The sequence below is a fragment of the Heterocephalus glaber genome, unplaced genomic scaffold, assembly GCF_053883595.1.
Source record: "Heterocephalus glaber isolate CG9 unplaced genomic scaffold, H.glaber_assembly_v1.0 deba00001608, whole genome shotgun sequence".
Lineage (NCBI taxonomy): Eukaryota > Metazoa > Chordata > Mammalia > Rodentia > Bathyergidae > Heterocephalus > Heterocephalus glaber.
The window spans coordinates 40,671,973-40,813,936 of NW_028258379.1; positions in this window are offsets into that span (position 1 = coordinate 40,671,973).

Sequence of the window (141,964 nt, forward strand, 5' to 3'; positions counted from 1 at the left end):
GGTCCTTCATGTTGACACCACACCATAATCACCCACTCATGTTCCCCCCAGCCAGCATTTACTCTTCCTTACCAGCTTGGTGAGCAATGGCCTCAGCTTCTGGATGTATCTGCCCAGTGTGATGACACACTTTCCATGCTCTTGGCAAGTGTCCTTTTGTGCCACATTGACATTTTTCTCACTCTCCTGACCAGCTGCCCATCTTCCTGTTGGCCCTGGGTCCCTGGTATGGAGTTTGCTCTGCTCTGTTCCAGCAACGAGGGGGACGTGCAGTAACAGGACTCAGCACAGGAGGCTGGGGACGGGGCAGGCACTCCCGTCCCCTGGTTCAGGCTAGCGTTTGGGGCGGGCACAACTCAGTGACCGCAGCACGCATGGGGATGGGCTCTGAGGGCCAGCGGGGCCACCTGTGGCCAGGCCTGCTGGGCTAGGATCGGGGCTCGGCCACACAGTGCTGCCACCCCACAGCCCTCACAGTCTCTTCTCAGCCCAGTGGTGCCAGGGGCTCGTGACTAATGCGGAGCAATGGCCGAGGCCTCCCTGACCGCCAGGGCACTACTGCCTGGGTCGAGGGGCAGGTGACCAGGGCTCCTGCACCGTGACCTTGTCCCCGCTTGACTGGGAGTGCAGCCCATCCACCCTGCCTCAGATCACTGAGGTCAGGGGCAGCAAGACGCCTGCTGGCCGGTCCCCTGCCGCCCCCAAGGTGACTCGCAGAACCCATATCCATGCGTCTGGCCAGGATGGCCTCGAGGTCAACACAGCCCCCTCCAGCCTGTGCCAACACCTCTGCCGTGTGGCCTCGGACCCTAGCAGCCTCACCCTTATTCACGTGGCCAGGTGAATGCTGCTGACTTGAAGCCCCTGGACCCATGGTGCAGGGTGGCCCTGCTCTGTCTCCTCTGCTCGCCACGCAGGAAGGTGGCTGCCCGGGTCCCAAGCTGCCCTCTCCTCCTGACCCCATCTCGCACCCCTCAAGCCTCTCAACAGTGACCGGTGTGGACGGCACAGGTGCCCTGAGCACTTGCTTTGCTCCTGAGGAGCTGCTGCTGGGCACGAAGCACCTGCCTCCTGACGGGTGAGTCCTGTGGACTTGGAGCCACGTCTGTGCTCATTCCCAGAAGCATGCCTGGCTGCACCCAGGCCACGCGTGTCCCCGCAGGCCTCCGCCTCCCCGACGCCTGTCCTCTAGCATCTGGGGACAACCCTGGGCGAGCCCTGAGCTGCCCCAGCGGCCTCACAGAGCGCATTCTCGGGGCCCGGTTGCTGGGTCCATGACACACACTGGCGTTCTGGGGGCTCCGGTGTGGGGCTTCCCCTCTGCACGCGGCATCGCAGACGCAGCCCTGAGCGGGGTGTCCCACAGCCAGGGTGGCCAGGTTGTCACTGTGCGAGGCAGGGGCCAGGCCGGAGCAGTGGCCCCAGCCCCGCTGAGCGACTCTGCGGCTCCTCTGAGGACGCCACACAGTGCCTGCACACACGGATTACTCTGGTTATCCCTTTAAGTCATTCGCAAATACTGGCTGAATCCCAGAAGTACGTTCTCACCCCATCCTGCCTGGGGCGGAGGGAGGTGAAGATGGGAGCCAGCCTGGCGGCTCCGGCACACTGCCATCCTCCACCGGCTCTCTCGAGGCAGGTTTTGTTCTCCTCAGCATCTGTGGTCTCTGATGGATCCTAAAACATTTAGTAAATATTTGGCTTCCTCTTTTAGAAGCCAGTCCCTTCTGAGTTCCCTATGGGGACTGCGATGGTTCCCAGAGCTCCAGGGAGCCCACAGCAGAGCCTTGCTGCGCCCCCCCCCCCAAGTGGCCCTGCTGTCCAGCCGGGGTGAGGAGCATGGGGCCCGTCCAATGCCAGCGTCCCCTTGAGAGAAAGAAGGCTTTGCTGGGATTCTTTGGACTCTGGTCCTCAAGAGGCTGGGACAAGAGGCTGCACCCAGGCCAGACCACCTCGGGGCAGGCGCAGAGCAGGAGGGAAGGCCGGGCAGGTTCAGGCGTGTCTCCTGGGGCCGACCCTTTGCGGCGGGGTGGAGCAGTGGTCAGATGCGCCTGACCCAGTGCTCAGGGTGCACCAGTGAGTCCTGAGCCCTGGTTCTCTTACTGTGAAGCGGCTCCCAGGTAGCAGCATCGCCATAGCCGGGGCTGGGTGCCAGACCCGAGTACACTCAGCAGAGCTGCCGTCCATGGAAGCTCCCCAGGCAAGCTGGCAGCTGGTGTCCAGGAGCCCGGGCTCCAGAGGCCAAGGAGGGTCCTGGTGGTGCCAGGGTCTCAGCAGTCTCCTCCCGCAGGGCCTCTCCCACCTGGGACAAAGTGTGGAGAGGTGAGGAGGGACCACTGCCTGGAGGAGAACTTGCCCATGGGGACAGCAGGGGAAGCCCGACCCACCTGTGCAGGCCGGACAGGCTCAGAGCGGGGTGACTTGGCCCTGACGGCCACAGTGAGCTGATGGGCCACAGTCCTGCTGCCCGCACCCCGCACTGCCCGCTAAGTCCCGCTGTTCACGACTACTGACAGCAAGCCAGGCCCATAGATCTGGCCCAAGCCTGACCGGGAGTGTGAGCACAACCCACCCCGATGCGATGAATCAGCAGGTGGAGGCCGCAGTCTGCGACACGTGGTTGTTTCAGTGAAGATGAGAAATAACGATCAGGCTAAAGCCGGTTATTAAGAAACACTCCCGGCACCGGTGTGCTGGCCAGGGCTGCTCCACTCCCCGGCTCCTAACGGGAGCTTCGTTCCCAGGGCCTGGCTCTCCCCAGCGAGGCAGCTGCTGCTCTTGTCCACCGTGCTGGAGCCAGGCCAGGAGGCTCTCGATCCTTCCCCAGATTGGCCAGGGCACACGAGGGGTCTGGTGAGGACTCCCAGGCCAGGTGGCATTGCTGTGCCAGTGCCCGTCTGCCCATGGCCTCCCAGTCCACCCTGCTACTCAGGATAGAAAGAGAATTAGTCCCGTGATTGGAGTTCTCGGACCCCAGGCTTCAGGTGCTGGTGAGCAGGGTTGGGGTGCGCTGGGCCCCAGGAGGCCACACAGGCGTGTGATGGGGATGGGCTGGGGACTGACAGCACCAGGGCCAGGGAAAGCTCAGAACTGGGCCTGCCTGCCTCCCTCCCTCCTGGCCCTGAGGCTGGCAGCTTTCCCAGGGTCCTCTGCCGGGTCCTGGCCACAGGTCTCCGTTCGCCTGGGTGGCAGCTGTAGCTGGCGCTCCAGAGCCCACCTGTCAGCCCTGGGTGCTGTCTGCAGGGGTCCCGGGCCCAAGTTCCTTTCCTGGTGGTGCCCCTGCTCTTGGGGCTGGAGCCTGGGCAGGAAGGGGTTAAAGTGGGAAGCATCTTGCAGGGCCGTGTTAAGAAAATGACATTCTGCAGTTTGACGTCATGTTAATTCCATTTCAAGGCTGCTTAATCTCATTTTCCCAATGACTAACCCCTGGCCTTGGCCCCTTCTCTGAGGGAAATGGGACCCTTTCCACAGAGACGTGGCGTCATCGTGCCCTGCTGCACGGGGCCTGGATGGGGGCAGGGCCCTGACCCCGGGCCCTCGCTCAGTCTGCTGCTGTCCCAGCCGCCTGCCTTGTACCCACTTCTCAGGCTCTGTGTCTGGGTGGAGGCTCCGGGCGGCCAAGTGGGAGAGGGGCCAGCTTTCAGTGACACCTGCTGCGTCTGGCTGGGCCTCCCTGGCCACCAGCAGGGACTGAGTGAGGCCCAGCGGCCAGGACGGTGGCATGTGGGGCTCAGGGCTGGGAAGGGCCCCTGTTGTCAGCAGCCCTCAGGGAAGGAGAGGAGCTGCGAGCTGAGCTCACTCTGCCCTACCCTGGGCTCAGGGGCCACAGCAAGCGAGGACCTGACCTCGGGGGACAGCAGCATGGCTGCTCCTGGGAGAGTTGGTGCTCTCTCGGGTGATTGCCAGCTGTGGGAGCCGCAGGAGAACAGGCCAGGTGTGGGTGGGTGTCCACCTGCTGGGTGCCCCTGGGCAGTGGGTCCTTCTTGCCTCACAATGGGCCAGGCTGAGCACCGGGCTGGGACCTCTGGTCAGGGTCAGGCTGGGCAGGGTCTGACTGCTGTTCTTCCTTCCTCTTCTTCCTGTCTGTCCCAGCTGCTCCCAGGCCTGGACTGGAGGTCCACCACGGGGTGACAGGTCTTCTCCTGAATCCAGGTCCCCAGGACTCTAGGGCTCAGGGCCCTGGGGTCAGGGGAGCAGGAGGAGCACACCCCAGGAGGGCCAGGAGGCTCTAGGCTGGGAGTGAGAATGGTAGTGGGATGTGGCCTGTGCCTGGTCCCTGCAGGAACCCCCTGTGCACCCCAACACTTGAGGACCCGGGTCCCCGCACTGTCTGCATGGGACAGAGGCTCCACCCGGGCCGTGGAGCCTGCAGGGTGCACGGGCAGGGTGGTTGGCGTCTGTGGCAGCTCCATCTCCCCCAGGTTTCAAGCAGCTCCCCGAGTGACCCCTAGTGCCTGGGGCCGACGTGGCAGCTGAAGGGGCACAGCCCATGCGCCCCCCAGGACTTGCTGTCCGCTCAGCTCAGCGTCAGCTCTGTGACAGGGGAGCAGGGCCTGCACCCCAGGTCTCGTGTGGGTCTGGAGAAGTCTGTGTGGCTCTGGCAACTTCTCGAAAGAGTTCTTGGAACTCCTGAGGACTGAGGCAGGATGGGCAAGGACGTCACCCAGCAGCAATTGCAGTGAAAGCTTCCTGAGTGTGTGTGGTGCCTGCACTGCAGGGTTTTTATGCCCGGGAGTAGAGTGGGGGCCTGCTTGGCTCCTGGCTGTGGGACCCCACACGAGCGCCTCACCGCCAGCCTGGGCTTCCGCTTGCAGGTAGGGTGCTGGTCCTAGGGGTGCAGAGCCCCTCCTGGCAGATGGTGGGTGCAGCCCTGGGCCGGCTGTTCTGCTCCGCTGCTGGTGGGTCTAGACAGGCAGGGCGGGTGCCTCCCCTGGGCCTGGCACACGCTCCGGTTATTGGATTATCTCATTTGCAAACAATAAATGTCAACAAGCAGGAGCCCCTCGTCAGGCTCCCCTTCCAGGATGCAAATGTAGCCTTTGTCTGCCTCTGCCCTTTATTAAAACAACCGCAGTGCCAGGCAGATAAACAAGACAATTAAATGTAAATGATGTCATCTCCCTCCCTCATCCCCATTAATGAGGCACCCGGGCCCTGGTGGAGGTTGAAGGCGGAAGCTGGGAGATGCAGAATCCGATTAAAAAGCAACCGAGAGGCAGCACTGACCTTTCACTTTTCTACGACTGACCCAGCTCCCGGGAGCTAGCATGGCAGCTGGGACCATCGGGCTCGGAGATTTATAGCCACTGTGTTTAAGGAGCGGATATTTACTGTCTCCCGTAACAAGCTGGCGGGATGGGACCGAGGAGCCCAGTTGTGTTTCAGAGCCTGGGGTGGGGGGCAGGGACCAGGCCAGTGGCAGAGAGAGAGAAGGCCTGCCTGGCACCACTGGGTGCATCTGTTGCTGCTGCCACCTCATCTCTGATGCAGAACAGCGACACCAGCTGCATCCGCTGCTGTGTCCTCCTTGGTCCTAGGCGCTGTGCTTCGTGGGGCCACTCAGAGGGGGCAGGCCAGGCATCTCCTCCAAGGCTGCCCCGACTGCCAGAGTGGGGGACCCTGGATTCGCAGAGTTCTAGAGCCCAGCCCACAGTGGGTGCCTCACATTCCCACCACGTGGGCACCACAGAGCAGGGCTGGGGACAGCCCTGACCGTGCCAGGTGCACAGTGCCCCCGATGCCAGGACCTTCAGGGCTGCTTCTGCCCCTTGCATCTGCTCTGAGGAGGGAGCTGTGGCCACGAGGGTGCCCGTGGGACACCGTGGGCCTGAGAGTGCAGTGCTCACTGGGGTTGTTTCTCGGGGACACAGGTGGTGTCTCTACAGGATGCTGTGCCCGGTGGCCACGCTCTCCTGCTCCCCCAGCACGGCCTGTGTTCCTGTGGCACCAGGGACCGGACTGAGAGCAGTCACTGTCGGTCAGGTGGGCGGCCCTGCAGGTGAGGGCCCGGCTCCCATGTGTCTCTGCTCCCCACAAGCTCAGCAGCCCCGAGAGATACAGTCGGGGCCTCAGGCTGGGTCCCCGGGACCCTTGCCCCACAGGAGTGCTATCTGCTCATCCTTCCTGTCCTGCAGCCTGTGCTTGGGCTGTTGCCATGGTTGCCACCCATCTAGCCACACTGGGGCCTCCAGGCCACCTGTGCTTCAGCCCTGAGCTCGGGCTGGGGGGCTCGGGGAGGCTGGGGCTGCTGCAGAGCATTCGTTAATGGGGCACCAGGCATGACCCTGGGGTGCCATGGCGCGGGGGCCGGGTGGGAGGGGCTGCAGATGTGCCCCACCTGCCTCCTCAGGCTATCTCCCGGGCTCAGGGCAGGGGCCCTCGCATTGGGCCCACAGTCTCACAGCTTCCCCTCACTTCTGATGGAGGCTGCAGGCAACACCTGGGAGAGGACAGGCCAGGCCAGGACAGGTGGGTGGAACCTCTGCTTGTCACAGGTCCCCCGGGGACAGAGGGGCCCAGGCACCTCACCAGCAGCTGTGGGGGCCAATGTGGGGGACCTGGAGGGCAGTTTGCTGAGGCCACCGATGCCGAGTCTGGGGGCAGAGCAAATCCTCCCACAGATCTGCCGCCCGGAGTTCACTGGGGTGGGCAAGGCCAGCCCCATCCGGAGACTGTCCTGAGCCCCAGCTCTGGCAGCTGTGGCGATCCGTTCTGTCCCTTGGCTTGGAGGCAGCCCTCTGCTCTCTGCCCACCCACACCACGTTCTTCCCCCTGTGTCTGAGTCCATGCTGCCCATCTCACAAGGACACCAGTCCTCCTGGGTGAGGTGCATTCTAACTTAGTCACCTCTGTGAAGGCCCTATCCCCAAAATCAGTCCCATTCTGAGGGGCTGTGGCTTTCACAAGTGCATGTGAGGGTCCACGATCCAGCCTGACAGAGCCTGGAGCCCTGGCAGGATGCGGGCCGTCAGCTCTGCCTTCTCTGGGGTGCTCTGCCAGGGTTCTGCTGCACCCTCCCTGGGCCATCTTGGGGCTCAGTGGCAGCTGGCCAGTCGGCCTGTGGCACCTACTCAGTGAAGGCCTGGGTGCCAGAGTCATCTTGGGCGCCGGCCAGCCTAGGCCCGCAGGGACCGGGCTCAGGGTGTGCAGCTGGGTGGGCACCCCGAGCCCCAGGGCCCGCCGGCCTGGAGTGGCCAGGGCTGCGCCTGGTGCCCCCTGGGTGCAGCCCTGGCCCAGCCTTGGGGTCCTCTCCACGGTCTGCTCCACCCCAGGAGAGACGGATATGCGATCCCTCCCCAGGCTGAGGGCTGAGCCCGGGCAGGGGCAGCAGCTGCTGCAGGGTACCCGGCCATGCCGAGGGGCCTGGTGTGACCTCTGGGTCACGGCGCCCAGCTGGGATCTCTGGGCTAGGGGCCCTTGCTTACTCATCTCTGGAGTGCCCAGTGAGTGCCAGGACAGGGTGCACACCCACCATACATTGGGGTGGGCCTGCCTGGAGCCCGGGGTGGCCCACAGGGAACAGCCTGTGAGTTGAGGCGGGAGGGCCAGTCAAGAGGCTGGGATGCAACAGCCCTGCCAGAGGGTGCCCGGGCAGGACAGGGCACAGTGGGCAAGGGAACGTCCTTGCCCTCTGGGGACCTTGTGCCAGCGGTCCCTGGGCCTTGCTCTTCCCTGGGGGCTCCCTGGCATGGGGGCATCCCTGCCTTCTCCCTCCCCAGTGTTGCCCTGGGAGAGGCAGGTGAGGCTGGGGTGCAGGGACCCTACATGGAGCCTTCTGGTAGCTGCCAGGCTGCAGGGTGCTGACCAGGGTAATCATCAGTGGGCTGCACCTCTCCCCAGGCTTGGCCACCTCCCTGGGACCACCGAGCAGCCTGAGTGCTCTGGTCAGCTGGATAGGCAGGTGGGCCCCACAGGCGTAAAGAGAGCAGGACGGAGCCCCAGGGTCTCCAGGGTGGAGCCTGCAGGGCCTGGTGGCTGGCAAGAGGTGCTGCCTGGGAGCAATGCTGTCCCAGACGGAGCCTGGAAACAGTCCCCACCTCGGGCTCGGGTGCGGGGTAGCTGACATGGGCCTGAGGGGCAGGCTGGAGCCCTCCAGGTGGCCAACATCTGGGCACACACAGGTGCTGCAGAGATCCCTGCCAACCTGGACAGACCCGGGCCCTCCTGCTCATCGCACAATGGGCCCCAACTCGAGGAGCAGCCCTGTCCATGTCCTCCGTCCCCAAGGGCACCTTCTAATCCTGGAGACCCGCCGTGGGCTCAGCCAGGAAGCCCCTGAGGCACGCGCTGCAGGTGTTGTCGACTCCTCCTGGGCATGAGCCCTTCCTGCTCAGGGCCCCTTCGGTCAGGAGTCTTGTCTGCCCTCCCAAAGGCCTCCCCAATGCCGGAGCGGGTACAGAATCACAGTGAGTGCACCTGCCTCAGGTGCCTATCACTGAGGAGCGTCCTGCTGGTGCCCAGACCCCAGGGACAGAGTTGCAGCCTCCTGCGACTGTTGGGATTGGCGTGGCCACTCTGCCTGCCGGGAGCTCTGCCAGGCTCCCTGTGGGGACCGTCACTGGGCGCAGGAGGCCGCGTGGGTGGCCTGTGTCATCCGTGTACACAGCCTGTCAGGTGAGGACGTTCTCCTCTCCTCTCAGTTTTCTGAGACTTCCTCACCTTGGCTGAATTTGTTAAATGGCTTTCCTTCCTGGGTGACACTCTCCTGTGAGGCCTCCTCTTCGCCTGTTAGCAGTGCATTGCGCTGATTGATTTCCCACCATTAGACCAGCCTTGCATCCCTGGACTCAAGCCATTTGGTCACGGTGCGGAACTCTTTTGATATATTGTCACATCTATTTGCAAATATTTTGTTAAGGGTTTGTGCCTGCATTGGAGGGATATTGATTTGTGGTCTCCCTGTGGCACAGGGTGCAGCCTTCAGGGCTTTCCCTTCCCTTGAGACTTCTGTTCTAATTTCACAGGTTGCACTGTTTGAAGGTGGACACCCCTGATGGTAGCCATACTGGAGGGGGCTAGCTCCCCATCCTGGGCCCCCAGCCCTCGAGAGGAGCCCTGGCCTCTTGGTGGCTTTGGGCCAGCCTTGGGCAGGCATCGTTGGGGGTGAGGTCAGGACAGCCCGGGTGGGCAATGGCTGGGCTTTCCCTCTGCTCTGTGATGGTCGGTGGGGAGTGGGGCTCCTTGGCTACAGCACCTGAGTGATGTGTGGAAGGGGGTGTGCAGCACAGACACCTGGGGGAGAGATGGGAAGAAGCTGGGGGCCCCTTGTTTGTCCGTATCTCCTACCCTGGGACTTCTTGGGGTAATGAATATCCCGACACCCACTTCTGACCTCGTTGCAGCCCTTGGCAGCCCTGGGACGGAGGCCAGGCGTGGACACGTTGCAGGACCCCAGGGCAATGGGTGGATTGGGGTGGAGGTGAGCGTGGATCTGAGACTGGAGGAAGACTGCAGGACTGAGTCTGAGTGGAAGGCTGCGGGGCAGGCCGTGCCCGAGCACTGAGGGCCGAAGCCAACCAGTGCAGCCAGGGGCAGCGGGGACAGTGGGACCCAGAAGAGGGCTCCAGGGAGGAAGCCGCAGCCCACCTCAAAACTGTGCAAGCACCCCGCAGAAGGAAGCCCCAGGGGAAATGTAAATTACCAGCCAGTTTCAAAGCAAAAGTAAGAAAACTACAGACTGACGTCCCTTGTGAGTCCTTAACAAAAGAGCAGGGAGCAGGAGTTGGCAATATAGAAAAAGAATTGTACACCGCAACCAAAGGGATTTATTCCAGGGACGTAAGGCCTATTTACCATTTGAAAATCAATCATCGTAATTCACTGTGCTAGTGATCGTAGGATAAAACCACAGGACAACATCAATCCATGAAGAAATGTTTAAAAAAAAGTACTTTGATGGAATTCAGTACCCACTGGTGGTAAATGCTTAGCACGCTGAGTGAAGGGAACGCCCTCCTTCACAAAGACCACCCACAAACCCACGGTGAGTCCACTGCATGTTAGAGCTGTGGTGACCGTGAGCTCTGTTCCTATGGTCAGGAGCAAAGCCGAGACACTGCCCTGGCCGCTCTGAGGGCCGCAGTGCTGGAAAACAGCAGCATAGCAAGGCAGGAAAAGACAACGAAAGACATTCAAATGGCAAAGGAGGAAGAGGATCATCCCAGTCTGCAGGTGACACTGCTGTTTACATGGAAAACCCTGCGGGATCCACAAAAGTCCCTAGAAGGAATCCAGCAAGCTTGGGGAGATAAACATGGAAGCAATGAACACGTGGACACCGAAAGATGGGACTGAAATACTGGGCATCCACCTGAGGGAACTGGCTCAGAACTCCCCTGCTGACCACTGCAGGACACCCAGGAAAGACACCAGAGAGCTAACAGAGGAATGGAGGGCCATGCTCGTGGATCGGAAGACTCTGCGTAGTCTCGATGCCGTTCTCCCCAGACTGATGTACAGAATTCATGCTATTCCTATCTAAAAAATCCCAGCAAGATTCTTTTTCAGACAAAGAAAGATAATTATAAAATTTACATGAAAATAAAAAGGAACTAGAGTAGTGGAAATGATTTTGACCCTAGAAAAGGAGGGGTCACTGTACTCCTTTTGAGGGCTCACTGGGTGGGGACGTCAGTTACCACATTATGGCACTGGCCGAGGGACAGACTCATGGACCTGTGGTGCAGACAGAACGCCAAAAGACCTGTGCACATGTGCCCGGCGGATTTGTGACAAAGGGGCAAAAGTAACATGGCCTTTTGGTGAACGTTACTGGAGCAACCTGATACCCACAAGCAAAAGACCAAAAAATAGCTTAACCTCAGTCTCATACTTTGCATAAAAATTAGATCAGAGTGGATCGTTGACTTAAGTATAAAAAAAAGGTGAAAGAAGAAACCTTTAAGGAAAAACTGAGAGGAAAAACCTTTGGGAACTAGGGCTGGGCAAAGGGCACATAGACATGTCACAAATACCAGCATCCTCACAAGGAAGCACCGATTAGTTGGGATTATAGAAATTGAGCACACGTGGAAGAGCCTCTTAGGAGGACGCAAAGATGCAGTTTGGAGGAGGAGAAAAGATTCAAAGCCACAGATCCGACAATGGATCAGTACCTGGTGTGCACAAGGTACCCTGAAAACTCTATAGAGAACCAAGCCAAACCAAACTAACCTAAACCAAGCCAAGCCAAGCCAAACTGAGCTCAGCTGAGCTGAGCCAAACCAAGCCAAGCCAGCCATCCTACTAGACATGAACCAGGAGCAGGATGGGACTGTCAACTGAGAAGGGGGAGCGGCGAGAGAGCTAACAGAAGGATGTATAATGTCGTGGGCCATTAGGGGAAGCAAATGAGCTGCACAGTGAGAACTACCACACACCTATCACCTGGCGAAATTGAAAGACAGATGACACGGAGCACTGGTGAGGCTGGGGATGTGGGCTCGCCCTGTAAAAGGGCACAGCAGGGTCTTAGAAGAACCCATGCAGCTGCCGCGGGACAGCGACCCCAGCCCTGCCCCGAGGAAGGAGGCTCAGGCTCATACAGAAACCTTATGGACGGTTCGAGCAGCTTCGTTCTTAACAACCAACCTGACCTGGAATCAGCCTGGATGCCCCAGTGGTGAATAGACAGATAAACCATGGTCCTGCAGGCTGCCCCTGCCTCACAGTGGTCCAGCTGCTGAGTTTTGATTTTGTGATGGAGGTGCGAACATGAGATACATCCAGGAGAAACTGTGATTTGAATTTTGAATTGTGATCTTTCCCTGAAATCCCGAGGGGAGACAGTTCCTTGTGCCTAAGCTAGGGAGTTCGTAGGGCTGGTCGTGAAAGCGTTTTCAACTTCAGGACAGTTCAGCTTAGACCCCTGAAGCCACTATGAGTCGAGGGGCCGCGAGCATGAAGAAGGGGCCGGCTGTGGACCCAGCAAAAGCTTCAGAACGCGAGAATCATGTGAGGGAGCACCAGTCCCACAGGCCTCACTCGAGGGGCTCCCACGTGGGGGCTTCCTGTCCAGATGGGAAGAGGCTGGTGTTAGTGGCTACACCGGTGTCGCTGTCTGGGCCCTGGTGGCCATGTTGGGGTTTCCCACGATGTCACACGAGGCATCCGAGCAGGACACGTGGGGCCTCTCAGCCCTGTTCCACTGCCTATGGATCTACAGTTCTCAGAACAAAAGGAGTGGTAGAACCAACCAGGAGAGGTGCCTGGGCCACCCACGTAGCCTGCGCCCAACACAAGCCACCTTGTGCCACCCACTTCCCTTCCTCTCAGTGGACGGTGGCTGGCTGAGGGCCAGGGCCACAGAGAGGCTGCTCCGTGCAGGCCCAGGTCACTGAGGACTGGGCTCCGGTGCGGGCTGGACCTCTCCAGCACCGTCCTCTCCCGACTCTCGCAGGGCCGGGGCTCGGCCTCCACCCTGGCCACTGCCCAGCCAGGCCTCAGCAGGCACCGGGACCCGAGTCACCTGGCTGCTGGGCGGCCCCATGCCCGATGGATGCGCGTGTGGGCCCCGGGCACCCCAGGCTTCTGCACAGCTACCCGGAGATGTCAGGGCCCCCCTGGCCGTGGCCTGAGCTCTGCCCTGTGTGTCCCTGCTGAGGCTGCCGGTCCTGCCCTGAGCCTGGTAGTCTCACCCTGGGGCTAGCAGAGCTCCCAGGGCCACCTAGGGGAGGGGCCAAGTGCCTGGCAGGTGCCGCCCTCGCTGCCTGCTGGCTGTCCTGCCCTGGCTGGGCCAAGTGGGGCCAGCCGTGGGCTCCCCAGCCGGGTAAGGACCTGGTCACGCTACAGCGCCCACCTGAGGGCTCTAATTGGAATGCCCCATCAAGGACTTAAATTAAAAATCAAACACTCAAAGCACCAGTGCTTTTTAGATGAGTAAAATTAAAGCCTAATTGAATTTTCCTAGGGAAAAATATCTTGTGGAAATTTAATTACGGAAGCAAAAGACTGGGTTTTTAAAAATAGATATATATGGCTTTTAATTCAGGGTTATTTGCAAAGCAAATTAAAAAGAAAAACTTGTTCTGCCGCTGAGGAGCCTGGATGCAAAGGAACGCACAGTCTCAGGGTCCTTGGAGCCTCATAGGGGTGGGGAGTGTCCCTGTCCACGCCACCTGTGCCTGTGGGATGGGCTTCTCCCCCAGGGGACCTGCCACTGCTCTCTGCCTGCTTTCCCACTTTACAGCTTCCCAAACACGAGGCCTCACTCACCTGGTCTAGACCACGGCGGCCCGGCCATCACGGTGTGGAGCACAGGTTGGACTCCCTGCCTCAGAAGCGATTCTGGCGGCTACGTCCACGGGCTCCCCCCTGCCTGGGGGAAGGACAAGGCTGTGACCCCAGGATAGGCGAGGCGGGCAGGGAGCCCCAGCAGGTGCCAGGTGGCCTGGGAGGTGGGGGAGAGGGCAGCTGGGGCCTTGCGGGGCAGGTCAGGTAACGGAGCCCCCGGTGGCACCCGGCAGACCCCCAGCTCCTTTAGGACCGCCTGTCCCTGGGCCTCCGTGGTGCTGGCCCCTGGAGGCTTGGCCTATTTCTCAGGACTTGGTCATGGGCCTCCCATGGTCCTGCTTTGTCTTCAGGGAGTGGTCAGGACTAGTGGACAGGCTGTCTTGTCACCGAGAGGGTCGCCAGTCCTCCCCCAGGGCCTGCACTCTGTCTCCTCATTCCCGGCCCCTCTTCCATTGCCTTGCTCATCTGGGAGCCTGGGCCTCGCTCGTCCTCATGCAGGCCAAGGGCTGGACCCCCCACCTATGCCTGCAGAGCCCCACTCCACGGAGCTTCTGGTCTGGGCATTGCACCTGCTGGGCACCGTGGCAGGGGCGTCCAGGTCCCTTTAAAGTTTCCTTGCCAGAGGGCAAAGTGTGGTGAGGTGTCAGGCTGAGCCCTGTGCCGCCCCCCTCAGGAACACATTTTAATCCGATGACAGCAAGTGTGGTGCCCTGTGGTTTCCAGCGGCCCGGGCACCACCAGTGCCTCACCAGCACATCAGGGCATGCGCTGTGGGGCCAGGCAGGACATTTGGGAGGGGAGTGGGAGCAGGGTGTGGCCAAGGGCGGCTTCCTCAGGGATCCCGGCTGCAAACAGGCACTCTGGGCTCCCTGTGCTGCAGCCCCACCTCCTGCTTGGACGCCCTGGGCTTGGGCCGGCCGGGCACCTGGGCCGCTGCAGACCAGGGTTCTTGGTCTTGTGCTGACTGACCTGGGTACCGTGCAGACCCCGCCTCCCTGCCCCTCCTTCCCCTTGGGGAGGCCAGGTGTCCTCGGAGGATCTGCTCAGGACCCTAGGGACCGTCCCGTGAGGCTCTGGAGGGACGTCCGGATACAAGCCACAACATTCCCCCTCGGGTGGCCTCTGCATGCCCCATGGAGAATCTGAGAGGCGGGGAAACTGAGGCCAGGGGCCCACAGACCAGCTGGCCATGGCCGAGGCCTGGTCCCAAGGCCCAGCCTGCACCGTCTGATCCATCTTCAAGTCAAGATCCGGGTGCAGGTGGGGCCTGGTCACCCTGACCGTGCCCCCTGGCAGGTGAGCTCCCTGCCGGTGCCCAGGGAGGCTGGTACAGCTCCGGAAGTCGGCTCAGCAACACAGAGCTCCAGGGCAGGGTCTCGGCCTCCTAAGGGCCACGTCCTTCTCTCGGCGACCTGGCTCTGCCCTGGGTAAAGGAGTAGGCAGGGATGGGGCAGCCCAGAGCTCTGCAGCCTGCACCCGAGCTCATAAATGACCGTCTTCACTTCTTCCGGCTGGAAGGGAAGCAGGCTGAGGGCCTGCTTGATGTGCCAGCCTCTGCAGCTTGGCCACAGGCTGATGGGGGCACCCGGGGTGCATGGCAGGCACTCTTGGACTATATGCTGATGAGTTTGTGCCTGAGTGTGCTGTTAGGAAGCCTGGCAGGGTGTGTTCTTGTCCCTCGCCTCCCACTCCCTCTGCATCCCGCTGTCTCCCGGTGAGAGCCTTCCTTCACCCAGCTCTTCTGCCACCATGTTCGTCTTTGTCACTTTCCAGTTGCTGGGCCTGATGCCCACAGCCTGAAAGAGGAAGTTGCCCTTGGCTCATGGTTTCAGCCCCTGTCGACTGGCTAAAGGCAGAAGCAGCATGGTGGAAGGGCCTGCCGGAGGAAAGCTGCTCACCTCATGGTGTCCAGGAAGCAGCTGGAGAAGGGAGGAGCCAGGTGAGCGGGACTTGCTTTTCCCTGTCGTGTCCCCTGACCCGACCACCTCCACCCAGGCCCCGCCTCCTGAGAGCACATTCAGCACGAACTCCTGATGAATCCACTGATGAGTACAGTAGAGAGCCCCATGATGCACTACCCTCCCCAAACCCCGCCTCTGAACCCCTGGGGGTTTGGGGACTTCTAGATACAAACCGTAAGGATGTTCCTGCCTTGGAGCCAGCGACGCTGAAACACCAGCTGGATAGCCCTCTCCTCCTTGGCCTATGCATGCCTGGCCCTCCCTTGGGGACAGAGATGACCTCTCTGGTGTGGGACCCTGGCCACCCCCAGTCCCTGGTCCTTGTGGAGTGGCCCCCAGGGCTAGGACAGCTCTGCTCACTCCCTGGGCTGGGGTGACTGGAGCCCCTCATTCCTGCCCAGCTGCATCTTCTCCCGGTCCCAGGACTTGGCTGCTCCTGGGATTCTCACGGCCGGCTGTGGTGTCCATGGGCGCCTGGGTGGAGGGGTGTGTGTGTGTGTGTGTGTGCATGTGTGTGATAGCACAGGGGCTGGGGTGGCACACAGAAGACGACTCAGCCTGCCAGGGCAGCCCCCAGCACCTTTTAGAATTCATCCGGCTCCCTGCACTTTAAAGTGCATGGAGGAAAAAAATTGGTTTTAAATTGGTGAAACCTTTTCACAGGGGACATTTGTCAAGGATAATCATTAATTGCAAATAAAAAATACAAAGAAAAAGCTCCCCTGAAGCCCAGGCCTGAGGGAGGTGTTCTGAGTGCGCCTGCTCATGCTGGGGGATGGGCAAAGGGGACAGCACCCCCAGCAGGCAGTGCCAGCCCCACCCACACCCTGCTCTGGGCCATGGCTCTGCCCAGCCCAAGGCTGTGTCCTTAGGAGCAGAGTGCCGGGACATGAGAGGAGGGAGGCCCGGGCTGGGCAGGGGCCATGCTCAGCTGTAGAGAGCAGAGAGGAGATTCCTGTGCTGGGACCCCTCAGGCAGCCAGGCCAGCGATGGAGCTGGTGGGGAGGTAAAGCCTCATCCCTTAGGGCCAGGACAGACAGCCTTGCCACCAGAGGAGGGCAAGCAGGGGCAAGGGCTTCCCTGGCCGGGGTGGAGTGGGCTGGTCAGGAAGGGCGAGGCACCGGAGGAGGAAGGAGGCAGGGTGAGGGTGCCTGCCCATCACGAGGGTCCCCCGGTGGCTTCTGCAGAGCCGGCAGTGGAGATAAGAACACCTCTTAAACTGCAGTAATTAAAGTCCTCCTCGCACAGCAATAAATCCCGCGGCACAACTTTCCTGTGGAGATGACCTTGCGGAGCGGTGGTTTCCAGCGTGTTTCACCGCAATCGCATCCCACCCGGGTTCCCTGGTCCCCCCCGCCCTGGGTTGGGAGCATCCCTTTGTGCCTGGCCGCGGCACAGGAGTTGGGGCACCCGCAGGGCCGTCCCCTGGCTTGGGGGACACTTTGGGAGGGACAGTGTGGGGTCCATGCCAGCCGCTGCTCCCTCCCAAGGGCAGACCCTGCGCTGAGCCTCCTGACAACCGCCTGCCCCATGGGAATCCTCATTTTAGGAGGGGAAACCGAGGCCCCGCTTGGAGGAGGGGCCCACGCCCACACCCAGGATCCGGCTCCAAGAGGAGGCGGTGGGGACGTGGGGCTTGGGAGAACGAGGGGAAGCAGGGACCCTCCTGCAGCTGGAGGGGCAAGGCTGGCACTGTGCCACAGCCACCTCAGACCTCTGTCATGCAGGACAGCTGCTTGGGGCACTGCAGGAGCACGTTTCACCACACCCGTCTGCCCGCTGGGGAGGTCACTTCCGCTCTTGGCTGCTGCGCCCCGTGATCCCGTCAGCTCCACTGGACACGCGTCAGTGTGGTCGAGGCCCCGCTTCTCCCCGGGCAGTGCCTGTGCCTGGCCCTGTACCCTGCCCCTGCCCCTGCCCCTGCGGCTCATCTCACATGGGGTCTGCATCTGTGATATCAGCTCCTCAGAAGGCTGAGGCAGGAGAATGGCAAGTTTGAGCCCAGCCTAGGCAACTTAATGATTCAGCAAGACCTGAACTCAAAATAAAAAAATAAAGAAGGGGCTGGGAATTTTGCTCAGTGTGGAGCCTTTGCGAAGCACGTGAAAGGCCCTGGGTTCCATCCCAGGCACTGCAAAAAAAAAAAAGGAGGGGAAAGAAAGAGGCCCAGGGATGCCCTGACTCCCGGGCTTATGGCCATGTGGGAGCCGGGCAGCCCCCTGTGCACCTGGGAGGCCGTCCACGCAGCCCCACCCTCCGTGTTCTCCGGGGACTCTGGATCCTCCTAAGTGGCTTGAGACAGCGGGGAGGTTCGGCGCATCACGGGGATGTAATTGTATTTTTATTGCTCATTACATTCTGGGTTAATTACGTAGCAACCGGCTGGAGCTGCCCACCCCGGTGGCCACACTCCCAGGTCTGGCTGCAGTGCTGGGGCTCTGGTGGCTGTGTCTGTGCCCGTGCAACTCCAGAGCCCGGCTCGGGTCCCCACAGTGCCCTGCTCTGCCCGGAAGATCCGGGTCCAGGGGTCCCTGGGGGCCACGGCCGTGCCACCTTGGTGGGTCCCACCGGGGCTCAGGCCTGTCCACTCCCTGCTGGCCTCACCTTGGCCCAGGCGCCCTCCCCTGGCCCGTTGTGGGCATTTCTGGGATGCAACCTCCGATGCTGGCATCGTGGCTGGGAAATGGGATGACGCTGGGGACAGCAAGGCTGGGAACAGGGAAGCGGAGACGGAGCAGTGTCCAGGTCAGGAAAATGCATCCTGGCTGAGCCTGGGCCCCCATCTCCCCAGGCCCTGAGTGCCTGAGTCCTTGGAGGGCCCAGCTGAGGCCCTGACAGTCCCACAGGACCTGGAGACCCCTATCAGACGGGCTCCTGCCCAGGGGCGGGCTGCCTTCCACAGCACAGAGGCACTCCTGGAAGCTCTGTACCCTTCAAGGGACAGAGGAGAAGGTTGCTGTCCCTCACCCCAGGCCTTCATCGGGAAAGCCAGGAAAGCATGTTTCCGAGGCCACAACGTCACTCACCTATCCCGGGGAGAGGCTGGATGGCCTGAAATCTGTAACTGTGGTCTGGCAAGGATGCAGGCTGCTGGGTTAGGAGTCACACAACCTTGAGAGACCACGAGGCAGAGTCAGGAACTGCAGGCTGGCCAGAGACTCCGCAGCACAGAGGGAGGAGCCAGGTCGAGCCCTTCATCTCATGAAACGCAGGGGTGAGTGCTGGCTGCTCACTGCCATCGCCGCCTTGCTGTGTCCAGCCCCCTGGGCTCCACCCTCTGGGCCCGGCCCCATCACCCAGTGGAGTGAGCCAGGGCTCTGCGACAGGAAAGCGGCCCTTCCCACCGAGCTCTCTCCGATGTGGCCCTGGGGACCTGCACTTGGCCGATTATTTGGGGAGGAGCTGGCATTGAGCTTGGCGTCAATGCATGGCGTGAGTAAAGACGCAGGCTACACCAGTGTCCCGGGACCACCAGGACAAAGTGCCATGGAGTGGTGGCTTCAGCACAGACTGATGTCTCACAGTCCTGGAGGCTGGAAGGCCGGGGCCTCGGCTGAGGTAAGAACACACAGGCTGGGTCCTGGGAGGGCTGGCGCCCCAAAGGGCAGGAGCTTCGTGTTTCGCCCCGTCTCTCTGGTCGGTCCTCATCTCTCCCTACAAGCATGGCCCTGGCACTGGGCACCTCTGCGACGCATTGTCTCTGTAGAGACTTTCTCCATGCACAGCCTCCGGGAGGCCTGGGCTTTGGGATTGGCAGCTTGGGGATTTCGGGATATGGCTTGGCCCACAACACAGTATCGTGCTGTGGACGTGCACGTTGCCCTGCTTCTGGCCTGAGGGACCCACTCCAGGCTCCTGCCCGCTGCTGTCACCGGCCAGGCCGAGGCTGCCCTGTCCCAGTGGCTAGGTCAGTCCAGAGCCCTTGCGCACCCGGGGCCCCAGCCCAGCTGGCAGCTCTGCGGGACAGACAGGTGCTTTCTGACTGCCACCGGGAACTAGAGGGCCCAGCTTCCGGGAAGCCGCCTCTTCCAAAGCTTTGTGTGGCCAAAGCTGGAAATGTACATTGTTATATTTTTGCAAGAGATAAAAGCACTTTGAGTTCATAGCAATACTTTCAATTTAAATGTGTGATTACAGTGTTTTGCACAACTTTGGTATTTAAATTTCTGTCGTTCTCTTCTGCCGGAAATCTTGGCTCCCACTCGCCCTTCTGTGCTCCCTGCCTGTGGCCACCTGAATGTGTATGTCTAAGCCAGCCAACACTGCCCCCTGGGCCCAAAGTGGGGACCCCATCTTGCCACACTGCTCTTAGGGTGCGGACGAGGTGCAACCTTCTGCTTCCACCTGTCTCTCTGGGACACCACAGCCACAGTGGCACCAGGAATCCTGAGACGCAGGACTGTGACCAAGGCCACCAGCTGTCCTCAGCCCACTGCTCCCACAGTGCTGGGGGAGCGTGAAGTGCTGACACGCAGCAGCACCATGTTTGGAAGAGGTACAGGGGACGCGGAGCGTGGGGGCCAGAATACACTGCCCGAAATCCTGCAACACGCAGCACGGGCCCTGGAGAGTGAGGGTGGGAGACGCTCAAGGGACCTTTGAGGGTAGGGAGAGTGGCCCCCACCACCTGGGAAGAGTGGGCACCCGGGCCCCTGTGGCATCGCGAAGACAGCAGAGGGGCCGGATGTGGGCACCCAGGGGGCTGAAGTGTCCCTCGACTTCTCGCTGCTGTGTGGGGTGTGAGAGCGGGCCTCAGGGACAGGAGCCCAGGACTCACTTTGTCCCTCTGCCCAGGTCTCCAACCAGCAGAGTCCACAGTGCGGACCAAGGCGAGGCCAGGGCCAGATGAAGGCTGGGTCTGTGGGAGCCAGCAAGGACTTTGGAGAGACGCAGGGCCGTCCCCATGAGCCCTCTCTGCCAGGAGACCCCTTGGGCCACCACATCAGGGGTGGTGGGCCTCCTTGTGGTCACCCCAGTTGGCAGCCCTGATGACAACGCATAGGGCTGGTGCTCTCCCGGGAGGCTGTGTCCGGAGCTTGGCCGTCTCCAACTGGTTTCCTGTTTGCTTAGCCCGGGCTTCACGAGTTTGTGTGCAGTGTGGATGTCAGTCCTTTGTCAGCCACAGCCTCCCAAAGCTGCCCTCCCACCTGGGTCTCTTCTGCCAGCGTCTTTCACAGAGCAGACATTTTGTGACTTACTTCTGTGCATAAAGATCTGGACTATTTCCAAGAGGCTACAGTACAACCCCTGCCCCGGGTCGCAGCAACCGTTGCCCTGTGGTTTGGGTTTATTTCTCTCTCCCAGGGCCCTTGTCTCCTTGCTGCCCCTCGGCAGGCCCAGCTGCCCTCAGCCCTGGCGCCTGGAGCAAGGACAGAGAGCGAGGCCTTGCTGTTGGCCAGGGAAGGGGGCCCCTGTCCCCAGCTGGCCCTGCACCGCACGCGGGGCAGGGATGGACCACACGCGCCCCCGTGCTGCAAAACGCCTTCTTCTTAAGTCATCAGGCCTGCAGAGTTCTTTGCCAGAGAAAATCCGAGGGAGGGTGACTTTGCTTAGGGCTGGCCCTTCGTTTCTAGCACAGCTGCATGCTCTCGCGTGGGCAGCACTTGGTCTCCAGTTCCTGAGGAAAGTGCTTGGCTCATGAGGACCAGGTCTTGTGTGGCGGAGAGAGACATCAGAGAGCAAAGTGCCGCGTGCGGCATCTTCGGAGCGGGCCGGCTCAGACAGCCGCGTCTGTTCTGATTTTATGTCCCGGGAGTGTAGAACACAGAGTTGTCTTGTTGCAGCGGCCCCACGTCGGGCCCAGGACCCGGAGATTTCACGCTCCCTGCACAAGTGGAGCACTGTGTGCTGAGCTCTTGTTCCCTCTGCGCTCTGTAGTGTGGTGGCTGGATTTGAACCTGGCACAGCCCTCTGTTGCCTGCTGGGCAGGGCTGGGAGGAGCAGGGCCCTGTGCCCTCCCGGAGGCTACGGGTGGCTGAGTCCCGAGCGCCTCCTCCCGGGTCAGCGCGCCTCGTCACCGTGACACTGTTCTCTCCAAGGCCCACAGAGCCCTGGCGGCCGTGTAATTGGAGCATTCAAAAGTAAATTATCTGCAGCTGGAAACAAGACACTGCCTTTTAACTCGGGCATTATAAGGTCAGGACTTGAGACATCGCAGGGAAAAGCATTTATTGAAAAGTGATGGGAAATGAAATTTAAAATTCAAAGCCTGCACAGGCGGTGGGAGGTGGTGTGTTATTCCGCGGCCCCGGGCCAGGTCAGGGGATTTATTTGCATCTTTATTTTGCTGACAGTGGAGACAGAGCCGTGTGAAAGGACCAGGGTATCTGGCTGATGAAAAATAAACTCTGGAACAAAAGCGCAAGGCATTGGTGAGGCAGCTATGTGGAATGAGCCAGGGTGGGGACGCCACGTGAGGCGGGACGTGGCCAGCCTGGTGCTGGGTGCCTCGGGTTCCCCAAATGCCCAGGTCCTTTGAGTGGGTGCCGCCCCTGTCCCTTGGCACACCTGTGGCTCCCCTCCCTGCCCGCTGCTGCCATCCACTGTGATACACTGGTCTGTGCCCCGTGCTCGGGGTCACGCTGGCTCGGCACCCTCCTTGTCCCCACGGGCCGCCCTCGGGACCTCCCTGCTGGGTCCTGGCCTCCGCTGTGGTTGCCACCATGGGATCCCCAGGGCCCCTGCTCAGGCTCAAGGGGCCCAGTGTGTGGGTGAGCCCCGCCCCCTGGGCCCAGAGCCTGGCCAAACCGGGGTGTGCAGGAGGGAGCAGGGAGGGGGCCCTGGGACAGGGGACGCACACGCCCATCCTGTGGCCCAGGGGGAGGCCGAGGTGGGGATGCAGGCATGTGCAGGTGTGTGGCCAGCTGGGAGGAGCACAGGAGGGGAGGCCGCCTGGCTCCTCCCTGCCCTCAGAACCCCAGGCACCCCCTCTGCTGGTGGCATGCCCTACGCCCCCTGGGCAGCCGTTGACTTGGTGGGGCCCCCTTCACTGTGAGCGTCCTGCCCCCCCTCCATGTCCTGTACAGAGCCATCAGCTTCCAGCTCAGAAGCCGCTGTGTTCACAGTGCCCCAGGACCCGCCTGCGTCTCCAGTTTCCCCTCCGGGCTGCTGCCATCATGTCCGGGTGGAGGTGCCCATGTGTGCACTTGCGTGCAGAGCTGGGCTTGGGGTGCAGGTCTGAGTGGGCTGGGGGTGCTGGACCCCAGCAGCCAGGCAGGCCAGGACATCCTGTGCCGTGGCTCGGGAGGGTGGTCCCATACCGGGCTCCCAGGATGGGGAGGGGCTGGGGAGCTTCTCTGGGCACACGACCTGTCCCCCAGGTGGGCTCAACTCTGACTGCTGTGGCTGAGGGCTCCTTCCTAGTTCCTGGAATCAACTCACTTTAAATTTATGCAAATGTGACCTTAACTTTGAGTTAGTAAACAAACATACTTTTAGTCCAAAGAGCCCAATCAATTGAGTGTTATTGAACACAAGTATGCTTAAAAACAAAACTACTGAAGGCTTGTAATGAAAACGTGCCAGTTCTGGGCTCTTTCCCCTGTGTCTCCAGTCTCCCCTCTGGAATCAATGATTTGTGGTTTTTAAAATATTTTCTCTCTTCCCAGCTCCGGCCGATTCGTGTTCCCCATGGCTGCTCCTGTCTTGTGGTCAGGATGCAGGGCTCTGTGCTCTTGGGCGGGTCCCTCTTCCTCTCTCTGTTGTTTTGGGATTCTTGTGGATTTGAACCACTGTTGGTGAGCTTAGCCCAGTCTGGCTCCTTGTTAGACTAGATCAACGCCCTCTGGTGGATGGCATTCGAGTCTGGTCCGATGAACTTAATCTGGGTACTGGCTGCCCAGTATCCTCAGTGCTGCCCAAGTTCTTTGACTTTTTTTAATCCTCTAACTGCGTGTCACATGAAAGTTTCTGAACAACCATCAGGTATTTTCACTGAGACTGCAGTCACATATAATTCACTGTATTTAGTTCTTCCTCCTGTCTACCACCCCATAACATGCTTCGTAGCAAGAAGGGTGCCACTGAGCTTTAGAGCAAGAAAAATAGATCCTAGCCATAAACACCAAGAGGGAGCTGACAGACATCATCGCTGTCAGTTGAAATGGAATACCCAGGAAGACTTCTAGCTGTGTTGCCATGGGGCAGTTGTCCCTTGCTAGGTCATACAAATTTTACTACTTCCTGTTATGTGGATGGATTTAAACTTTAATTCCAGGGCCATGAAGTGGTCTTAGCAACCCTGGCTGCTGGAAGAGTTCACTGCTCCTCAGATGTTGGACAAATGTCTATGGGGATCATCTCTGAGCACTTTCAGTATGACCTTTTAAAATGAGAACTTGGTGTTCCATCTGTATTTATGAAGTCTTTGCAAGGAGGGCTCCTCTAGATTTTAAATTTGTGATAAAGCCAATTTTACAGAAATAAATGTTTGCAATTCTCAAAAAAAATTTTTTTTAATGTTTTCTCTCTGCTACATTTTGACCAATCTGTTTAGGACATAATTTTTTCAACTTCCTGTTACAGGGGATTAGGATTGAGTGCTCACAGCCCTCCCTCCCCTCTGCTCCCAGTGTCCACACTTGGTTGACCCCTGTTTCTGTGTTTGGACTACATCTGGATAACACCTGGTGTTCGACCTGGCGAGGTAGCAAACCCCACTGTTTCTTTTTCCACCTCTGTGTTTCCTGGAGTTATCAGTTGCCTTGCTTTTTGACTGCCCCTTTTCTCACCCCTTGGTCATTCATCCAAATCCCTTTTGTGCACATTTCAGGAGGTCGCTCTCTCTTCTGATCCCAGAGCCTCTGTGATGCCCTCCCTTGTACCGAGGTGGGGTCCTTGTTTCTGGGCTTGTATTCTCCAGTCTTCCTCTCTCTCAGTTCATTTCCTGCTTGGGGAATGAAAAGACTCCTGTCAGCAGAGGGCCTGGGACCTGGCAAGACTGCTGGGAGCTGGGCTGTCCCTGCAGCCTGGCTCTGTGCTCACCAGAGCCCTCCAGGGGCCTCTCACTGCACCTCAGGCCTTCCTGGCTCCCACCTTTGTTCTTACACAGCACATGCACTGTGGTTAATTGGGAAATGGCACACAGGAGGTGAAGGGGACCCGAGCACCATTCATTCCACTGTCACAGGAGACTGGCACAGGTACCCATCTGGGGCCTGAGGGCTTGGGGCCAGAAGGGTTCCATCCTGGAATCCACTGTGCGTGGATGTCACGAGTGAAGCCCTCTCACCTGGAATCCAAAGTGCATGGGGCTGCTCCATGTCTGAGCTCTGAACAGTGCAAACAGGCGCTAGCAGCCGGTGGCGCCCTGGGCAGTAGACCTGCCCTCCTCCACGGGTCTCCCTTCATGCCTTCACACCAGGGGCAGCGCCAGTCTTTCTTCACTCACCACGACTTTGTCACTTTGAGAGTGGCCTCAGGGGAGCCACAGGCATGTGCCCGTCTGCAACATCCCCACTGCCTTTGTAGCTGAGCGCACCGTTGCCTGCATTGACACAGCCTCTTTCCAAGGCCGAGGGCATCCAGGTCCAGCTGTGCCACGTGGGTCTTGCCATGCATGTGCTGGAGGGCACGCCGGTCACCTCTGGGTCCTGGCTGCTGCAATGGCCTGCTGGGTGCCAGCATGCTGCAGGTTTGGGTGCACAAGAGCTTCCATTCTGGGCGGTAAATGACCAAGAGTGCAGCTGCTGGGCCCCCAGAGCGGGTCTGTGTGCTGTCCTGGGAGCTGAGCTGCCAGGCTTTTCCAGAGTGGCCACACAGTGTCACACCCCCCGAGCAGGGCCCATGCTTGGGCCTTGGGTTGTCTGCTCCTGGGTGGCATTTGGTGTCCTCCTGGTGCGTGGCTCGTCACCACGTCACGTCCTCACAGGTGCCGGCCACATGGTCGGCTCCACTTCTCCCCCTCTGCCTCCACCGCTCCTCCCATCCTACAGCCTCTGGCTGCCAGGCCCGAGTTCTTCAATATTCTCTGGAACGAACCAGGTGGATTCACAGCTTCTCTCTTGGCTCGGCTGGAAGCAGTTACCACCATCTCGGCATCAGCGTGTTCGTGGGTGCTGTTTACTGTTTGTGTTTACAGCAGAGTCTGTCGCAAAGTGTGCATTTTCCCCACCTGTTCTCATCCGCTCATCCTGAGGAGGTTGTCACCAGAGCACCTCGTTCCTATGGTTTCAGTTGGGACTTGGAGAGGAAATGAGAAGCAGTGTCTGTCCGTGGGCTCTGCAGGATTCCGCAGAAGGTTTGCGAAAGCATTTCCCCAGGATGGGACGGGAGAGCTGGGCTCCTGGCACACGGTCACGGCTGAGTGCCTCTCCTGAGGGAAGCGGGTCCCTGTTTTGCCCTCTCCCTGCTGAGCAGTGGCTGCTCTTTGTGTATTCGCACACCACCCTCTGTCAGGCCGAGGTGTGCAAGGGCTTCCTCCCTGACGTGACTTCTCTGTTCGTTCTTTAAGTGGCTTCTTTTGCTGAATCGAATGTCTTGGTTTTGATGAAATTATCTCTGTGTAATCACCAATTACACTTCTGGGCACTCGGCTGTCTCACCTTGGCCCCTGCGTGTACCTGTGCACTGACAGCTCGGGTTCGAGGTGAGCTTCAGCTCAAGGGTCCATCGGCACAGGCGCCTCGGGGCCTCTTCACCCTGCAAGGCATCTCGGCTGTTCTTGGGCCTCAGAGAATTCTTAGGATTTTCTGCTAGGATCAGTTGGGGGGAAATAGACTTGCTGTGAAATAGTAGTATATTTCTTTATGGAATACATGATACATCTCTCCTTTCTCTTGGGTCTTTTAAAAAGTCTTTAAATAAAATTTTGTAGTTTTTCTCAGAAAGCATCTCCACACCTTTGTTTAGTTCCCAAGTACTTAAATATTTTTGGTTGCTACTGTAAATGCATCTTAAATTCTGTATTTCCAAGCACTGTGGTTGACCCATAGCAACACAAATGGATTTGGGATGTTGATTTTATATCCTGCAAATCTGCTAAACTATCTTATTAATTCTAATTATGTGTAGGAGTTTTCCCCTTTCTATTTAAACAACATATTACCCGCAAACAATGAGAGCATTTTCTCCTTTCTTTTCTCATGCATTTATTTCTTTGCTTGCTGTACTGAACTGGTTGGAAATTTTGGTTAATGTTTGACTTTGTAAGTAAGCATATGAACATTCTGAATAAACACAGTCTGGTGAGGGTCAGTCCCTGGGAACATTGAACGGCGAAGGCCTGGCAGCCAGAGGCTGTAGGAGTGGGGTGGAGAGTGGTGATGTGTCCTGGGATGGAGGGGGGCGGTGGGCTGCAGGAGCACTGAGAACCCCCAAAGGCTCCACCTCTCCACATCACTGCACTGGGATCAGGTTTCAGCCAGTGGATTGAGGGGAACACAAGCATTCAGAACAGAGCAACCACCACAAGAACATAAATATTAGGTAAAACATCCAAGCCAGTGGAGAAGGAAAAATAAAGCATTTTAAAAGCTTAATTTAAAGGAAGACCGGAAAGTTAGAGAAAAACAGAAAACAAAACAGAAGAATGCAAACGCTTTACCCTGATGGAGAAACGGGGCGGGGGGGGGGAGCCTGTGAACCCTCTTGGCACATGAGTGGAGGCTGCCTGCAGGGCCACCTGGAGGCCAGAGGAGCGTGTGGCACCTGGCCCTGGCCCTGGTGGCCCAGGTGTGTACTTCCCAGGATGGCAGCGGCCCTCAGCACTCACACCACCTGGGTGCAGGCTGGACGGTCTGCCGCCTGCAGAGGACTCGGCCAGGAGCCTGTGGGGTGCAGCTGTCCTGTCACAAAGCAACATGGAACACTGGAAAAGGAGTTTAATAGCTCGCATGGTGCATCCATGCCGCTTAATTTCTCACTCTGGGAAATTAAAGCCGTTCCGGGGTTTGCCATCAAGCATGGGGCACGGAGCTTTTATCGGACGCTGTCAGAGGACATCTGAATCTCAGGCCAGGGGAGTCAAGTTTCACAAACACCCGTGGGGTCCCCGGGGCTGCATGGCTCGGGAGGGTGGCCCTGTCTCCGGGCTGCACACTCTTACCCAGGGAGACCCCAAGGTGCCCCTCCTCAGGGCTCAGAATGGGTGGCCCCTGCCTGGCCCTGATAGTGTGCAGGGTTCCGAGTGCTTCCTGCACAGCCCTCCCAGGAAGGTGCCCACCAGGATGCAGGGCTGGCTGGGAGCTGTCCGCCCACGGGTGCTGAATCCTTCCAGACACCCACGGGGCAGCGGGCTGGGCCCGGGAGGGCAGCAGGCAGGCAGGTGCGGTCTCAGCGGAAGGAGAGGAGCTGGCTGCAATATGCCTGGGCACTGGCCGGGCAGACCCTGCAGATTCCGCCTCTGAAGCGCTTGCTCGGACAGTGACACAGCAGGGCCGATGGCAGGCTGGAGCTGTGCAGTGGCGGGGGCTCTGGGCTGTAATTAGCCAGGTAATCTGCTGTTTATGTCAACATGTTGGGTGGCTGCCTAATGAAGTGTAGAGCTGAAGTGGGTGCCTGGAGGGGGCCATTGCTGACCTAATGGGCCATGGCCGCCCCCTGAGCTCCTGTCTGCAGCACCCAGCATGGCAGTGGCAGCTGGAAGTGGAGCTGAATCTGCTGTGGTCACAGAGCAGCACCCTTCCAGTGTCAGGGGGAGTGAAAGCTCTGCGTCCTGGTCCTCGGGTTTCTTTGCCTCGGGGGTGATGCACTCGGCCCTTCCCCAAAAGCTCTTTCCAGCACCACCAAAACCTTGGAGGTTGTTACCATCATGACATCCACTTTGTAGAAGAGCCAAGGGGGCTGGGGGAGCTGCCAAGCCTTGGGCAGGAAGAGAGACAGCAGTGCAAGTGCCTCTCTGGTGGGCTTGCTGTGTGACCGCAGGGAAGGGCTCCCCCTCTGCGCCTGGCTCTCCTTTGTGGGACACCCTGGGTCTCCTGCCAGGCTTTCCTGGCAGGTGACATGCTGGACAGCTGCTGGTCAAGAGGGTGGGCAAAGGTGGATCGCCACTCCTGGCCTCTGCCCAGCCCTGCCTCAGGAGCCCCTCCAGCCATGTCCATCCAGGCAGGGTGTCTCTGCCAGCATGGGAAGAGGACGTGTCTCTGTCCTGAATATATGTGCAGTGCCAGATGCTGGGCTGGGGCTGGTGATGAACAGCGAGGTCACCAGTCACATCCCCGGGGGGTGGTGCCCCAAAAGCCACCCGATGACCAACAGGGGCAGTGTCGGCCGTGCCAGCCCCATCAACTCTGCTGGGAAGGGGCTCCTCCCTCAGTGAGTCTCACCTCCCGTCCCTCAGCGTCTTCCAGCTGCTGTCTATGGAGCTGCACCCACTGAGTAGCCCCTCGACCCCTGAAGAGGTCTCCCCACCAGGCAGGGTGGGGGGAGCCACCTCCATGCACCATCCTGCTCCCCTGGGGCTCAGGAGCCTCCCATGCACTGAGCCCAGGTTCTGCCTTCAGATGAGGTTGGCCCCAGCCATAGCACACTCAGTGGCCTGTGCAGGGGCCAGGAGAGGAACTTCCCTCTGGGGCTGAGAGCTGAGCATGTCCAGGAGGAGCAGCACCCCAGGGACCCAGGGTGAGGGTGAAAATGCCTGGCCGGATCTGCCTCTTGTGGGTGGAGTCTTCTCGGGGAGCACTCTCTGCCCCACCACTACCCAATGCCACCCACTCGCTCACAGGTCCACTTCCTGCCCTCCCTCTAGGAGCCAGCTCTATGCCAGCTCCCTTTCCTGTTGCATCCTTAACATGGAGAACAGGGTCTGGTGTATCATGGGAACTCAATAAATAACTGGTCTGGGAGGCTGAAGTGGCAGGGTGGCAACTTTGAGTCCTGCTTGGGCAACTTAACAAAATCCTGTCTCAAATGGAAGATAAAAATGTGCTGGGCATGTAGCTCAGTGGTACAGCCTCCCTAGGTTCAGTACCAACAGACAGACAGACAGACAGACGGACGGACGATTGCTGAGTAAAGAAAGGAACGAGCTGGGCGCCTGTCCCTTTCCAGCGCTGTGCCTTTGGTGGTGCTGTGCTGAAGGCAGGTCACCCCTGTGCTCGGCTGCCCCAGTTGCTCCTGTTTCCTGAAACCTTCGGTTTTCGCTTGCAGCCAATGAGGAAAGCCTGGGGGCCATGGCTCCAGCTCCTGTGCAGAGAGGCCCAGATAGGGAGGCGGAGGCGATGAGATTAGCAGACTGACACCAAGGAAGAGGACAAAGTCCGGGAGGGAGGGAGCCGGGGCGGCAGCCAGTGGTCACCCAGTGGGGCCCCCATGGACTTGGGGTCCGGGCCTTGTCGTCTGCTAGGGTACAGAGGCAGCCTCGGGGTCCTGCCTGGTGTGTATCCTTGTGGCCCCCACTACCAGGTGTTCCTGCCTCCTCCCAACTCTCAGGAAAATCAGATCCTAAGCTGTCACCACCACTAGCCTTGTTCTGTGCTGAACACAGGCCCGATGCCAGGGCCTGCGGGTTGGGGTGGGGACCGTGCCTGCCGTTGGCTGAGTGCACTGCAGAGAGAGGACAGGGAGGAAGTGCTGCAGGATGTCCAGGGACGGGTTGAAGGGTAAAGGATGGGGGCTGATCCCCAGGAGGAGCAGCAGACAGCAGGGTCTGCAGGGGGCTGAGACCACTGAAGGAGCCCCTGGGAGACCCGTGGTGGCCTTGTTGCTTCACCCCTGCGCTCCTGAGGCCCTTCCTCCCCTGCAGACCTCTGCTGCCCAAGGATGACGGGGCCCAGGACCAGGCCCTGTGTGCCTGGAAGGAGGCCTCGACAGCTCACGGCAGCCTGTGCGGGACAGGTATCGAGGACCCGGTGGAGGCTGCAGGCTTGGGGAGGAGGTCTGGGGAGAGATGAGCTATGGAAGGGAGACCTTGAGAAGCAGGGCTGGCGCATGTGGGGCCACCAACCTCAGCCAGGGAGCACAGCTCCTGGGCCTCAGTTTACCCATCTGAGGGCTGCACACCTCCAGGAGTGGTGAAGCTGGAGGCTGAGTCCGAAGGTCCTGGAGATTCCCTTCCTTCCTGTGGCCAGGTCAGCTGTGCCTGGAGCCCACGGCTCCCGGTGGTGTCAGAGGCGTCAGGGGGCGTGGCCCAGGCTGGGCTGCCATAGCCACGTGGGTGACGCGAGACCAGTTCTCAAAGATTAGCGGGGAGCAGTTGTGGGTCTGGGGCTCCCTGGGGGGGCAGGATGGGATGGTTTGGGGACAGCGTGGGGGTGCAGTCCTGAGCTCCTGTGGAGGGGATGCCTGCCCCGTGGGTGTGAGGACCGACTGCAGAGACCAAGCGGGGCGGGGGCCATGTACTGCCTGGTCCAGCGCCCCGCTGTCTCCCCATGGAAGGTTCCAGTGTAGTGGACAGGTAGCTCAGGGCCTGGGTGGCCACTGGCCCCGGCTGTCCAGGTACCTGCTGGGAACTTAGCTGTGTGTGGTGAGGACCCCAACCATTCTCGGAGCCCCAGGGCTCCGAGAACGGATGTGACACTCGGTGTTCAGGAGATTCATTGTTGCTGCTGATACGGGGGGAAGAGATGCAACTCCCACACCTGGTAGATATCCGAGGCGCAAGTTCCTGTTCTCTAAAATCGCAGAATAAACTCTAGGAACAATGGAGGTTAAAAGTGTTGACAGAAAGATAGCTTCTGTCTAGGAGAGACAGAAGGGGGACCGGACGATGGGTTGCCCTGGGACCCTGTTTCCTAGGAAGTTTTTAGGGACCAAAGCCAAGAGGTGAGGTGGGTTCAAGGTGGGACGAAACTGTCGTCAAGTAGTAAGAGTGCAAGTACAGTCGCTGAGGTAATATTGATTAATGGGGTTCCAGTGGGGAAGCAGGTCAAGTAGCAAGGGTACAAGGAGCAAGCAAGGATTTTCAGCAAGGGTGGGTCAGGAATTTTTCTGGAAGACCTTCATCCCCACCCAGGCGATCGATACCTATTTCCAGTATCAGTCACTGCTATTCATCCCCAGGGGAAGCACACAGATGTGGTGGCTTCTCTCTTACAATGCTGGCCTTCAGTGACTATGTCTCAATTGTACCCCATGTTGGCTCCTCAGTGGCCGGCCTGTCTAACTGTGTACAAGATATCTAATTAACTTACCTATCTACGAACCATGTAGGACACAACCTCGCCGGAGGGCAGAGACAGACACAGAGAGGACGCTCTAACAGTGGCCATTCGTGGACATGCACACAGCTGTCCCTGCACTGGGGACTTTGATTCTCTGCAGGGAACGGGTGGGGGTGGCCATGAGGCTCTGTGCCCAGCATGCATCTGTCAGGGCCCTCGAGAGCCATCGCTGGTTCCTGGGCATGGTTCGGGGGGCAGGACCAGCCCTGTCTGGGAGTGGAGGTAGCACTGTCCTACACAGGCCTGTCATTCAGGGAATGGGGAAGGGACACGGCAGAGGGACCCTGACCCCACAGCACAGGCAGGGTGACACCTACAGGCCTCTTGCTCCCGGGCAGCCAGCCCTGGTGTGGCCTCTGGCTTCGAGGCAGCTGCTTTCAGCCCAGGCAACTGTATTCCCTCAAGGACATGAACAAGGTCAAGGGAGCAATACTACTGTCACCCCCACGGGGCCCAGATGCCAGCAGCGCTGAGTGCGAGGAGCCTTGGTCAGGGCATCCCTGTCACCCTGGACAACAGGTGGGGCCAGTCCCCCAAGGAGGTGGCCAAGGCCAGCTTCCGGACACTCCGGGGTTCTCCAGGTCGGGCTGCCCACCAGGCTGGTCCTGCAGGGCTGCATCCAGGAGCCAGCTGGTCATAGGACTGGGCCGGCTCCTTGGCTGGCTCTGCAGACACATGACGTCGCGGTGGGCGTGACACACAGGGTGGGAGCTTGTCCTTGCCTGGACAGGGCACAGCTGCCCTGGGGTGGCCACACCTGGTGCTGATGGCCCCCGCTTGCGTCCTTCACTCGGCAGGGCCCCTGCCCCATTCGAGGCCCCAGGAGAGTGGAGTGAGAACTCACAAGGGCCCCTCTCCCAGCGACTGTCCTGGCTCCCTCCTGGGGCGGGTGTTGTGGCCAGGTGGGCAGCAGGGCAGGGCACGTGGACTCCTTGGCTCCAGGGAGCCGGTCCAGAGACGACTCAAGGTGAGCAGGAGCCCTCGGAGATCATCATCAGAGGGAGGAGATGCTGGCCGGAAAGGGGGAATAAATCTCCATGACAAATGTTCTCTGCAAGCCCGGAACAAAGGGCACAGCCGTGTTTATCCAGCCCAAAGGCCGAGCAGACAAGCCCGCCGGAAAAGCCAATCGCGCCAAAATTGATGGCCTGTGCCGGTCGCCTGGTTTATTACCCGAGATGTGATAGAGAACACAGGCAGGCGTGACCAGGAGAGTGGGCCGCTCAGGAGGGGAGGTGGGATGGCCGCTGCCACTACCGACCAGGGCCTGGCCCTGGGCCTGTAGCCTTGTCCCCAAGGACAGACGGGTTCAGGCCAGCAGCCCCATGCCGACGCCCTCCCATGCTGCCCGCCTGAGCTGAGGCCCTGAGTCCCAGCCAGCTGGGCGGCCCCTCCGCCAGCCCCTGCCCCGGCCCCGTGCCCACTCTGGGTCCGTATTACTTGCACCCTGCACCCACTTCCCTCTCTTCTGTACGATGTCAGAGGACTCAGATTTCTCTGGATGCCAGGTCAGGGCGTCACCGAGCCCCAGATGCCCATGTGTAGTCCCAGCCTACTGGGGACAGGAACAGGAGGGCAGAGGAGGCCCGGGCCCCGAGGGCTGTGGGGAGCCCCATGCTGCAGGGGACAGTGTTGGAGCCAGCGCCCAGAGGTATCCTCGAACACAGGCGCACCACTGGCCTCCCAGTGACCATGGCTGTGGCTGGCCAGGGCCCCCAAACTCTGGTCTGCAGGCGGGGCACAGGCCTGGCCCCTCTCTCTGTGCTCACTGTGGCATGTGCAGGTGCGCATTCATGCGTGTGTTCCGTGTGTGTGCATGTGTGGAGTAGGAGTGAATGTGTGTGTGCATTTGTGTGCGGGAAGCCTGTGTGCATGAACACCCGTGTGTGCATGCTGACTTGGGTGTCCCCCGTGTGCATGTGTATGCAGGCGTGAGAGCAGGTGTATGCGCCCGTGTGCATCTTTGCACACGGACACGTGTGTGCCTCCACCTCATCTCCCTGGCCTCGGCTGGGGCATGATTGGGCAGAGGTGGGGCCGGGCTGCTCCTGCAGGCAAAACCTGGCATCTGGGTCCTGGGAGGTCTGGGGACACCCGGGTCACCACGGCCCCGGGTCCTGGTTCTGGGCTGGGCGGGAGCCCCTGGGGTGGGTGAGCAGGTAGGAGCCCTGGAGGCCTCCAGATGCGAGGCGGGCAGGGACAGGGTGGTCACTTGGCCGGGCCCGGCCCCTCTGGCGGGCATGGACTCAGGCCGCCTGTAGCCCTGTGCCCACCTGGTGTCCTAGGGGTGAGTGTGGCTCCTCTGCCCCTGCTCATCTTATGGGACAAGGTCATCCGGAGGCCGGGAGTGACAGGGCCAGGTGCCAGGTTGACCTAGGGGAGGCTTCACATTCTGGCTCTGCTCTGCTGCTGTTGGGGAGCTGATCCTGGTGGGAGTTGGAAGTGGCATCCACGGATGCCTCTGTGGATGTGGTCACTGAGGCCTGGAGGGCAGGCAGGGAAGCCATGGGGCGAGGCTGGTCTGGTCTGGGGGCGCACTGCAGGGTGTTCCAGGGGGGAGAGCTCTGCTGGGAGGGCTGAGTTCTGACGGGGCCGTGAGGCCGCCTGTGAGGGTCCCCAGTGCCCCTGCCTCCCCACACAGGTGGAGGCTCCATCTGGTTGAATGGGCATGGACCACACCCACCATGGGCACAGCCTGGCCCCAGGGAAGCCCACTCGGTGCCCCCACCCGCAGCTGCCCAGAGAGTCAGACACCACAGACCCTGGCCCGACTGATACGTAAGGGACCCCGGGCCTGAGATACCCACAAAGCCTCAGATTCCTGCAAGGGAGGCTTCGAGGTCTGGGGGCATCGTTTCCATCCTCTGCGTGGTCTGCCTGTTATGCAGCAGGTGTCGGCAGCTAGAGTAAGGCCAGGGCTGTGTCTGCCACTGGGCGCCAGGGCCAGGCTCCCTCCCGCCCTGGCTGGCCATGCAGTGAGGCCCTCACCCTGCTCTCACTGGGTGTTCTTGTGGGTGACAGAGGGGCTGGGCCATGGGACCCCTTGGGGCTGTCCAGCCCATGGGGTGCCCCCAATCCTGTCCCAGCAGACCGAGGGAAGTGGAGGGCAGCAGATCCAGCAGGGAGTTGCCAAGGCCCCCGTGGGTGGGGTGTCTCCCTCTCCGGGCGACACCAGCAGTACACCTGCAGCCTCAGGAGCACAGTTGGCAGGTGTCTTGCCTCTGAGCCCAGCCCTGCCCCGAAGCCACCTCAGGTCCCAATACTTCCTTCCTAAGGGGCAGGGAACCTGATCTAGGTGGGGTTTTGGGAGCTGACTGGATCAGGGGGCTGATACCCATCAGTGGAGGAGGTGGTGGGGTGTGGCCTGGAAGACTCTGTCTCCCTCCTCCTCCCTTGATTCCTCTCTGCTTCCTGTCTACCCTGCCATGGACTGTTTCTTCTCTGCCATGCTGCCCTGCCTTGGAGGCAGCTGACTATGACTGAAACCTTTACAAACTGTGAGTTGAAAGAAACCTCTCCTCCTCAGAGTTGTGGGTGTTGGGTATTGTGCCTCACTGCCAAGAAAGTAACTAAGACACTAAGGGAGTAGGGTAATGGTCACATAGGTAGACAGAAAATGGGAGGTACTCGTCCAGGTCCCTGGCCCTGTGAGTGTGACCTCACATGACAGGGGTGCCTGTGATTGAGTGAGCAGCCTGAGACAGATGACCCCAGGTCATCCCAGACTCCAGTGCAAACCCATGTGTCCTTATCGGGGGAGGGGATGAAGATCTGGCCAGAGTACCAAAGAGAAGGGACAAGACTGGGAGGCAAAGGGTGGGGTGATGGGGCCACCAGCCAAGGAGTGGTAGCCTCACCAGACAGAAAGAAATGGGATGGAGAGTCTCTCCTGAGCCTCTGGAGGCCACTCAGCCATGAACACCTTAGTCTCAGCCTAGTGAGACCCATTTTGGATTTCAGAACCCAAGACCTGCCTGAGAACACATTTCTGTTGTTTATCAAATTTGTGATCATCTCTCTTTCTCTCTCTCTTTCCCTCTCTCTCTCTCTCTCTTATAATGGAAGCCATAAGAAACTAATATACTCATGAAAAAAATGTCTGCAGTTGGGTGGCACCAGAATTGGGAAAGAGATAATGATGGCAACAAGGACCTAGAATCCTCTCCTTTCCCTCATCCATGCTCAAACGTTGGCCATTTGTTTTCTGACTCATTACCCCATGGCCACAAAATAGCTGCCACAGCTCCAGCATCACATTCTCACACAAGAGCATCTAAATCAGGCAAGAATAAGAGGTTGGGGGGGCTTCTCCTTATATAGTTCTTTCTTTCATCAAGGAGGAAAATCTGTTCCAGAGGCCCCTCAGTGTTCTCTGGCTGGATCCAAGCAAGATCACAGGCTTCTCTGGGCCAATCACAAGTCACCCCCTTGCTGAGCACAATTTCCTCCCCACAAGGTGTTCCCTTGGGTAGGAGGGGCCTGGTGTGTCCTTCTCAGAGCAGGGGTGGGCATGGATCACAGAGAGGAGGGCAGGGCGGGCTCAAGGGTGCCCCCCAGTGGCCTCCCTGTCCCTGGGGAGGTCAACAACTCATCTCCTGCTGCAGCGCTGCCCTCAGCTGCACCATGCCCGGCAGGCACTCCTGCTCCGTGTCCCCACCCTGAGGCCGCCTGCGGGCCTTCATGGCTCCCACTGCCCTCAGCCACACCCCTGTGTGTGCAGCCCAGGGGAGAGCAGGGCCCTCAGCTCACGCTGACCCAGAAGGACCTGTGTCCCTCTGCTCCCAAGAGCCATCTCAGCCCTCTTCCTGAGCTCCTGGGCATTATGGCTGCTGTCCTCGCCCCTGCTCCCCAAGACCACACTGGCCAGACGTGAGGCCTGTGGTCTCCCTGAGGCTGGTCCGGGTGGCCCTGCTCCAGACACTCCATGCTATGCACACCCTGCCTCCCACAGGCCTCAGCCTGGCCACTCCACCTCCCTGCGCTGGTCACCCAGGGCCTCCCCACTGAGGCCCCAGCCACATGTGTGCAGGGCAGTTCTGAGCCATGGGCACTGCCTGATGTTATTTATCTACTTGGGCGTGCTGCAGAACAGCTGCTTTATTGAGATCCATCAGTCACAGGCTTAATTAAAATACTGCTGCGCGTCTAACTCAGCGTGGATCAGCAAAGCAAATGTTTGTTTTGCTGCCGTCAATTAAGGCCATGTGTGCAGCAGCCGCTGTGGGGAAGCTGCAGGTGGCTGCCCCACCCTCCAGGATGTAGGGTGGGGACCAGGGACAGCTCTTCCTGGGCAGTGCCTGGGGAGGAGGGGGCTCCCCAGTGCTGAGGTCGCCCTCACCTGAGTCCCAGCGCCCCAGGGGCAAGGTGGGGTCCTCTGCTGCCCTCAGGCAGAGGTGCAGCTGCTATCCCACGTGCTGCCAGGTGGATGGACCCAAGACGGGACACTGGCATGCCCTGCAGAGGGTCCGGTGGAGGATAGGTGGTCAGGCCTGGGTCCTGAAATGCGCGTTGCTATGGTTTGCCCTTCAGAAGCCTTGCCACACTGGAGGGCAGGAGCCCAGCATGGCCCCCTGGCCCTGGTCAGTGTCAGCAGGACCAGTCCCCTTGGGAGCTCAGGGAGGGGCCGCCCGCACCTCCTCAGCTTCTAGGGTGCCCCACTCCTGGTGTGTCCCCTCCTTGTCCCCAAAGCAGTGGCTGCATCTGCTCTCTAATGGCCTCTGACCCCTCAGCTTCTCCTGGCTTCCTCTTCCTCAGGACACCTGGGATACACTTAGGACCCTGAGAGCCCTGGTCACCTCCAATCTCAGGGTCTTCAGTCACATCCCACCATCCCCTGTGCTACATGGGCCCCCAGAGCCACATGCCACAGGGATCGGGACACGACACCTCGGGGTCGCGAGAAGCCAGGTAGGGTGGCTCATGCCTGTAACCCCAGCACTGGGAGGCTGAGGCAGGAAGATGGCAAGTTTGAGCCCAGCCTGGGCGACTTAGGGACTTAATGAGACCCTGTCTCAAACGGCTGGGCTGTAGCTCACCATGGAGGCCCTGAGTTCAATCCCTCTTGGGGGGCAGAGTGAGGAGGGCCTGGGCTTCCTGCAGGGGGGTGTCCGTGGGCCAGTCCACACCGGGAGCCTCGGTTGCTGGGCACACATCTCGGGGACGCCCAGGGTAGAGGTGGTCGTAGAGGAGCGGGTGCCTTCCTCAGGTGGGCACCTGCTCAGCACCTGAGAGTCGCCACCGCGGGGGCCCCACAATACAGGGAGATGAATGGGCTGCAGGAGCAGATGCCCAGCAGTGAGGGCCAAGGTCAGAGGCCGCTAACCAGGCATCCTGAGGGCCTGGGACGATGGGAAGGTGGGGCATCGGCTCGGGCATAACCCCGAGAGGCCCGAAGGCTGCCGGGGGAGGGGGTCTTGGTGGTGGGGAGCTGTCCTGGTGAAGGGGGTGGGCAGGCACAGGCGGTGTGGGACGGGGCGGGGCCGGCACCCGACACTTTTCTGTCTGTGTTGATAACCTGCCTCTGCTTTGCAGCCCTGCATGCTTGGTGAGGTGAGACCATGGCCCTGCATCCTGCTCAGGGGCTGTGGGGGCTGAGCCCAGCAGATCCGGCCCTGACTGGCCCTCTCGGCCTGCAGCGCACCGGCCCCCTCCAGGTGGCGCCCTCCCTGCGGGCCTGCCCCGGGCCTCACAGGCTGCTCCTCTGCGTGCAGGGTCAGCTCCAGTGCCCTCCCCAGCCTGGAGGGTACCCTGTGCTCTCGTCCTTGCCCAGCTTGGGACATCCTGCTTGGAGTCTGGCTGGGTGGCAGGCACCCCACGGGGCTGGGCCACCCCACCTCCTGTCCTGGCTCAAGCCCAAGCCCCTTCCGTGGCTGGTGTCACCCAGCCTCCCCCCCCCCCCCCCGCCCAGTGGGTTGGAACCTCCATCCCAGCTCCCCTCGCAGGCAACTCCCGCCCTGGAGCTCGGGTACCAGACTCGGTCTGGGACGACATCGCTTCCAAGGAGCGTTGCTAGGCAACCTCCCCCCCACAGTGGGGGGCTGCCTGGTCTGCAGGGCCCCTGCCGATTTCTTTAAATATCAGCCCTCTAGTGCAGCATTGTCCCAGAGAAGAGCACTGGCAGCCCCAGCCCTCACAGTCCGACTTCAGGCTCGGCAGAGCTGGTCATGTGAGACTAACCGCGTTGTCTCTTCCTGTCATGGTCCTTAGCCTGGCAGACCTGTGATTGCTGTGATTTTAGCAGGCGTTTGCAAGGCCTGCCGTGTTATCCCTGAGGATGAAATGGGAACTACAACCCAGACGATCTGTTAAGTGGATTCTGCTTGTTGTATATAATTATAGACAAGGGGAGCGGCTAATGGGCCAGTGTCACCCTGCGGGAGGTCTGCGGCAGCCCAGGGGGACTGACATCAGTCAGTATCATCTAATACTCTTATCAATGATTTACAGGGGAGATAACTGGCCTGGCTGTCAAGATGCTGCTGAAACAAAGGAGGGGAAGTGCAATGTGACCGGAAGCGTAATTCAGTCATCTCACTGCGGGATGGTTCAAAACTAAAGCATGTTTGAACAGGACACCGCGGCACCATCCACAGGGCGGAGAATTGGACCCTGGGCCACATGCCCGTCAGGACTGCCCACCGGAGCTGCTGTCAGGAGAGCGGAAGCTGAGCTGCGAGGCAGTGTTTCTGGGATGCCTATCTGACAGAGAGTCACATCCATATTAAAAAAAGAGGACGCATTAATTTTTCAAAAAGCAGGGAAGGGAGGCAAGTGGATAGAAAAATAGGCAAATATTTGAACTGGCATTTCATGGATTGGGATCTCCAAGTGCCCTCTGGATGCGCGGAAGATGAATGCTGAATGTTTTAGCCGGAAGACGCCAGTTGTGACCGTGGCGTGAGACAGTCTCCCTGTGATTGTCTCTGTGAGGAGCAGCTGAGCAAAAAGAGGCAATGCAAAGTGCCAGTGAGAAGCCAGGGTGGGGCACTGGAGCCTCGTGGAGGTTCGGCAGCTTTGATCAAAGCTGAACAAACACACTGTGGCCTGGCCTTTCCACATTTGGGTACAGACGCGGTGTCACCCACAGGGTGAGTGTCAAGAACTCTGCCCAGTAGCTGGGCACCAGCAGCCGCAGGCCGGTGCCAGCCACAGCCAGGCTGCAGCGCACAAGGCTGTGAAGGAGCAATGGAAGGGAACAACCGCTGCTGTGCACAACAGGCGGCAGAAGCTCAGGCACACAGTGCCCAGAAGTGGGCTGGCCATGGCGGTGCACGCCTGTGAATCTCAGCCTCCTGCGTGCCCAGGCTGGAGGGTTGCAAGTTCGAGCCCAACCTAGGTAACTTGGTGACTTAGTGAGACCCCGTCTCCATACAGACATTTTCAGATGAAAGAAAACAAAGACCTTATGACCCACAGAAGTGCACTGGGTAAATACTGAAGGGAGTTAGCAGATCCTGAACAGAAACTTGAAGTTGGGTTCCCCAGAAAGACGAGCAGCCCATGAAGTGGCAGTTACACAAAACAATCTCCAGGATGGCTGGGCTGAGCTCCCGCTGGGGCCAAGCTCAGCGCTGGGGCCCATGGTGGTCTCTGGTGGGAACTCTGGCTCCCGAGGTCTCAGCCGTCAGCTCCCAGACAAGGGTGCTGCCCGTGTGGAGCGGGGGATCCTCGTGGCCCAACCCACCATCCTGCTTTTCAGGTCTCTGTGAGCCACCAGGTGGGGCGGCTGGCACCTGGCCTTGGGCACGGCCGGTCTGCAGCTCCAGTGCTCCCTGGCTCTCGGAGCCCATGGGAGGGGAGGCATGCATACACCCTGAGTTGCCATGGCTCCAGGCCTGAGCACCGTCCAGACTTCTCTCTTTCTCTTCTGTTCCCGCTGTGGTCCCAGGTGCAGGATCCTGGGCACCTGGCGTCCTGGTCAAGCTTTGGCACGGTGACCTCACTGGGGGCTTCTTCGGGCCTGTATGCTGAGTCCCTTCACAGCACCACCTGCTGTGACCAGAGCCTTCCAGAACACAGGCACAACCACCTGCCCCTTCCGGCTCTGCAGCTCCCCCCCACCCTGTCCCCCCCACCAGGGCCTGCACTGTCTCTGTCCCTTCCGCCCAGAGCAGCCGGCCTTCAGAGCGAGGCGGGGGGAAGGCATGACACTCAGCACGTGGGGGAGGAGGGCTGGCTTGGCCCCGCCCAGCCCGTGAATATGGATTTGTGCCTCAGGACAGGAGGCACCACGGCCCTCCCTAATTAGACTAGATGAGCGCCTGCCCTGGCGCCCGCCTGCATCAAAGGGAGCAGGCATCCTTCCCTTCCAAGGGCAGCAGCTGCTTCCTTTGCCCGGAACCATCTCTGATGGCAGGCCCAGGAGCCCAGCTATTTAATTAGCACTGAAAGTTCCCCAGCCCTGGGAAGTGATTTGATTCTGGTTTCCTTTGCTGAGCCTGGGGTCCCACTGAGGCCTTTCATCTGCCACCCGCCCACCCTTCACTGGGGCTGGAGTTGGGGGATCAGCCGGAGGGGGCAGGCGGCCAGTGTAGGGCTCCAGCTTCAGCTGGTGACCTTTGAGGAGCCCCTCCCTGGCCTCAGGCATTGGCCCTCCAGGACTGCGATCGCCTGGTGTGTGTGTGTGTGTGTGTGTGTGTGTGTGTGTGTGTGTGCGCGCATGCGCGCGCGCACCCCCCCCCCCCCCGGCTCCCGGCAGCCTCCTCTCTCTGCTCACGCCCTGCCTATGGCAGCAGGCTGGACATGGCACAGGGCACAGCACAGACTCCTAGGTTGGGCAGGCGAAGGTCTCTGAGGTCTCCGGCTCAGTCTGTCTGTGGCCCTGGACCTCTCCAGACTCAGTTCCCCCTTTGCTCAAGTGTGTATGCTCAGGAAGGCTTCCCAGGGGCCCTCTGGCCTGTGGTCCCTCCCTGTCAGCAGCCCCTCTCCCCTCCCTCCCTCCCTCGCAGCGTTAGGACAGAGATGGGCCCGCCTGGCTGGTCCCCTGTCAGGGGGCAAAGGTCAGTGTGTGGCGTGCTGGGCTCTGCTCACCCTGCGAGGGAGGCACTAATGAGAGATGTCAGTGCTGCTGTTCAGGGGAATGCACCGTGCTGAGCAATTTCTTAAAAGAAAAATTCTAACCTTCAGAGTCCTTTGAGCACATTGTGAATGAACAACACGCAGCCTGGGCAGCTCCTGGAATTCTGAAGGACCACAGGTTCCAGAAGAAAGCCTGATTTCCATCTGGTCCCTGGACACGTTGCCTGCCTTCCTAAGGAGCCGTTCATCACGCCCACCGGAAGGCAAGGGATCCTCGCTAACAAATTCTTGTCATTGTTACCCCTCCTCCACCCACACATGAATTTATGCATCTCCCAGACAGACACGCAGCAGACCGGGTCCCCACACTGCCCCTATTGATGATATTGATCCAGCGGCCCAAGTACGCGGCACAGCCTAGCCTCTGTGACTGAGATCAGCCCCACCAGGACCCCGGGTGCTCCTCCTTCCATTCAGCCCAAGCCAGGCCTCACCTCCTCCAGGCTCTGCCTGACACTGCTCAGCCAGGCCATGTGTCCACGGGGCCAGACCGTGGTGTGACACACACTGGTCACTCAGAGGAACTCACTGAAGCAGGGGTCAGGGTGTGATGAAGGAAGGAAGGAGGAAGGAGGAAGGAGGGAGGAAGAGTGAGTGTAACTGGAAGGGAACCCTGAGCCACAGGTAGGAGTTTCGCAGCTCCTTGGAGGCAGGAGTCTGAGGGTCAGGATTCCAACCCACTGTCATAGCGGCCACAGGTTCTGGCCAGGCTTCTTCTCGGGCTCTGGCCATGGGTGGAGGAGCAGCGCCTCTGCAGCCCCCCACCACGCGTCTCCTGCCCAAGGCACCGCTGTCACACAGAGCTCAGAAGGCAGATTTACACGGAACTTCCTGAATTGCTTTTCTTCCTATTTTATGAAATACCTCTCTAAATGTCTGCATATAGCTCTCTTGAGGAAAGGAGGGAGAAAAATAGCAATTAAAGTCTTGTCATACGACTTGTTCAGGCTGTTAAGTTGTTCAATCTTGCATAAAAAATTGGTGCATGTACTTGAGGCGGGAGCGGAGCACCTGGCGCGCTGTAAATGTAAATCAGCGCATAACGACAGGCGCCGCCTCGGCCTCCGCGACTGCCACTGCCTCCCAGCCCAGGTTTACCCTCCTGTGCCAGCGGCGTCAGGCGGGCCTTGGCCCACAGGGCACCAGCGAGGGATGCAGGTCCTGAGCCCTGCCCTTTCCCAGCCCGGCTGGAGCTGGACTCATATCTGGAGGGAGATGCTGCTCCCTGGGCAACAGCCTGGGCTGCACACCGTGCGCACTGCCTAAGCCCTGCCGTCCAGGTGCCTGCAGCCACCTTGCAGCCTGGCCTGGATGTGCTGAGCTCCTTCTCAGGAAGGGGAGGTGGGGAGGGACTGGGGCCCAGGCTGGCCCTGTGGGAGCAGATGCAAGATGTGTAGGCCTGGCCTCCAGGCAGGGGCAAGAACCCTGGTGCACATGGCCCCGCGCTTGCTGCCGGATTGGACTTGGTCCTCACTATGTCCTCGTTGATGCCCACACAGGAGAAAGAGTGCTCTCTCTACCTGTGGAGATTCATTACTTCTGCAAGAGGGTCATTGGCTTTGACACGCATAGTGTAGTTTCAATTATTTATCATAACGCTGGAGAGGCCCGAAGAACATGCCAGACTGTGTTTAAGGGCCACTCCATGCAGGGTGACAGTGGGACGCCCAGAGTGGTGCCTTGTCCAGGGCCCTGGGGGAGCAGGCGCAGCCGCCGGCCCCAAGATGATTCTCCAAGGGCAAATCTGCTTCCCAGCAACCGAGCCTCACCCTCAGCCCGCGGGGAGCAGTGAGGGACCCCAGTCCACCCTGCACCTCCCAGAGTCACTCACCTGTCCAGCTGTCAGCCTCTGCTTCTGACGTCCATCTGCAGCCCATGCCTCGGGCACCTCCCTGGCTGCCCCAGAGAGCTGGTGGCCGGGGTGAGGTGCCAGTAACAGAGCCAGCACTGCTGGGCTAACCTGCACATAAGTACCATGACCCTCCTGCCCGGGAAAGATGAGCCCAGCCGTCCTGGCGTCTGGGAACAGCGGGGCAGAGCCCAGAGGCTGTGGGGGGTGCTGTGGCTGGAGGCCAGGGAAGGGCTATGGCCACCGCCTGGCTCCAGAGCAGCCCTGGCCGCCCCTGTGCCGGGCAGCCCTGGGTGTCCTGTCCGACACTCCTGTGTCCACCTACAGGCGCTGGGGCTCCGATCCAGGGGCCAACCAGGCATCCCTCCCACGGCCTTGCCTTGGCGTCCACACTGGGGTGGACTTAGGGCCTCAGAGGTCACTGTTCAGCTCCAGGCAGGCAGTCAGGAGGGTAGTGGGTCGGGGAACCTCCGCCAGCCCCCTGCCCTGGAGGCTGCGGGCTGCCTACTGTATGGACCAGAGGGCTCCGTGTGATGCGGCCGACAGAATCAGCTGGGCCAGGCACCTCCAACGGCAGCGGGGAAACTGAGGCCCCACAGTACCCGGGCCCGGCCTGGGGCACATGGCAGGGTGTCTGTGGGCTCCCTCCAGCCCTGGCACAGGCCGGCATGCCGGGAGGAGCCTTCACATTTCTGCACCATGGTGTCCCCGCCCAAACAAGCCCAGGCAAGTGGCCCCACAGTTACTTCGAGTTGTCTCAATCGGTGGCTGTGGTGGCCCCTGCCCCGATCACCTCTGTGCGCTTTGATTTACAGCGAGCAGAGCTCTGTGCCCTGCTCCACCACCAGACCCGGCTGGGGGTTCTGCTCGACAATCGGCACCTCAGCCCTGCGTTTATTCACACCACTGGAGTGTGAATTCTATGAATAAATTTTATTATCTCGGGGCTTCAGGATGACAAAAACATGAAAGCTGCTCTCGTCGTGAGATGCCCCCCCATCCCACCAGGCCACGGGAGGGGCCTCCTGGGAGCTTCATTTAGATTTTAATTAAACTGACTTTCCCCAAACAACATGCAGTAAATTAGTGCCAACCGGGGCTCGCAGCATTCAGGCACCAGGCAGTGTCGGGCTGTGGAGAACTTGGCTCACACGCGAATGCCTGGTGGCCGGCTGCTCCACAAGGGGTCCTTGTGCCTGGCCACCGCCGTGAGACACAGCCCTGACCTGGAAGGGTCGGTCACTTCTCAGGAACCCCACAGCAGTGTCAACCCCACTGTGCAAGGGGAACCGAGGCCCAGCGGGCACTGGGCCTGGCCCTGAAGCCTGTGGCCCCTGGCCCTCAGCCTCACCCAGGGCTGCCTGACGGGAGGCCCAGCCCAGCAGTGGGGACGCAGCCTGCCCCAGCCCATCCACCCTCCTCTCAGTCCCTCCCCGTCATGGGGGCAAAACACCCAGCAGCCAGCACACAGCATCCCATGACCCAACCCTTCTGCACACTCGAGTCTGGCTCTTGGGGGACCCAGAACCCTCCTCCTGCTGAGCCCTGCTGCTCCCTGACACCTGCTGTGGCTGCTGGGCTTCACCTCGTCCACCACCGCGTCTGCGACGTCCTTCTGGGAGGAAAGTCACTGGGGAGGGCAGGTGGTTTCCCTAACAAAACCGGCCCGACATGGCAGCCAGAACCACAGGGCTGTTGATTCTCTGACAGCTCTGGAGGTCAGACAGCCTGGGCAGGAGGAGCCTGGTGCAGGCCCTGACATGTCCTGGGTGGCCGTGGTTGTCCAGGGACAGCTTGGGCTGCTGTGGCACCCCGTTTCCACAGGCCCTGGGCCTGTGTTCTTCTGGGGTCATTATAAACACAGTGTCAGGCCATGAAGCCCTGTGAGGGGTCCTGGGGACACTGCACACTGGCCCTCAGGAGCCAGAGGCAGAGCTGGCCTGCAGCCCCGTGGTGCCAGGGCTGCTGGTGGCATGAGGAGCACCATCCCTGACACAGGGCCAGCGAGGAGCCCAGACCTGTGCAGGCCCTGCTGACCCGGAGCCTGCCTCTGACAGGGGTGACAGAAGTCCTCACAGTGCATCGGAGTGGTCACTGCCCTGCTGTCCAGGTGAGGGAGGACTCCAGATGAGGTGGATGCTGAGAGCCCTGGTCCTCATCTGGTTTCTGAGGTCCTGAAAGCCTGGACATCAGTGTCAAAGGAGACTGAGTCAGGATTCTTCACTACCAGACTAGTGGATCCCACACAGCTCAGTCTTTTCAGTCCCTGTGGGCAGGGAATGGCCTGGGAGGGGCCTCCAGGGACCCACTGGAGTGGCCCCCAAGCTCCTGCTGATGTCGGCAGAGCCCAGGACACTGCCCGGAGAAGCCGAAAGCTCAGCTGCAGGTGACTTTGAGATAATGAAGTCTAATTTCCTGGACAGGGCAGCACAGAGTAGCCGTGGTGCTGTCTACCCAGCGGGCGGCCGTCTTCGTCCAGCTAAAACATCTGCTCCGGCAGCTGGCTGTCCGCTGCCACCGTGCACTCGGCAATAACATTTCACGGCAGCTCTGCTCTAGAGGAGTCACAGCCTGTTGGTTTTATGGAATTGCTTTCGAATCCCCTCCCTCGAAAGGCAAGGACAGCTGTCTCACTCACGGAGAGGACCTACAGGGCCCAGGGCGTTAATTAAGTGGGGAGGAGCTGCCTGCTGGCCGGGCAGCACGTGGTCTCCCCTCCGGGGACAGGAGCTAAGCAGTGCCCCTCATGTGGGGAGGGGGCATCTGGGGCCCCTTGGCCACAGACGGGAGTCCCTGTGTCCAGGCCCCGCAGGAAGCCTCACCTGCATGAGCCAGCTGTGCTCAGCAGGTCCCTCTGGGATGGTGCCAGCTTGAGGTTCTCACCCACGTTTCTCAGCTCTGGGGTCAGTGCGTGGGCTCCTGCCGCCTCCCGGGGGCCTGGTGACCTGTTCAGAGACCCACAGTTGCCCTGGTGGGGGCACGATGGCAGATGACTCCCTGGCCCGGGTTCCAGGTCAGCAGCAGTGAGACCCAGGATGAAGGTGGCCAGCCAGTTCAGCCTGCTCTCAGACACCTCTGCGTGCTGGGGACTTGGGCTGGGGCTGGCACTGCACTGCTGGAAGGGGCACTTTCCACAGCAAGCCTCCGGAAGTCCCACCTACACCCCTCTCCTGGGACTGGATAGGCCACAGCTTGGGAGGCAGCTCTGGGGCATCCGGAGGAGCCCAGCTCACCAGTGGAGGGTAAAAGGGCCCTGGGCCAGGCCAGGGGACCTGAGTTGGGCCCAGACATCAGCCCTGGCCCTGCTCTTGCCCCCAGCTTTCAGCCTTGGGGGGCAGCAGCTTGGGAGCCAGGAAAAGTGGGTGGGCAGGGGTGGGGCTCTGAGACCCAGATGGGGTCTGGGTGGTTTGGGCCAGCCCCAGGCCTGCAGCAGCCCATAGCTGGCTGGGTCCAGCCCCTGAGGAGCTGCAGACTGCTGACTCTGAGTGTGGGACAGCACAAACTGAGCCCACAGCCTGCTGTCTCCGGGGCCTCGGGGCCTCGGTGCTCAGCTTCCAGCACAACTCTCCTGTCACCAGCAGCTTCTCCTGCAGCTCCCAGGCTTGGGCAGTGGCCAGCCTGACTGTCTCTGCCAGACCTTGCTCTGTCTCCAAGAAACCCGGGGCTCTGGCTGGCGGCACCCCGCATTCCCACAGGCTGCAGCCTTGGAGGCAAGCAGGGTACAAGAAGCCCTGGCCACCCTCTGCCTCCAGGAGACCGCCAGGTAGAGCCCTGCCTTGGGCCTGAGGACCTGCCCCCTGTCGGTCTGACCCCACGGTTGGGATAAGTGGGTCCTTTAGGGTGGGGAAACCAAGGCTGAATGGGGTGGTGCAGGGCTGAATTGGCTCCCAGATCCTCCAGCCATGGCCTTGGGCAGCCTGGGGCCCTGGACACCTCCTGCCTCAGCTACCAGTTGGGCAGAGGGTCCTGAGCATGTTGGTCATGGCTCCAGCCTACACCTTGGGGTGGTCGCTTTGGGGTCCTATCAGCGGCCCCAGGGGCTTGTGGGTATTGTCCCCATTTGACACATGAAGTGGGGGCTCAGACCAGGAGCAGGCCGCGGGCCTCCTGCTGCCCCAGCCTCGAGTCTCAGTGTGACCTTGGGGCCTCCAGGCTGCCGGGCAGGTGCAGGTCCTTCCAGAGCCACAGACCCACTCCTCCCGTATGTGAGTGAGAGTGAGGAGTGTGTGTGTAGGGGCTTCGGAGGCAGCAGTAGGACCCTGGTATGCGGGACGCAGGGCTCACTTTGCAGCCCTTAGCCTCAGGGGGGGGGGTCCCGTCCCTAGGCTGATCCTGCCTGGTGCCCACCCAGCCCCGCTCTCTCTCCAGGCTGACTTGGGGGGGGTCAGCACGGCAGGGCTGGGCCGGGGCTCCCGTGCTGGGAGCCTGTGACAGAGGTGCCCAGCAGCCTCCCTCTCCGGGCTCAGTGAGAGGCTGCGGCACAGCGGCTCCCACTGGGGCCACAGCTATGAGTGGCAGCACCTGGAAGTCGGGGGGGTCCCGGCGGAAGGGGCACGAGGAGCCAGCCTTGCCCGGGAGAGGGCACGGGTCCCTGGTGGGGAGTCTGGACCCCATAGGCTGCTCCAGGCAGAGGCCACCCTGGTCTCCTTGCCCTCACTGCCCAGGCAGGTGCCCCTTGTGTGAGCAGGAGGAGCGTTCCCCGAGCGGCGCTGAGATGCCAGGCGCCATGCCGCACGGGCTTTGTCCTCAGAGAAGGGCTTTGGGAGGTGCAACACCCAGCCGGCCTGAAGGCCAGGGCTCTCCCCATCTCCAGGGTCCGAGAAGGGCAGGGGCTAGAGGTGCCTGCCTGGGCCGCCTCCTCGGGAGCCCGGCCCTGCCCCGAGTCTGCATCCATGTGGCCGAGCCCAGGTGGTGTCCCCATTCTCCCACTGCGCTGGGCTCTCCACCAACACCAGAGCATCGTCCAGGGCACCTGCTTCCTGCTGGGCACTGCCCGAGTCTCACATGTGCAGTGGCCAACATGGGCACCTGTACCTGGTGCATCTCGGATCAGAGACAGAAGGCCTGCATGGGGAGAGAAGGAGAGGAAGGGGCTGGGTAGCACAGAGCAGAGAGGGTGAGGGGTGCAGATGCAAGGTGGGGGCAGCTGGATGGGGCTGGTAGGCGCTGTCAGAGGCAGCACCGGGACCAGCCCTCAGAAGCTGACCAGAAGCCAGAGGGCTCTTGGTGGGGCAAACAGCAGGTGCAAAGGGCCTGGGGTGCAGGGAGCCTGTGTCTTCATCGGCGACCCCAGTGGGTGGCCAAGTGGCTGGAGCATTACTGTGTGCAGGGCCTGAAGGCAGAGCCTTCGAGCAGTGGGCTTTATTCTGGGCTGCAGTGACTCCTGTTGATCGCTCAGACCCAGACCCAGCTCGCTGTGGCCTCGGACTGACCTGGAGAGGCCCTGGTGGCAGGAGGACGCCGCTGCCTGGCTCCAGGGAGGGGGGTGGCAGCCCTGGGGACGGGCGGGGGCTGTGGTCTGGCTCAGGAAAGGTGAGGACACAAAGCAGAAAAGACAAAGCTAAAAAGGACGGAAGAGAAAGGTCAGAAAGGATGACGCAGCACCGGCACAGTGATGGCCTGCACACAGGCGCGGCATCTGAGCAGCCGACCGACGGCCGGGCTGAGCAGCCAGCGGTCAGCCATCCTGTCCCCAGGAGGCGAGGAGGAGCCAACCCAGACCTTGCCGTCATGGGCAGGGACCCCAAGGCACACGCTGCCGGGACCTGGCTTCGGGACCTCATGAAGCCCCCCCCCCCCGGCACAGCGAGCTCAGCTGCAGAACCCTCGGGCAGAGAGGATAAACTGGCACTCAGGCGTGATGGCGGAGGGCGGATCTAAAAATACTCACTCATCCAGGGGCCGCTGTCTCCTGGTTCTCACTGAGGAAACCACCCCAACGTGCATGGTGGGTGTGGAGGAGGGGTGGGGCGGGACCCAGGGCAGAACAGGCAGGGCCCTGTCGGAGGCAGCAGGCTGTTTGTCCTGGGGACCCGACCTGGCCTCAGGACGCCCCAGGCAGTAGCCAAGCTTCCCCAGGCAGAGGGGAACCCAGGGGAGCACCCCGGAGCTCCCTGGGGATCAGACTGCGGCCCCAACTGCCCTGCGTGTGGGGAGGTTCTTAGGAAATCACTCCATCACTCCTGTGGCACTGAGCCAGGTCTGACGCGACACTCAGACAGAGGAGCTGAGGGCCCAGCCGTGCTTCTCCCCAGCACAGTCCAAGCACGAGGCCCTAAGTGGACAGCGGAAGCCACGTCCCCGACGGAGGCAGTGCCTGCCCCGCACCCTGCCAGATGCAGAAGGACAACACGACTTGCACTCACCCCGCTGCGACCTGCCCTCCTCCTGCAGTCCTGGTCCTGCTGCGGCCGCACTGTCCCCATCCTGCTGCGGGCTCTCTGCACATCTCCCAGGCAATGGAGGGGCCGCTCTGCCTGTCTGTACCCAATGCAATGGAGGGGGTCACATGCGTGTCCCTCTGCTCCTTATCCAGGACGGGTCTGGAGGTGATCAGCTCTGACAACCTCAGAGCCACCGTGCGGGTGGCTGCAGGGGAAGGGGCTCTGACGCCCTGGCGTGTCACCATTGGCCCAGGCATCACTCACAGGCACCACACAGCGAGGGCCTGAGCCCTGCAGGGACCTGGGGAGAACACAGCTCGCAGAGTTACCCTGTCATTAAGGAGCAAGCCAGGGATGCTAAGACTGTCCTGCCTTTGCAGGCCGCACACTAGTGCATCTCTGGTGACCTCGGTGGCCCTTATGAGGTGCTCACAGTGGCTTGGTGCAGACAAGTCGCACTCCAGTTTACAGAGCAGGGGAGGAGGTGGGCAGGAAGTTGGGCGCTTGCCCAGGACGCCGGCTATGCTCACCCTGCACCTGGAGCTGCAGGTCCAGCCAGGTCCACAGCGGCAGCGCCGTGGGTGGCGAGTGCACGAGAGCCGTAGGCGGCTTGCAGTGTCACCCAGGGTCCCCGCAGGGTCCTGCAGCAGTGAGGCCTGGTTCTGCTCGGGCCAGGGAGGCAGCAGAGGGGGCATCCAGCAGTGCGGGACCCTCGGTGTGTGGTTTGAGGCACTGTTCGGAAGGAGGGAAAGGAAAAGTGGGCCTGGGCCCCAGCCTGGGGCCAAGGAAGCGAGAGGGTTGCCTGATGCCGGAGGAGGCACTTGGGGTCCGAAAGGGCTTTGGGGCTCTGTTTTTCCTCCAGATGCAAAAGGCTGGAGTGTGTTACACCCTGAGAGTGAAGCCAGAGGAGGAAGAGTCAGGCACAGCAGCCAGAGGTCCTCGGGCTGGGGGCTGTGTCACGCCCAATACAAGGTCTAAGTCCACGCTGTGGACAAGAGATGTTTGCACCAACTTTGATACCTGCTTTAAAATAAAAGACCAAAGTCAACGCCAACAAAACGCAGAGTGATGACAACGGTAACCTCCGAAGCAACACAAAGCTCGAGTGGCCCAAAGGGACAAAGACCCACAGAGGGTCCCAAGGGCCTGTGGCCCAACACCACGTGCACAGCAAATGTGAGGTTGGGAGGAAGACTCGGGACTGTGAGGACACTGCCCAGCACTGCTGCCCACGCCCAGCTGGGGCACAGGACCAAGAGCACACACATGTGGACCCTGAGCTGACCTTGGAGGCCTTGCACGTGCTCCACCTGTCCCACCTCAGCCCCAATCCAAAGTGTGGTTATTTATTTTCCATAAAGCACGGAACTCCGGAGTGGATGAAGAGTCCCAGACCTCGTTCATTAGGAAAATGCAAATTTTAAAGAAAGGAGTTGTCCCTCACCTAGCAGCTCAGCAGCCCAATGGTGCCTTAGGTTCAGATGTGGGGAGGGGAGAAGCTCCCCTGGGGCTGGGGCGGGGTCCCTGACTGCCCCACCTGTGTAACCGTTTGGCCAGCGCTGACCTGTGATAGGTGAGCACCAGTGGCCACGTCCGCTCCTGCTTGGGGGCCAGCTGTCCCATGGGGCTGTCCTTTCTCTCTGCCCCAGTGATGCACAGTGGCCCAGAGTGAGTGTTCTGCACCCTGACAGGGACAGGGAGCAGAGGAGCAGCCACCCACAGTGTGCATGAAGCTGGGCCAGCAAACCTGTGTGGCCGGGACCCGGAGTGCAGGTTGCAGAGACAGGAGCCAGAGGAGCATGGCCACCAGTGCCAGGGTCTGGTGCACCTGGCCAGGCTTTGCCCCAGGCTGGTGAGCAGAGCAGAGCCCGGTTCTTTCAGCGCTGGAGACCAAGAGTTCAGCCAGGCTGCAGGAGCCCCCAGGGTCTCGTAGGAACCCTGCTGTCCCCAGCCTGCATGCAGTGAGGGAGGTCGGCCCTGTGTTCCTTCTTGTCAGGGGGCAGGGAGTGTTCTCTGTGGGGACAGCACCGTGTGCGCGCAGCACACCACACCACACCATTCATCTAGACAGTGAGCCAGTAACCAATAAGCACAAGGACTCACATGGGGAGAAACAGGGCTGGGGGCCAAGACGTTAAAATCAAGACAGAAATGCACTCAGAGCAGAATTAATGGGGTCTTAAATACGGGCGCGAGGAGAGAGGGATTCAAACAGTGAGGATGAAAATAGGCGAGAAGGTAGGAGCAAAGATGGGGACAACACACGAGGGGAGAACGAAGAAAAAGGAAAGAAGGAAGGAAGGGAAACAGAGAGAGAGAGTGAGAAAGAAAAGAACTTTAACCTCTAGAGGGAACTAAATGGACATCCTAGAACTGAAAAATATAATGTATGAAATTAAGGAACCAATAGATGGACTTAACAACATTAAAAAATTTAAATTTAATTCTTGATGCATGAAAACTACACAACCATGGAAACCCTGTGATGCTCCAGTGCATATGGGCATGATGTGGTATTTAAATCTGGGCAAACATTTCTATGCTCCATGTTTGTCCACAGTAGAAACATTCAAAACCCTTTCTCCAGCGATTCCCGAATGTGCAGTGCATCGCTGTGTGCTGTGGGCCCACCCGCTGCAGCCTCGGTGACACGATGGCCTCCCGGCTCCCACAGGTCACTTCTGAGACGTCCACTGCTGAAATCACACCTGTGGTGCGTGTCTTCCCAGGCCTAGCTCATCTCACTCCACCCAAGGACCTCCAGCTCCACTGTGTTGTCCCAGGGACCAGGCTCTGTGCGTCTCGGGCTGAGCTGTGTCCGTCGTGTCCCTGTCCATGGCAAGTTCATCCCTCAGCTGTGAGTGCACACGTGGCCCCTGCTCACTGGCCATTGTGAACGCCCTGCAGTGGTGCTGGTTGGCGGTGTCTCTTTGACCTCCTGGCTGGTTTCCTTTGGGTCCCAGTGCGGTTCTGTGGCTCGTTTACGAGCAAGCTCTGCACTGCTTTCCCACGGCTGTGCCAGTCGACACTACCCCTCACTGGCAGTGCTGCCCTTGCTTTTGGGTTCAGCTGCTCCAAAGGAGTGAAGGAGTAGCTCAGTGTGGTTTTGATTTGCCTTCCATTTGCATTTTCCTGGTGATTAGTGATGCCTGCCGAGTGTATTTTCACATGCACATTGGCTGTTGTTATCTTGTTAGGAAGTATCTGTCTGCGTCTATTGCTCACTTTAAATTCTCTGCTCCTAGGTTGTTCGAGTTGCTTGTATATTTTGGATGGTAACTCCTCGGCAGATGCCCCGTTGGCGGATACCGTCCCTCATCCTGCAGCTGCCTCTTCATCTGGTGATTGTTTCCTTTGCACCCCAGGAGCTTTTCAGCCTGATGCAGACCCATCTGTCTGTTTTTGCTATTGTTTCCTGTGCTTTGGAAGTCTTGTCCAAAAAATCCCCTCCCATTCCAGTGTCCGGAAGCATCTCTCCCCATACCCCCAGCCTTTCTTTTCAGACAGGGTCTTGTTAAGTTGCTAAGTTGCCCAGCCAGGGCTTGAACTTGCAGTCCTCCTGCCTCCACCGCCCAGAGTACTGGGGTTATAGCCATGTACCACCATGTCTGGCCTCCTTGTGTTTTCTTCTAGAAGTTTCATAGTTTCAGACAAAGATGTTTTAACATATACAAATCAATGAATGTGTTACATCAACAGAAAGGAGAACAAAAATTATATGATCATCTCAACAGATATAGGAAAAGCATTTGACAGACTTTAACATCCTTCCATGACAAAAACTGAGCACACGTATAGGAGGAAAACAGCCCAACAAGACAAAGCCAGTGCAGCGAGACAACAGTGAATACCGTGCTGCATGGAAAAGGCTGTGATCTCTTTCAGACCTGGAGGAGGAAGAGAAGAGGGAGGGGGAGGGGAGGAGGGGGAGGGGAGGCAGCCCCACCACTATGAGCCAGGCCAGTCAGGCAGGGGAAGGAAGCCAGGAAGGCAGAACGTCACCGTTTGCAGGTGACGTGATCGGACATACAGAAAGCGAAGGACAGCACCAAAACTTCTAGGATTAATAAGCAGATGTGGCAAGGTTTCAGGGTACAAAATCAAAGTACAAAAGTCAGCAACATTTCTATGTCAGTAGTGAATTATCTGAAAAAGTTTCCAAGAAGTTAAATCTATTTATGATAGTTAAAAATGATGAAATACTTAGGAATAAATTTAATCAAAGATCTCTATAATGAAAACTACGACATGAAAGAAATTGAAGAGGATACAAAAAACAGAAATATGTCCTGCTCATGGATCAGAAGATTCAAAACTGTTACAATGCTCGTAATGGTTGCGAAGCAATCTGCAGACCCAACACACTCTACCAAATTACCAAGGACGGTCTTCACAGAATTAGAAAATACGAGCCTAAAACCTAGTGGAAACACACACCTCACATCACCAACAACTGCAAAGGGCCAAAGTGATCCTGAGCAAAAGGAACGAAGCAGGAGGCAGCACCTACCTGACTTCAAAATACACCAGGGAGCTGAAGCAATCAAATAGGACGTTACTGGTTTAAAAATAGACTTGCAGCCCAGTGGAACAGAACAGAACACAGTGCCTAAAGTCACCCACACATCCACAGCCAACTGATTTTGGACACAAGCACCGCGAGATCATACGTTGGAGAAAGGACAGTCTTTCCCATAAAGGGTGCTGGGAAAATTGGGTGCCCACAGGCGCAAGAATGAAACTAGACCATGTCTCACTGGGTACAAAAATCAGCTCCAAATTGGAAGCACCCAAAGCATGGAATGTAAGATGTAAAACTAAGAGCATTTGAGATGTAACAGAATTCTGGGGCGAGGACTGCAGTGATGGTAAATGCAAAATATCAACCAACACATACAGAGGGAAACAGGAAGGAAGAAGAGACAGGTGGCATACATGAAGCTCTTACCCCCTGTAGCTGTAGCACCAGCTGGAGAGAGGGAGAACGGGAGAAGCCAGGTCTGAAGAAATGATGATTGGGAGCCCTGCAAAATAAAGGAAAGGCATCAGCCCAGAGCCAGCAGGAGAAGCATCCAGGCACCCACACCCAGACGCCTACCGAAAAACCGCCGAGAACAAAGGAAGAGGTAGGGCTGGGGTGGCTACCTGGCCAGTGCTGGCCTCAAGCTTGCCAGGCCCCAAGCTCCACCCCCAGCACCGCCAAACGAAACAAAGCTGTAAAAAGGGCCCCAGAGAATGATGCGTTGTCTTTAAAAAGCTAAAATAAGATGGAGAGCTGAGTTCTCCTTGGACCTGAAGGAAGGAAGCCAGAGGACCCCGGGAGACAGCTCCCAAGAGTGGCATTGAAAACCCGCGGTGACCTGGGGTCCCTGTCGTCTGGAGAGAAAGCAACATGGAGGGAAACTGCCGCAGACAGAAATGCAAGGGTGAATCTCTCAATAAACAGGAATAGGCGCCACGTATGTGGCGATCACAGTGCTGGAGCTGACCTTCCTTCACGCGGCACATGTACATTCACAGTCAGTGCAGAGCGAGGCAGGAGGCAGGGGAGCCAAGGGAGAGAACCGGTCCCCAGGAAGTGGCCGGGTCTCTCTCCACATCAAAATGGCCGGGAGGTGCGCTGACGTCTCCCAGCTCCCAGCCCCGAAGCTGTGAGGACGCACACCCAGTACCTTCGGAAAGGGAGAACGGACTGGAGACCTCGTCCGTCCGTCCGTCCGTCCGTCTGAGCAAAGGCGAGAAACGGACGTGGAGGAAGTGGAGGAGAAGCGCGTGAGACTGCAGAGGAGAGCGCCAAGCCCAGCCTGCGGGACCCAGGCCACCCGGGCCTGCCTGGGCCCGAGGGCAGCACCCATGGCAAAGCACAGCCTAACTGCAAGCCCCTTAGCAGAGCAGACCCCTCCCGTCCAGTCGCACCAAAGACAGCCTGAAGAGGGGAGAATGGGAAGGACTGGGTGCACAGGGACCAGATGGGAGCCGGCCGCTGACCGGGGCAGCCCGGGTGCCAGGGAGAGACGCTGCCGGCGGTGGGGACAGGCGTGCACTGAAGGAGCCAGGCCTCAGGACACTCGGCCCCACGTGCATCAACAACAAAGTGCCCGGGAGGAAAACAGAGCGAGGCTCCTGGCAGGGCAGGCCCGGACCTGATGTAATGGGCACACGTGTGGGACGCGGCGCTGACCTAATTGACAAGCGACACAGACCACTGCCCTGCACCGCAGCGGCCGTCCTCGGTTCAGGGCCCGCGACCTGGACCCCTGGGCCTCCGGGGAAAGCAAGGCCACGCCTTCCTCGTGCCGTGGGCCTTCCCGAGTGGACTCCGCTCATCATGCGATCAGGCTGGATTCCAAAACCGAAATACATCCGGAAAATGCTCAGCTGCTTGGAGATTATGCCGCACGCCTCTAAATCACAGAAGACCTCACCAAGGAGATTAGGGAACGCTGAGAACTGGCTGACAACGACACACAGCACATCCAGACCGGGGTGCAGTGAAAGCAGTGCTTGGAGGGAAATGTATAGGCCATCGTGTGTCTATTCAAAATGAAGAAAGGCTGAAAATCAATGCCCCACCCTTCTGTGTCGAGAAACTGGAAAAACCACGCCTGGTGAGAGCCCAGGGGGAAGAAATAAAGAGAAGACAAGAAATCAGTGAAATAGGAAACACACAGCAGGGACGTCCCATGAAGCCAAACTTCGGTTCTTCACAGAGACTGACGACGTGTGGCCAGAAAATGGGGTGAAGGTTTAAATTTAAAAGTATTTATTACTGTAAAAGACATGTTGCCACAAATCCCCTCCAAGCCCTCCTCCTGGTTTTGAACCCATGCCACCGTTCTTGCCATGCTCGGAACGGCTCTGGAATCCTCCTTCCTGAGGGTCTTCGGCTGCCTCAGCATCCTGAATGGATCCAAAACATCCACCTTGAATGTTCATTTTGACTTTGGGAAGATAGAAGCCGCACGTCCCATAGCTGATGAGTAAGGGGGATGAGAACACAGTATCACGTTTTACAGCCTGCCTTTCTGTTGCAAGGGACTGGGCAGCAGCACTCACTGTGTTTTTTTCACACCTCATAAAGTCACTCATGAGGGGAATGGACAACTGCTCAGAGTGGCAAGAATGCTGGGCATGGTGCCACACGCTGTAATCCCAGCACTTGGGAGGCGGAGACAGGAGGGTCAATATGAGTTTGAGGCCAGCCTGGGTTACATAGAGAGACCCTGTCTCAAAAGAAAAAAACAAAACAAAGAAAGAACATGGCAAAAGAGATGGAATAAGTGTGTTTGAAGTCAGGGGGAGGGTTTTGAAGGGGAATTATGCAGTGTGTCTTTTGCTGTAATTTAAAAAAAATTTTTAACATTCAGTATATATTTTGACCACATCTCCTATCTCTAACCAAAGTGACCAAGGGGGAAAAGGGAGAGAAAATGCAAATAAACAAAATAAGGAATAAAAAGTCACTAACGGGGCCGGGGATTTAGCTCAGTGGTTCTGCCGTCTGCCTTGCAAGCACAAGGTCTGAGTTCGATCCCTGGTACCAAGAAAGAAAGAAAGAAAGAAAGAAAGAAAGAAAGAAAGAAAGAAAGAAAGAAAGAAAGAAAGAAAGAAAGAAAGAAAGAAAGAAAGAAAGAAAGGAAGGAAGGAAGGAAGGAAGGAAGGAAGGAAGGAAGGAAGGAAGGAAGGAAGAAAGAAAGAAAGAAAGAAAGAAAGAAAGAAAGAAAGAAAGAAATTATAAAGAGTGTTTCAGGAATGCGAAACCAGTGCGATTCCAACACAGAGAGGCGCATTGCGAGGGTCTGATAAAACCCAACCGTGCGTCTGTTTAAAAACTCTCAGGGGAGGAGATGTAGTCGATCTTCCTTAAAACAGTGAGCACAAACTAAAAACATTCAGAAGGGGCAGGATTTTTTCCAGCAGTATTTATTTTTGCTCAATCTGCCATAATAGCGTGGTTGGAGCCAGGTGTGGTGTCACACACCTATCCTCCCAGCACTCTGGGAGGCTGAGGCGGGAGGATCACAAGTGCCAGGCCAGCCTGGGCAGCTTGGCCATTTGGGGAAAAGCTGGGGTGGAGGTGGGCAGGGCTGGGGCGGGAGCTCTGTGCACAGACCCTCGGCTCAGCCTCAGGCCACACACACAGGCACAGTTCTCGCCAATACACTTAGGCAAGGAAAACGAGTGCACACATGGGAGAGAAAATCAGACTGTCATGCTTTGCAGATGCCGTGACTATCACATAGGACGAGCCAGTGAGATCTGACCACAGCCCCCGAACTCCGAAGTACATTTAACAGGTTGCCAGCCGGACTTTCAGGTATTCTGGCAAAACCCGAGGAAGGAGCCTCTTACACCCTCTGTCTACGACAGCAGTAAAGACGACAGCACGGAGGAACAAGGGTGACGAGAGACGCCAAGATTAGCACTGAACGTCAGAGTAGTTTTGAAAGATTAACAAAGTCCAAGTGAACAGGAAGTGACATGTCCACAGAGCAGGAGGCTAGACCTTGGCCATTTTAACGTCAGTTCTGAAAATAACCTGCAAGTGGTATTACCTCTCATCCGAATCCCAGGTATTTCCACGAATCAATAAGGCTACAACCATACGACAAAGAATAAAGCTGGACAGCTCTGCCAGGTGCCGTGCCTGCCCCCGCGGCAGTCATGGAGCTGGCGGGCAGGGGGTGGGCAGGTGCCCCTCTGTGGTGAGCCCGAGGGCCCAGGAGGGGACCAGTGCCAGGACGCAGGCACACCTGGCGGCCACCAAGCCTGGGCCCACTGCAAGGGAAGAGGGTACCTTCCCCACACATGCTAGGTCAGGGAGTGCTCACACTCTTAAGAGTGCACCTTCAGCCCAGCATGGGGGTGCACACCTGCAGTCCCAGCACTTGGGAGGGTGAGGCAGGAGTACTGCCGTGAGTCTGAGGCCAGCCTGGACTGCACAGGGAGATCTCGTCCAAAGGGCGAAAATGTATTTTGACCTTTACACCACACCCTAAAACCAATTTGAGATGAATGGCAGTCGTAAATATGAATGGCCAAACAAAATTTTCAGAGAAAAGCATAGTCATGACCTTGGAATAGGCAAATATTTCTTGAGTGGACAACAGGAAAATAGCAAGCACTAAAATAATAAATTGAACTGCATTAAAATTCCCTCTCATCAGGACCCATCACTGAATAGAGCAGTAAAGCACCCAGAAGCCATGCGGGGACAGCCACTCTGCCAGGCAACGGCAAGAGACTTACATGGACACTTCAGAAAAGAGGCGGTCCAGCTGGCCCACAAGCACACAAAATCCAATGTCATCAGAGGTGGAGAGAGTTAAAGTTAAAGCCACCATTAGATACCGTGACCCCCACCAGAATGACACAACAGGAATGGAAACACCACATTTTGGCAGGGCTGTCGAGAGACCAGGACTCCCAGGCTGCCGGCTGGCATGTAAATTGGCACAAAACTTCGGGAAGTGCCTGTCAGAACCTATTAATGTTCCACCCAACATTTAGACAGACTCGAGGTACAGGCTCAGCTGAAGGGGGTAAATATTTTTACCAAGTCACGAAGTGAGAGTTATCACGGAAGAAGCACTGCTACAACAACCCAAACCCGACACACACAGCTGAGCAGAGCAGCGGGGCGGTACTGGACTTTCAGCCACGGGTGCTGTGGAGACTGACGTCGTGTGTAGTCGCAGACCGCCGGAGGGTGAGAGCGACCTGTGGCCTCTCTGCCACGCTGACAAGCGGTGCCGTCGCCTGTCAGCCTCTGTGCCCCCTTGGGAGGCGCAGGGGAGCCACCCGATGCTGCAGCCGGGTGGGATTTGGACCCGGTCCTAACATCCGGCCACCTCACACCTGGAGGCAGTGATGAACACAGCTGGCCCTGAGACTCCCTGGTTTAGGCCCTGCAGTTTTAGCAAAGATGAGACAGCTGTCAGTCAAACAGCCCTGTCCCCACTCTGCAGGATTGCTGAGTGACAGCCACCCTCCCCCACCCCTCCGGTCCTGTCTGCCCTGACTGCAGCAGGCTCCAATTCAAGCCAAGCAGCAGAATTGGAGGTGGACCAATCAGCACACTCAGGCCAGAAGGCTTGCGTTTAGACCAATCAGCGGGCCGGAATTTGGGCCAATCACAGGCCTGCAGTGGCTATATAAGCAGCACTCCCCCTTCGGGTTATTCTAGGTGTCTTCTTCAATCACAGCCTCACGTGCGGTCCCCTAATTCTGCTCAGATTTATTTCTCAGGTTGTGTGGGCTCAGAAAGTCTCATAAATTTTCTCAGGATTCTGAGCAGGCTGCATAGAGCAGTTGCTTTTAAAAAAAGAGCTGTAAACAACTATGGATATCAGTACGGAGATTCCTGAAAAAACTAAAATTAGAACTACTCCACTATAAAAAGAAAAAAAGGATAAATTTGAGCCATTTGTGGGAAAATGGATGCACCTGAAACCATAATGTTAAGTGAAATAAATCAAACACAAGCTTAAATACCATATTGTTTCTCTTATATGAGAAATCCAAAGTACACATAAATGAAAGAGCAAAATAAAAGATGGATGAAAGGAAATAGGAGATCTACAAATGGAGGGGACCAAGAGATCGGGGGCATAAAAAGAAGACAGGTCGCAGGTGCATCAAACACCCACAATGAAAGTAGTCATTCTGTAGTACAAACATATGCTAAATAAAAACATTTAAAACAGCTATAAACACTAGAGGCTGTTAGCTCTGGGGGGTTCAGGAGAGCAGCAGCCAACAGAGACCAGCAGTGAACAATGACCGGCAGTGGACAGTGACCGGCAGTGAACAGAGGCCGGCAGTGGACAGAGACCGGCAGTGGGCAGTGTGGGATGGCATGTGGCACTAAGGCGTCTACAAGCCGTTTGCTAAGGGCAGAGGCTGTTGGTGCCCAGAGCCACCAGCAGAGCTGCACTCAGCTGATTGAGATCCCCATCTGAGTGGACACGAGGACCCTTGCTGACCGGATCGGAGGACCAGACATGAAGTAATGTGTGTTGAGTGATCCCACCGTCGAGTCCCCAACAGGCCAAGGGAGGCTTCCTGAGCCCCCTCTTGGGGGGAGAGAGGCCGGGTGGGTGCCAGCGTCCCCACCCATGCGGCCCCCAGGAGAGCAAGAGTCGGAATTTGGAAAGAACCAGGCAGGTCTGAGCCAATTGACACCGCAGGTACACAGGCCAGCTGTGAGCAGAGAAGCCAGGCCCGGATGAGCAGGCCCAGACCTGGGTGACTGTCTCACAGCTCCCAGGGGACTGTGGTCGAGCTGGGGCCTTGGGAAGAGTTGACTCGAGTGTCTGGAGAACTGCACGGGCCGCAGGCTGGTCAGGATGAGGAGCCATGTTGGGTCGGCTGCAGCCTCTCCCGAGGGCACCGCACTGCACTCTCCAGGGCCCTGTACAGACGCTGTTGTCTGTGCCGAGCTCTGACAACAGACCCCACTCTAAGGAGGCTGCCTGGAAGGTTCTCGCCCAACCTGAGCTGCTGACTGGTGTCCTGAGGGGAAGCCCACCGCAGCTCTGGTGAACGCAGAAGGGGTGGTGTGCAGAGCTGCGTGCACCAGACACTTCCTGTGTCACTACAGTGATCTCCCTGGGAGTTAGTGAAATAAATGGGTGCTCAGCTTCATTTGTACCTGTTAAGCTTCCTGAAGGATAAAACTATACCTATTTTATCCCTGTAGTTTCATAGGTAATTGGACATTTTTAAAACCAGTTTTGGTCAACTTTCTGCTTCAGAAGTGTGAAAGTCTGGGTTTCTATAGGAAACAGTGTAGTTTTTTTAAAAAATACTTTTCATTTGTGTCTGCCACAAATGTTTTCTAAATAATACTGATTAGCTGGCCAGCTGTCTTTCTGTTGTTTGGAGCTCTGCCAGCCTTTATTTGTGGCGACAATGGATCCAATGGTGTCCGTCTTTATCAGTGAGCAGCCACAAGCAAAGCAGGACACGGCTGGAGATGTGGAAACAGCACCCCTCCGCCTCCACGTGCATTGTCTTAGCTCTGACGTTAATTGATCACTTCGTAATTTTATTGTGAGAGGTTGTAATGATTAGTTCCCTGTGGATGTAAGCCAAGATCATAGGCAGTCTGTTCCAAGTGTGCTGATTATTAATGCAAGGGGAATTTTTATACTAATAACACACTAGCAGCTATGAAAATTAGAATAAAGGAAAAGCAGCGAGTCCTCAAAAAACTAATCAGCTATTGCCATTAACTGGGGAAGGTTTTAAGGAAACATATATATTTATTTTGGATCCTACTCCACACTTGCAGGCTCAGAACCCGTAGAGCTGGAGCCCAGGCTCTCGGTTTTTAAAACCTTCCCAAGGGGAGGCGGAGCCTGCGCCTGCTTGACCACACTGCAAGGCAGACAGAGGTGCAGGATGTCTGCTGACTAGCAGAGAGCGGTAGGGTGTGGGTTCTACCGTCCAAGGGCCCGAGAGGAGCCGGATCTCAGGGCTGGTGCAGTTAGAGAAGCAGGAGGCAAAAACCTGCAGGATGCTTGCCAGGTAACCAAGGGTCACCTTGCTTGGTGTCAAAGAGCACATATTTCCTCCTCTCCAGATTTTGTTATCAGGGAAAACAACAATCTTTTGCATTTAGGTGGTAATTTGTAACTTACATGTACTTTGAAATGTAAATTTTTGGTCTTCAAAATACTGTCTCTAGAGCAGGTGGGGTCTTCCTGCTACCCTGACATGGTCCTGCCAGTCGCACCTGGAGGACAGTGACCTTCACACTTCATCTTCTTTCAGGATGACAGGAAAAACACTGAAACTAACCTTTTGAAATGTGAATGTTTAAAGTACAACATTGCACTTAAATGGAAAGCTTTTTTTAAATCTGGAAAATATATCGAGTTGAAACATCTTATTCTTGAATGGATTATGTGAGATTAACAACTCTACACATTCTGTTCCAGTTACCACACCTGCCCCATAAACATGTTCTTTTTTTTAAAAGCCAAATCACACACATACATAGCACAAAATACAAGTCTGGTACCTGTCAGAAAATAGTTATATAAATTTATAGGCTGGAAGGGATGTGCTGGCAGGCACAGAAAGTAATTGTGTAAGTCTGTGGGTGGGGACGGGGTGTTGGGGGGTCAGTCCAGGGCCCCAGCAGGATGAGGACCAGGGTGGCCCAGGGCTTCTTAGCAAGTCTGAGCAGATGTGGGAAAGGCCACCCCTCACCTCACCTACTTATGGTTTTTCTGAGAAACCACAGAATAAATGAGTGCACAGCTTATATTACTTCAGTGTAGTACAGCATTTTAGGTCAAACTTGTCTTGTAATGATGAAACTTTTTAGAATCCTTAGAACTAAAATATTTGCTTTCTTTCCTAAGTGAAATATCCGTACAGCTGACACAAACTTAATGCTTTTACTTATAAGACACGCTTCCCTCCCAAGAAGACAAGTTTTTCTCTCTCTATTTGAGGTGGGAAATAGTTTCAAAAGAAAAGTGAGATTGTTTTCCTTTAGCTTCCTTCTAAGGCATAACAGGCTTTTACTTTGTTACTGCGGTAATGAACAGAAATGCCCTGCAGCATCCTTGGTTCTCACAGAGCTGTTGTCTCCCGGCGCTGACATTCGGCTGTGTGGACGGACAGTGGGCGACGGAGGTCCGTGTGGCTGGCGCCCAGGCTGGGGCAGAAGCCACGGCAGCTGTGGTTAGGAAGAGGCCGCGGAGTGTCCGGCCCTCCTCAGTCCTGGCTGCCCGGTGCCTTCCCTCCCCAGGGCGACCGCCTGCCTGCACCTGAAGTGCTTACACAGATAGTGGAGTGAGTCTCTTCTTATCCTGGAAAGCGCTCTCTGTGTGGCTGTAAAGGGAGAACACAGATCACTGTTATTCTGAAAATAAACTGGGTCAGTTCAGGTTTTAATAACCATAATCCGGTCTGTTAAATAGAAGTCTCTTCCATGAACAAAGCTCAGCCTTCGGTGCTGGGCAACGCGCGCTGCCTTCTCCTTCTTCAGGAGAAGGGCGATTTGGGTGTAGATTTCCAGCGCGCTGGTGGGGCAGGCAGGAACCGGAGCGGCGTGGTTTGAGCTGCCCGAGATTTTCATCACGGAAACGAACCGCACACGCTCAGCTCGCTGCGGAGTGGAGATCTCCGCGTGACTGGAAAAACTGTAGGTGAGTTTGCGTCAGAAACACGGGAGGTGGGAGTGAGCCGAGGCCCCTCGCGTGTGAAGCGGACGGCCCTCACCAGAACCCGCGGCCGCGTCTTGCGTCTCGGCCATGCACCAGTCACCTCACTCCAGAGCTGTGAATGAACCACGTCGTTGTTCAGAAATTACCCTGTCTGACTTATTTCCTATCGCAGCCAAAATGGACTGGGACAAGCTGTAATAGTGGTTTTCTTCTGAGGAGCAGACTGGAATTTGGGGTGAAAGTCAGGAGTATTTTTATGTATCTGCACTTTATTACAGCGACAATGTAATCCTGATTGCTCGGGTCATAGTAATATTTCAAAGGTTCAGTGGAGGATTTCCAAAAGAACATTTCCTAGGAAATAAATTCATACACACATACGTGTGACTTCAATATATTTAAAAAAATTAAAGTTGTACCAATGAAGTTATTTCATCTTTAAACAATAAAACAAGAAATTATCGACAAAAATCTAAAATGAAAATCCTTACCAACTGTAATTAAAATGTAGTCCTGTAAACATTTGAGGGAATACGGAAAAGGAAGTATTATTTAAATTCTAGAATATCAGGGAAATAACGAAGTTGCTAACAACGGATGGTTTCTATAGAACTCCTCAAAGATGGAGTCACAGCTTCAAACATTTTCGTATCAAACAAGAAAGAAAAGATCAGGACTTTCAAATCGATGAGTTTTTAATGCACGTCCAAGGAAGACTAAAGCGGAGCAGATGAAAGCAGAAGGTATTAAATTAGAAAAAGAGAAATAAGAATGGATAAGTAAATTAAAACCTAAAGGCTAAAGAGCTAAGTATGTGAAAACCAACAACAGAACAAACCCTGGCTAATCTAGTTACTACAAAGAAACAGCCATTAAACAAAATTCTAAATCTTAAAAGAAATGAAGCAAATATTCACACAATGTAGAAAACAAATAGGGAATTACTTTCCTGATTGTATCCTAACAAATCTGAATGAAAGCAGAGAAACTGTAAACATTGGCATTCACTCAACTGAACCACATGAATAAACCTTTATCCCTGCAAAAAAAAGTTTTTAAACAGAAAAGAATTACCTCCCAAGGAGGTTGCAGACTCGGGCACTCTTGTTGGCGAGGTATTGTGACTTTTAAGGTGTGAGTAATTCCACAATCGTGTACTCAGCGGTAGAGGTCTATACATGTGGAAAGCTGGCCCAGCAGTGTTACACAGGAAACCAAACCTGAATGATGCGTATGACCCACACCACGTGTTCTTCGAACAACATTAATTATTATACCAAAAGAGGTTTACTCTGTCTCACACGGTTATGAAAGCGTTGAATAAAGCGGGGTCTTCAGTTCAGGACCCAGAGTCTGTGCACTGTGGCTTAGGAAGCGCCTGGTCCAACCTGCCGGATGACGCCAGCCTCACTGTCCAGGCAGAGCCCTCCATCCCGAGCGTCCCAGCAGCATGATTGGGGGCACAGGCTCTGCTGCAGAGGACGAAAATGCAGGTGAAGTCCTCGCTGAAATATTAGCAAACAAAACTCAGCTGTAGTTTCAGTCAGCAGTCTATGAAAGTTTAAATAGAAAGGAAGAATGAGTTCACATAATACAATTCTTGAACATAGGGAAAAGAGCAGTTTAATGGAATAGAATCACTGTACATCACAACACACCAATAGGTACCCAAGTGACATCTGAACACATGTTAACACATTATGTGGGAAATTAAAAAGCACATTTAAAACAGTAAAACACTGAGCGCATGGTAAAGGCTCTCAAACGCCTTAAGACATGATCCACATAACTATTTAATAATCGTGTGGAAAAAATTTACACGAAATTGAAAACAAACAAAATAACAAATTGTGAAGATATTTACAACAAATGTGAACAAAGTCAGATCTCTTAGAAGCCATCCATGGAAACAATCCTCTCCCATACATTTGGCAAAGGTCAACTTGTAGATGAAGGAATATAAACCATCAAAAGTTACTAAGCAACATTCAGCCCTGTTATAATCAAAGAAAGGCAAAATTAAGTCATTAACATTTTTATCTTTCAGGTTGGACAACACGTGTTGGAAAATATCAGGAAGTGCCTGGTCTCAGAGCAGTCCTGCTGCGAGTAATGCATACAAACCCAGACTGAATGGAGCCGAAGACAGCAATGGCACCCAGAGCGAGCGGGCACGCTGAGATGTCCCTGGGTGGGCTGAGAGCCAGAGGCTGGCCTGGGTGCCCACAGCTACCCCTTGAGCACGAGGCCGCACAGTTCCTGGCTCAGGAGTTAGAAATTAGAGTTTGGAGCTACAAAGCAGCGAGATAGAAGGGGAGCCTGGAAAAACAGAAATAGAGGGCCCCAGGCCTGTGCTCGAGGGTCACTCAGCCCTGTGGCTGGCAGGTGTACTGCTCCACACAAAGGAGAGGGAACACAGGCGAGTGGCTGGCGTGGAGCAGCCGGGTGACATCTCTGTCTAGCAAAGCCGACCACAGCCGAGAGCAGACAACATCCCGACGCCCTCACGAGTCCTACACATCTCCCAGACCTCCAGAGGCCCGGCAGCCGGCAGAAGCCAACCTGCAGATGCCCTGACGTGGGAATGGCAGGAGGAGCTGTCCTGGCATCGGTGACAAACACATGCAGGGACACAAAGGAGCTGTAGCCATAATGACTGGACAGATGGGAGTCTGCGGGAGAGTGGAAAATGTGTCAGAGAAGCAAAGCTGAAGGTGAAGGATGCTGGAGGATGCAGCGGAAGAGAAGGCACAAGGGAACTGAGTGCTCAGCCTGTGAGGATGGTCTCACGGGGAGGCGGAAAGGCGCTTGGTGACCACAGCCTCTCGACAGGTGGGGCGGCAGGAAGCAGCCTCCAGAAGGTGACAGGAATCGAAGAAGGGCAGCAAAGGGGATGGGGCAACAAGCCGTGGAATGATGATAAGAGTGCCCAAAGTCAGTGGAAAGATCAACTGAAAGATTCAAAAAGCTTAGACACAAAGAAAACTGTGCAGGTCTTGCTGAAAGCTGCTAAACAGCTCGAAGCCATGAAAGACGACGGGACATTTGGAGGGACGTGGTGTCAGCACAGTTGGCTCAGCAGGAACAGTGGAGGACCAAAAGGAGCAGGTCACCATCCGTAAGAGCCGAGAGAAGGAAAGGGCCAGAGTTCTACACCCAGAGAAGCGATCGGCCAAAACCACTGTTCTTGCAGAGAAATAGTGACCGATCTGCCCCTAAGATCCAAAGTGTGATCATTTGACACTGCAGTCAAGCACCGTGATGAAGCTGAGAAAGAAACAAAGGGTTACAGTGTGGAAGGAAAGAGATAAAGTGGCTTTTAGTCACAGACATGACTTTTGCTTACATAGAAAATGCTACAGACTCTAAGAAACAGTTCCTACAGTTGTCTCGGAGGGTTTTGCAAGATGCAGAATGCAATATCAATATGAAAAGTCAGTTTATTACCATTTATATTTTCAGCAAACTACAGGCAAATGACATTCAAGTAACAGTTGCTTTTATAACAAAATTTAAAAATGAAATAAGTAGATATTTTCCAAAAGTCATGCTAGACCTCTACTGGAAATGAAATTTTTATTTTCATTAAAACAGTCTGGGAGAGAGAGCTTGATGAGAATTTAAATGAGCAGGAGGGCGTTGCTCATGCCAGAGGGAGAGACCGTGTAGCAGGAGGTTTGACTGTCAGAGTCCACACTGGCGAGAGCCCAGTTTCCCCAACCTGACTGCAGGTTTAGTGTGTCCCAGTCAAACTCCTGGGAAGAATTTCTATGGAAAATTTTAGGTTTCTCTTAAAATTTGTTTAGAAGTGCAAGGGATCAAGAATAGAAAAAGCGAAATCCTGAAGGAGGACAGAACTGGAGGAGTCGTGCTGTCTGACTTCAAAACGTACCCCAAAACTATAGAAACTGAGAGCGTGTGTTTGTTTGAGCATGGACAAATTGTCCAGGGAGCAAAGTGAGAGTCCGGAAGCAGCCCAGCTGGATGGTCGAGCGGCTTTGACAACAGTACCCGCAGTTCAGGTGGAGGGAAGCCCTGTGACGGACAGGGGGAGGGCCAAGAGGCCTCTTCTCGGGCCTCCACAAGGAACTGCTTGTGTCTACACCATCAAGCAAAAGACTCAGAGCTTCTAGAGCAAATGAGAGATCAGCAACTGACCTTGGAGAGGCAATCATTGTGTAGCAAACAAGACACGATACACCTAGAGGAAAAAAGTTAAATTTAACTTCTACAAAAACAAACAGAAAGCAACCTTCTGGCTTCAGAAGACATAATTAAGAAATTAATGACTAGGCACACACGGGAGAAATCTTTGCAATTCGCAGATCCAGCCAAGGAGTCGGACCCACATTCAGCGAGGTCCTGCAGACCAACAACAAAAGGACAGAGAGCAAGAAGCGGGCAGAACAGCCAGGACCCTTCAGAAAACATAAGAATATGAAAAACACCAGGACATCTGGATGGGAGCCACCCAGCCGTGAGGCGTCACTTCCCATCCACTAGGGTACCAGAGGGTGGAAAGACAGGCGGCCCGCGTGCTGTGGGGGACAGCGCTTGGCTTCTGGAGGAGAGACACAGACCTGCCCAGACCCAGCCGGCCTGTCCTGGGTCTTCCTCCACACCCAAGAGAAGCGGAAGCAGCGTTGGCCAGATGCGTGTGGGAACCTCTGCGGCTGCCTGGGCAGAGCAGGCGTCTGTCAGCAGCAGCAGTGGGGCAGGGAGACAGGGGACAGGGGTCCGCACCAGGGGCTGGCCGCACAGTGCTGCACGCACTGCCCAGGGTGGAGCAGGGCACTCGCCGCCCCGCATGTGCGAGGGCCAAGCACGGACAGAGCGACCTGTGGTGACAGCATTAGAGCAGGGCCGCCCAGGGAGCGGGGAGTTACCGAGGGGTGCAGAGACATTCTGGGGCGATGAAAAGGTTTGATATCTGATCAGGTGATGGTTACATGGGAATCGGATCACCCTGCAATCTGGTGCGGGGAGTAAATCCTCTCTCCCTCCTCCTCTTCTGCCTCCTCCTTCCCCCCGGCCCCCCATACACAGTGAAGACAAATACTGAGCGTGGATCCGCAGGTTGTTCTCAGTGTATACGCAGCCATCTTTCCCAGTGGCGCTTCCGGGGTAGAGTGTACTGAGAAAACAAGTCAGTCTGCTGCAGATGCTGTGAGCCAGGGTCTTTGCCCTTGCAGCCCGGTCCCTGCCGTGGGAAGGGACAGATACTGAGCTCACATCTGGAGTGTGACACTGCCCTGAGCCCAGCACTGTGGACAGCAGGGTGGGGGACACGGGACGTGTGGCCTCCATCTCCGGCAGGGTGAGGACACCCTGAGCCAGGGGATGCTGGGGTGTCTGCCGGGCAGGAGTGGCCGAGTGGCAGGCTTGGGAGGTCTGGATGGGCGGCCCCCGAAGGAACTGCAGCCTGGGGTCCTGGTGCAGGGCTCAGGGCACATGGCTGTCACAGCCTTCCTGCAGTAACGCCAAGCGTGCACTTAAGGTGCTGGTACCACAGTACCCTGGTGGCAGCTGCTGCTGGCCCTGGAAGGAACCTGGGGGGAGGCAAGGCTATACTGGGGCCTCAGCCCTGCGGGGTCACAAGGTGACTGACTGCAAGCTGCCCCCATGCGCCCTGCGGATAGGAGACTCAGAGACGCCAGGCCCCTGGTTGGAAAGGAGGAAGGGGCGGGTGTGCCAGGCAGGAGGGGAGCCCAGGCCTGTCCCAGCCTCTGTGACTTCCTCATCTGTGAAGGGGCCGCAGGCACCTTCCCTGCCCGAGTTCACCGCAGGGCACAGGGAGGAAGAGCATGGCCAGCCTCACAGTGCCCAGGCCTTGCCCAGAGCAGGCCCCTCCATCCACGGGGCCCCGGTGCACCCTGAGGCTCCCACAGGCCAGGCGCCTGCCCCGCTCCCCACCTCTGGCTTGGGCTGGCCACAGAGGGGCCTCCAACCCTGCCACTCCTGCCTGGGTTCTGCCGCCTGCTGTATGGACACCGTGTCCCTTGGCCCTGCAGCCCCAGATTCCATGACTGATGAGCTCAGTGCATGCTGGGCTTGGCTGCGAACAGTGCAACTGTCGTTTTGCGGGGCCCTTTGTCAGGAAGCCGCCCCTTGGAAGACACTGCCGGAAAGCGAGGAGACTGCAGCTCCGCAACAGTAGATCCTGTGCTGTCCTGGCGCTTGGCGGAGGCTGCTGGGGGCGCCGCACGGCTGAGGGACAGATGGAGCGGAGGCCGCGCTGGGACGCAGTGGGGAGGGCCTCTCCACGGCCAGGCACGTGTCCCCAGGTCGCTCAAGGACCAGAGCACCAGTCCATAAAATTTTATAGAGTGAGTGGAGGAGGAGCAGAGTCAGGAGTCAGCGGGGCCTGAGGGATGCGGCACCCGCTGCCCAGCTCCCAGCCCCGTGAAAGGCAGGCGCACGGCGCAGCTGTCCTCTACTCTCCACTCGCTCGAGGACAAACGCCAGCTGTGCCACCAGAGGTGCGGCGTGGCGCAGGGAGCGGGTCTGGGGCAGGGTGGCCCCATCCTGGCTCAGGGTGGGCGGTAGCCAGGCTTGGGACCAGGGCGCCTGGCTGTCATGTGAGCCAGTTGTGCACATCTCACCCCTTAGCATGCAGAATTTGGGGTGCCTATGGGGCAGCAGGCTCTGCCCTTCACCCAAGCCTGTCTCTGACCCAGGTGGAAACAGCCCCCCAGCTGACCCACCAGCCCCTACCCCGTACAGCAGGCTGAGGAGCAGGACCCAGGCCCAGGGTGTGGCAGTGCCAGTGTCCCTGGGCTGTCTTGCCCCTCAGGTATGAGAGCGGCTGGGTCCGGTGTCTCTGGATAGGAAAAGCAGCTCCATGTTCACTCCGGCTGGTTGACTTCCTGGCGGCACCCACGGACCCACAGGGCCCTGCTCTGGGCCGGCTCTATGGCCTCCAGGGCCCTGCAGACAATGGTCAGGTCAAGGGGAGGCAGGCGTGTGGAGAGACAGCTAGGCGCCCGCAGCACACGGGAAGATGCTGCTCCTGTCCGAAGCTGGGCCCCGACCCGGCCACCCTGCCACCCGGAGAGGCCCCATGGGCACAACGCTGGTGCCCTCCCCATCCCCACTCCCCATTGTGCACCCCTAGACAACCTGTGGCCGCCTTGCCATGCGGTGCTGCCTGCGCTCCCAGCAGCGACAGATGCAAGCAGCCTGGAGGAGCCTCTGCCTGCCCTGGAGGTCGCTGTCCTCCAGCTTGGCCCTCCCGGGATGGGGCAAGCAGTGATGGTTCCTCGTCCTCCTAAGGCGCTGGCGCCTGGGTCCTCTGAGGAGCCGCTCGGGAGGACGGTGCTGTCCCGGGGAGGCCCCTGCAGCCCTGGGTCCCCAAGATGGGACCAAGGCAGCCTCACCACCCAGACTCCATGCTGGCACCCAGAGCCCCAAACAGCAACCAGGTGTGGGGTCCCAGGGGGTCCCAGGCTCCCTGTGGGGTCAGACGCCTGACCAGTGCCCCCATACCCATGGAGGATACAGTATGGGGACGAGGTGGGAGGGCAGCTCTTGGCCCAGTCGCTCCTTCCTGGGGTGCACAGCGGGGCTCTGTCCGCGTGGAGTGGCAGGTAGACACTCCCTGTGCTTCCTGCCTCTGCCTTCACCTGCCCCCAGGCCCTAGTAGAGGCCCTGGGCCCCTGCCATGTCAGCCTCTGCCTACCTCTCCCAGGCCACCCCCCGTGGCCTGGATCCCTGCCCACCATCCCAGGCCCCTCTCTATCCGGGGCCATCTGGCCCTGCCATGTCCAGTGAGCTACGCTTGTCCAACTGCCCGGGCACAGCCTGGCACTGCCGCCTGACACCACACACACTGACTGGCTCTGTCCAGGACCCATTGCTGCCAGGCTTCTTCCCAGTTGCTGGATGGATGTCCTCAGACACAGAAACCGAGGTGGTCCAGGTGCAGGGTGGACAGGGCAGGCTGTGCCCCAGCGGAAGGGTAGGTCAAGCTCAGGAAGACCCACACTGGCGCATGGAGGAGGGAGGAGCTCCTGGAGAGGCCCTGGGGATGGGAAGGCCGCGGGGTGGGGCCAGGAGCCCGGCTCATCTCAGGGCAGAGGGGCTCCTGAGGCTGCAGCAGAGCCCCAGTGGGGTCAGCAGTGTCCCCAGCAGCAGCCTGGGAGCCACTGAGCTCTGGGTAGGGTGGCCACGGGGCAGCTGGAGTCCAGGAAGCTCCGGGGGCCACAGCAAGGCACGAGGCTGGGCAGTCTCAGCAGGCACCTGGGCCATGGAGGCCATGCTGCACCGCGCCGCCCCGTTGACCTCCACCCGTCACAGCAGTGCCAGGGCATTTGCAGAGGAGCCTGCTCAGGACACAGTGCTAAAGCGCTTAAAGATTTAAGAGGTGGCGGCCAAAAGGCTGTGGGGCTGGGCCAGGCCTCTCACCCACAGCTGGGCGGAGAGGACATGCTGGGGCGCTCACAGTTGCCCCCAACAGCAGCCCAGTCCCTGTGGGCACGGGCGGAGGGAGGCTCTGTTCTCATTTCCCTCCTCACTGGAGCGAGGCACAGGATCCCTGGGGAGCACTCGAGCACGGGGCGGGGACCCTTTCTGCCCAGCATACCCTTGTCTGCCCCAGCCTCAGCCGCTGAGCCGGGCCGGGCCGCGCTCCAGCTTCTGTCCCCAGCCGCCCTGCCCAGCAGCCTCCTTCCCCTCCCTGCACTGTGCTGGGCCTGCAGCACTGGCCCTGGGCTCCTGTGTCCTGGCCTGCAGGGTGGGCTGGGGTCTCTGCCAGACTGGAGGTGAGAGCTGAGCACTCACTCCCCACTCCAGGGTGTCCACAGGAGTCTGTGTGTTCATGAGCACGCGCCCTGAGTTGGAGCAGGGACCTCTGTGTGTCTGTGCAGGCCCGTGTGTGTGTGTGTGTGTGTATGCACAGGCACATGCATTATGTTCCAGTGTGCGTGTGTGCATGTATGCATGTGTTCAAGACACGTGCCCACACATGCCTTAAGGGTGTGTTTGTAAATGCACATAGCATGTGTGTTGTGTGTAAGTGTGTGCAGGTGTGCACTTGCACGTATGGGAGGGATGCAGCACACCATTCCTTCCCCATGGCTGTGTAATAAGCCACCGAGCGCTGGCGGCTGGAACTGCACCAGGTCGGTCTCCCTGCTTGGCACAGGCAGCTGGGCTGTCCCAGAGTCCAGAACTCAGTGCTTTGGGTTGGAGCCGGGCCCTGCCTGCCAAGCTTCCACTCCGGGTCCCTCAGGACGCCTGGTGCTGCCCTGCACCCAAGCTCCTGCCTCCTCCCCCACTCAGCCCCTGGCCTGGCCACCCCGGCATATCCACCTGCGACCCCAGCTGCAGGACCCTTCCTGAACGGCTGCCCCGGGGGACCCAGCTCCCTGTTCTCCAGCTGGGTGTCTCCTGGTCTCAGTTTCCTCATCTGTAAACAGGGTGATTGCACCTGCTTTGAGGCCCTGTGTGGTGAGAGGGGCCAAGGGCCTGAGGCAGCCCCACAGGGCCACCCTGCCTGCTCATCCCTCTCCACACCTCCCTGCCCTGCTAGTCAGTGCTCTGAGGTGAGGGGCCCAGGGTGAGCACCCAGGCCCCCGGGGAGGGCATTAGCCCCACTCCGCCACCCATTAGCAAGAGGCCAGGCAGGGCCTCTGTGACCCACGTGTGCAGCCCTAGGCCTGGACTGTGCTGTGACTTGGAACAGCTCTGGGACCCACATGGCGAGGCCTGCACATCCAGGTTTCCTGCTCCACCACGGGCGCCGGTTTGGCCTCCAGCTGCACTCTGGGTGGATGGCCAAGCACCGCCTGGCCGGATTCTGCCGTGTGCTGCAGATTTCAAACACCACGGAAAGAGCTGGGGTGGCACAGAAACCCTCACGGCCTCCTTGGAGCCAGGCCATGGCCACGGGCACTGTTGGCATCTTCTCTACAACTCACCCACATCTGCTTCCAATATGTTACTTTTTAGAACAGTTCTGTATTTATAGAAAAATTGCAGCTGGATGGTGGTACACACCCGTAATTCCAGCATTCCAGAGGCTGAGGCAGGAGGATCACAAGTTCCAGCTCAGCCTGGGTAATCTAGTGAGGTAGTGAAACCCTATCTCAAAATAAATTTTAAAAAACTAAAACAGCAGGCTGGGGTGTGGCTCAGTGTGAAGGTGTGTGGGCTCGGGGTTCCATTCCCAGTGGAAGAGAGAGAGAGAGAGAGAAGGAAAGAGGGAGGAAGGAAGGGATGCAAACACAGCAGAGCTCACGTGATCCTGCCCAAATTTCCCCCAGTGACAGGTGTGCCCCACATTGGGGCACATTTCCAGCCAGAGCCCAGATATTCAGACTCCAGGTTCCCCTGGCCTCTCTTTCTCTGGATCCCATCCAGGACCCCGAGACATTCAGCCGTTGGCTTCCCCTGGCTGTGACAGTGCCTGGCCTGCCTGTTTCCGTGACTGTGACAGTCCTGGCCAGTGGGGGTGCGTGTTGTGCACACTGCACTGTCTGCTCAGATGGGTGCGGGTGTGGGGACACACAGAGGGAAAGTGACGTTGGTCATGGGCATCAAGCCCCACGCTGCCACGGGACTCATCGCCATGGGTGCCCTGGGGCCCAGGGACTTCACCGACTGAGCTCCACCGACCGCATCCGGGAGGTGGCACCCTGTGGGTCCGGACAGCGGCTGGAGGTCCTCATACCCATCATTGCTGCAGCCCGGCCTGGATGGACTCCGTGTCCTCCCTGTCCTGCCTCACTGCCTGTGCGGGACTGGCCCTCAGCCCTGTGTCTGTGGCCCACTGTGCTGCTGCGTGAGGTCCAGTGTCTCCAGTCTCGTGGACCAGGCCCCATGTTTCCCCGTGGATGGCTTCCCTGGAGCTGTCTGCATCCTGGTGGGCCAGCATGGTCTTCGGGGGACCCTAGGCTCCCCCAAATCAGCCCCATGGCTCCCTCCCCATCCCAGGGGCCACCCTTCCTGGAGGCCTCAGATGGCCAGGGAGGTGGGCGTGACTGTGGCCCTTGCCTGGCAGACCAGGGCCCCAGCGTGGAGGGCTGAGTAAGTGTGCAGTGTCCCCACTGACCAGCTGCCAGGAGCCAGGTCCCAAGGTGGCAGGGGTGGACACTGCCCTTCAGCAGAGCTGCGCCAGAATAAGCTTCCCAGCCCCTCCCTGCTTGGGCCTGGAGGAGCTTGGAGCACAAACCAGGGAACCACTCTGCTCCCTCTCCATGGAGTGACCGGGAGCAGTCAGACCTGGGCCTGTCCTGCCACCCCCAGCCACCCTTGACCCTCTGCAGAGCAATGGGGCTCCAGGCGCCCCCTCCTGAGCTCAGGGGAGGCTGGGCCGGGGGTTCCTGGGTGCTGAAGGCCCTGAGGCCCAGGCCCCTTTGCCAGTTCCTCTGCTTCCTTTCCTGCACGCTTGGCAAGTGCCCTTCTTCGGGTCCTGACTGCTGGGTCATTTCTCAGATGCAGCCCTCCCCACGGAGCTGGAGCCATCTGACCCTCGCAAATCCCAGATGAGCAGCACAGTTCCCCCAGCCCGACACCACAGACAGTCCAGAGACAACTGTGCCCAGATCTGGCACCAACTCAGGACTCCTGTCCCACAGAGTGAGCCCCAAATGGGATTCACAGCCGGGGCTGAGGGGAGGCCAGGTTCCAGGCAGGGCCAGGGCCCGGGAATGGCAGGGTGCTCTGGGCAAGCTCGGAGACGGGGCATGAAAGCCCCATGCTGCCTCTGCCTTGAGCCTTCCTGCACCCAGGGTGTCTGTTCCCTTACTGGTGGGTGCACCCTGAGGAGACGGCAGAGCACTGGAGCCCTGGTGTTGAGCTAGGGGGTGGCAGTGTAAGGTTGAGAGTGTGTGCGTGTGTGGCGATCCTACTGCGCTGGACCGGACACATGCCTGGGGCTCTTGCTCCCCAGTTAGCTGCACTGTACCAGGAGCCCGGGCACTGTGCAGTTGGGGGCACCAGCAGGGGGTTCTGGGGGAGCCTGGGGTCCCATCTCTCTGCAGAGGGTGGAGGGTAAGGCCGGACGGGCAGGACCACGAGAGCCCAGGGGTGCATGGAGCACTGGCTCCTAGTGCACAGGCTCTGCACTGTGACCAGCTCCACGCCCTGGGATGCAGGACTCAAGCCGGCTTCATGTGAAGAGCAGGTCCATTTGCCAGGCTGCCTGGCAGCACGGAACCAGGCAACTGCTTCCCGCAGACCTGCTGAGCCGCAAGTGCCACCCCTGTGCTGCAGCAAAGGCGGGGTCCTCCTCGCGCACTGCGCCGGGTCCACTGTGGCATCCTGCGCAGCGGCCATGGTGTTCTGCCCCCCCACCTCCCTCGCTCCTCTACACCCAGCAGGAACAGGACCCGGGGGACCCTCGCTGGGCCCCAGCTGGCCGCGCCCTCCCAGGCTGGAGGTGGAGCTGGCCCGGCAGGGTTTGCCGCTGTGGGGCCCCAGAAGGGACCCAGGGACTCCGGTCAGCCCTGCAGGGGAGGCTGCGATCCAAGAGAGCCTGGTGCGCCCACCTGCTCAGGCTTCCTCCACACAGTTCGACATTCGGCCTCCCTCACTGCCAGCCACCTGGGGACCTCACCCTTGGAGGTGACAGAACCGAGAGCTGAATTGAGCGCCTTCCTCTGTAAAGTGCAGGCCCGAGGGTTTCTGTTACAGGAACAGAACAGACAGATGCAAGGCTTTGGTGGTGCAGAAGCCACTGAGTGGGCCGAGCAGGACAGCACCTGGCCAGACGGACCCTCCCTCCACAGCCCTCAGCACCCCAGGAGGTCCTCCTAGGACCCCACCCCAAGAGAGCCGCCTCGGAGAGAAGGGCAGGCCTGAGAGAGGCCTGTGCCCTGGGCTGGGGATGAACGCTAGGCAGTGCTTGGTGCAGCCTCTGTCTCTTCCTCCTTAGAACTTGTGCACTCTGCACTGGGCCCCTATGGGTCTGGGGTGAAGATCACTCGCTTCTGGGGCTTCTGGGGCTTCTGGGGCTTGGGGCTGATGCCAGAGCTTCCATGAAGCTAAGAGGCTCCAAAAGGGATCAAGGTGACAGTGGTGGCAGGGACAAGAGCCAGGCAGGCACCCCCTCCACCCCTGCTGAGAGCCTAGAGAAGAGCCAGGGAGGTGGGGAGGTGCCAGGCCTTCCCAGAGGGAACAGGAGCACTGTGCTCGGACAAGCAGAGGAGGGGCCAGGCAGTCACTCACCAGGCCCCCCCCAGTGGGTCTGGGCCTCGGATGGCCCATGAGACACCAGTGCTGTGTCCCCTCAAAGGGTGAGTCTGCACTGGTACAATTCTCAGGGCCACTGCTGGGACTGAGCAAGCATCCATCTGTCCACCGATCCATCAGTCAATCCACCCATCCATCCGTGCATCCAGGCACAAATGGCCCCCACATGCAAGTGCTGGCCATGCTGGCTGAGGAGTGGTTAGCAGGAGGAGCCTCCCCGTCCTGGTCCTGGTTCGCTTTCATCCGGGAGGGAGGAGGAAAGTTAACCCAGTATCAGAGGAGCCTGGGGCCTCTCTCAGAGCAGATGGGGTGGGCACAGGAGGAATCAGCCACAAAGATGCCCAGTGCTGCAGACCAACCGCCCCCTCCCTCTGTGGGGGGGGGGGGGGAGGAGTGCTGCTTCCTCCACTCTCCAGGCTGGCAGGAAACGTCTTCATAAAATATTGATTGGCTTGCACAAGCCTTGGGGTGTCAGGACAAAGGGATGGAGAGGCTTTTGCATGTAAATTAGGTTTGCTCTGTGCTTCCTTAACCCTCTCCTGCCTGGGACCCGGGCACCCAGCTCCTGCAGGACAGGGTGCATGGTGGACTCAGGTGGGCGGGGGGACCGGGAGGTCCAGCATTCTCCCATGCCTCTCCACGGCAAGCATTGCCCCGTCACCCTTCTGCTGACCCACAAACCCCTGGATGCCAGCATCCCTACCCTGTGGCCCCTGCCAACCTTGGCTCCGACCTATCTGGAAAGGGGAGGCTCTGAAGATGGCAAGAGCTTCATCAGCACTCCCCCTCCCTTTATTTTTTTGGTACTGGGGATTGAACTCAGGACCTTGCGCTTGCAAGGCAAGAGGCAGCACCACTGAGCTAAATCCACCCCCTTTTGTGGCACTGGGGATCAAACTCAGGGGCTTGGCACTGAGCTACAGCCCTAGCCTCCCCCACCCCATCTTTTCTTATAATTTTGAGGCAGAGTCTCACTAAGTCACTAAATTGCCCAGGCTGGACTTGAACTTGTGATCCTCCTGCCTCAGCCTCCCAAAGCACTGGCCTCCAGGTGTGCTCCTCCCCACCCGGTGTCTTCACGCTAAGTCATCTCACCTTGCTCGCCACGCTGGCACCAGCAGGGGCCCTGCAGACCTTGCTCCAGCACCTGACCCTGTGCAGACCCCACTGGCCTGGCGGGAGGCTGAGCTGTCCCTTCAGTCTGGGCAGGAAGGGCGTCCGTGGGCACACAGAGGGGAGTGCTCGGGGATGAAGGAGTGCTGCCATCCCTGCTCTGAGAGCTCTGGCTCACGCAGCCATGTCCCCTCCCTTCCCTCTGCCTGTCCCACCACCCCTGCACACCTGGTGCCCACAGAGGTGCTCCCAAAGCAAGCCGGGCACAGTGCTCAGCAGAAGGACACACTGTGCCCACACACGCACATGTGTCATAGCCTCACACAGGAGCACTCACATGGGCACAGCACAGCTGCTTGGGTAGCCCCGTCACTGCCTGTCCTCCTGGGCCGAAGCCTGCAGGACTGTGGAGCAGGGAGGGAGACGCAGGCTCTGCCTCTCCTGCCTGTGGGACCTGCCACACCTCCCGAGAACGGTGGTGACTCAGAAGCACAGGCTCTCCAGCCCCGAGTCCACCTGGGTGCCTGCTCCTTGTTTCAGCCTTTGGCCCTGGGTCCTGCACGTAACAGGTGAGTGACAGTTGTCACTGCTGTCACCATTCTGGTGACTGAGCAGGAAGCACCGGGCAGTGTGGAGGACCCTGGGCTGGCTCTGGAGTCCCTCGGGCAATGGAGGAGCTCGCTACCTCTGCCCACTGTCACCTTCGCCCTTCCGTCCACCGCCTGCCCCGCTCCTCAGGCACTGGCCCTGGGAGCCCCAAAGTGTAGCAGCTCCTCTTTTGCTGATTCATGTTTTTTATTTCAGTTGTCCCCAAACTCTAAATAAGCAGCCCAAGTTTCTATTTCCTGCTTTGTTCACTTTAGACAGAAAAATATCCCTGCCCCTACATAAGGCGAGAAAGCAAACCCCCTCCTCACCCTGGATCCCACCTGCTGCTCAGCCCCGAGGCCACCAGCAACCTGCGTTCACACCCTGTTAAGGTTGGGGTCTAGATGTCCCCCAAGGCCTTCTGTGGTCACAGGCTGGATGGAGAGTGTGTGAGGCTGGAACTGATTCATGGTGCAGGGCTGGGCTCCAGGGCACTAGGGTTAGGGTGAGAGTGCTCCTGCCCTAAGCAGCCTGGGTGAGATGACCAGGGCGGAAAAACGCTGCTAAGGCCTCTTGTTGCCTCTGCTACCTTGTGTCTGCCACGTTCTTTCTCCTCTGCGATACTCGTTTGCCATCCCAGCCTCGGAGCCAGCCGACTATGAACTGAAACCTCTACAAACTGTGAGCCAAATAAACGCTTCCTATCTAGCTTTTGTTGCCGGGTGTTTTGTCTCAGCAGTGAGAGAAAAGTAGCTAACACACATCCAGGTGGCTCAGGGTGCGGAGTTCTGTTTTATAATAGAATTAAGTCCCTGTTCTTTGTCTCCTTACTGTTTTTTTAACGTGGAAAGCCAATAAATAGACTTCCAATACCAGTGCAGCCTTCACTCCCAGGCATGGCAGAGCTAGAGTGGCCTCACCTCCCCTGCTAAACAGCTTAACACCAGGGAAAGCACAGAGAGCCAGGCTTGAGCCTGTACAGCCAGTCGGGGAAGGACAGCCATTCCTAGGAGGAGGGAGGAGGTGGGACTCCCTGCTTGTGGCCCAGAGGCAATGTTCGTGGCCCAGACATGATTCCCATTGTCTGGAATCCGGGCAGAGCATCTACATGCAGAGCAATGTGCAGAGGGAGATGCTGTGCAGAGGGGCTCTCTGTACTCTCAGCACAGTGCCCATCACTGCACGCACAGGCACCGGAGGATCTGAGGTCACCCAGGACAGAGGTGGGTCCAGCCCCCACCAGATGGCAAAGCCCCAACAGCACAGGCCCAAGCCAAGGCACTGGAAGGTACCGCTCTGCAGAGTGGCAAAGTTAGCTCTGATTGAAGGGCTGCTCTGGGCCCAGATATCAAAGCTTAAGTCTAAGCCTCAAAAATAGTAAGCTGTTAAAACAGTAAAAATAACCATGCCCCATAACAAGCTCCAAAAATATTAAAAAGAGTACCAAAATAACTGCAGTCAGTACCATAAAAATCACAAGGTCTGGCATCCTGTCAGAATCACCCGATATGCAAAGAAGCAGGGAAATAAAAGTCAGAATGAGAAGAAGATCAGCCCATGGAAGCTGGTCCTGAAACAGCATGGTGGAAGTAGCAGGCAAGATATTGAAGCAGCTCATAGGAATGGAGTCCAAGCAGGCAGAGGACACAAACATGTCAAGGAGAGACACAGAAGGAAGAAAAATCTCAATACCACACAAGCAAGGGTGTCCAGTATCACCATGCCTGTTCAACACAGAGCTCGGGACTTTAGCCAGAGCAATCAGGCAAGAGAAAGAAATGAGGGATGCATATAGGAAAGGAAGAAGTCAAATTATCGTTATTTGCAGATGACGTGATCCTATTCTTACAAGATCCAAGAAATTCCACCAAAAGACTCCTAGAATTAATAAACAATTTTAGCAATGTAGAAGGATATAAAATCAACACACAAAAATCAATAGTGTTCCTGTACAACAATTACGAACTCACTGAGAAACAAATTAGGAAAACAATACCATTCACAATAGCATCAAGAAAAATTAAATATGTAGGAAGATAACCTAACCAATAAAAGATCTCTACAATGAAACATACAGTACTCTGAAAAAAGAGATTGAAGAGGACCTCAGAAAATGGAAAGATATCTTCTGTTCCTAAATAGGTGGAACCAATATATCAGAATGGCCATATTTCCAAAACTGTTACACATATTTAACACAACCTCAATCAAAATACCAGCGGCATTCCTAATAGAACTAGAGGAAATAACCCTAAAAGTCATATGGGACCAGAAGAGCACAGACAACCCTGGGGTTATAGGAGCAAAGCAGGAGGCATCACAATCCCAGGTTTAAAGTTATATAGGAAGCTGCAGTGATAAAAATAGCATGGTACTGGCATCAAAACACATGTGGCTCAGTGGAACAGAACAGAGGAAGCAGAAACAAACCTAGGCACATTCAACTGTTTGATTTTTTTGGAACCAGAGAGCGAACTCAGGACCTCAAGCTTGCCAGGCACTGTGCCGTTGAGCTGCATCCCCGGCCCTTGATCATTGACAAAGGAGAACACAAACATACACTAGAGGAAAGTCAGCTTCTTTAATAGGTGGTGCTGGGAAAACTGGCTATTCACATGCAGAAGACTGAATCTAGAGCCATATATCTCATCATGCACTAAACTAAAACCAAAATGGATCAAAGATCTAAATGTTTTTTGTTTTGTTTTTTGGTACCAGGGATCGAACTCGGGACCTTGCGCTTTCTACACAGGCAGTGGAACCACTGAGCTAAATCCCTGGCCCTAAAGATCTAAATGTTAAATCAGAAACACTTAGTTTGCTGGAAGATAAAATAGGTAAAACTCTTGAAGTCTAGGTGTAGGTAAGGACTTTCTGAACAGAACTCCAGTGGCACAAGAAGTAATACTGAGAATCAATAAATGGAATTACATCAAATTAAAAAGCTGTCACCTGCCTCACAAGCGCAAGGTCCCGAGTTCGATCCCCAGTACCAAAAAAAAAAAAATCTGTAAACCAAATTGAAAAGCTTCTGCACAGCAAGGGTAACAACCAAGAGAGTGAAAAGACAACCTACAGAATGGGAAAAAAATTTTCCAGCTATTCCTCAGAAGATTAATATATAGAAAATACAAAGAACTCAAAAAAATTAGGCACCCTCCCCCAAATAAAAGACCCAGTCAAAAAATGGGCAACTGAGATGATCAGGCCTTCTCAGAAGATGGACAAAAGGCCAACAGATATGTGAAAAAAGTGCTCAACATTGTTGGCCATTCAAGAAATGCAAATTGAAACAACACTGAGATTCCATCTTACCTCAGAAAGAATAGCTATTATCAAGAAATCAAATAATAACAAATGCTGGTGAGGTTGTAGGAAAAGGGAACCCTTCTATATTTTTGGTGGGAATGTACACTAATACAACTACTATGAGAATCAGTGTGGAGATTCCTCAAAAAACTAAAACTAGAAATTTCATTTGACCCAGCTATTCCCCTTATAGATATCTTTTCTTCTTTTCCCCCTATAGATATCTTCCTGAAAGAGTTAAGAGATATTATAGAAATACATGTCCATGTTTACAGTCACACAACTCACAATAGCTAAATCTTAGAAGGAGCCTATATGCCCATCAGCAGATGAATGGATAAAGAAAATGTGGTATTTACACACAGTGGAGTACCATTCTGGCATGAAGAAGGATAAATTTGAATCATTTTTAGGAAAGTGGATGCACCTTGAGACTATAAAGTTAAGTGAAATAAATCAAACACACAAGCTTATCACATGGTTTATCTTACACGAGAAACTCAAAGTATAAATGAGGAGCAAAATAAAAGGTACGTAATAGGAAGTAGATAGATTTTGTTCAACTCAGAAGGGGATGAAGAGGGAGGGGGAAGAGAGGGGCAAGAAAAGGGGATGTGTTATGTATATGCACCAGTTCCACAAAGGGATGTAAATGTTGTGGACTATAAATGTGTACTAATAAAAAACAAAATAAAGGCAGACACAGCAGAAAAGTATGTGAATGACCTTGGACTTCCTGTCAGACACAAGCCTGAAGGTGGTGGAGAAGCAGCCTTAAAATCCAGGGGCATAGAATGCTACCCCTAAAAATATCTTCCAGAAACTTAGGCCAAAGAAAAAAGTTGGCAGACATAAGAGAGGAAAGAAAATCTACTGCATTCAGACCTTTCACAAGGAAGGTTAAATGAGGTTTGGGCAGAAGAACAAGAATAGCAGGTGAAAATCTGTACCTAGACAGGTGGACAAAGAGAACCAGAAGTGGTAGATCTGTGAGTTTTGACAAAAACACGCTTAAAATAGAATAAAGCTCTCTAACATCTAAATAATGAAAGGAAGTCTAATAACAAACTTGTGGGCTTATTGCAGGGGTAGAAAGCAAATGTAACACAAGCCCTGGGTAGGAGAAGTGGAGGAGCACAGGAAGAATGTGGGGAGCTAAATGTGTAACCTACAAACCCACAGCAGGGATACCCAAGAGGGATGTGTGGTCCATTAGTCAACAAAGGTGATAAAATCATTGTAAATACTTGGTTTTAACCTCAAAAGAAGTCAGAAACAGAAGAAAGAGAATAAAGAGCAGGTGACAAATGCAGATGGAATATTTAAGCTATTGTTATCAATAGTGACAGTAAAACTAAATACTACAATGAAGAGATGGGGAGGGTTGTGTTAGAGGAAAGGCAGGTGCCACCTATGTATTATCTACACAAAGACACGTTAAACGTAAAACTATACACAAGCTAAAAGTAAAAGTCCAAGGATGATACACCATGCTAACACTAATCAAAAACAGCTGGAATAAAGGTGACCTACTGACCAGGAATACCAGGGATAGACTCACTACACGGGGAAAGACGGTTAGCTCCACCAGGATGTACTACTCCCAAATGGACACTCGTGAAACAATGAAGACCCAGAATGCAAGCAGCAGAGATGCATCAAGCTGCAAGTGGAAACAAACAACTCACTGGCTATAGAAAGATTTTCCCTTGTGCTCAGTAATTATTAGAAAAAGTCAAGAAATATACAAACATTCCTCTTTTAACAACCTACCTGTTTAGCTACTGCTCAGACCTACAACGGAGGTGTGCTGCTTGGATTTATGACCTTTCTTTTTTTGTACGGTTTTGTACATCTTGTTATAGAGCCTCAATGTCTTCTTTTGTACAATGTACCTTGTTTATACAATACTCTAAATTTTGTTCATTGTCCTATACAATAAAGTACTATAGTTTTATGTTCTGCATGTAAGAGTTATGCAAATAAAAGCAAAGTCATCAAGTTGGAGTTTCCTTTGATCATTTCTTTGTTCTGAATACTGCAGTGTACATGCTATATGCAAGTCCTCATTTAGTGACCAGTTCATTTTAATGACCTCATTACAAAAATGTAGGTCAGTTGTCAAATGAGGAACATCTCTATTTAGTTCTTGAAAAACACCATAAGCCCATTTGACCTAATGGAGATGTATAGAACCCTTCCACCCAACAACAGCAGAACACACCATCTTTCCAAGTGCCCCCCAGAACATTTACCAGGATGAACCATATTCTGAACCATAAAACAAATCTCCATATGAAACAGGAAATAGTGAGGACCCCAGCACAGATAACTCTTTAACACAAAGATAGGAGAAAAAGTGGCTTTTAACGATGCCGGCGGCTCAGCGAGTGGCTCCTGTCAGTCTCCAGAGCCGTGAATAGAAGCTTGCACTTCCTTATCTACCTCTTTACATGTAGGAGGCTTAACTCCATTGGCCTTTCCTCAGAATACAGCAAGCAGGATTTACACAAGCACAGCAGTGGTGAAGGGAGCACCAAGAGTTCTGGAGGACTTTCTGAATCCGTTATGCTCCTTGGGTGACAGATTACAGAAGCTGTCATGGCTTCCCAGGTGCTTTCTGCAAGAGCACAGTTACCCGGTTAGCCCATAGCTGCCTAATAACACAATTAGCCCACAGCTGCCTAACAACACAGCCCATAGTTAACTGGGAAGTGTTTTGAGCTGAATGAAATTAAAAACATGACATGCTTGGAGAGAAATGCAAGCACTACATTAGTCCATTTTCTGTTGCAATAACAATGCATGTGAGGCCAGAAATTTCTGTAGATCACAGATTCCCTTGGCAGAGAGTTTCAGAAGAAGAAGCCTGTGGTTGCTGGCTGTACCTGCTCGGGCCCAGGTGAGGCCTCCTGGCAGATGGCACAGTGGTGGTAGAGCCTGTGCAGAGGGCAAGGTCCCACAGCAAGACAGGAACCAGAGAGAGGAGAGACAGGAGCTGGGCTCCTCTGTCATAACAACTCACTAGGGGCCTCCCCAAGGTCTTACCTTCCAGGGGCTGCACCTCCAGCCACCTCATCACCTGGGCTAGGTCTTGTCTTTCAGAGGCCCCACCTCTCACCACCACCAAGCAGGGCCCAAGCTTCTGGTAGATGAACCCCTGGGGGGCCATCCATGCCCCACCACAGCAGGCACAAAGAACCCAACTAAACAAAAAGGAAAGTCTCCAGGTGATGTCTTAAGCTTTCAACCTAAGACACTGGAAAGATGAGAAAATTCAACTCAGAGTAATGTTATGGTTTGTGTTTAGATGTCCCCCAAAAGCCTCATGTGGATGAGCTGGGACTTTCTTTTTCAGAGGCAGTTGAATCTGAAATGTGTGGTACTGGGGTTAAGGGCGTGTGATTACTAAACCACTACATGTGAGCGAGTAGTTTGGCACTGCACTGATCCCAGTAGTCTGAATAAGATAAAAGGGCCAGGGAGACACAGTTAAGCTCCCTTCTTGCCTTTGCTACCTTGTAGCACCATACTGTTTCTCCTCTGATGCCTGTTTGCCGTCCCTGCCTTGGAGCCAGCTGATTATGACTGAAACCTCTACAAACTGTACACCAAATAAACCCCTTCCTCTTTAACTTTTGGTGCTGGGTATTTTGTCTCAGCAATGAGAGAAAAGTATCTAACACATAAGCAGATAAAGAAAATAATAAAAAGCAGAAATCAGTGAGAAAGAAAAAAGAGAAAGTATAAAGAAAAACAAAGGAAATAAAAGTTGATCACTTCAATAAGTCAATTTAAAAGTTCATACTTCTAGTCCAATGGATCAAGAAAAGAGAAAGAAGGCACAAATTCCCAATCCAGTGTCAAGAAGGGGGAGTGACAGCACCAAACATTCCATACTCCTCATAAAAAAGGAATAGATTATTGTGGACAATTTACTGGTAATAACTTAGACAACTTGGATGAAGTGGACCAATTCTTGAAAATACTTATGAAGTGTAATCACAAAATATAGTAGAAATTTATTACAGCAAAAGATGAGTTGCCATTAATCCCCTTCAAAATACTCACCCACCCTCTGAACATGCTCATCACATCATTCTTGTCTCTTTCTGCAGCAGCTCTGGAATCCTCTTTCATAAGTGTCTTTAGTTGTACTGTCTTGGCTGTCTTGATGTCCTGAATAGATTCAAAACATACACCTTTCATGGTCATTTTGACTCTGAGAAAGAGCCAGAAGTCATATGGCACCAGATCCAGTGAATAAGATGGAGGACACAGCACAATGTTTTTAATCAATGGAAATTGCCATCAATGCTTTGAACAAATTCATGACATCAAGGCAGCCAGGAGAGCACAACTACAGACACTCACAAAAGAGGACTTCCAGAAGTGCTTCAGAGTGTGACATATCATAGGATATGAGTATTTTGGGGAGGATTAATAACAATGTCTTTTACTATAATAAATGTTTAAAAAATGTAAACTTTGAACATAATTTGTGGTCACTTCATACCAAGAAGAAATACATAATCCAAATGCCTATTCTGAATCTTTATCTATCTGTTAGCAAAATTGAGTTTGTAGTTAAAATCCTTATGACAAGGCAAACTGCAAGTCCAGATGGTTGCAGCAGTGAAGTGTACCAACATTTATGGAAGAAGTAATACCACTGCTGCACAAACTCTTCCAAGCAATAGAAAATAAAGAGTATTTCCCTTGTCCAATGAAACCAGAATACTGTTATTTAATAAAACAAACATATTACAAAAAACAATAATAGAATAACACTCATGAACAAATATTTGAATATTCTTACCAAAATTTTAACAAATCTAGTTTACTTGTGTCATGACAGAGTGGAGTTTATCACTAGAAGCCAAAATTTGTTTAATATTTAAAAATTAATCAATTTCATCATTTAATAAGCTAAAATGAAAAAATCACCTCAATAGGAAAAAATGCTTAACTAAAATCCACCATTTACTCATAATTACTCAAAAACCTTTAGTAAACTTGGAGTAAAATGAAACTTCCTTGTCTGATAAAGGTCTTCTACAAAAACAAAACAAAACAAAAAACTCTATCTATTCATAAGATTGAGAATAAGTTAAAGATATCTGCTCTCACCTCTTTTATTGCACATCATCCTCGAGGTTCAATTTAAGGCAAGAAAAGGAAATGAAAGTTATCTAGATTGGAAATAACACTTTCCTTATTGGCTATGTGGACTAGCTTATGGAATCCACAAAATAACAGCTACTAGAATTAGTAAATAAGTAACTAAGGTAGAAAGGTTTAAGAAAAATATACACCAATCAATTGTATTTTATGTATTCACAACAACTAGAAATTGATATTTCAAAAGCAACATCATTTACCATTGACAGGCATGGCATAGCTAGGCAAATATCTAACAGAAGGTGTGTTAGGCCTGTGCACTAAAAACTACAAAACACTGCTGAGAAAAATAAAACAGGACCCAACCCGATGGGGTGCATCCCACATTCATGGATGGGCAAACTTGAAGTCATGAAGATGTCAACGCCCCATCCATCCTGATGTAAGGACCAGTGTAAGTCAGCCAAGATTCTGCCAGCCCCTTTTCTGTAGATATTGATGAATGGAGTCTAAAATTCACATGGAAATATGAAGGAACTAGAATAATCAAAACAAGTGTGAACAAGAACAAAGTTGGAGGCCTGTCAACCTGGTTTCAAGGCTAATTATAAAGCAATTCATCAAAAAGCAGTATGGTGTTGGCACAAAGACACAACAGAGACTCCAGAAATAAACTCACATAACGGTAGTTCATTGATGTCTGACAAAAGTGGAAAGACAAGTGGAGTAGGTATAGTCTTGTCGATGAATGATCCTCAAAAGTGAACTCTGATCCATACTTCATAGCACATACAAATTTTGATTCAAAGTGGATTGTTAAAAAAAAAACAAAAAGCTCAAACAGGGCCTGGGGATTTAGCTCAGTGGTTTGGCTGCCTGCTGTGCAAGCGCAAGGACCCGAGTTCAATCCCCGGTACCAAAATAACAAAACAAAACAAAACAAAAAAAACAAAGTGGATTGTAGACTTTAAACTATAAAACTTCTGGAGGGAAATAGAGAGGAAAGTCTTCCCTTCCCCTGCTGGGGATTAAACCCATGGCCTTCTCACTGAGCTATGTCCTCAACCAATTTTTGGTCTTGAATTACACAAATGTTTTTTTAGATAAGACATCAAATGCATAATCCAGAAAAGGACAAACTTATAGAGTACACTTGATCAAAATTAAAAATTTCCAAAAAAAAACCCCTTCCTCTCTTCCAAATATACTTTAAAGAGAGCAAAAGACAAAAAAGTATGAAAATATACTTCCTTTTTTTTTGGTACCAGGGATGGAACTCCGGACGTTGCACTTGCGAGGTAGGTGTGGCACCACTGAGCTAAATCCCCGGCCCGGGAGAATGTACTTTCAAAAAACACATCTAGGGCCATGGATTTAGCTCAGTAGTTCTGCCACCTTCCTCATAAGCACAAGGTCCGAAGTTCCATCCCTGGTACCAAAAAAAAAAGCACACCTACAGAGGACGTCTATGCAGAATGTACATAAACCCATGAACCTCAATAACAAAAAATGAGCAGCTATAAAAGGAGAGACCAAAGGCTCAAGCAGATGCTTCACCAAACAAATTCAGATGCCAAAAGTGATGTGAAACAATTTTCAATGTCATTAGTCAACAAAAAGATGCACATTGAAATTCCTGTACACCTGGTAGGGTGTTTACATTCAAGTCTAACTGGCCAGGTTGGCAAGGATGTAGAATCACCAGAGATCACACATTGTTGATGATACTGTAAAAATGGTGCAACCACTTCAGAGAACAGTCTGAGAGTTTACTAAACAGCTAAGCACACACTTACCACACCATCCAGCATCCCTCCCAGGGAATCAAAAGCATATCTCTGCAAAGATCTGCATGCACATGTTCACACAGCATTGTGTGTAATCACCAAAAACTGAAACTGCCCAATGCTCAGCTGGTGAGTGTATTAGCAAATCATGCACATTCTTATAATTGAATAGTATTAAGCCATAAAAAGGAATGGACTGCTGAAACTACCAAGGACACAGATGGCTAATGATAGCCTTGCTGGGGGAAAGAAGTCAGACCGCCTCAATGGGAGCACACACTCAGCACTTCCGTTTATACACAAAAGGCACCCTAACCCTAGGGACTGAACATATGGCAGTGGTGTCCCAGGGACCAGGCTGAGGCTGGGAGGCCTGGAGGCCAGGGAGCAGGAGGATGGTAGGGCACAAGATGTTGGGTAACAGGTGGGCTCACTGACTTCACGAGGGGGCACACATGTCCAATGTACCAATTTTACACTTCCAGTATGTGCAGTTCATCGTGTTACCTGCCCTTCCATATCACTATTTTTAAAAAGAAATTATAATTAAATTATAAATTATTTGAAAGGCAAGGTGTAGCTGAAAAACAGTGTGGTAAGAACTCCGCCCAGTGAGCAGTCCACAAGACACGGTATGAGAGGAAGATGCTCAGAACCAAAGTGCCCAAGACTTTGCCCCCCAGGGCCATTCACACAGCCCCTACTAAGAGGTGCCCTTGACCAAAAGAAAACAGAACCAAAGAGATGGGAGGGAAACAGGAAGCCAGGTGAGCAAAGAAAACCCATGAGAACTCAGGGAGCCCTGCAGAGCCCGGGGACATCAGGTAGGAACTGCACTGATGACCACTAACACCGAATGAAAATCCTACCAAACCAAAGTGCTAGAGAAGACAGATGCCACCTTAGGAACTGAGGGGGACAAAGCCCTGTTAGTCCCCTAATATGAGCAAATTTCCTTAGCCTGGCAAGGATGCTCAAATCCTGTAGAACACATACCCCTCAGATGAGATTCAGCCTCACCCTCTAAAAACATCCGGGCCTCAGTGTGAGGAGCCCAGAAACACACAGGGCAAGGGAAAGAAAGCCCAGAAAGGGGCAAACTACGCCACTACCATCCCAGACCTTCTGAAGAATGGCAAGGTAATCCATAGAGAAATGTTAGACTGGATTAGAGCATCCCGTGGGTTGCAGAATGTGAGATCATCATGACAAATACTAGCAAAACTTGTACAATGTAATACAGCAATATGCCACTAATGTGGAAGAACCAAAGTGTCCAGAGAGATGGACATTCACATGCAAGACCTTTCCAGAAGGAGGAAATGGTGAAACTGTTGGTGGCATTAAAAAGGACCTAAGTAAATGGAGAAGGAGGCCACATTCGTGGGAGGTGGAACTCGACAGTGGTGGAAATTCCCTTTAATTGATGCAAAGACTAAGTGTGTTTCCAGTCTACTTCCAAATCGGTTTTCCAGCTGGTTTACAAAATGAACACACAATGGGTCAGAAGTAGCCAGCGCCAGAAGGCGAGGGCCGGGCTCACCCAGAAGCAACGAAGCTGAGCTCATGAAGCTAAGGTTCTTGAGAGAGTAGAGTAGGGCTTAGGGGCAAACAAAACTGAACCCAAAGAACAAGACCAGTGAGAGCACATGGACGGGCCCATGACGAGCCTCGGTGGGGAGGGTGGACTGATCAGATGCAGCGCTGGCTCAGAGGGATGGAAGCACTGCACAGCACAAAGAACAGATACGTGACAGGCGGGTCGAAGCCTAAATGTGGGAACACAGAGCAGCAGAGGTGGCCTAAGAGTATGACGAGACAGCGGGAAAGGAGACAGCAGACCCACAGAAATGCAAGATTCTGTTCAGCAAAAGACACCATCACAAAGAAAAAAACTACTATATGCCTCAGTCTGGGAGGAAGTATTTACAACCCCTATAACCACGGAAGTATCACTACCCGGATACATAAATAATTCTTGAAAATCAATAAGAAAAAGGCAAGAAACCCAATAGAAAAATGAGCAAATGATAAGAAACAATAAATATGAGGAGAAAACTGTGTAATAAATATGTGAAAAGATGCCCGACTTCACTGCTAATGCCAAGAAACACAATTTAAAACAACAAGATGCCATTTTTCACTCATTAGAGTGTAAAAAATTAATAAGCCCGACACCAGCAAGCTTTGCCGTGAATTTGTGGGGACAGAAGTCTGTGCATTGCTGGCAGGAGTGAGGGCTGGTGCGGCCACCTGGGGCGCCAGTTAATGATGGCCGGAGGCGCTGACGCTCAGTATCACCAAGCACTGGCAGGTGCCAGGCCCTGCTCAGGGCTCTCGGTCCCGGAACCCCTGACTCTGCACAACCCTGTGAGGGGCAGGTCCACTCTGGTGACCAGCAGGAGCAGCAGACACACCCCTCCCAGTCGTGGTGTTGCTGTCGTCGGGGTGGGAGGCAGAAGCCATCCAGGAGCTCTTTGTGGGAAGGACCCAGAGGCCAGGCCTTCTGGGCACAAGGTTCTGTTCCGTCACAGTCACTGGAACACACCAGCTCACCACCAGCCAGCACAGAGAGTGGAAACAAACACGTTCTGGAGAGTTCTAGCTCTTTTGCTATTTGAGCACAGTGGCTGGGTGTGCACAGGAGATGTGAAAGTCTGAACTTGGGTGTGTTCCTCCTCTGACTTGCCCCAGGTCACCTGGGTGTCTAGCTGCCTGCAGGTGCTGCCATGTCCATTGAGGGACTGAGAGCTCAGGGGAGCAGAGCCAGCCTCAAGCAGCCCAAACCCAGAGGAGGGAAGAATATCTGGGGAGACAAAGGACACCTCACACGTGAAACCCACTAGCGTAATTGTTCCGAGTCACTAAGGGAGAAGAAACATGCCTCAACGAACTCAGCTAAGAGAGTGCTTGTTGAAGCTCTTCTTCCAGGGAATGAGAATTCGCAGGAGGTGGGAACAGGGACCCTTCATGCAGGGGAGCAGCTGATGTCCTGTTACCATCAGGACCACACAAGGACGTCCACACACTTCTCTGCACTGTGGACCTGAGGCTCCGCAATATGAATTTTAGGTGCTACAAGTACTTGAAAAGAAAAGGTGATGATGCTGTGGCTCAGTGATAATATAATTGTGTCTGGAAACTCCAAGGGAAAAAGAGAACAATAAAAAACTAATCAGAGAGTTCAGTGATAGAGTCAGAGACATGAGCAATGTTGAAAAATCCATACCTTTCCTGTGCACACAAGAAATAACTATTTAAAAGAAGCCATCGTTTTTTACAATAGCTAGAAAAGCTGTAAGATGTTTTAAGAGGAAAAATCAAGGAAGATGCGTACCAAACCTCAGTGAGGAAAACACTGGCGGGCACAGAAGAAAATATGAGTAAATGGAGAGAGATGTCTGGTTCTTACATGGGAAAACAAACATTGTAAGAATGTCAGCAGTCTCCCAAAGTGATCCCAATCAGCCTGCAACCCCATCGCACATGGAGTGTGATGCACTGGCTGAAAGTCACCTGGAAAAGACAATGTTGCTAAGTTTGTTTTCTGAGAAGGAAGAACAGTGAAATTGGGCTTGCAGAGAGGGTACTTGTCAGAGAGACGAGAAACAGCCGATGTGTCTGGGCTGCGGGGAGACAGCACAGACTCCTGCAGGGACAATACAAGGTCAGTTTCTAAGCCATAAACATGAGTCTGAGTGTCAAAGACAGACATCTGAAGGCAGACAAACCAAAATGAAATGAAGCTTGATTTTGGTGTTAATCAAGGGATCCTGACAGACGCAACAAGAATGATGCCTTTCACCCCTAAAACTGGGAATAAATGGTAAAAGGCTGATATAGGCACAAGAAAAGCAGGGGCTTGGCATGTTGCCAGCGGGGAATACTGTGTATTTGAGACCCAGTTTGGGAATTTCCATCCAAAACAGCCACTTGCCACCCTATCCAGGCCTCCCAGAGAGAGATGGCCCCCTTCAGAAGGACACGCACGGTGGCCACGTGGTGATAGGGAAAGAATAATTAAAAAGGAAGAACAGAGGATCCCAATTCCCCATGAGTGGAGCAGTACCAGTCACAGGACAAAGGATCCGCAGCCAGCAAAGGAAGAAAGAGATGGGGTACATGTGCCAACATGGAGAGCTCCTGAGACACCGTGTTAAATATGAAGAGCAAGTCGCAGACAACTCATGAAATATGTATGATTCCATTTGTGCAGAGGCAACATCACCAGACAGAACTGTATTTCACTTTCTACATGCATGTGCCGGCCACTGCAGGGAAAGCTGGACAGGCACTGGAAGGGACACGCCATACTCTGCATGCAGCCGTGGGCTCCAGTGTCCCTCTGTGTGCAGGTGTCCAGTTGATTTAACCAATGGCTGAGATGAAAGAAAGCAGAGCAGGAGACAGAGGGCACAGGCTGGAGTGAGGAGGAAGGAGCTGTGGTCTCCGTGGTGGCTGGGGTGTGAAGAAGGGAGGGAGACGGTCCAGGAGGATCCTAGGTGGCTGCCACCTGTGAAGGAAAGGCAGAGTGGCTGGATGGGCCAGGGGCAGAGACCAAGGGGCAGGGGAAGACTGGGAATGGAGGGGTGGAACAAGAGGGGGTCATCAGAGCTGCCTGAGAATGCTGAGTGCAGCAGCCTGGGCGGGGCAGGGGGGCGGGTAGGGGTCTGAGTTACTGTTCTCGTTGCTGAGACACAGTACCCAACACCCACAAGTTAAAGGAGGAAAGGTTTATTTTGGCTCACAGTTTATAGAGGCTTCAGCCCATAGTTGGCTGGTTCCAAGGCAGGGCAGCTTGGCAGAGGAGAAACAGTCCATGGCAGGGTAGGCAGAAGGCAGTGAGCAGCAGCAGCAGCAGCAGCAAGCCAGCCTTTTTTCTGTGCCTTTATATTCCATACCCATACCCAAGGTGGAGCTTCCATTATCTACAACCTTAATCCATATTCACACACTGTAATCCAGCCACCTTCGAAGCTTCCCACCTGCAACCACATGAGACTTTGGGGAGACATCTAGATACAGCCATAACAGGGTCCATGACGGCAGCTGTCCCCTGGGAGTGTGGGAGTGGGAGGCCAGATGAGAGCAGCCTGTCTTGCAGACAGGACTGGGCGTCCCTGACACAGTGGGCCTATGGAGTTGGGGGCCACCTTCCTCATTGTGCAGGGCTGTCTGGCCACGCAGGGCTGCTGAGCACGGGTAGAGAGACAGATGGCAGCTCCTCATGTGGGGTTCTTTCCTGTGGCTCTGAGTAGTTGGAGCCACCAAGACCCAGGGTACTTCCCAGGTGGGATGGAGCTCCAGGGACCTGGTGGGAGGAGGACCGTGGAGGCATGGCTGGGGCTTCCTGGAGTCAAAGAACATGGTCTTGGGGGTCCTTGGGCCAAGACATGTGGCCTTCACTTGGGGCACTCACAGCCCCACCGGGGCACTTCCCCATGCCACTGAGGTGTGGCCACGTGACTCATCTGGAAAGGGGAGGATGTGATGTGGTCCTACAGAACAAGTCTTAACGCATAGAGTGCAGCTGGCCATGCTGCCCACCCCACCTGCAATCAGAAATAAACCATTGTTATTTTCAGCAGTGAGACTGTGTTACAGCCTCTCCTGCCTGACTGGACCCGTGATGGGGAATGACGGCAGAAAACTAGTCAGGAGACTGGCACAGGAGGAGAAAGAGAGAACAGCAATCGGCACACACGGTTATGGTGGCCACAAGCCCCGGCATCTGCGGTCTTCAAGCTGGAGACTCAGAAGCTGGGTGCCCGTGGGTGGGAGAAGCTGGAGAAGGCAGAGCAGGTCTGACGCAGGTGCCGCTGGGTGGCGTGATGCCCACCGAACTGGGGAGGGCAGACTTTCCCTCTTCAGCCCCTGACGCCAACACCAGTCTCTCCATGGACACCACTACATCTGGGCACCCCAAGCCCAGGCAAGTGGACACACGACATTGGCCGCCACGGGCCTGGACACCCCTAGTCAGCTTGGCACCTGTCTTGGTTGCTGTAAGCTGCACTCACTCTCCAAATAAAGACACTGAGAAGGTCATGGCTGCACCCAGGGAGTCTCAACTTACGGGAAAACAACTGAAAACACACGAACCCTTCCTCAGAAGAGGGGCAGAATCCCTGTTCCTCTCCTCCAGCCCCACTTAAACATCATCATGTAGTCACCGGATCTTACGTCCCAGAGAAGGGCATCAGAGAGGACAGGAACAAAGACTTTTGCTTCCTGTGTGTGCGTAGCCACCAGAAAACACAGAGGAAATCTGACCATGAAGGCCCGGGCCTGTGGCTGGGCACAGGTCGTGGTGGGAGCTGGTCACCACCTTCACCAGCCACTCCCTCCCTCTGCCCGCTCAGTGGGTCTTGGCCTCTCCTGCTGGGGGAGGACCCAAAGCTTCACTCCCTCGGGCCTGGCCATCCGTGGTCAGGGCTGAGTGGCAGCAACATTGCTCTTGGTTACCTAATCTCAGGCCGTGGTAATTCCTGTGCTCCAGACAGAGGCCTCCTCCCTGCGTGGTGGAGTCCCTTTCCCCTCAGTCTGGATGCGTCGACCGCCCCTCCAGCAATGCCTCCTTTCCCTGCTTGTCACAGCAGGGGTGCGAGGAGCCCAAATTGGCTGGTGGCTCCAGACCTCTGGCTCCAACAGGATCATGGTCCTGTCTCCTTGGGAGGCGGCCCCTCTGAACCAAGGCCTCTAGGCCAGCAGAGCATGAAACTGTGGAACAAGAAACAAAACCTTTGCCGGCGGTCACTCGGGGTGCAGGTGAGTGGTGACAGTCCCTCCCCTTTTTACTTTGGCCTGAGAGTCCTGCCCAGCGGAGGAAGAGCCCCCCGCTCCACTGCAGCACTCTGGAGAGCTTGGCCCACTGCGAGGCATTGTCCACTCCTTGGCACTGCCTGAGTCTGCAAAAAGCTGCTCCGTAGTCAGATCAAGCTGGCTGCTTCAGGCCAGCTGACAGGGGAGGACATCGACTTGCAGGAGCACAAGCCCGTTGCTGCTCTTCTCTGGCCTGATGTGTTCCTGGGTCAGAGCCGTGCTGTGCAGAGCACCAGGCCCCTTCCCCTGCCCACGGTGGTAGTTTCTGTGGAAGCATCACCCGCAGGGAAGCCAAATTCATGTGCAAGGCATGCATTGCCCTTCTGGGGTGGAAGCATCCCTGTCACTGCCCCCCAGGAAGCCATGGCTCAGCACTGGTCTCTGGCTGGCTCCAGGCACTCAGCAGTGGCCACAGCCAGCTCGACCTTGGTGGGTGGATGCCCATGTTGCAGAGTCCATGCATAAGCTCCAGCCCTGTCACCACAGCCTCCATGTTCCTGAGCCCCCGTGGACCGACAGGGTTGGATAAAATCCTCTCTCTCCAGTTTCCCAGTTGGGCTTCTTCCAAGTCCCTGACCATTGCCCGAGAGTTGGTAGAGAATTGCAGGTCTGGCTACTTCCAGACTATCTTCCAGGGATCCCCTGCATGGCCAGGGTGCTGATTGTCCACTTCAGGCAGTGTCCCAATGTTGTCCAGGGCCGTCCATAAACCAGCCATCTTCGAAACAGTTCCTTTACCAACCAATTGTAGAAAACCCCGAGAGCCATGAGTCCAGGCTGGTGAGTGGAGGCAGAGCAGCCAGGTGGGAGGACCTGTCCACCACAGGCCACCCCTTTGTGTCCTCCCTGGGCTCTGGCTGGCTCAGGCCCTCTCTGTGTGGACCCCTCCCTTCTAATGGCTGAGCGCAGCTGCGTTTGCTCAACTATGTGGCCTGGTGGCTCAGACGACACCCAGCTTGCCATGGGCAGTCACGTGGTGATGTGATGGCCATGGCCACACACTCAGGGGGAGGGTGGCACCAGAGAGAGGGGCAGGGCCATGCCATGAGCCCTGGAGGCCTGTGCCGTGGTCTCCTACAGGGCTGTTGAGGGCCCAGACAGGCTCTGCAGCTCATGGCCCAGGCACCGAGACCACACGGCAGAGCCTTCTCCAGCCGGGCCCTGCCACCAGGTGGGTGAGTGGGTCAGGGTCATACACTGAGCTCGGAAGCCCAGCCAGCCCCACTTGGTGGCAGGAGGATGCTGCCCACACACAGCTCTGCAGGCCCCACACCACTGGCCTAGGAATTTCCCAGGAGAAGCGGCCTCTGAACTCCGAGGATTTAAAATTTCCCAGCCTCTGCTGTGCCAATGTCCTAACCATAAGTCGAGGGCTGTTGCTACTTCTCACACAATGCCATCCATGGTGGGCCAGCGTGGCATCAGAAGGGAGAAATAGCGATCAAGTCCCTGCCATCTGAGACCAGCAGGCAGCGCAGGTGCATGGCGCCTTCCAGTGGGCCTGGTGGACAAGGGTGGGGAGAAGGTGTTTGCCAGGTCGATCGCTGCAGACCAGGCACTAGGAGACGTGCTGACCTGCTAGAGCAAGGAGGCCACATCTGGTACCGCAGCTGCCACAGAGGCCCCACTGCTTAGGCTTCTGACAGCCCACTCTCAGTGCCCAAGACCTGTCTGTGTTCTGCAGAGGCCAAAGGGAGAGTTAACGGTGGTGTGGAAGGCCCACCGCCCCATCTCTCAAGCCCTGGTGCTCCCGCAAGGGTACAGGATTTCTTTTGATTTCCTGCCTTCCTGGGAGTAGACAGCGCTAATGGTCTCTGCTCTCCACCCTCTGGGACCCACAGATGGGGCACCTGCTCTGGGGACCTTGCCAGCCACAGAGTGTGTCTGCTCCAATCACACATCTGGACTGGAGGACACGACCATGGGGTGTGTCAGCCCTGCAGGACACACTGAGGTGGACCTGAGCTAAAATCCCGTGGCAACCTGAGCCCCCAGCTGCTCCTCCAACTGCTGGACCACAGTTACGTTTGGGGTCTTCCCCAATCAACGTCTATTCAGAGCCAGAGTGCAGGTATCCCGAAAGGTTTGATTATTTCCTCTTCCCCGTGCAGTTACCTGGAAAGGGCTTCAGGCCCTTTGAAGAAGGTCGGGAGGACGGGTAGTGCGTCTCCGTCTTCATAGTGCACTGGGGTCCTGACCTCCCCTTCACTCGGGTGTCTCGAGTTACAAACGGCTCAAGTATGGGGGTTGATCTGGAGTGAATCTCAGTGCAAGATGGGTACTGAAAAGCCAAGCCTTCAACCCTGGTGTTTGGAAGAATGTAACTTCTGAGTTTTTCAAAAAGCGAAATAAACACGGTCCCCACCCTCAGAGAGGCTTTGGGCGGCACTGGGGCTGGGAAGGGGGGGCACAAGTGGCCACGTGGGAAAGGATGGAAATGGGGGCTCCTGAGGAATGGGGCCCACGTGTGGGCGCGGTCCCCACCACCAAAGCCCAGGCCCCGCCAGACTCCACCGAGCCAAGAAGGGGCTTCCCTAATGAGAAGCCCACCAGGGAGGAGGTCTCGGTGGCAGCATCTGGAATTACAGGGAGACAGAGTCGCCGCCCCAGGAATCAGAATGCAAGGTCATCGCCCATAATGCATGATGGCTTTAATATCTGTAATCCCCCTTAATATTAGATGCAGTGAGGAAATATTAGTTAAATTATCACAGACTAATATGATCAGTTTCCTCCAGGATAAAATGTGATAAATGGGTTTTAATAAACGGAGGAGAATTATATGCATCATATTCGTGGTTCCTGTCAATTTTATTTAGAGTAAAATGCCATTGGGATAATTAGTTGGTTTTTACTGTGTTCATTAAAAGCTTTTCTAATGACCGCTTGGAGGAACAAATAAAATTAATTTCTTCCTTGAACATCAGAGGAATTCATCAAACAAACAAAAAGCAAACTCCAGGCCTGTGCCAGGCAGGGCCGGGCTGGCTGTGGTTGAGCGTGTCCCGTCCCCTTGTCCGTGGTTGGCAATGAGACTCGGGCGTTGTGCGCAGGTGTCAGGAAGGGGCCCAAGAGGAGCCATCGGGTGACTACATCGCCTCCTCCAGCAGCCTTCTGGCCAGCGCCAACTGCAGCGCCCTCTTCTGCCTGCCCCACACCCTGGCCATGGACCCCCAGTTTCATGCTTTCTCCTTGCCTGGGGCCAGGCAGTCCCAGGGCTCGGGCCCCCCCGCCACCACCTCCTGTCCAAAGACCCTGGCAGTACTGGGCAGGCCTCAGCCTGCCTGTGACATCTGACCTGTGCACTCTGCCCCTGGGAGGCCCCACTGGTCAGTGGGATCTGAGGGGAGTCCGGGGTCGGTGTTGACACAGAAGACAGAGCCACGACAGACTTGTGGGCGGTGTCAGGAACAGGGCCACTTCCTGGAGGACACAGGAGGAGCCTGGGGCCAGTGGTCAGCGCACGGGCCCTGGGGCTGATGCAGGAGCCCAGGTGGCAGGACCAGGAGCGCTTGTGTGGAGAAGAGTGAGCCCAGACGGCCCTGCCACTGCTGAGGGATGGTCCCTCCGCCTCCCACCCAGCCTGGGATGGTCCTGGCTCCCACCCGGCTCCTGGCCCCTTCCATCCTACTGCTTCCTGGTGGCGGGAGGGGCTTGTTCTGGGGCCCCAGTGGACATGGCGTCCTCACTGTCTTGGTGCCACGGAGGCTCCCTGCCCTGGAGACCTGCCTGCAGGAGGTGCAGGGCCACCCCAACTGGGCAGCACGGTTCCCCTCCCAGGTGGCCGAGAGCCTTCCTGCCCGCCCGCAGAGGAGCGTGGAGACAGCTCTGTGGGCCCCCAGATCCCACACCCACGCCCGCTGCACCTGCTTTTCCTCTCACCTGTGGTCAGAAAGTGTGCGGGCCGGGCTGGTGGGGCCCAGCTCTGAGGCCTCCTGAAGCCCGGTCCTCCATAGCTGCCCCGAGCACTGCCGCCAGCTGAGATGGGGTCCTTGGTGTAGGCGGCTCTCCTGCCAGCCCGGTCCTCCGACACCAGCAGGACCCACCCTGATCAAGGGCCCCATCTGTCCTCCAGCCCCTGCGTTCCTGCCCGTACCCCCCGTGCCCACCACCCTCGGCCCAGTTTGCATTTGCAGTCGCACTGGCAGCAGGCAGTCCCCTAGCGAGAAGCGTTTGAGTGCTTGGGCTATGAGCGCGTTTATTTATTTATACTTATTTATCACGGAATGGGGGACAGCACCAGGGCCTTCACACTGAGCCACATCTCCAGTGCTTTTTAAAATTATTTAAATTTAGGGTTTATGGTCTCATTAAGTCAGTAGCCCAGACTGGGCTAGAAACTTTCGATCCTCCTGCCTCACCCTCCCAGAGAGCTGGGATTACCGGTGTGCAGCACACTTTTTAAATTTAAATGTGTTGTGGCACAGTGCTGCCCCTCAATCCACAGGGTCCTAAGCCCTCAATGGGTGCCTGAGACTGCAGGCAGCACCCGAGCCTAGGTGGACAGTGTTTTGTACACACAAAGCTGTGCTGGAGTCTAACGTACAAACCAGACACTAGGAGAGACCAACAGCAGTAGCTAAGGAGAAAGCGGAGGGATCGCAAGGTGTGCTGAGTTGCGGAAGCGTTCCTCAGACGGAGGAGGCCACCTCTCTCCCGCTCTTCCTCTCTCTCCCTCCCTCTCAGCTGTGCCCACCCTTTTGTGGGGATTCGAGGAGACATAGTACCCGCCTGTGAGGTGAGGGAGGTGAAGTCGCAGGCACAGTGATCAGGGCGTGTCCGGAGGACATCCCGGCCAGCAGCTGCACCTTCGGGCGCTGGGGCCCTCATGTGGAATCCAGGCTTGGGAACACACGCTTTGCGAACCGCCACAGTTGACCGGATAACGTGACACACACAGCCTGCACGCATGGCCCAGGGCTGAACATGCAGGCGACTAGAGAGCTCATTCCATGTCTCAGAACAGGGTGCAAGTGAAGACTCCTGATGTGTGCATTCCTGGAAGTTTCCATGTGTGTCGGTCGGAGGGAGGCTGACCTCAGGTAACCAAAATCCCAAAGTGAAAGCTTGGTGAGGAGTCTGCGGTCCTCGAGCTCAAGGAGGTGGCTGAGGATGTGACCGAGGAGCAGAGCCTGGTGTGCAGGGCCTTGCTTAGCTGAGCAGGGCAGGCGGCGGATGGGCCAGATCGGGAGGGGACCGGAGATGCTCAGGCAGCAGCCGCACTCTGCCCCGAGCCGGCCTGACTGGGGCCTCTGAGCTGGGGCCACAGAGACAGACTTGTGCATTCGAAGTGTTCCCCGCGAGCCGCTCCGCAGAGGGTCATCGTGCTGCACCTCAGCTCACATGCCGCCAGCAGCCGCGCGCACGGTGCAGCCAGTGCCAGCAGACTCACTCAGTCAAGCAGGGGCTGAAGGGGCCGCAGCCGGCACCAGGGCTGGGGGGCATGTAGCGCCCAGGAGGACTCTCCCGGCTCAGTCAATCAGCGCACCCTAATTGGAAAGCGGTCATAAAAAGTAATTGAGTTTAATACATAATTTAGATCATTACCCGTTAAGTTAATGCCTCCCGCTTAGGTGTGGGGAGAAAATTATTTATCTCGTAGAAGGGGAAGATTTCATTTGTTTTTATAATGGAACACTCGCCAATTGACTTTAATAAGAGCAGTTTGTTAAATCAGATTTTGAATTGGAGCAAGGATTTGAAGTTCGTATGTTAATTTTTGACATGATAGACTCAGTGCTCCCATTTTCCCCTTAAAGTGGCTGGATGTATTCTCCCGGGGGACTGCCCGGGCATTGTTGCTAAGATTGCAAAAATTAAATCGAGTCTCTCCGATACCTTGGTGCAGGCCGTTTGGCTCCCACTTCTTCCTTTTCCCCTTTTCGTGAAGGAAGGATGTGACAGAGCCTCGCTGGCTACTTCGCAGGCTCCTTGCCTCTTGAAAACAGTTGCTTGGCTGCAAACAAACGCTTCTGTTCAGTACCTGTGAGGGCGCAATGCCAGTTCCTTACCGACTCTCACATCTGCAGCCCAGTAACCCGGGTGAGGCCCTCTGAGCGTGGGGGTGCTGGCCTAGTTTCCCTGCACGCACACTGAGGCCGGCCTGGAACGGCTCGGGGCCAGGAGGGGACTCAGGCCTTTCCTCCTCGGTGTGGTTGAGCCAGGCAGGCTCTCTCCACCGGCCTCAGTTTCCCCATCTATTTCCCTGTGAGATTGCCATGCCCTGGCGGGTGAGGTACGGGGGAGAGGAGGTGGTGCCCGCCCGGGTGCTGAGGAGACCGCACAGGAGCTCAGTTGTCACGTGCACTGCTCCTGGGCCCTGCTCCCACACCCCGGCCTGCCTCCCTGGGACACGGGCAGCACTGGGCCCAGACCTGGGACCCCACCCTCACCCCTGGCCAGGCCCACGCCCTGGGCCCCGTCTTCACCTGTAGATGATCCTGGAGGCTGAGGTGGCACGGGGGAGGCCCGGCCCAGTGTCCAGGGGCATGAGGCAGGTGCTGGGACCAGCGGGGGACCCTGTGGCTGAATCCAAACCCACCTGAGCCACCAGGAAATCAAATCATGCCCACTGTGCCTGCAGCACCTCGGGGACAGGCAGCCAGCTCTCTGCCCTAGGGTCCTCTGCCTTGTCCCATGTGCACCCAGACTGGCCCTGGGGTGCAGCCTCAGGTTTCCATGGAGCTCTCCCCCCTAGAGCCCAGGCCCCACAACCCATGGGCCCCCCTGCCTCTGACCCCTCTGGAAGAAAGAAGGGGTACACAGACCCCAGCCAGCCCTCACTCTGGGAGGCAGACACTCCCTATTCTCCAAGGAGCCATGGGGCTCAGAGTAGAGCCACTGTGAGCCCCCGGGAGCTTGGAGCCTCAGGCCAGGGCACTGGTTTCCCCAGGAGGACAGGAAGCACACAGTCATCCCCACTGAGCCCCAGGGAAGGCCAGGTGTGGCCTGGCCTCACTCGTCACAGGCTCAGACTGGGAGCTATGGGTGCGTAGGCGTCTACAGCCCGAGTGCAGCCCCACCAGGCGGCCCAAGCCCCAGCACCGCCCACCCCCAGGGAGCAGAAGGTGGCTGAGGGGCCCCTCTCGAGCGGAGCCCTCTCCTCCCCTTGTTCTGCTGGGTGGGGACCCAGGCTGTGGCCCCCCAGGGGCCCCACATGGGCCACCCAGCAGCTTGGAACGGACGGTCAGGTACCCACGGCAGGGTGGGGTGGCCAAGGTGACCCCTGGATGAGGACACACATGTGGGGGAGACTGAGGCCCGGGGTCCACATGTTGTGGAGTTGTTAGAACAAGCGGTGGCGGTGAGCCACACACTTCAGCAGATCAGAGTCCGTTTACTAGGGGCAGCTGAGGGGCACTAGCGCCTGGAAAGTTCTCTCTTCAACGGGAAGCAGTTTGATTTCTCCTTTTACATCCTGCTTTCAGCTGGGAAGGGCTCAGGGGACAGCAAGCAGACTCTTACAGAAGCAGAGCCGTGGCAGGTCAGTGGGGCACGAGGAAGTTTCACACACCAGGTGAGCTGCAAGGCATCCTGCAGCTGCAGCCAGTTTTCTGCCGAGCAGGATGCGGGTTTTGGGTGCTTTGGCCAAGCACAGATCCAAGATGGCATTGAGGCTCGAGATGGAGTCGGGTTGGCTGCCACACAGGCCGGTGCTGTGCACGAAGGCTTTCTCTGATGAAGGGGATTCTCTTAGTCACTTTCTTTGTTGCTGGAAGAAAACTCCCGGCACTCACAGCTTGAGGGAGGAGGGGTTTATTTTGTCTCCTGTCCCAGTCCATGGTCCCCTGGCGCCCAAGTGCAGGGACACGGGAGGAGAGCCACTCAGGACAGGAAGGGGAGTATGAAGGGAGGAGCTAGAGGGGAGCTGGCCTGCCAGGCCACGGCTCCTGATGGTCGTCTCCCCACCAGGCCCAGCTCCTACATCAGCCAGATGAGCCCGTGTCCAGTCACCTCCCCAAGGCCCGGCCCATGAGCACATGGGTCTTCCAGATCTAAACCCTCAGAGGAGCCTCTTCAGGCCCAGGACAGCGGCCACCACCCCAGGGCCACAGTGCCTGGCACGTGGCTGCACTCAGCATCACTGACTTCTGTGTGCTTCCATGTGAGCAACCACGTGGGCAGTGGGCAGTGGCCACCGGCCTCACTCCACCCAAGGTCCAGGCCACATGCGCCAGGCGGAGCCACTGCACAGCCACCTGGCCGTGGCCACTGCTCCGGAACAAATGGAAGAGCTTGTTTACAAATTGTCCGAGGAAATCTGAGTCGCAAACATTGGCATCAGGCCTCGCCTGCCAGGCCACCCAGATTGGAGGGTGATTTATGAAGATTGCTTTACCTGGGCCGAGCTGGTCTGTGTTGGGGACTAATTCACACCAGGCTCATTTCGGATGCAGTCAGAGACCCCCGTATTTCACTATGACAATGTAATCACAGAGCCACATTAAAAAGTCATTATTGTTTAGAATCCAGCTTGGTTTGAAAAACACTTACTATAAAATCCAACAGCCTTTGTAAATTACCGAAAGGTTTACTCAAGAGCACTAGGTGCCTTGATTTAGGCACGGAACTTACCACTTTATTGATTCTGTGGGATTTTGTCAGTCCTGCATTTATGGGGGATGATTAGTGAGTGATCAGAGTAATAAACTGCCCCATGTTGGTTCATAAATAAGGATGAATGAATTTGGGCCCTCAAATTTCCCAAGCACCCCACCCCTGCCCCAAGCCTGGGAGCCGCCTCTGAGGTGGTTTTGTGTATTGGTGTGGAAATCAGTCCTCCTGAGGGCAGAGAAAAGCCAGGCCCTCACGGCAGGCCACTGCCCCAGGGCTCTGTGTGGAGCTCTCCTGGGACCGGCTCTGCAAGCCCACAGCCACTTGCACACTGCTGGATGGATGGACGCCTCGCGTGGTGCCCCAGTGTTGGGAGGGGCCGGGCAACCCCTGGGCTTGGCCAGAGGAGCACAGGTGAGGGTGGAAAGCACCAGGGCCAGGCCAGCCTGCCACCGCTGCCTCTTCCACCCTGGGAGAAGGACTCGAAGCCAGTATGGTCCTGACCCCAGCCACACTGCACAGCCCTCTGGCCCTCTAGGTCACACCTGGGCCAGAAGAAAACCTCGGAAATGTTTCCTACTCTCGCCCCTCCTTGGAAACTCCCTGTGCACACAAGCTCTTTGGAAGCATTCCAGAGCACGAGGCAAAAACTTCAGTGTGACGCTTACCGTGCGGAACTGCACCCCACAGGACGGACGCGCCTGGGGGATCCCCGTGGCCCACTGACGTCTCTGCCAGCAAGTGCTGTGGGCCACATCTTCGTGCTTCTTCTCCCACCCCAGCAGAGCCCCATCAGCAGGGATTAAGCCAAATGAAAACTGAAGTAGGGATTGAACTGGGTTGAAACATAATTGAGTCAGACTGAACCGAACGTGGCTGGGATGGAATTGCTTTGAGTTGGAAGTGGGTTAAAGCTGAACTGAGGTTCAGTCCAAACACCAGGCAGGCAGGGGAGGTGCAGGCGGGGAGGAAGGAGCTGCTGCAGCCCGGGGCAGGAGGGCGCCCAGCCGTGGAGCCCCACCCAGGAACCCCTGCCCTCGCCCTCGGGACGGCCTGGTCAGCACAGCTGGTAGCCCAGCCCTGTTCTCCTGGGCCTGCACCGATGCCCCTCAGGTGTCTCTGGAAACAAGGTCACACAGGGCACCTCACCTGAGGCTCTGTAATCAGCACCACGGAGAGCACTTTCAGGTAAGGGCTTCCGGGATAAGCAAGGGGCTTTGTGGTTGGAGATGGGACAGCAGGGAGGACTCTCCAGGCTCTGTCCTAGGCCTCTGAATTCTGGATTGGCCCCACTGCCCATGGAATCAGGGGACATCATGCAAGAGTGGCAGCCCTGGAGCTTCATGGCACCAGCCTTTCACGGAGAGGGTGCCTCTCCCCTCGTCCACTGTTATGCGTCTGGCCACAGGCGTTTACTCCCGGCCTGGCCCTGCCGGAGATGTCTGGAGTGGCCCTCGCCTGCTGCCCACAGGCTGGGCACACCTGGCTCCAGGACAGCCTGGGCATCTTCAGCTGAATGCCGGCTGCTGCTCCTGTTCCCATGCCCAGGTTTTCTGCCCTGAGGGGACCTGTGAGGACTTCGGGGCCCACAGCGGGACTGACCGCATTCAGGCCGGCAGTCTCTCAGGCCCCACGCACCCACCACAGTGGCAGTCTGGGCAGGGTCACCAAGCCCCACCCAGGCCCAGCCCCTCCACACCAGCACCGCCCCAGCAGCTGGCCTCCCACACTCCAAGCCCATTTCTGGCTTTCTTTTCGCTCCTTCTGGCGGCTCTGTTTCCGGGGTGAGGAGGCAGCGAGCAGTGCCCTAAGTGCATCTTCCTCTCCACCCTCTCCTGTCCCATCCCCATTTCTCCACCTGTCCGTCCAGGCGGCCACACGGGTCCCACTGGCACACTCCGGGCACCCCAGGGCTCTGTGGCTAGGCGGGTGGCCCCAGGCCTCGCTCTGTCCTGCGTGAGTCCAGGCTGGGCCTGCCAATCCAACGCCAGTGACCTGGCCTGCTCCAGTGCAGCAGGATCTCACGGCCTCCTGCTGTCCTTCCAGTCGTGCCTGTGCCCACAGCCCCTTGTGCAAGTGCTCTTGCCTCCCCTGGCTCGAGCTCAGTCCAGCTCTGGCTGAGGCCAGGGTCCCGCGGAGGCCCCAGGACTGTGGCCAGCGCCTCTCCTCCTCGCCCTTGGACTCTGACCTGTGCCTGCCTGTGGACACCCGTCTCTGTCTCCTCCACCGGGATGACCCTCAGCAGGTGTTCGATGAGTATTTGTTGAATGAATAAACGTCCTGGTGTTGTGCTCAGCAGTGTCCTCTGCCTGCATTTCTGACATGGTTTCTCTTTCTCTTTGGTCCCACCCCAGCTCCGTGGTCATCTTTCCATCCTGCTCCGCTAGCTGAGCATCTTTTGTTTTCTTGTATTTCTTAGGCCTCTCCCCCCAGGATCTGTTCTTTGTCCCAAGGATTTACTACAGGATAATCCAAACATTCAGAACACGTCCTACAGGACAATGTGTAATTTTACCCCAGATTTAACACAGATTAGCATTTTTCCATATTTGCTTCAGGTAATTATGTTTAGAAGTGAAGCATCGGGAACAAACAAGAGCCCTGTTCTCCTCTCTCCCCTACACCGTCACTTGCCTTCCGATGCCTTTCTGCCTGTGCCACGGCCTCCACAGACCAACACGGGCTTCAGCATGGGCACTGGGCCGAGGCCGTCCTCCCCTGCCCACCGGCAGCACTTCCGGCCCGCCCAGCGAGGACGGCTGTCTCCAGAGCCTGTCTGTGGATCCGGCTCTCTTTCCGTGTGGCAGGCCACAGCCGTCCATCCCCAGGCAAGCAGGGCTACCGCCTGTGGTACCCCAGTCCCTGTGGTGCGGCCGTCTCTGTGCACAGCCGGGCTGCCCGTGCAGGCAGACAAGAGGGTCTGCGGGCCGGGTGGAGGTCGTCTGGAGCGACAGCCTGGCTCCAGCTTCAGAGGAGTAGCCACGAAGCTCCTCTCCAGAGGGAAAATCAGCGCCCTCCCCAGCTCAGGCCCCAGCAGAGCCCCCAGGGCCACATGGGTAGGGCTGATTCGAGGCCACAGGGCTGCCCTCATTTGCATTTCGCTGGTTATGCCACAGCCCTGCTCTTTATACTTTTTTTGTTTGGTTCTGTTTCGCAGACCTAGGTATTGAAGCCAGGGTGCTCTACCACTGAGCTATACCCCAGGCAGTTTTATTTTTTATTTTGAGACAGGATCTTACTAAGTTGTGTGGGCTGCCTTCAAATTTGGAATCTTCCTGCCTCGGCCTCCGGAGTAGCTGGGATTACAGGTGCGACCACCACTCCGGCCTCATGTCCTGTTTACACGACAGTTTCCTCTTCTGGAATTGCACGTCATATCATTTGCCTATTTTCAACTGACTCTTTTTTTTTTGCACTTGTCTTATTGACTTTGGGGAGCTCTTTATATATATGGAGGATAATTACCATGCTTCTGTTATGTTTACAGTAAGTATTTCCTCCTGACGTGACGCTGGTCTTTTAGCCTTTAGCTTACGTTGCCTTCTGTTGTAATTATACCGCAGTCAGCTTTGCCAGGCTCCAACCCTAAGGCTCATGTCTGCACACCTTACCTGAGGAGGCATTGATCCCACAATGCCATTCACTCGTACTTCTGAGCAGTTCAAGCTTTGCATTTTGTGCTGGCCTGGGAAGCAGCCAACGGTGCCCAATGCTCTGCAGTGACCTGATTGCTCGATTCTCCCATCTGTGTCCTGGAGCAGCCAAGCCCTGGCCCTGCTGGTCCCAGACACCTCTGCTGCTGCTGAGTCCCCACGTGCAGGGCTGGCCACTGGCCGTCCTGTGGGTCCTTAACCACCGTGGCTGCAGAGACCATCCACACTGCTTTGTCCTCAGTCTCTTGCATCCCACATGGAATGACGGAGCCACGGTACCACAAGGAACTCTGCTAGGATTTTACAAGAAACTACACTGAATTTATAGATTTTCTTGTTTGTTTTTTGATTTTTTGAGACAAGGTCTCACTGTGTAGTGCAGGCTGGCCTTGAACTCACTATGTAGCCCAGGCTGGCCTCGAACTAACGCCAATCCTCCTGCCTCAGCCTCCTGAATGCTGGGATTATAGCCATGTGTCACCATGCCCTGCCTGAATTTACAGATTATTGCATCTTTCAAATGAGCTTTCCTGTTCCTGGTATATCCCTCCAATTAGTAAAATCTCATCTATAGCCTTCAATAAAAGCTTATTATTTTCTCATTTAGCAATTCCGCACTGGTATTGTATTTCCTCCTAAGTACATTGGAGTTGTGTTGTATTGGGTACGGGGTGCTTTTCTATTACGCTCTCCAGTGAGTCTGGCTCCTGCACAATGACATGGTGGGTGTTAACGTCTTCCTGTACCCAAACTTATTCACCCTAATTGCAAAGTTCCTGAAAACGTTTTTTGTGAAAATGACATCACCTCCCAAAGCATCATGACCTGGGCCCTCCCTTCCGATCCTTACCATCCTCTCCTTCCTTTCTTGTGGCCGCAGCCAGGTCCCCGGCATGGTCAGCGGTCAGCGTCTGGCTGGGGCTCGGGGAGGCTGCGCCTGGGCTCCCTGCAGGCCTCCACGGAGGCCCTTCCTAGGTCTCTTCTTACCTCGGAGCCCCCAGCCTGCGAAGGCCACACTGCATCCTGCGGGCCCCAGCCCTCTCCTGGTCATGAGTGAGGGGCCATCAAGCGGATACCCTGAGGGCAAATCCTCTGCGCAGCTCTGGTGACACCAGCCCCCGCAAGTGAGCCGCCACCTGGGTATTTCTGCCAGACCCCTGCCCGTGGGATTTCCCTCCGAAGTGTGATGGCCCAGAAGCAGGGCACCGCATTCTCCCCAGAGCAAACTCGAGTGACTAGTTTGCCTGAGTGCCCACCGTCCACCAGCCAGGGCATGGCAGAGAGAACCAGCCCAGCCTGTCCTTCAGCACCTGTGACTCTGCCCCAGGCGCCCTGGCAGGACCAAGTGTGGGCCAGAAAGCTCACTCTGTGTCACTTTGTCAGAGGTTCTGCGGTCTGTAAGACCATCACGGATGTGGGAGGCCAGCCCTCCGCAGCAGAGTCAAAAATGCAGCTTCCCTGAGTGGCCTGAGGCAGAGGCCATGGCCGTGGCCCCGAAAGCCTCCTGACCTGGGTCCCAGCAAACGTGGGGCTGGGGAGCGGCCCCTCGAAGCCTTCCAGTCTGCATGGACGGACAACAGGAAGCAGTAGGGAAGCGCAGGAGCCTGGCTCGTGCTTGTGTCCTCACTGATGTCCCTACATAGCCTCAGCCCCCAGGGCCACCACATCCATTGGTGAAACATCACACCCTGGGGTCCAGCCGGCAGGACAACCCCGGGGAGCAGGGGCTGCGGGAGGACAATGGGGACAAAGTGGGGCCCGCGAGGAGGAGCGTGTGGGCCCGTGGGGCAGGGTGGACTGGAAGGAGAGCCCCGCCGGAGCCAGAGCGAGAGCCAGCCCGCCAGACGCAGGAGGCTGGACAGAGGCGCGTGCAGGTGAACGAGGAGGAGCAGGACAGACACAGGCGACAACACGTGAGGGACTTGGAGCCCAACGGCGCCGCGGATACCCTCAGCCCAGACGTGGGGTGGCCTGTTTCCCTCGGGGTCAGGACAGGGGCCCATTTCTGAGGAAGACAGAGGAAAGTGCGGCTTCCAGTGCACACTGCTGGAGGGCTCATCATGGGCCACTGCGTGCCCCAGCTGAGGTTCTGTGGCCCCCGTTGGCCTCAGCACAGCCCGGCGGGTCCCCGAGGTCCCCTCCGAGGTCCCCTCCGAGGTCCCCGCTGGGCCCCGTGTGCCTGGCCTCTGCAGCAAGTTCACTCCTTTCCTGCTTTGCTGCCCCAGGGAGTGGGATCAGAAACCACCGTGAAGGTTTAAATCACATCGAAGGACCCACTGCCGTGCACCCTTCAGACACCCCCTCCCTTCACTCCAAACGCACCCCACGGTCTTCCCACGTCCTGAAGCACTCCGAAAATCCTCTCAGTCAGGGTCTCTAGTTGCACTGTCATCCCTGCCTCGACCTCCTGCATCAGCTCAAAGTAAATGTCCTAGACAGCAACCCTTCCGCGGAGCTTTCTACGCCCCTGTAGTCTCTGGGAAAAAGCAGCCGTGAGCCATGCACACCCAAGGAGAGGGGAGAATGTGGGATTCACATAAATGGGGTGGGGTTCTGCATGGGGCAGTCATCTCCTCTCCCCTCCTCATGTATTTTTGCCATTTATACAGATTAGGATGGACTCAGGGGTGTTTATTTTCTGTTTGGGTTTTGACCCCATGCTGCCGGCTTTGGTGAGCGGGAGTGTTTCGTTCCTGTGCTGTCTGGACTGCAGGATGCGTGGCCCCCACCCTGGAAGCAGCCACCTACCCATGGCCTCTTTGGGGAGAAAGTTATTGGAAACCAAGATCCAGGGTGGGGTGGGCTTACAGCGGGGTCACTGGGCACTCAGGAGTCAAAACACAGTAACTACCATGAAAATTTCCCTACAAGGCTCAGCAGAAGACGTGAATTGGCAGAAGAAATAATCAGTGAAGTAAGTTACTGATGAATCAGTAGAGGTCACAGAATCTAAGGAGTCTACCAAAAACCACGAGAAGTGAACAGAGCTTCAGTAAGGGTGGAACAGCAGGGGGCTCTGGAGCTGGGTACAGGGAGCGCAGGATGGGGAGGGGGAGAGAACGTGAGGAAAATGGCTGAGAACTCTCCACGCCGGGTGAAAACATTCTGCAGGCATCCAAGTAGCACAGGCAAAGACTGAGGCCCGACACACCCCGAGCAAAGCAGGGAGATGAAGGCCGAGCGAGGACGCTGCCACAGGAGAGGAGGGCACCAGGCAGAAGACTCCCCAAGGCCCAGCCGACTCCGACTCCATGGCAGCAAGGCAGCCACGCAGCTCTCAAAGAAAACTCTGCCAACTGAAACTCACATACCCACCAAATCCATCATTAAAGGAGGGAAAATAAAGACAACACCAGATCATTTGTTGCCAGCAAATTTGCCTTATAAGAAATAAAAACAAACAAAAGAAATCTCCAGACTGACAGCAAGAAACATGGCAGTGATTCAAATCCACACGAATAAACAAAATGTCAGTAAAGGTACATAGGTAACTACAAAATTTCCAAGCATTTTGGATTTCAAATTTTGAAATTCAGCATGTCCAACCAGTAAAATTCATGCAAGTATTTCAACATCTGAGAAATCCAGAAATCTGACACACTTCAGGTAAGGAAAACTCAGGATGGCTACACAGTGGACCCCACAGAGGCCGGCAGCGCTGCCCCTGCCGAAGGGCACGCGGTGCTCAGGGAAGAGAGCACGTCCAGGGTGTAGAAGGGTGTGCCGAAAGGGCTCTTCAACCTCTATGGTCCCGAAGTCGGAATTCAACAGTAACATGAAGTTTAACATTCACAAGCGGTGGAAATTAAACAAAACATTCCTAAAGAACCGATGGATCAGAGGAAATCTCAAAAGAAATTAGAAAATGCATTTAGATGAATGAAAATGGAAGAACAAGCCAGCCAAACTCATGCTATGCAACTGAAGCCAATAAAATGCTCAGGGGGAAATTTATACCTGCAGATGAATACACTAAAGTGACTGAAAAGGGAAGAGTAACTAATCCCACAGCAAACAGAAGGAGGAAATAAGGAAGATTGGAGCAAAAGTAAATGGAATATAGAATGCAAAACAATAAAGACAACAAAATCAAGTGTTGCTGTTGTGAACACGAGTTTGGTTCTTTGAAGAAAAAAAGAAAAGTGACAAATCTTTAGCTGTAGAGACTAGAAAAGAAAAAGAGAAGACCTAAGCCACTGAAATCTATAAGATTATTGATCTTGTGGAAATATGGTGGATAGATGTACACCAATAAGTTCAACAATTTACGGGAAGTGGACAAATTCATAGAAAGAAAAATCTAACCAAAACTAGTTCAAGATGATCTAGAAAATCTTAATAGACTTATAACAAGGAAAGACATTGAATTAGAAACTTAACAAAGAAAAAAAATCCCCTAAAGAAAATTCAGGTCCTAGGGTCACCACTGAAATTGGCCAAATGTTCAAAGAATGACTATTGATCCTTCACAAACTCTTCTAAGAAATGAAAGAGGAGGGAACATGTTCCGGCTCATTCTCTGAGGCCAGTATTAACCAGATACAAAACCTGACAGGGACATCACAGGAAGGAAAAACAACAGGCTGGGCTGTCTGGTAAATTACCTTGTGAATATAGATGAAAATTTTCTCAAAAAAAAAGGTACTATCAAGCCAATTCCAGCAACATACAAAAGGATTATATACCATGACCAAATGAGATTCAGCCAGGAATGATTTATCACACAAAAATCTATTAATGTAAAGTACCAGATTAAGAGAATAAGGACAAGAACCATATGGTCATCTCATCAACACAGAAAAATGTTTGACAAACCCAATACCGTGGGGATAAAACCATTCAACAAACTAGGCATACACGGGACTCCCCACCCCACGAAATCATCTACAAAGAACCACAGCGAATCAAACACCTCTCAGCCCCCGATCAGGAGAGAGACAAGGCTTGGACCCTTTTCCTGTTTAACACTGGACTGCAGGCTCTAGCCGGGGAAATTAGGCGTGAAAATGAAATGAAAGGCATTTAGACTGGAAAAGAGGAAACACAAACTACCTCCATGGCAGATGATCTTATTTAGTGTGTAGAAAATCCCAAGGAATCCACACACAGAAAGACCCATTACTATTAACATGGGTTAAGCAAAGTTGCGGTTTATGAGATTAATACATAAAATCAATTGTATTTATGTACTCCAGTAATGAGTAATATGAAAATAAGATAATAGTATAAAAAGTCAAATAGGTATAAATTTAACAAAAGAAGTGTAACATTTGGACACTGGAAATTACAAACGTTGTTGAAAGAAATTAAAGTCAATCAGAATTAATGGAAAATAGCACCTGTGTGCGGCTCAGGTAACTTAATATTGTTAAGGCAACAGCATTCCTCGGATTGACCCTCAGATTCAGCCCAGCCCCTTTAACCATAACCAGCTGGCTTTATTACAGAACTTGGCAAGCCTGTCCTAAAATTCATATGGAAATGCAAGAGACCAGAATAACAGGGGGAAAACTGAAAAAGAAGAATAAGGCTGGGGGACCCACGGTTTCTGATTTCAAAACTCCTTGTTGCTGTGGTGCCCCCGACACTGTGGGCCTCACCTGAGCACGGACATACAGAGCAGCAGACAGAGCGAGTCTGGGGACAAACCATTCCTTTCAGTCAGCTGAGTTTCCACAAGGCGCCAAGACAATTAAGCGAGGAAAGGAGGAATCTTGGCAACATAATGGCACTGGGACCGCTGTGTGTCCCAGCTCATCCCATACACAGAAATTAATTTCAAAGTGGATCACAGGTCTAACTGTAAGAGTGAAAGTTGTAACCTCAGAAGACAAGACGTACGTAGAGCTGGGGTGGAGCTGAGGGGTGGAGCACTTGCCTGGTGGGTGAGGCCCTGGGTTCTGTCCCCAGCACAGCAAATCAGTCTTCCTGAACTTGGGTAGGTGACGGTTTCTTTTTTTTTTTCTTTTTTTTTTTTTTTACCAACTAGGTGATCTCAGTGGAAATTTTTGTTGTTGTTGTTGTTAAACTCTTTTATTGGTACATTGTAGGTATACAACACAATTACATTTCTCACTGGGAATTGTACCTTTACATAGCATCTTGGTGACGGTGACGGTTTCTTAGCTACGACACCAGGAGGACAAACAACAGAAGAAAAGTGATAAACTGGACCACATCAAAATTTAAATTTTCATGCTACAAATCATCCCACCAAGAAAATAAAAGCTGAAATCTATAGAATGGGAGAAAATAATTGCAAGTCATAGGGGAAGTAAGGACTTGTATCAGTGATACATAAAATATTCTCACCCAGTGACAAAAAGACAAATAACACAGTTTAAAAGTGGGCAGAGGCCTCAAATAGGCATTTATTCAAAGGAAAAACGCAAACCGCCGGCATGTGAAAAGCTGTGGGCATCATCCCCCACCCAGGAAATGCAATGCCAAGCCCCACTGAGATCCCACCTCTGACCAGAGGACGCCAGGGGGAAGACCACAGGGTCGGGGTGGGCAAGGGTGCCTGGCTGGTAGCACTTGACCTGAAGGAAGCGGTCACTAGGCATGCAGCTTGGCTGGTTCTTCAGAGGTCAAGCCTAGATCCAGCCTGGTCCTGGTAATCCCACCCCTCGTGTGTGCTCCCAAGTGAAATCAGAGCACAGGGACACACTCTTCCGCACACACTTTCAGAACAGCATTCTTCTGAGGGCAAATGGACACACCCCAGACGCTGTTCCCACACGCAGAGGAACAGATTCCTGAAGCTCCTCGTATCTGCAGCAGAAGTTGTTTGGCAAGGAAAAGGAAGTGTTCCTACGTACGATGGGCCTCGGAACCCTCACACTAAGTGGAAGAAGAAGCTGGTAAAAAGGACAAAAAACTTACATGATTGCATTTATGAAGTTTCCTGAAGAGGGGAAGGGACTGCAGTTTGTTCAGGGCTGGGGAGGGAAGGGAATGGTTGCTCCTGGGTTGGGGCGCCCTTCCTGCGGGCGAAGGTGGCCAGATTCCCTTGAGGGCGGCACGGCACAGCCTGGGGTCCACTGGACACACTGGTGTGTGCTCTTTAAATGGGCGTCCCACATGCCTCACGAATTGAATCTGACCAGAGAGGTCAGGTCCGGCTTTGTCCATACTCCAGGACGCTCACCAAGTGTCACTCAGAACTCTGAGGGGATGACAGCGAGTGAGGTCAGTGACATGTCCCTTACAGAATCAACCATGACAGAAAAAAAACCGATAGCTGCAGACGGCATCATTCATCGCAAAAAGAACCTAAATAAAATATTAGCAAATAGAATCCAGAAATAAATCCGCTACAACCAGGAACGTTTTATTCCTGGAGGCAAGGGTGGTTCAACACCAGGAAATCTAGCTATGAATTTGAACATCACAGGACGTACGATCCCTCCTCTGATGCAAAGGCCTGTGACGGAGCTCAGCGCCAGCCCTGCGAGAGCCTTCAGTCGACCTCCCGAGCTGGCGAGTTCAGGGCCGGCTCCCAAGAGGGTGGCCCTCTCAAACCCGAGGCCCAAAGGCTGACGAGCCTGGCGAGGGTCGCCCAGCCGGTCTTTCTCCTGCACTTGTGCGGTGCCTCAAAGGGCTGCTCGTGCAGCTCACCGTGCGGCCCAGCAGGTCCATGTCACCCTTCTTGTGGGACAGCTGCAGGGCAGAGCTGCAGGCCCCTCCATGCTGGTGTCACCCTGTGGCTCAGGACAGTCGCTGAGGACCGGGCCTGACCTTGGCCATCTGCAGAGCTGTCCGACCCCGCGCACCTGGCCACCAGGCCTCCAAGAGTGGGGCCGGCTTGGCCACTTGACAAAGGGACACCTCGGTCACAGAGCGCTGACACATCTCAGAACACCCGAGCTCAGCCAGGAAGGCTCACGGCTCCCACTCGGGCCTGACTCAGGCTCTGGCAGAGGCAAATGGGGGGCCCGTAGGAGGAAGAGCTAAAGCCAGCAGGTTCCTTTGCTTATTTGTTTGCCTTTGTAGTGCTGGGGTCAAACTCAGGGCCTCACACATGCCAGGCAAGTCCTGTACCCCTGAGCTAAACCCAGACCCAGACCCAGAGTTTGCAGCCTCAGACGTATTTAAAATTAAAATTCACAGGGAAATGCGATAGGACGACAGGGTGTCCTATGATTATGCAGAAATCAAGATATCATCCTGCTTCACATAAGAAGAATCTAGAAAGGAAAAGGAGAAGGAAGTCGTGCGTTCATGGGAGAGCAAAGGTGAGCCACCAGGGGCCACAGGGCGAGGGGGAGTGGGGGTCTCGCCCTGCTCAGGGGAGCCCCTCCAGCCCGCTGTCCCTGGGCTCCTGGCAGGCGGGGACAGTCATGGCTCAGGGCCCCCTTTCTCTCCCTCTCTCTTCCCAGTGCCACCTCTGGCAGCAGCTGGGTGCTGCTGGGGCTCGGCCCCTCCTCCTGGGGCGGCAGGGTTGGGGAGCGCCCTCCTTGCTGAAGCGACCCCCGCCCCACCCTGGCCTGCTCAGCCTCTCCAGCCCAGACCCAGCTCCCTGTGCTACATCCCCTCTGCTCCAAAGACCTGGAGTGGGTTCTGGCTTCTGGAAGGTCCCGACTGACACAACCTGAAGAAAGCGATAAAATCTTACTTAAGGACCCTAAAAGTTTGTCTTCCTTGATAAGCATTCTAATGTGAAAGTGTTGCTTCTGAACTCACACTGCAACTTAAGGTCATATTCTGGCAGATCTGCACCAGGGCCCCGGGATCAGTTGTGTCTTGTGCACTGTGTGATGTCGCTGCATAAAGACAGGTCTCAGCAGCGGGACGCAGAGCGGGAGCGAGCAAGGGCAGAGACAGGCGGGGGCTTGGTGAGGAGGGGCTGGGGAGCGGGAAGGCACTGCCACTCCTTCCTCCGGGGCAAAGGAAGCGGTGTTGATAAACGGGGCGAGGACGGCCAGCTACCCCTGGCAGAAATAACAGTGGAGCCATTCAGATCTTAATCAGAATAAACTAACTGGATGGAGGACTCACATGCAAATGAAACAAAGGTACTGCAAGAAAGCCCGAGAGACGGTGCACACAGTCTCGGCCGGGTTTCCTCAGGCAGCTCAGTTCTAGAGGAAGCGAGGGACACCCTGGGCTCTCGGAGCCTACACGCCCATCCCTGGCACAGGCAGAGCCCCATGGGTGAGACACCCTGAAAACACCCTCAGCAGAGTTTGAACAGCTGTTGATAGGAAGAAAGACAGGGACAAAGCCATTGTCCCTACAAGGAAGGAATGCTGGTGAGCTGAGAGGAGGAAAAGCCAACAGAAAAGTGGGCAAAAGGTACAAATCCCCTCAAGGTCAACCCAAGTGGATAATGTCCTGTGAAAAGTGCCGGAAATCACAAATAACTGAAGAAACACAAAGGGAAGAAGAACAAGCTGCCACCGCAGACCCAGCCAGGGCTGCAGATGCCCTCAAGTCCTCACAGGGCCTGGGGTGCCCCGGGGATGCCCTGCAGTCCCCCAGGGACCTGCTGTGCGCTGGACCCGAGCCCCAGCCCATCTCTGTCCACTCTGGGCGCCAGGACAAAGCCATGTGGCCGGCTGGGCATCTGAGGTCGGTGAGGGTGGCAGCCCTGGAGACCCCTCTTGGCCTGTGGTCACCCCTCTCCCAGCCTCCTCGCAGGCCTGTCCCTCCCTGCATCTCCTCTCCTCTGAAGGATACAGGGCCTATGGCCAGGCCACCCATCACCCCCTGTGGAGGCCCCAGGTCCACAGAGCGGCTCGTGCCGAGGCCCTGGCACCCACACACATGACCCGGGGGGCACTGCTGCGCCCTAACACAGCCCAAGCTTCCACAGGGCCGAGGCCCCCAAGGGGAAAGGGGTTTCTGCCAGGAATTGTCAGTCTTGAAAATGGAGCACACCCTTAAACGCAGTCCCTCCAGGGGCGGCCGCCCAGGATGTGGCGGGCACAGGGCTGGCCGTGGAGGTGGTGCAGGCACTGGGCAGAAGCCAGAGAGGGGAGGAGGCACCCAGGACCCACTCGGGAGGGGAAGGAGGTGACCCCAAGCCTCGCCCCAAGCCCTGTGCCCCCAGAGCAGAGCGAGAGGGGGCATTGCTGTCAGCACTCAGCCCCTGCGGACCTGGCCTGGCAGGGGCCGGCTGGGGGCCTCCAGCCAGTGACCCCAGGCTCCCTGGAGGTGCAGGGACAGACACAGGCTGGTGGCCAGATGAGGGCGATCCCCTCCTGCCACTTCACCCACTGGGCCTTGTTTCCTGCACGTATCACACACCAGCACCACGGACGGACGGGAGGCATCTGCAAGGCCAAGGAAGTGCTCAACCCTAGGGAGCGTCCGGGCCCTCGGGCTGACAGCTGTGTGGGGCCGGCCGCCCTCTGCTCTGCCCTCCGCCTGGTCCTCCTGCCTCCCTGCCCCTCCCCTCCAGCCCACCTGTGCTCAGGCTTCCCAGGCCTCTTCATGGCCCAAGGGGCATCGCCGAAGCTCGTGGGCACCCAGGCTGTCTGGTCCCCACCAGTCATATCCAAGTGTCACGCGGGACAGGGCCCCAGGCCCTCCCAGAACAGAGGCCCCAGCTGCAGGCCGGGCCCCACTGGTTCTAGGGTCGTCTGAACTTGCCGACCCCAGGGACACTGACACCCTGGTGGCAAAATACCGACTTAGACCTGGGTGAGGCCAGGACAGCAGGGTCGAGGCCCCGACTGCCCTCAAGCCAGCAGGTCCCTTGCAGCGTGGACTGAGGTGGGCCATGTGAGGGAGCAGCTCAGCACCCCGAAGCCCCCAGCCTCTCCCCTGGCCTTCCCCACCCCTCGCAGCCAGCGGCCTGGGAACAGAGAGGTTCCTCTGACACATCACCTGTCTCAGTCAGCACTCACTGGAAACGCAGATCTGATGTAAGAGACACAAATGTATAAGGATTTACAAAGTTGGTGCGCAGTGGCCGCCGCAGAGCCGGGTGTGGAAGGTGCAGAGGGCTGTCTGCACGCTGGAGACGAGGGATCCAGTCCAGGGCCTGGAGCTCACTGCAGTGTCCCGTGCGAGTCCGCATCAGGAGGTGAAGGGTCTGTGCTGGAGGCTCACATGTCTCCACCAGGAGCCAGGAGACGATGTCCAAGGTGCAGGGAGACTGGAGCTCTTCCTAGAGAGAAGCCTGCAGGCAGCCAAGCCCAGCCGCGCCCTTCAACAGGGGGAAGAGGGGAAACCACACTGCAAGACGCCTGAAAACCACACAGTCACACGGCGCTGCAAGGTCAGCAGCCCCTGGAGAGGCCCTGTGCCACTGGGGGCCTGCACAGGGCAGGGTGGGCTCGTGGGTGCAGCTCCTCTGCAGCCTTTACCCAAGGGAATCACCCCCACAGCTTTCCCAGGAGTAGGCTAGCAACAGAGCAGGTGCCTTCCAGGAGCTGCGGATCTTCCTCCTGAGGAGGAAGGGGTTATTGCTGCGGGGAGGATGGGCGGGGAGCATGGACAGGGCCAAGGAGCTGTCATGGGCAGCAGACAGAGGGCCGGAGCCCAGCGGCTCTTGGGAAAGCAAAGGGGTCGGGTCTGCAGGCTGCAGCTCTGCACACCCGGCCAGGCACACGGAGCACACAGGGGGGCTGCAGCACTCTGGCGAGTGCTGCAGAGCCCCAGACCCCTTGGAAGGGAGGGTCAGGTATGACAGGTGCATCCCCGCCGGGCCAACCTGAGTCCACCTGTCAGTGCCGCCAGGACGCCTGCTCTTTGCAGAAGAGCCGCATCCCGGGACAGCGTCTGGGCACCAGGCCATCAGGAGCTGACAGTGTGGAGCCAACATTCCCTGGACCCCTGCTGCCACAGAGGGCCTGACTGCTTCAGTTCACAGCCTCTCACCTGCATGCAAAAGGTGCAGGTAGATGGTGTCATCCCACTCGAGTGGGCCCGATGCCCTGGGGTCCCCACATGGAGTCTTTCTCCACCTCGAACACCTGCCAGCCCTCAGGCCAGCTCAGGGACCCCGGCTGGCACTGCGGCCACTGATTGCTCCCAATTCCAGGTAATTGAGTTTCCTCGTTGTAGGACGAAAGAACCATATAATTTCCAGGATGATCGAACCCTGCCAGGGCCTGCGCAAAGCTACCGAATCATGGAATTGGAGACAGTGAGCCCCAGAGGCTGCCACTTCCATTCTGGGAAAAAGATTGTTCCCCTCGCACTCTGGGTGATGGCAGTAAATAGACCCTGCCTTGCTGCTTCCCTGAGACCCTCAAGCCCCTGCCCGGGTTCTGTCCCCATTTGCCGCTCACCTGCTTCGTGACACTGAGCAAGCACGGCCACTCCCTGGCTGAGATCTGTCAGGCTGGGGGGAGGGGGGGGGCTCCTCCTGCCCCCAGGAGCACTTCTCAAAGGGCCAGTCTGCTGTGTGGAGGTCTGTGCCTGCACTGGGCAGGGGCCAAGACAGGAGCCCCGGGGCTGCACAGGGCCCCAGGCCAGCACCTAAGCTGCCTGGTCCCCACTGGCTTCCGGAGCCTCCACACTGCTGCTGGGTGCATCTGTACCTGGACCCTGGGCTGGGGTCTGCTGCGTCTCAGACCCCAAGGCAGCGGTGTGGGACCCAGCTCAGCAGTGGGGCACTGTGGTCCACGGGAGGGGTCCCCATGGCCCAGTGGCCTGGCCTTAGAGCAAACACAGGCCCACAATGGAACCAGAGAGAGAAAGAGGGCCCCATGCACTGTTCAGGTCAGGAGTGGGTGGGTTCTGCAGGCCTTGCATCTCCCTGCGAGGGCTTCTACAGGACTGGGGCCTCAGAACAGCAGAGGAGACTGCACTGGGGCAGCAGAGGGGTAGAGCGTTGAGGGCAGCTGGCCACAGCTAGGAGAGCAGCAGCGCCCCACAGGCCAGCCTCCAGGAACCTTTCTGCAGGAAGCACGGCGGAACTCCTTCCTCTATGGCTCAGCCTGCTCCTCCCAGCCCAGGAACACTGCAGGACCCACCTGAGGTGGGAAGACGGAGGGCGGATGCTCCCCAGACCTGCAGGCCCTGTCCTCTCCCACCTTGCTCTGTGCCCTGCAGTCTCCTTGCCCCACTTGGCTGCAGCCACAAGCTAAGTCTTCACGCACTCAGCCATCAGCTGGTCCCCGCTGGGCCGCTGCAGACTCCCAGGGTGACATGGGGCAAGGAGACCAGAAGTCCGAGGTCCCTGCATCACAGCCCAGGTCTTCGAGGCTCAGACCTGGAGAATATCCCGAGGAGCACAAGCCACAAATGCCTCCAGTCGCAAGGTCACTTCTGAAGGATGATGGCAGACCACCAACCTGCAGGGCGCAGTCAGCCAAGCAGTCATCCGCCCAGCCCACCCTGACCTTCCCAAAGCGCCTCTTCGCGGGACCTCTGTGTGGCTGTGTGGCCCCCTCACCGCCCTCCACACGTTCCTGAGACCACCGGACACCCAGGCCGCCCCCAGCCAGCCCTTGGCGACCACCTCCCCCCAGGACGCGCACATCAGCTTTAATGATCACTCAGTGCTGTAATTAGATATTAAAAACCTCACTGTGTCTTCATAGAATAACATGGAATGAATAATAAAGTATCATAGTTATAAAGTCATCAAAATGTAATAAAATGGTGTTATTACAAAGGCTTAAATTTCAATGATGGTTTTTAGTATGTCACTTAGTGTATAATTAAAGTTACAAAATAATATAGAGTAATTAAAATAGATTCTGGAGGTTTTGCGGGGGAATGGGCGCTGTGGGGTCCCGGCCCTGCCCGGTGGGCTGTAGAGAAGCACAGCCTCCTGGGGGCCTGGCCAGGGCCTTCCACATCCCACTGCCTCCCAGTGCCCCGGGGGCTGACCCTGGCTGCCGGCACCCACGCTTCCTGGTCAGGTGCCCTGGGCCTGCTCCCGGCCCTGCCGCTGACCAGAGTGCTGGACACGAATGCCCGCAGAGCCGGCCTCCACCGGACTCCCGGGACGCTGTGGGTGGCTAACGGCCCCAGCCTGGGTGGGTGACTCCGAGGTGCTCTCAGGCTGGCTGGGGACCTTCCATGGTTGCCTCCCCTACCTGGCTCCTCTCTTTCAAGTCTACTTCTGGCTCCTCCCCAGCACATCTCTCTTGGAGGTCCCAGGGGTGCTCTGGGTACCTGGGGACCACGCAGATGTCCCTGAGGCCCCTGTGTGCCGGGCAGTGCATCCAGGCAGGGGGAGCAGGGTGTGCTGCCCGAAGAACCTGGGGACTGGGCGGCCTGGGAGAGTGACCCGCAGAGGACCAGTCAGGGCGCCACAAGCTACGGCAGAGGGCAGAGGCTCAGGCCTGGAACCGAATGCCAGCAGGGTTGTGCACCAGGAGAAAATCTGCCCTGCCCACAGGTTGGAACGGAGTCCCTCAGTGACCCAGCACCAGCCTGGCCTCAGACCGGCCAGCCCCAGCACCAGCGTTTCCAGGCCGAGCTCCTTTCCCTTTCTGTTGCTCCTCGCGGCCTCTCCTGAGCTTGTTCCCCTGGCCTGGCCACTGCCTGCTCGGGGGATGCGCTCACTCCCAAGTTCTCTCCCCAGGTCGCTCCCGCCCCTCTCCAGTCTGAAGGTCTAGTGCAGGGTTACCACTCTGCATGGAGAGCTGGTCTACCCAGGAGAGGCGGCTGGAGCCAGGGGACTCAGGGTGGGCGGTCCCATCCACGCCACACTGACAGGGCTTGCCTGCCACTGCCCGCCCGAGAGGGAGCCAGAGGCCAGCTCGCCCTCACAGGCTGCTGCCCACTCCGCCCACTCTGCTTCAAGTGCAGTTCTCTTGCACAGGAAGCCCATGTCTGGCCAGCAATGCCTCGGGGCTCTGCTCTGGCCTACCCCATACCACGGCACCTCTGCTCTGACAGCCGGGTGAGCTCAATTGCGGAAGCTGTATGTCTCGGTCTCCCCTAATTCCCCCAGCTGCTGCCACCATCCAGATCCAGGCCCCTCCCCACTGCTCCTCCTGCAGACACCCCATGTCCTCTCTCTGGAGGTGGGAGCCCCAGACAGACCAGGCAGGAGCCCAGGGGAGGCAGCCCCGCCTGTGGCCCACACCGTGGAGGCACCAGGCTGGTCCCGGGGCCAGGCCAGCACAGCCTCCCGCCGCGGCACTGGCAACTGTGCGCTCTCCAGAAGAGGGGCCCTGCGTCCTGGCTGTAGATCATCCTTAAAAAGAAACCAGAGACACCAGGGTGCCTCTCTGGAGCCCCATAAATCTGGAGAGGAGGGAGCCGCTCCGGGAAGGGAGGCTTTTGAATTTTAAATGGCCAATTTGGTCAATGAATCAATTTCACTGGGCTGAGGCGAGCTCGCAGATGAAAGCAGTTTTAAGACCCGTTTAAAGCGGCAAGAGCCTCTTTGTTCGTGCTTTCTTCATACTTCCACCCTCTAATATTTCATCTATATTCATTTTTATGGCTTTCCAAATTATGGATGTCAGCTAAAATCTGACAAAAGAGAGTGAGGAGAAGAGGAGGAAGTGGGCTTCCGGGGAAGAGAGAGGCTAAACGATCCCTCCCAGAGCCAGTGTGGGCCTGGGCTCCGGGCTCCACAAGCCTCCTTCCTTCCTCCGGTCAGCAGCCCCAGGCTGGGCGTGCGTGTACGGCCCACGGGACAGAGGACAGGACAGACCTCCCTGGTGGTGGGGAGCTCGGGTCCTGGTGGGGAGAGGAGAGAAGACAGCACAGGGAGGGAGGCCCAGCCTCGGCCAGGTCTCTGTGGGCAGGTGGAGCGGCCTGCTCTCCTACAAGCACCTTCTCTTCCATCGAGCCCCACCATAACCCCAGATTACAATTCCTGTCCTTGGGAATTCAAGTTCTACAGATTTGGAGCAAGTCTAACCCAACTGGCTTAAATTTCTCATGTCCATCATCCTTGACAAACAAGGGCCTGGCTCACAATTTGTAGTGCAAGGAGATCGAGGAAACACCTTGAACTGGGGCCAGCGGACTGTGTGCAGGGCCAGGCAGTGTGGTCTCTGCATAGCCACTCCATTCTGACGTGTCGTGGAGCAGCAGACAATGCCAGCAAAATCTTATTTATGCAAAAAGAACAACAGGCTGGCTTGGGGCAGCAGGCCACTGTTCGGCAATATCTGTGTTACCTATAAAGGCTCCCGCTGCCTTTTCTGCAGCATCCCAGCCCATCCTGTGAAATTTCCACTTCCAGAGTTGTATGTGCCATCTCTAGACATTCCATTTGGAAATTTCCTATCCTGTGCATCAGTCAGTGTTTACTAGAGGCACAGGTACAACACAAGATATACAAATACAGAAGAATGTACAAGATTGGCTCACAGAGGACCCCTCGACACTCCCACCGGCAAGCAGCTCAGGCCCGTGGGCATCAGTAACCCCCCCCGCCCCCCGCCTCTGGCTTCCTTGGTGTGCCAATACCTGGTTCCACACTACAGAGGCACAGGGGGACACAAAGGCCATTGTCCTGAGCTGCAGAAGGGAACGACAGAGAGAGGGCCTCTCTCAGGCTCCCTGGTGAAAACTGAAGCCCACTGGAAAAGTGAAGAGAATCTCTGCAGTAAAGGCGCACCAGACCACCATGCTTGGGCTCATCCTTTTCTTCCTGTCATTGCCAAACCCCAGACAAGTCAGCTAGAAGACAGACTGAGCCTCCAGGAGCGCACCATAGCCCTCCTCCTCGAACAAGCCTTTCGCATCAAGGAGGACTCCGCTTGTCTCCAGGGGGCCCATGGCTTTCGAAAAGAAGAGTCGCTTGCCAGGAAGTTGCTAGAAAGCCATATCCAGACCATCACCAGTATTGTCAAAAAAAACTCAGCCAAAACATTGAGATCTTGGAAGATCAAATAAGAGCTCGAGATCAGGCGGCCACCAGGACTAATTGTGGAGTGCAGGATCTAAGCATCAAACACCTGCAAGGAGTTGGAGACCTCCGAGGAAGAGTAGCCAGGTGTGATTCGAGCACTGTGAAGCTGCCTGGAGACATCCACATCATCAGGCATGAGCACCGGCCAACCGGGAAAACAATTCAAGAGCTCGTATCTGCCCTAGAAACTGTTTCCAAAAACTTGGATTTAAAAGTAACACAGCTCTTAGGAAGGATAGAGGCTTCCACCTGTGAGAAAACCTCAAATTTAAAGATGATCCAGGGAGATTATCGCCATGAAATGAATCTTTTAGAATTCAAATTTAACTCTCAAGTAATCTGTACGAAAAAGTTGAGAACAATCAAAAATGGACAGAAAATCAGTTTATCAAACATAGACAAGACCTCCTGGCCCATATAAATGAATGTCTGAAGGTCCTGCAGGAGAAACTGGAGAAGTCTACAGACAGAACAGAAGGAAAAATGCTGCAGCTTTCAAGCAAATTAGAGAATTTCATCAATTCACAGAAACAGGAAGCAGAACCAAACAAAGTAAAGCATATAGAAAATAAATTATCAAAAAAGATGAACCAAAGGGAAAAGCAGATCTGGGGTGAACTAGAAAAAATGCAGAATGAGTATGAATCAGGGTTTCAATCAATTCATGACTCTCTCAACTCCCTCCAATAAATACAGAAAACAAAAATGGATGTAGAAGAGTATAAAGTACAGAAAGACATAAAGAAATTACAGCATAAGATAGTAGAATTCCAGGAAGTTTAAAAATTTCCAGTTAATCACCAATTTTTCACCAGTTAATGGAATAGCTTGTGGGGAAAAGTGAAGAAGAAAATTAAAATCTCTAGGATGTTTCTACTTCCAGTGTCTCTGTATTTCTCACCAACATTTAAGGAGATGAATGTACCTGGAAAAACAATAAAGTAAGAACCTTTGAAAAAAAAAAAAAGATTGGCTCACAATGGCCACCCACAGAGTCGGGTGTGGAAGAGTACGAGGTCTGTCTGCACACTGGAGACCGAAGGAGTCAGTCAGAGGCCTGGAGCTCACTGCGTGTCCTGTGTGAGTCCGTATCAGGAGGCCAGTGGGTCTGTGATGGAAGGCGGAAGAGCCTACACCGGAAGCCAGGAGATGATGTCGCGGTGAAGGCAAGACTGAAGCTCCTCCCAAGAAACAGAAGCAGATCCGTCCTTCCTCCCTTCCCCTTTCTACCATCCAGGCGATGAGCCGCCCTGGGGTGGGTCCTCCATACCCTAGGGCATGGAATTGCTGAGCCAATCTATAAAGCTGCTCGTAACCAACTTCTCAGGTTGACACAGTCAATCAACCATCACATCCCAATTCTCCCCTCACTGTGTTTTTTTTAGTGCACGAGCACTGCAAACATATTTACAACAAGTGCCCGAACACCTTCTCCCCTGCCTCTGGCATTCCTGGGTCTGTCTCCACGAGCTGATTTTTCTCCGGGTTGTCATACTTCTCGTCTCCACCTAGCTGGTGACTTTCAGCTGATGCTGGGCATCATGTGCACAGTGCCCAGCACTGAGCTCTCCTCCTCAGAGCGCTGGCTTCCTAGGCAGGCAGCTGAGCCTCTCAGAGACAAGCCAGGCCCTCTGGGTGCCTGCTGCCCCCCCCGGGGATGGGGCCCCTCCGAGGCGAGGCTCTTCAGACCTGAGTCTCCCGTGTGCTCCCTCCACTCTGACTGCTGGACGCCTCAGTGGGTCTCAGCCCCTTGCCCCGCAGCCCTCTGCACATGTTACTTCTCAGGGCTCTTGGAGCCCCTCTGCCCAGCACAGCTGGCATTCAGGAGGGGCCCGGGACCCTGTGCAGGCCCCTGCCTCTCTTCCTCGCACTTGGCAGCAGACGCCACCATCACAGCTGTCAGGACTCTGGCTGCCGGGTCCTCAGTGGGCCCCTCCTCTCTGGACACGGAGCTGCCGGTTTTAAGGATGGAGAACGGAGAGCGGAGAAGTGAAGAGTTCCTGGCCATCCCAAAGGAACCCCCAAGTCTGCTCCATGGGAGCAGGTTGACCTCGAGCCAGCTGTGGGCCTCTGTCTCATTCCTTCTCCTGGGCCCTGCAAGGTGCTCTCTGCCGAGCAGTCCTGACACGAGCCCGTCCCTCCCTGGGCCACCCTCGGCCAGGGCTGCAGTGAAGACCTTGGGCTGAGGGAGGTCCTGCATGAGGACCCTCAGTGCTCCCCAGTGTCCTTCTAAGAGGGAGACAGAGGCAGAGCGGGAGAAAGGGCACAGCCGAAAGCCAAGGTGTCCCTGGGGGCCCAGAGTGGGAAGAGGCACGATCCTCCCGAGGCCGCCAGAGGACCCAGCTCCCCACACGTCTTGATTTCAGATCCTCAAGATTCACTGTGAACTTCCGGCCTCTGGAGCAGCAAGAGGAATTTCCCTGAAGCCACTGTGTTTGCAAGGACTGCCACAACAGAGCCCCTGCACCGCTGCAGCCCGCTGAGGGGGCTCCGGGCTTCCTTGTCTAGAAATGGGGATCAAACAGTAGGAGCGGCCAGTGCTCCATACAGGTGGGAAGTACCTGGGCCCTGTGAATCCCAGGGTGCCAGTGACCCCCAGAAGAGGACCTGGGGCCCACAGCCCAGCCCTCTGGGGCACCCCCACCTGCCCCCCTGGCAGGCCGGCCCCCAGCAGGCCTGGGTGTCACTCCCCTCTGCGTCCCCTTGCACTCTGGGGTCAGAGGTCCTCTCCTGAGCCATGACCTCCGGCTCCAGAACAGCACACCCATCCCTGCTGGCCCGGACTGGGGCCGGGCAGGGTCGACCTACTCACTGTGGGGAAGGCAGAGTGGAGAGGGGCTGGCGGGCTGGGGCCGTGCACGCTGTGGCCTCTCCAAGCCGAGTCTTTGTGAAAGGGGAACAAAGGGCAGTGCAGAGGGCTCCAGCCACCAGTGACAGAGGAGGAGACTCACAGAAGGAGCCCCTGAGAGCCCTGGCCTGCCTCACTGCCCGCCACGGCCTCTGGTGACGGCCGGGCACTCCTGGGGCTGGGCTCCTCCACTGCAAAGGACCCTAGTGCCGATTACGCCCACAGCAGGCTGTGAGGAGCTAACCCCACAACTGGCTTGTTTGAGACGCGCGTCCAGCTGAAGCCCACGTGCTGAGGTCAGAGGAACTCGCACCCAAATTCTGCTCCCACAACTAAAACCTTCTGACCAGACAATGTTCCAATTGCAACCACATATTTGGTCTGTTCTGTTCCTAATTCGAGAACGCTTTGCCTTGTCCTTTATGAGCCTTGTTTTCATTAATTTCCGAAGAAACCACTCCTAGCTCCCCATTCACCCAACTGATTGCCAGTGAAAGTCAGGGCCTGGGCCTGGCCAGCACCTTTGTCGGTTGCACCTGCATTGGTCGTCCTGGCCCCCGCTTTCTCTCTCCTAGTTCTGTCTTTTAGTTTTATTTCTCAGGCCTGCGTCATATACTGGACAGGGTTCTAGAACCTAACTGCAGGGGTCTCCAGTAAACTCTACCTCCCACCCGGTGACCACTGAGCCAGCAGCCGGGGACCTGACCAGCTGGCCCCTGTGGGGTGCTGCTCCAGGCCTGGGCGGGGCTGAAAGGAGGCACAGGAAACTGGTGAGGGGAGACCCTGGAGGAAGGCATCACCTCGAAGAGCAGGGCGAGCCAGAGGCCAGGGCTGCTGCTTCCTGATCTTGCATCCTGGGCCGCCTGGGGCCCACCCATGCCACCCCTCTCCCTGTACTGCTGGGGAGATTGAAAAGCCCAGGGACACCAGGAAGTGGCAGAACATAAACTTGGGCTTCCCGCCAGGCTGCAGTTGCTTCTCCACTCCGGCCCTCCTGTCCTGGTACTGTCCACCCAGCAACACACACACCGTCCTCTCCTGACCTCGCCCAGCTGCTCCTGGCCCCCCACCTCCTTGCTGCCTCAGGGTTTGGTGGCCACCTGCCTCCTCATGCCATCCATCCAGGGCTCTGAGGCTGGCTCACTCGTCCTGGGCTGGCTGGGCTGCAAGGAGACAGCAAGAAGACATCCCACCATGTGGGCTCCTGGTAGGTGCTGTCCCAGGCTGGTGGCCTCCTCTCTGGCCCACCCAGGCTTCATCGGTGTCTTGCAGCACTGTAATCTGGCATTTGGAGAGAATAAGGTAAAGGCAATTTTACCACTGCGATAAAACCAGCAAATGATGCTCTGATGGTTTTAATGAGATCCGTCCTATCTCCCCCGATGGAGCCAGCAGACAGCAACCCCGTGTGTGAGGTCAAAATGAATATCGCTCGGTCCTGCAGAACAGAGAGCCGCCACCACGGAGCTCACCTAATCTGCCCCAGCATCCAGCAGGAGTGATGAGAAGATACCTCACAGGAAATTGTCCTCCCTCCTCGTAACCATAACAACAGAGGCAGCAGGTCCTGCTCAACCTCCCCGGCGAGAGTCGCGTCAACACATAACCCCCCTGGAGGAAAAGCAGAGGCCAGGGCTCTCCCAGCATCAGAGCTCCCCTCCCCTGCTCCACTGAACAAGGTGCCTGGATGGTTCCAGAAGCTGTACTGGTGGTCGGTGGGGGAGGCAGCGCCCGTGGTGACTGCCGTGGGCTGTGGCAGCTGCCTAACCAGACGCGAGCGGCCACCTCCGCTGCTCAGAGCCTTCAAGGTCCCAGGGTCCCGGGCACCCAGGCTTCACATCCCAGCCAAATGCTCTGCCCGCTGAGACTCCATGCCGGTCCAGAGCAGTGCCCAGAGCCACCAAAACATTTTGAGAGAAATTAAAGCATCCCCCAAAGGAGATATGTACCCAGCTCACGGGCCGGAGGACTCAGAGTGGCCAGATGTCAGTCACCTCACACTGGTGGGTTGACTCCACGCAGCTCCATCAAACTCCCGACAGGCTTTCCAACTGAACCCACGTGGTGATGCTAAGTGTGTCTGGAGGTGCCAGGCCTGGAGAAGCAGCAGAGCGGGTTCCAAGATGCTGCAAACCACAAGCCAAGGCAGTGAGATTTCAGTGATGAAGCGGACACAGGCAGAGGATTCGGCCCTCGGATGTGCTGCTCACTGGCTTTTGCCAAAGCTGCAAAGCAACTCAATAAGAAACCAGCATCTTTTCAGCAAATGATGTCGGAAGAACTGAATGGGAGGAAGGAGCCTCACCCCACCCACATACCACACCTGCTCATTGATCAGGGCAGACCTTAGATCCAAATACAAAGCACAGATGCTTCCGGTGTCCAGGAGAACGTCTTCGTGACAATGAGTGGCAAAGACTTGTTAGCGGGCACACAAAGGCACTGGCCAATCAGGACACAAGGGTAATGGACTTTCATCAAAAGTTAAGAGTTCAGGTAGGGCCGGGGATTTAGCTTAGTGGTTTCGTCGCCTGCTGCACAAGCACAAGGACCCGAGTTCGATCCCTGGTACAAAAAAAAAAAAAAAACCAAAGAGTTCAGGTCACCAAGACTTTAAGAAAGCACAAAGACATCCACAGACCGGGGGAGATGTTTATTTATATACATACACACACATTGAACATCTTAGATCCAGAATATATAAAGAATGCTTATATATTCTTATGCATCAATAATGAAAAGACACGGGCCAGGGATTTTAGCTCAGGGGTTCCAGCACCTGCTTCACAAGCGCAAGGACCCAAGTTCAATCCCCGGTACCAAAAATAACAATAATAATAATAATAATAATAATAATGAAAAGACACAACCCACTTAAATGCTGCAAAAGGCTTGGACAGGCACTTCACAGAAGGAGATGTTCGGGGAGATGTCATTTCAAACTGAGTGTGGAGGACGAGCCTGGAAACCCAGCTACTTGGGAGGCTGAGGCAGCAAGACCCTACCTGAGAACAGAAAAATGTTAAAAAGAGCCTGTGGGTGTAGCTCAGGGCACAGCCTTTGCCTAGCAGCTGGGCAGCCCAAGGTTCCATGCCCAGCAGTACAACCAAAACAAAAGGAAAAAGATGCCTTTCGTGCGAAGCGGTCCTCAACATCATAAGCATAAAGGAACATAAATCAAAATCTCAGGATGATGATGCTTCCAGCCGCCAGGTCTCAGCCCCAGGTTGGGGGCTGTAGCAGCTTGGGGCTCCGGGTTCAGCTGGTGAGAGCAGGCAAATCACCCACCTACCTTGGGACCCCCTAGATCTTCACCCAAAAGACCTTTGTCTCCAAAAGCACTTGCACAAGGATGTTTACAGCAACTTTATCCATCCTAACCCTAAAGCAGAAAGTACTCAAAGGTGCATCAAGGGGGAGAGGCTGCACACACGGTAGCATCTCCTGCAATGGAGTCGAATTTGATAATAAACCATGTGGATGAATCTCATGAGCCTGACGCTGAAGGAGGAAGCCAGAGCAGAGCGCGTGCTGCTGACCCCACCAGCTCCAAGCAAACTGCAGAAGCCAGCAAGGTCCGCATCGGGGGAGGAAAAGGCCTGTGGCTTCAGGGGGCGTCGGCGCGCGCGCGGAATCGAGGAAACTCATTTGTTATATTTGCAGGACGGTGCCTTTCACTTTACATAGATTTTATTTCACAAAAACAGGTCCCCCCAGCTATAACCATGTCGTGGAAAGGCTGCTCTCCCCCATCCCTGCCAAGCGAGGCTGTCACCTCCGACCCCACCCAGGGTCCTGACCTTGGGTCTGCGCCCCAGCTGCATCCTTCTAGGTGCTCCTGGGAGGGCCACGCTGAGGGGGCCACCATCCTGCTTGGGACCTGCGACAGTAGGGACAGCGGAGCAGGGAGCCCAGCATCTGGGCACAGGGACCCCAGCAAGGGCAGTGTCTGCAAGGAATCCCTCTTGCCCCCCAAGACTCCCCAAGTGCGCCCTGTGGCTGGTCCCCGGGACCCGTCGACAGCTGCCTCATGAAGTGCAGGCGAGCTTTTCACTCCCATACTGGCCCGACTGGCCCTGGTCTCCCATGCACACCCGGTCCCAGCCCCTCCTACACTGCCTGCAGCGCTGGTCCTCCGGTCTCACGCTCAATCTCGCTCCAGACCCACCCGAGGAGAGCTCTCCACCCAGAGCACGGCTGGTCCTTTCCTGCAGGAGCCCCCAGGATGAACTGGTGCAAACCCAGGCAGGCAAGGGACAGGCAGTGAGCAGGGCTGGCCCTCCCCTCCCACCTGGGCTCCCTCGGCAGCCTCTTGTGACCCCTCCTGGCCTCCCACCCTCTGAGGGAGCCACTGGCAGCAGAGGGGGCCACAGCAGGGCTGGTGCAGGCCCTGCACCCCCTCTGGGGGCACAGCCAGGCAGCCAGAGGAGGGGAGGAGACTGGCACACAGGCAATTTTCCCCAGAAACACATGGAGGGAAATTGCTCTGACTGGGGAACGCCTGTCTCAGGCTACTTTCCACATGATAGAATGAAACCTCTTCTCTTTCCTCTCCACTGGCTCCTCTGCATAATCTGACAAACTGCCAATGCCACTCGACTCAGGGCTCCAACACCGCTCCAGTTCCTTCCAATAGTCATGGACAAAAGGGGAGGCGGAGGGAGGCAGCGGCCCCCACACAGTGCCAGGAGGGGACATCGCCGGCTGTCAGCGCCGTGGCTTCTGGGGGCTCCAGGCCCGCTCCGCAGGTGGGGCTGGCAGGCTGGGGCACAGGCTGGGCGGGCGGCAGCTCCACATTCCATCACGGCCACATGGGCCCATCTGGGAAGGGCGGCCAGCCAGGGATGAGAGACCAATCTGCCCTGGGGGCTCGCCAGGGCGCTCCTGGCTCTGAGCAGAGCCTGGCAGGGCCAGCCCTGAGCCCAGCCAAGACGGAGGCCCCGCCACCAGGCTGTGCGGTGGGGAGGAGCGGCCAGCCAGGAGAGCAGCTGGCACCAGACCCCCTCCCTCCCTGCCCGCTCAGCACCACCACCCCACCCGTCGAGGCCTCCACACTCCGCCCAGGCGAGGCTGCTCCCAGGTCCCCTGGGCCTGGCCCTCCCTGTGCTCCGGTCCCTGTCCTCCTGGATGCTTGGAAGGCCCCCCTCCGCTGGCAGCTCCCACCCCACAGCTCCTGGCCCTGCACGAAGTAGGGGCGCAGCGGCACCCATGGGGGTGGGCTCCCTACTAAACACCGGGGCTGGTGGCCCTGAGATGCCAGCCAGAAAGGCCCTGATGAGAGCCAGCTGGGTGCAGGGACTTTAGGATCAGCCTTCCTATCGGTCCCACCCTTTACAAAGTCACCTTTAAGTGACAGCAGTGTTATGTTTCACGATTTTTATTTTAAAGTTACACAAATACCCCAGTCAGACAGGCTTGAGAGTTAAGAGGTAGGCGCAGGCCCAGCCCTCCTTTAGGACCCTCCAGGGTTCCGGGCATCCCCATGCCACAGGGGATGGCCCAGTCCCAACTGCGTGGTACCCCTGCTGGGCACTGGCCCTCAACATCCAGGGCCCCTGTGCTGCTCACTCTGAAGCGCTCTGCTTGCTAAAATCCGCCATGGCAGGGGTCGGATCCCTGGGCCGGCACACAGACCCTGGACAGCACTGGTGACTTGGCGTTGGGATGATCCACCCCCACCCAGTACCGTGCAGCTGCGGCTGCAGGCCAGGATCAGCCACTCCCCCTCCATGAAAAGAGCCAGACCACGCCTGGCCGCAGGAGCCCAAGTCCCCTCCAGCCTCAGGGGCCTCAGGAGACCTCAAGATCCTGTGGAAGCCATGAACCCTGGGGAGAAAACCCCAAAGTCCCAGGCAGGGGCTGGAAGAGCCAGCAGTGTCGGCTCCCCCAAGAGTGCAGAGTGCAGTGAGAGGAAATCACACTCAGGCCTTTGACGGCAGCGTATGGGCTAGGGCTTCCCCAGGGGTCAATGTGGGCCAGGCGATGAGTCGGAACATCCCTGGGGCTGGCATGGGCTGGGGACACCAGCAGTGATGAAGGGCAAGGGAGGTGCAAAACACCTACCATGTTTTAAACCCGAAAAGTGTGCTTTGGGGACAGTCTGAGCCTGCGACAAGTCTGCCCCATGGCGCCCCTGATCGGAGCGAAGCTCGGGCATCAACCATCAGCTGACGCAAGTGCAGACAGGGAGGGGAGGTGGGTCCAGGGAGGCAGCCTGTCCTGCCTTCCATACCCACCGCCAAGGCAGGAGCCGGTGCCACGAGGATCCACACCTCCCTCCCTGGCCAAAGGGTGCTCAGGCTCTGAGCGTCCTATGGGGAAGGGGCCTTGTGGCTGGAGGGCCGGGCCGGGACTGCCCGAGGCCAGCAACACTGAGAGCTGTCAGGGCAGTGGAGGCAGGCAGGTCAGGGGCTGGGTCTTGGGGGACTTCAGGAGACATGGCAATGGCGTCCTGACAACTGCAGTGCCCCAGGCATCACCCTGGCCCCACAGCACAGATCCACAGGCCTTGGGCCCAAAGAGCCACCATGGAGTCACCTGGCCACCACTGGACCCTGTGCATATGGGACGCCGGTGACGCTGGCACTGGTGGGCCTCAGCCCAAGGGTTCCCGGATCCCTGCCCCACCCCAGGTGCTTGGAGATGACCCAGAAAGCAGACCTGGGACCCAGCTGCCCGTGCCATATAGGAGGTGCTGCACAAGTTCCACAGGACATGGTGGCCCTGTGGCAGACAAGGGGTTAACGCAGCACAGAGCTGCTGGTGACAGCCCCACTTGAGATTTACTGATTTCTGAAAGGAAAGATATGTCACAGTCTCCACAGTGGGTATAGACCAATTATGTGCGTGGCCAGCTGGCTGCAGAGCCACCGTGCGCACCGTGCCAGCTCGGGCTCCAGTGCCAGTAGGAGCCGTGCCACAGTGATGAAGCGCTGCGCCCTCACACTCCTCACAGGCGTCCACACCACGCCCCGCGGGAATCTGCACAACCCCTCACCAGCACCGGCTCCATGCCAGGCATCTTGGGAGCTGTGAGAGCCCAGCTGCCATCCTCAGGAGCCCAGGCTGCAACCAGAGGAAGTGAGGGTGTCAAGCTATGGGCCACCAGCTCACGGGTGGCAGGGGAGGAGGTCCCCGTGGAAGCGACGGCCAAACAGTTCAAGGAGGGGCACAAGTTCCTCGGAAGAGGGGCAGAGGAGCTCAGTGTGGGCTGTGAGGAGACTGAAGGAAGCTGAGGCAGGATGGAGGTCGCTGATCCACAGGAAGATGGCCAGGGGGAGGGTGCGAGGTCCCCACAGCTGGGCCACGCACACCCGGTGGCGTGCTGAGCCCCTGAAGGTCTTGATGAAGACTTCAGACGTCCACCTTATCCCTCCAGGATGGCGATCGTGGTCCATCCTGTGGCAGATGCCATTCAGCCACCTAAAGAATGAAGGGCGACATTCGCTGTGTGGCTGGGCCTGCAGCCCATGCCCAAGGGCAGCCTGGGGCCTGGGCCACCTACCTTGTGCCCATAGAAACAGGAGACTCCACGTGAGAAGAGGGCAGGGAGGGCACAGCAGTGATGCTCCGGGGGTGTGGACGTCTTTGGGGTGCACAGCACTGAGTCACCCTGAGAAGGAATGTTCACCCGCCCGCCCAGGGACCAGGCTCCAGGAGGGAAGAGGGGGCGGAACGGTGGCCCAGGGTGGAGGGCAGTCCCTGGGGAAGTGAGGAGCAATTACCCAGGAGGGTGGATTCAAGAAAGAGGGCCTGGGTGGGTCCACCTGCAGAACCGTCCCAAGAGCATGTGGAGCTCTCTCTGCATGTGTTGGAATGTCTTTGTAAATCGAAATCTGTTCTAAAATTAATGGTTCACTTTAAAAAATCAAAGCACACATTTGACTTACGCAGGTTGCCAATTACAGCTTCAGCTAGAATCCCAGTCTTGCCAAGTTTATCCTCAAACACACAGCCCCAACTGGAAGGCATTGAGTGTCGGGAGCATTTCTACATACATTTTGGGGAGAAATCATTTCCTAACTAAAGTGTGACGGTAGCTGTGGGAGGCCCAGGGTTGCCTTGCCGAGCGCCTGCTGTGGCAGCCGGAAACATGACTCCGTTTTGCCTCCGGTCAGAGCTGAGGCCTCAGTGCTCCGTGAGGCTGCTCACTGGCAAGGTGACACCAGCTGAGGACACCCTGGCCCCTTGGGAAGAGAGGTTGCTCTGGGGAGGGCGAGCTCCCTCTCAGCCCCCTCATCCCACCAATGGCCTGGGAACGCTCCCCTTTCCGCCCGCGTGAGCATGAGACTGGCATCCACACAGATCACCGCTGCCCTAGGCCCCCCTTGCTCCCTCCCGTTACTGTGTCCCCAGTAGCTGCTGGCCGGTATGGAGAGTCTTGGTCTTCGCCCACTCTGAGGCGCTGACCTCCAGCCCCCCACCGTGTACTTCAAAATTATGCAAGTCTCCGTTGCCTTTTTTCCTTTAGCCCTCACTGTGCCCCCTTCTAGGCAGTCAGAGGACACTGGGCTCTGATAATTGGGACCCCAGAACTCGGGTGGAGATGACACTCAGCCCCGTCCCCCACGACGTCTTGCTTAGCATGCAGCTTGTCCTCCAGCAGCAAAGCCAAGCCTCCCTGGGCCTGGACCCGCAGGAGCTCAGGAGGCCAGGTGAGTGGGGGATGCACCCCCAGGCCCTGCAGCTGTGCTCTGGAGAGGGAGGGCAGACCCGGGAGGCCTGTGGCGCCCTGTGGCACAGTCCTTTGCGTCATTTGCCCTCATCCTGAGAGCAGAACCCTGACTTCCAGGCTCCGCTGCCTCTGCGGAGCAGCCAGCTGTACATGACCCATTGCTCTCATGAAGGTGGCTGACCCTTCTGGCCACTTGGAGGTTTTCTCTGTGACTTTTTCCCATGTGTGGACACAGGTGCCTGCAGGGCTCCACTGGCCAGTCTGTCCCGCCTCCCTGGGGTGTGTGGGGCCTGGAAATACGTGGCCTGTCCACCTTGCAGAGCTCTGGCTAGGACCCAGTCTGCAGCTCTTCAGCCAGCCGCCCACCCCGTCCAGCATGGCCCGGGCCACAGAGGGTCACTGGAATGGGGCCAGGCTTGCTGAGCTGTGTTGTGCATCCTGCTACTCTGGCTGTGGCCCGACCTCCCGAGCATCCCCAGGAGGCCTGAGTGGTGGCCAGGATGCTGCCTCACCTCCAGAGAGCTCAGGCCTGTCCTCAGCTGGAGTCTGTCCTGCGGCCATCCTGGCCCCTGAGGTCGGGCTTGGGACTTGGCTCTGTGGCAGAATGGAAGCACCTGGCTCTCCCCTTGCTGTGTCTGGCAGAGGGGGGCTTGACTTCAGCCACAGCTGCCTGCACCCCTCTCCCTCACTTACCTCCTCAGCAGCACCCCCGAGGACAACTGGGGACATCTTGCCTCAGTGGCTTCCACAGCCCCTTGAGTTGCCTTGTGTCTGTGCTCTGGGCTGCCTGTGGCAGGCCAGCCATCAGCCACAGCACCCGCTCTCCCACTGCCCCTCTCTGAAGAAGTAACAGGAAAGCCGTTGAGGTGGCAGAGGTCAGGGAGGGATCCTGGTCCACTGTTAACATCCCCAACCTCCCTGAGCCCCAGGAAGCTGTGGTGTACACAGCTAGCTTCTCCAGAGGTTCCCCAGTGTGAGCCCTGCCCTTTTTCATGGAGCTGCAACAGCTGTCGTCAAACAGCTGCATCTCCTGATAGTCTGGCCCCATACCTGCGGCAGGAGGTAAAGCGTTGCCCTAGACCACAGAAGGTTCAATTTAAACTCAGCAGGAGAACTGAATTTGGACCAGTCAGCATACTCACACCTGAAGACTTGAGTTTGGACCAATCAGCAGGCCCAATTTGGACCAATCACAGGCCTGCTTCAGCTATATAAGCAGCACTCCTCTTACTCCTTGGGTTAGTCCAGGTGGGCTCCCTCTGGTGTGCTGATCCCCTTGTGTTGAAGAGCAGGTCCTGTGCAAATAAAGCCTCATACCTCTAGTCCTATAGTCACGATTTATTTCTCGGGTAGGATGGGCTCAGAAGGTCCTGTAAATCTACTACTGTAGTGAGTAATGTCCCAGAGCAGTAGCTTTAAAAGAAAGAGTTATGAACACCAGAGGCTGTTAGCCCTGAAGAGTTCCAGCGACCAGCAACCAGGAGGATGGGCTGACAGTGTCCCCCATACACCAGCATCGACTGGCAGCAGCTGGCAGTGGTGAAGCCAGCAGCTGAGAGTGTTGACCAGTGGCATCTGGTATTAACTGGTATCCAGTGCTGGCATCAGGGCCCTCGAAGAGCTGCACTTTGCCAGTTTGATTTCCATCAGAACCACAGCCCTGGCGCTGCAGCAGCCCTTGCCCTCGTGGGCCCCAAGCCCTGCCCGCTCTCAGGAGAGCAGGCCTGTACCCATGACTCTGCTCATGTCACGAGCCAAGGCCAGCTGGGTGCCCTCAGCACTGCGGTTTCCTGTGCCCATGGCAGGAGAAACAGCAATGCTCGGGTCTCGGGTTGACAGAACAGACCTGCAGCTGCCTCAGGGCCCCAGGACCCCTCCTCGGTCCTCTCCTCCCTCCCCCTTCTCTCCCTTCCACCAGCACCATCTTGCTCATCGCTGTCATGCATCGCTCAGTTTTCTCTAAGCTGCCACATGTGAGGAGGAGGCTCCTGCAGTCACATGGGACCCAGGCGTTCAGGAGGAGCCCAACCCGGGGCCAACCTGTTCCCAAAGACAGGGGCCCTGGCCAAACTCTGGCACAGCCCCCCAGAGCCAGAGCCACTTCTGGCTCCACGTCAGGGTCTCTGGCCCCTGCACCTGCCCTGTGCCAGCACTGCCAGGCCTTGTCATCATGCCCAAAGTCCTGCTGTCCCTCAGGCCATTTGGCTGCACAGTGACTGGCTGGCCATCCTTTGAGAAAGGACGGTGGGCGTGGCTGGGTTCACCCTGCTCAGCTGGGCACAGCGCAGCCCCGTTGGGTGGTGCCCGAGGGTGGCAGTGCCTTCCGGGCCACTGCCCCACCTGTGAGCCCCGGTCCTGGCCACTGTCCTGCGCTCCTCCAGGTCCTGGGAGTCAGATGCCACGTCATGTGCACATGTTCCCTGGGCAGCCCTGCCCCGCACCTCCCAGGCTCCCTCTGGCGGGAGGCACAGGAGGCTCTGGGGCCTGAGAACCTCAAGACGAGCTGTAGTCCATTTCCCACTGCGCTTGCTGCCCACCCTGCCCACCCTCACACCTTCCTGGGGGCAGTCTCCAGTGTGTCACCCTGGGGCGTCTTGCCTCCCCAGCTCCACTCGAGGCTGAGCAGGGAAACACCACTACCCCGCCCCATCCGGCAGATCCAGCTCCAAGGAGGCTGCTCCAGAAGAAGGCAGGCTGGGCGTGAAGCCAACCACAGGCGCACACACAGTGTCAAGCTGCCCACTCCCCTGACAGGGGGTGGCCATGTCTGCCCGGAGGGGGGTCACCAGAGACCCTCGTCGACATCCCTAAGCTGTGCACGTAACACCTGTACATGTCATGTCAGTTTTACAGTATGTGCTACATTCAGATCCCAGGGTGGCAAAGCCTGCAAACTTGATGGGAGGCTCGTGGGCAGGTGCAGGGGGAGGGCCACTCACCCTGCATGATCGCTGGCAGTGCAGCCCTAGGAGGTGGCACGACAAGTTTCCCTGGAATTGCAAACATACGTGCTCAGGACCAGCAATTCCACTTGAGCCTGGTACCCGTGCACAGGCCATGGCAGCAGCTCCTGCAGAGCCCTGCCTTTGCAGCAGCCTCAGACAGCACGTCGAACAACACAGCCAGAAGACACCTGTGTTTCACTGCCTTTGCATGAAGGTGGGGAAATGAGGCTACGTTCAGAGCTGATTGCAATTCCTGAAGAAACTCCGGGAGGCGTGTGAGAGATTCGCAGAGCGGCCATCACTGGACATGTCCTCCTCTGAGCCATGACTCCCCACAGGCTGGTGTCCCCAACACACACACCAGCACACTCATGTACACACACGTGCACACATGTGCCCTCCTATTAAAGAGTAAGCATCATTAGGCAGAAGTAACTTCATACCTTGGCATAAATACTTCAAAAACTAAGATGAAAGGATTATGCATAAAAGACAGATGAAGAACTGCCGCCCCAAGAGGAATCACCCAAGGAATCTCAGAGGAAGCTCGGACAGAAAGATTTCCATCGCCTCACGACAGCCTGGTCCCCAAGGAGGAAAGAATTCAGAGATATGTGTAATTTCCAAGGAAGGATCACCGGGAACAGAAGCCAGGAGCCCCACGAGCTGGGAGAGGGCCAGGCTTAGCTCGCATCTGACAGAGGAAACAGTAAACATGGGAAAATGCCTCTAAGGACCAGGTTGGAGGAAGCCACACGAGAGCACTGCAGAAATAAGGTAGGAGGTACAGGAAGCAAGCCAAGAAGACCTAACACATGCATAAGGCAAGCTCCCCAGGAAGAGATCAAAGCACCGGGAGGGAAGGTACTAACAGTCCAGCTGTGGCGAAGTGCAGGCCCCCGCTGCACCTGCAGTCTGAGGGCAGCCCTGGGGGCCAAGACCGGGGCTGGCACCTGAGTCAAAGCCCCACTCACACGGTGGGGGGGGACCCCGGGGCATGGGCCTGGACCCCTGTCGTGAGGCTGTTCACAGCCCACTCTCTCCTAGCCATGTGCTCCAGTCTCAGAGGGGAGAGGCACACAAGGGCAAGAAGACACCACCAGATGAATGAAAAATCAGAATCAGATTGTGACAGCCAACCTGACTCCATTCGAGCCAAGTTGAGTGATTCCCGGTGGTCACCTCCCTCTTCCCCCTTGGGAGACTCCTCCTGGGCATCCTGCAGTCTTCAACAATGTGTTACCTTTACACCTTCCCATTTGGTAGAGCACTCTGCAACTATATGCTATCTTTGCAACCTTGTAAACCTGTGTGATATTGTGTTTCAACAAAACTGTGTGAAACTTCCCCTGACCCCCCACTAACTCAGCAAAGTTCTGCTCCTGTGAAATTCCATTTGCCCTCCCCGCTCCCGAGCCCTCCCCAAACAGAAGAGTGCTTCAGAAAAAGCCACAAAGCAGCTTTTCCTTGTCAAGTTTTTCCAGCTGGAGCTGCTCTCCAATGCTGGCTGAAAATAAAGGACTCAGATTAGGCTCAGAATGTGGGATTCTCTGTCATCTCTCAGGACTGAGCGTCACAAGATGTCAGACCAGCGTGCTGGCAAGAGAGAAGTCAGTGCTGTGGCGTGACAAATCCCCCATTCTTAGTACACAAACAACAAACAAAGGTGAATCTGGGAAAGGGTATGGCTGCTCGAATACTTTTTGTTTTTGTTTTTGCAACTTTTTGTTAAGTTTAAAATTATTTCCAAATTTTGAAGAAGCAGCAGCCAAGCGCTCCGGGTCGGATGATAAGTGCCATCTTCTCCCACAGCCCAGGACAGAAGGGGAACAAACCCCAGAGGTTAGGGCTGTGGCGGAATCCTGGAGATGCGCTATGGGCACAGCGTGGGGACCCCAGGGGGGACGGCAGTTAAACACTATGAACGCTGATAGCATGTGACAAAGGTTAAATTAAATTGCCAAAATTAGGAGTGGTGGAAGGGGTGGGAACCAAAAGCTAAGCCCTGAACTTGAGAGAAACACAGTGGCCTCCTTAGAATTGTCACACTGGCTCCCCGGGCTGCTGGCAAGGACCCGAGGTCCCCTCCGGTTTGTGTCATCTGACCAAGGCCGCCAAGCACTCCAAAGGCATTCCTGTTCTTACCTCACCGTCTGCTGTCCAGTCTATGGTTCCCCTGGAGACCTACCCTGAGGCTAATGACCACAGTGGGCCATCCGGAAGGAGGGCTGGGAGCAAGCTCTCCACTTCCTCTTGGTTTCCTGGATGGCTCGGTTTTCCTATGAGGAGGATGTGCCTTTCTTTCAGAAACAGAACCTCACTCCCACTGTCCGGATGTGGTGCTGGGGGTGACTTGCAAGGCTCACACCTGCTAATCGTGGCTTCACCACTGAGCTACACCCAAGCCCCAGGTTATCCTGATTCGAAAGTGGAGGGAAGGGCTTGGCACCCCACACCTCCTGCCTGAGACCTGGGGGCCGGGCCCTGTAGAGTGTCCCCATGTCTTCAAGGGTTTTTCCCGTACAACCAGGGGCATGGGCGCCTCTGCCTGTGGCCACCCGGATCCCTGCCGAGGATGGAGGGCTTCTCCCATGACCTTGAGCCCCTCCTCGCCTGCCCGCAGCCCGCCCTGAGCTTCCTCAGGCTCAGGTGCACAGGCATGGGCTGAGAGTGCTGGCAGGTGTGCACTGTGCAGAGGATAACTGCTGCTTCCGCTGCATGGGGAATGGGGTGTGTCTTTCCTCGCACGGGCTGCCACACCAGGCCTCGGGGGCTTTGTGACCATGACTCTAGGGCC